General features: G+C 41.5%; 3 protein-coding genes and 1 non-coding gene across 8 annotated transcripts; 3 read left to right on the forward strand and 1 right to left on the reverse strand.

The window, feature by feature from the left end:
• Positions 1-556: 556 nt before the first annotated feature.
• On the reverse strand, positions 557-50,935 carry ccdc93 (coiled-coil domain containing 93). 5 transcript variants are annotated; one of them, XM_053439992.1, is made up of 23 exons: positions 50,778-50,935; positions 50,274-50,387; positions 41,685-41,779; positions 35,607-35,718; positions 28,334-28,432; positions 26,632-26,688; positions 22,981-23,081; positions 22,314-22,350; positions 20,498-20,596; positions 19,684-19,722; positions 18,952-19,038; positions 18,563-18,676; positions 15,383-15,445; positions 14,938-15,011; positions 6,159-6,240; positions 5,940-6,011; positions 4,969-5,040; positions 2,851-2,959; positions 2,618-2,700; positions 2,370-2,407; positions 2,166-2,250; positions 1,847-1,960; positions 557-1,415 (listed from the first exon to the last, which is right to left on the reverse strand). In XM_053439992.1, exons 1-23 carry the CDS (start codon positions 50,874-50,876, stop codon positions 1,359-1,361), a joined length of 1,902 nt encoding a protein of 633 aa, XP_053295967.1. In that variant the 5' UTR covers positions 50,877-50,935; the 3' UTR covers positions 557-1,358. The 5 variants fall into 5 exon arrangements, with proteins under 5 accessions (XP_053295967.1, XP_053295966.1, XP_053295965.1 ...); XM_053439991.1 differs by having other exon boundaries at positions 18,563-18,679; XM_053439990.1 differs by having other exon boundaries at positions 19,672-19,722.
• Positions 50,936-56,796: 5,861 nt separating this feature from the next.
• si:dkey-251i10.3 (uncharacterized protein LOC553498 homolog) lies at positions 56,797-59,364 on the forward strand. The gene has a single exon (XM_053439995.1). It carries the CDS (start codon positions 56,900-56,902, stop codon positions 59,168-59,170), a length of 2,271 nt encoding a protein of 756 aa, XP_053295970.1. The 5' UTR covers positions 56,797-56,899; the 3' UTR covers positions 59,171-59,364.
• A 5,949-nt stretch (positions 59,365-65,313) lies between these two features.
• On the forward strand, positions 65,314-81,677 carry insig2 (insulin induced gene 2). The gene is made up of 7 exons (XM_053439996.1): positions 65,314-65,480; positions 66,978-67,187; positions 69,356-69,528; positions 76,689-76,813; positions 77,296-77,462; positions 79,623-79,722; positions 79,881-81,677. The coding sequence occupies exons 2-7, from the start codon at positions 67,066-67,068 to the stop codon at positions 79,920-79,922; spliced, it is 729 nt and encodes a 242-aa protein (XP_053295971.1). The 5' UTR covers positions 65,314-65,480; positions 66,978-67,065; the 3' UTR covers positions 79,923-81,677.
• Positions 81,678-91,803: 10,126 nt separating this feature from the next.
• On the forward strand, positions 91,804-91,875 carry trnar-ucg (transfer RNA arginine (anticodon UCG)). Its single transcript has one exon. It is a non-coding gene; the product is annotated as a tRNA-Arg (tRNA).
• Positions 91,876-144,179: the final 52,304 nt, after the last annotated feature.

Consider the following 144,179-nt stretch of genomic DNA (forward strand, 5'->3'; position numbering starts at 1 on the left):
TGAGTGATGTCACTTGAGTCACGGTTGCTTGAAGCTGAATGGAGGTAGAAAGAACTGAGTTTTGGTTCAGGGCTATATGAACAGCAACTAGCAGAGCACAGTCAAATCTCTGATCCAATTGTCAGCAGTTAAGTTACCTTGCGGGCAATGTAGGCTACCCAATAAAAATGTCTCTGGTCTGCTGCATCAATTATGACCCTTTTTAAAAGTATCCATCAACAGTTTTTATGTTGTTGCTAAGTTAACCACCATCTGACTGAATGTATCTGTGAACTAAATCTTGAAATATATTCCATTATCTGTAGTTATTGTTTCTCTGTGAGTAATACACCTCCCAGGACTGGTGGGATTTGTGCTGACTAAATAAGGAACAGATGTCAATTTGCCAGCTTGTGCATGTGCACCAGATCTGAATTGATTTGGGGATTCACAGGATGTTTCCATCATAGATTCATCATGTTCCTTTTGACAACACTCTGATAAAAAACCCTGTCTTTAATAAGCACATAGTGTCTGAATGTACACATCTTATCTAAGATTAGTAACACAAGAGACATTTCAATTCTTAAGATCATTTTATTCATTAAATGCTGCTATATTAAGAACTTTATGGTGATTGGGTCGTGAAAGCAATATAAGACATAAAGTGAGCTCAAACATTAGAATGAAATCCGTGCACCCTGACTGTGAAAGGATATCAAACAAAGAGCAATGCTTAAAGTTTCACCTGGAAATAGTACCTGGAATACTATGATGGACTTTCAAGACTTAAGTTCATAAATGCCCTATATATATATATATATATATATATTATCAGTGAAAAAAAGTTAAGGCCCTTTAGTAGACATGGGATCAACAGAAACAAAATTGACACATTTCTCAAGCTAGAGCAATTGTATAGTAGAGCTTTGAAGGTGTGAAGTTAATGTTAGTTGAGTTATGAATGAATTTGACATTGGTCGGTCCCACAGTGAAAAGTTATAAGTCATCAGATATAAAGTTCTGATTAAGAGGATCGTTACAAGGCTTCCAACCATGGTTCATTTTGAAAGTCAACAGTTTCAACTTGGTTGGTATTTGTTGACCATCGTGGTTGTTGCAGATGCTGTATTCCGCCTCAGTTGTAGGTCACGCCAACATGTGTCAAACACTCCATAGTTTCTTTTGACTTGATACGTTAAAAGGTTTCTTTGTGTTTTTCAGGCAGCTGGATTTGGAACATGTGAATGCCGCAGTGTAAATATAATATATGAAACGTGTGTAATGTAAAAAAAAAACAAAACAGTTAACTATGATTAATTAAGCTCATGAGAAGAAATATTTTGTTTATATCATAACTTTTTACGCTGGACTCAGGGCTAAGAAGCTCCTTTGGCTCTCATCTTAGATAGCAGCATTTCATTTTTCCGACACTCCTGGAGAGAAAGAAAAACATTTAATCATTACTGTCACATAACTTCTCTGTAACTACTTCATGACTGCACTTCATTTCTAGTATGACGTATGATGAGACAATCTTATGATCAATATAAACTTAAGATTTTCTCTATTTTATTTATCTAAATCTTGATCCTATTTTTAACTTTGAGAAATGTTGGTAATTATGTTAAATATTTTAATGAGTCTGGTAGTCATTTTCAACATCTAATCAATAATATTATCCCCCCAAAATTAAGTTTTATTAAAACTGTTTACAGAGGTGTGGATTCACCGATACAGTAATTTTTAAGACTGTGGATATTATTTAATATAAACTGCTTGCTGATATAGCCAGGAACACCTCTCAGCAAAGTAGCTTAATCCACAACTAATAAAGAATATGATGATATTTGACTGCCTTCCTCACCTCCTTAAAGTCCTTGACAGTTTTGAAGTAAAGCCTCTGCTTATCGAGCAGCTCCAGGTATTCATCATTCAGCCGATCTCTCCTCATTTTGTTCCCCTGCTTTTTCTTCTCCATCTGGTAAACCATACAGGCAGAAAGCAGGCGTCACACAAAGTGTGATGTGCTTGTGTTGTAATGGTGTAAACAATGTTGAGACATCTGAATCACTTGTCTGATTTCTTGTACTGCTTCCTCAGCTGTAATTCAATTCAGCAATGATGTTTCCAAATCTATAAAGGCACGTAACTTGAATTATTCTTTAAGAGAGAGTGATTTCTACCTTGATCCGGCTTTGTTTGATTCCCTCCACTATTTGCTCCATCTGTCTGAGGAATTGCTCTTTGGCTGCTGAAGATGACATGGCCCTAGACACCAGCACAGCAGATTACAGCTTTGACACACCGACAGACCATGCAGGTAATCGGAAAAAAAACTTCTCTTCTCATATTACTAACATACGATAGTTGAGCAAATCTATACTTACTGTTGAAAGTTGTCATGAATAGAATTCAGCAGATTCACCTACAGATGAGAAAACACTATTTTATGAATAATATTTAGAATGTATAATTGTCTGCTGGTGTCTCACTTTAATTTGTTTTTCATTTATATGACTAGTTAAACTGAACAGAGCTTCTAAAATCACAGACAAATCTTAATACAAAGCCACAGTGTAGAAGAATTCATTATATTAGGATTTGTTCCCATGTTGCTAACCATTCTGTTACTGACCTCCTTTTCAAGATAAATCTTCTTGTCATCTAATGTGTTATACAGTGTGAAGAACTGTTTGGTCTCTTTGTGTGTTGCAGAAACTGAAAGGCACAAGAAGAATTAGTAGATAGTCTTTGCTCCTAATCTTCTGCTGACATTTAGTGCAATTCATAAGTGGAGATACATCAAATGTCTACTGAATACTTTCCTGGTCTAATTCGGGTTAGACTAGATACAGAAGTGTAACGCACCTTGGCTGTAGAGTTCAATGAATCTTTTCTGGTACTGGGTCAACTCGGCCCGGCTTGGCACCTCGTCAATCTGCCTCTGCAGGATGGCGATCTCACGGTTCCTCCGAGCCTGAACAGAGTGAAATAACCTCTAGAGTAATTCAGCTCAAAGAGGAGAGTTTCAAATAATAAAACTCAGGTCTCTGTCTTTGTTATATTTCCATTAAATGAAATATGAATTATTGTATGTGAACAGACCAAATGAATTTGTGTCAAGAAACTTTAATCATATACTTTTATAATCATATGATAATAAAGTAGGTTCTCGCGTAATTCTCAAAAGAGGCCTTGACAGATATTTTTTTCAGTATTATAATATCAAGGAGATAAACCCCATGATATGTTTTTGAATAAAGCACTTTTAATGTCCTGGACAAAACACAAGAAATTAAGAAAGCTATACCCATGTAAATCTAGACCAATTTTTACCTTACCTGTTTCTCCAAAATGCCGGGGAAAATATGCCGACTCACATACTCAACCATTACTTACAAAAAACTCCTCAATTCATTTTCATTGCTGCCCCTTCACCTCTATCAGTGCGATATGAAATTATGTGAAACTACAGGATTAACATGCAAAAAAAGATTGTTATCTTGCTAGCGGTTAATCCTTTTTTTTTTAAGGTTGTTGTGAAAAAATTTACCATAATACATTGGAATGATATTAAACTAAGATATTACAATCATAATTGTAGTTTTAAAATCCGTATTAATGGAGATATTGCTAAATTTATTTGCTAAATTAACAATTTGTGTGGGGTTGGTGTCTGGAACAGCATCCTCCCAAGGTACTGTCAACGACATACCGAGCCTTGGACCACAGTATCAGGTCAAACACACACATTCATACAGTGGATCTATGTACAGCACTTTTCTCTAAGAGAAGTTTTCAAATTGGGCGGCACAGAGGTACAGTGGTTAAGACGACTGCTTTTACCCATGCACCACAACAGCCGCATTTCGCCCACATGATGGGAATGTAAAGCCACTGGCCCATTTCCATCTACATTTCCTTGAACAGAACACCGACGTCTTTCATCACATCCTCCCATGTCAATCATCTCAGCATGATGGGCAGCTGCCTTTACAATTGTTTGAATTCTCTCAGTTTTTAGATATAACCTCCATTGTAGCATTTACCTCCCCTGCTATGAAAGTTAAAAAAAGGTTTCTTCAAGTCAATTTTCACTTTCCGCTGTGTCTTGTTCTGATTCTTTATGACTTGCTTCCGTGCTTTTCTTTCATTATTAACTACACTCCAACTGATCCTTTTCACAGCCTCTGCATACATCATCTTGCTCTGAACTCTCACCCTTTTCCTTTTCATTACGAAGTTCGTGGTTGATTTCTCATACTCGTACTTCCCCAGATCTAGCACATCTTTTTATCCACTTGTATGTATTTGCTGTATGACCAACTTTGACAATTTTAACATCTCATTGGTTTGTGAATGTATCTCTCTGACACTATAGCTTAAGAAGCAAAGAGTCAACTGCAACCAACACCTCTTACAGTTCCTCCTTTCAAGTTTGATTTAATTCCCTCTATGGTAACTCTGACTGGCAGCCCCCAAATCAATCAATTTGCTCCTTCTTTCAATGCTGCTTACACTCGCCACTTTAAATCGTCCAATTTTTCTCATCCAGCAAGCCTGTTCCCTCTTCTCTTCATTCCTAAAAATAATTTACAAATTCCCATTTCTCAAAACCTTAGCCATGTTTATATCGCCAACCTGGTTTTTCAACACAGTTCTCAGCTTCTCCAGACTCATTGAAGAAAATCCTCTCTCCTTGCAAAACCCTAATATAATGTTGAACTCCAACTCTTCATCAGCTCTTTCCTCTACTCCTCCCTCCTCAACTTTTCAACTTCTGGCTATCTTTAAGCTGGTGGTGAGTGGATAGGGAAAATCAGCTGGGCTACCTGAGTTAGGTGTCTGATGTCTAATGACTAATCTTTATTAACTACCTCAAATTTTTGACCAGAAAGGGATTAACAATTGATCTGAAAATCCAAGTAAATCTATAAGGCAACTACATCATGACCTCCCGTTCCATCAAATATTTTGTTTAGTTACCATGACCAGACGGATCTTCTGTAGTTTATCTCGGTCTGCATTGTACTGTTTGTCTATCAGTTGGTTCCTCTCCTGAGAAAAAGAAAAAAAGGATTAGTATGAAATATTGTGTATGGACAGCATTCAATGAACATGTTTATATTTTTTGTGAGCCTGAACGAATCTGTTTACAAATGATGAATGTGAAAGCTCCGGTTTTACAACATCGTTTATTTAAAAAATCATCATGGTATAGGCGAGCGTGCGTGTGGGTGTGAGTGCTCCCAGGCTCCTCATACTGGGATCACATACGCACACAGGCCCTGGGGCACTGCCCCCAAATCACTCCCACAGAGCGACACCATAGAGTACACTGTATGAGCAACACAGTGAGATTAGAGGACCACAGTCCATTATCGTAAATCAGCCGGTAAGTTTCTTTGTTGAAGAACAGTGGCAGCAAAAAGTGAAAATACAGAGTTTCACTAGGGTCCTCAGCTGCACAACGATCTGCGCAGCTGCTTCATGATCAGGGTAGAAGCACTCACTCTAACTAATAAACACCAACACTAATCACAAGTTATTAGGACCTGATCAGTACATGAAGTCTACTTAGTGTTTGTTTGATTTGCTCCGAAGTTTGTGAGGCTGAATTTAAACATTAGGAAAAATTAACAAAACATTTTGTGCCTGCTCAGAAGAACGCAGCCAGGACTCAGTGTTAAAGTGGCCGGAGGATCCGGATTCATGATCCCACAAAATTGATTAATAACTAAATACATCATCTTAAGTTTGTCATCTAAATCATAACTATCCCAATCAAAACGGAACAGATGAACAGTTCATTTTTGGAACTGTGAACTGAATTTTGACTGGTGGGTTTCACGTTCTAGTATTTTTTCTCTGGGACTGAAGACTCTAATCTACCTTCTCTACTTCTTTTGATGTATACCGTTTCAGAGAATTGCGCAATTCTAAGATGTGCTAGATACCTTTTCCTCTGTATCCTGTCCTGATGCCATTTTCAACTCTTCAATGTTCTGCTGCAGACGGCCCATCTCTTCCTGGTCCACACATCCATGTTAGAGAAAATTCATACAAATGATGTTTAACTGTCATATAGGACTTAAAAACTAAAGTTATACTATGATGTACACACAGAGTGGGAGAAACAGGATTCAGAATGTGTGTATGTGTGATGATTTACTCACTCTACAGTGTGTGCGGAAGTCCTGCTCTTGCTGCTTCAGGTTCTCATTCATTGTTACCAAAGCCCTCAGCTTCTGCAACAAGCTGTTTAACAAAATAGACACTATTAGATTGTGGTACCACTCAAAGATCACAAGTTTTACAAGTTTTAAGAGGTTGCAATATCAAATGTCAAACATTAAACATTTTTGGACAACCTCTAAAAACTTGTTGCAAAATGGCAGCAGTATTAATTAAATCCATTCCCATACTTCAAAACCTGAGTGCTATCAGGTTTTAGTATGGATTTAGTATCCATGCTTAAAACAGTCTTTGGGTCCATTCCATCACCACACTCCAATATCTGCCTAAGTGTCCATGTGCCTGTTGATACTCCAAATGTGTGGTTCAATTGAAAACACTTTATTAACAAGACAACCAGTCACTCTGGTAAATACATGGTTCAGTTAAGCGCACATGCATTGATGGTATTTAATAAAACACATAATGAACAAGCTAATAGAATCAATCATACAGCAGTAAAGTTACAAACAGATGACATTAAATAGTTCAAATTCCATAGTTGAAACCATTGAGGAAATAGAGAATATTAATGGAGGGTACAGAAATGAAATTTCGTCACACTACTCCTCCCGCAGTTTTCGTCGTACATGAACAAAAAATAATATCAAAACGTGCGGCTCGGTCGGTAATGGTGTGCTATTCCTTCTAAGACATTCTCAAAAACAGTTTGCTTGGAAATCACTAAAAACACAGAGAGAAAAAATGAATGGGAGTCAAAGTCTCTTGCCCATTTAGAGCGAGAGTGGAGCAGGACAGATTTTCAGCTTCTTTTTGTGTGCCTAAACTGCTCTAAAAGCCACAAATAGAGGTGAAATAGAATGGAATCTATCAGAGCTCAGCTTTTGGCTGTATCAATTTTTTTTTTAACTTTAGTTCTCCGTTGCTTCTCTCCATTGGCTCTGATGTTTACTTTGAGAGAAATTTTCTGGAAGGAGCAAATCAGTCAAACTTTTCTAACTCGCTCCCAGGGTCCCATTTCTTAGCTCTAACCAATAAAAAAGATCTCAGTGTTTTTCAGCTAAGTCTTGGGATTCTCACTGTGTTTTTATTTCAGATAGGACTTATAGTTTTTAAATGATCACATGTTGTCCGAGGTCTTTGCTAGAGTGTAGCTTTGTTTTTTCCAGTGTGTTTAGCCAGGAAAGATTCCTCTGATGTCTTAGATGTTGAGATTCTTCCCGGCTGCAGTTGTCCTTATCAACAAGGCCCAGGACCCCCACCTGACTCTGACTTTTATTCCGCCCCCACACCTCAAGGATGTGTTAAATTAACACATTATATCATATTATATTATACTGCATTACATTGCATATTGCAATCTGACACTGTTCACTGTTTTGCATTTCACTTTATACTTCACTTTTTATATCTTCTATCTTTTATATATTTTTATTCAGAAATGTTTATGTCAAAATAAATGTTACTTTGTATAAATATTGGAAAAAAGTGAGTAAATAAGAAGTAAACGATGAGTAAATATATACTGGTTTTCTATTTTTTATTGCTTTTCCTATGTATGTTGTATTTATTGCGTTTTTATGTTTCTATGTTCATTGTATGCACCAATAACCAGAGCAAATTCCTTGTAGGTGTAAACCTACTTGGGAATAAAATACTTCTGATTCTGATTCTGATCTGATTCAAGCAACAGTACGATTTTAGAAGGCGAATAGGTATTGACGATGACTACTGAGCAGGCCACATTGCAGTCTGTAGACAGCCATTCAAGCCCGTAGGCAGTCAAATATATCTTCAGCCTTTGCGTTCGTTACTAGTTTTGTTGTTATTTTGCTGGCTGTTTGGTTTGGCTCCCAAGGGTTTGGATCTGTCTCTCACATTGGCACAGTCTCTCTCACCAACCTGGATCATGTTATAAACATGCAGCTTTTATAAATGTCTGTCTCAAGCCTGCAGCAAGCACTAGGCACATATTAAAAAATTCTCGCCAGGAGTAATTTTCTAGTTACTTATTATCAGACTATACCAGTCAGTCTTTAAAGACTCCGAAGCATGTCCAAAATGCTAAAGCACGTGCACTGACAAAAAACATGAAAAGAGATTACATTTCTCCTGTATTAGCTTATTATTTAGAATAGAATAAAAAAATTCTCCTCCTCAACTACAAAGCCCTTAATGCACACATAATTACATATCACCCCACTAGAGCATTGTGCTCACAACTCGTCTGAAAGAGTAGAGCAGGGCCAGAGCCTTAAGCTATCAGGCTCCTCACCTGTGGAATAATCTCCCAGTTTCAGTTTGAAAGGCAAACTCCCTCTTTACATTTAGAGTAGCCTTTATACCTTTTTTTTGATAAAGCTTAAAGTTAGAGTTGGCTCAGGTCTGCCTTGGACCAGCTCTTATTTATGCTAATATAGACCTAGATTGTCAGGGGACACATAAGTGCTGACGTACTTCCAGTTTTCGTTGGTGTTTGTGTATTGACCTCTGCTCTTTTTCATCTCTCTCTTAATTCTACTGAGGCTAATTTCAAGTCACTTTCACACTCATATTTCTCCCTCTCTTAGCGACTTGCTCGCTAATTCACAGTGGTTTACATGCTATTCCTGTCAGGCCTGGAAACTATATCCTTCCAGACCTGGATCAGAACATCAGTGAGCTCCTGGACAGTCTGTGGTTACCAATTACCTTGTCATGGTATCAGATAATGGACATGCAGAATATAAAGGAATGGCACTAGGCTTGTTTAAGTCATAATTATCAGAAAAATTTAAATTTCTTAATCTTAAAAATGACTCCTCGATGCACACAAACATTAGCCATGGAGTTCCACAAGCTTCTGTCCCTAGACTGATACTTTCACTTTATAGATGCTTTATTTAGACAACATCATTAGAAAGCATAACGTACGCTTCCTTTGTTACTTAGATAACACCCAGCTGTACATATCTATGAAGCAGAAAACTTCTTACTTCTAAATTCAGACAAAACCAAGGTCATTGTAATTGGCCCTAAACACCTCAGAGAAAGATTGTCTGACCAGATAGTCACCTTGGATGGTATACACTTGGCCCCCAGCTCTACTGTAAGGAACCTTGGAGTTTTGTTTGGCCAGGACATGTCATTTGACCCACATATAAAACAAGTCTCTAGGACAGCTTCCACTTGCGCAATATTATGAAAATTAGGAATATCCTGTCCCAGAAGGCTGCTGAGAAAGTAGTCCATACATTTGTTATCTCTAGACTGGATTATTGTAATTCTTTATTATCAGGATGTCACAGTAAATCTATGAAAAGCCTCACGTTGGGCCAAAATGCTGTAGTACGAGTGCTGACAAGACCAAGAAGGAGAAATGATATTACTCCTGCCCAGTGGCGTCACTAGGCTGTTTTATTCGGGGCCAAAGCCCCAGATCTAATTTGATTAGCCCCGAATCTAATTTTTTGGTAAAAAAAAAAAAAAAAAAATCGAAAAAAAATCGACTTTCCGACGGTCCTTGAACGCCCCTCATTTACCGCACGAGAACAGAGCAACAAGTGCGTCAGTACACTTCAGCAGCCAGTCTCTCACTGTTTACAACAGGTGAGTAGTGAGCACAAGCCCTAGATTTCACAATGTCTTTATTATATGTCAGTAATTAAAATGTCTGTAAACGTTTTGAAAACCTTACTTATGGTAAATGTATATAATGTTATAATTGAATGCAAATGTATATCATGTACTTTGTCTGCAGCTAGAATGCTCTAGCTAGCTAACTTTAATGACTAGTAGTGTGATGGACCAGAGGCATTAAGCCTGCTACTATATCTATTATTTTCGTCTGTAGTCTAAATGACCGCTTTGTACATGAAAGTTGATGACAATAATATGAAGATATGATATGAAATTAAAGAATAACAGTTAGAAATATTTATGTTAATACATGATTCTCATGGCAACAGGGAATGAGACCGGCTGCATAAGTGTACTGACTCATTTATGTTTGTTAACAGAGAATTATAACGACATCTGCTGTAGAGTCCCAACCCCCTGGGACCTGCAAACAACAATGTCACAAAGAAGGATTTCAATGTTTTTTGCTCCAAAAGTGGTTGGCAGCCAAGGAGGTAATGGGAATAGAAGGTTTTTTTGTTGTTCTTGTTCTTGTTGAACTCTTTAAGCATATAATGGCACATCCTTCATTTTCAGGTATGATAGCAGATAAGGATGCAGTCAGGGTTCATGCAGGAGACCAAAGGGAGGAGAGTGCAAGTTCAGGTACCTGTAGGCTATGTTAAGAGTGTCTATGTAACAAAGTCGACCTGGTGAATTCCCTCTCAGTATAAAAAGAGGTAAAGACCTCCCACTTGCGCCAAAAAATAGGTCGTTTTGTCCTTGGCATAACTAATAGCACACACGTTTATTTGGTGGTCAATTGTGGTCGCACATCAGAGGACCTGGTTTCGAGACCAATGAAGGCAAACTAGCAGGAGGAAGCAATACTGACGAGCAACACAATGACACCACTTACATGTAGTATTTAACATATTTTAGTAACCTAATTATAATGTTTGAAATTAAAATTTCTAAATGCAATAATTTGATAGAATATTGATCTTAAGTTTACAGTAGGCTACAGATTAACTTTTTTTTATTTATTCTTTTATACATTTTCAGAGATAAGGGCAGAGTCAGCATACATAGATGCAGCTGCAAGTGATGCTGCTGACCAGAGTGAGGACAGTGCAAGTGCAAGTGCAGGTACCTGTAGGCTATGTGAGGAGTATCTATACCAATATCTCTAGTCCAGAATTGTATAATATTCAGCAGTGTATCCCAGTATACATCCTTGCCAGTGCCCATTAATTGCAAGTTGTGGATAGCAGAGTTTTATTTAATCATGTTTAAAAAAGGGGGGAGAAGGAGGCCATAGCTTTATTTCGCTTTTTTCCCCTTTTTGGAAATACAGGTGGCTCAGGGTCAGGGAGCACAGGGAACCTGTTAGGAAAGAATGATTTAGGGACACGAGAAACAGGCCCAAAGCAACCCAGATGGGACCAGTACCCCTCCACTAGTTTTGGAAAGCAGCAACGGTCTTTCCAGTACAAATGGTTTGAATCTTTTGACTGGCTGGAGTATTCTTTGAGCAGAAACTCTTCACACTGTTTCTCATGCAAGCTCTTTGGGAAACACAACCCTAGAGCCAGCAAAGATGCCCTCCTCAGCACTGAGGGCTTTAATAACTGGAAAAGGACCTTGGATAGCTACCGAGAGCATGAGGCAAGTGCTGTCCACAAGTCATCTATCCTGGCCTGGAAGAATTACAGAGCTACGCTAACAGAAGGCGATGTTGTCGACCAAATGAATGTTGGAAATTCCAGTCAGATTAGTGAAAGGAGAGAATACCTGCGGCGCATTGTGGCCGTCACTAGCCTTTTAGGGAAACAAGGCATTGCTTTCCGTGGTCATGATGAAACCAGCTCCTCCCTGAATCAGGGAAACTTTTTAGAAGTAATGAAGCTCCTTGAAACCTTTGACCCCTTCCTCCAGAACTACCAGGCCCCTTCTCATTCAACATATCTATCTCCTGCCTCGCAGAACAGCATGATCGAATGTTGTGCTGATGAAGTGACTGCAACCATCGTAGAAGAGATCAAGGCATCGGAAATGTATGCAGTGATGGCTGATGAGGCAATAGATGGCCACGTTGAACAGCTTGCTGTTTGTGTGCGCTATGTTACAGCTGACGGCGGAGTCAAAGAGCGTCTCCTTGAACTTGTCACCCTTAAGGGATTGAATGCACAGTGCATCACTGACGCAATTGAAAATGTAATGGAGTCGAATTGCCTTAATGATCTCCTGTGTGTCGCTCAGGCTTATGATGGAGCTTCCGTTATGGGTGGTTCAGTAAGTGGAGTTCAAGCTCGCTTTCGTGAGAAACACCCAGAAGCAGTGTACGTACACTGCTATGCTCATGAGCTGAACCTGGTTCTCTGCCATACGTGCAGGGCTGTTCCAGAAGCCAGTGACCTGTTTGAGACATTGGAGAGTGTCTACTGTTTCTTCAGTGTATCAATCGTAAACCATCAGAGATTCTCTGATGTCCAGATGCTCCTGGGCTTGAAGAAGAGTGAGCTTGTCCAGCTGTCAAAAACCTGATGGGCATGTCAGGTGAAGTCTGTGAGAGCAATGCTCAACAATCTGCCAGCTGTTTTAAAGTGCCTGGAAGAGAGTGCAACACCTCTGGCAGTCGGATTACTGTCAAAGCTGTCCAGGTTTTCAAATGTCTACCTGCTGGTCATGTTCCGGAGTATGCTGTCAACTACAGAGGGGCTGCACCTGTACCTTCAGAAGGATTCTGTGGACTTGGCCCAAGCAACACTCTTTAAAGATGCAGTCCTTGACACACTGAAATCCTTCCGAACCAATGAAATGGCAGACAAGCTTTACAATGAATGCAAAACACATCTATGATGCCAACAACATATGTGAGAGTCACAGTGGTCGCAGGCACAAGCAGAGGGTGATGGAGGACTTTACAATAGAGTCCACCTTGGGTACAAGGGCTCATCTGGGCACAGAAGACCAGCTGAAACAAACTCTGTTGTACCCATGTCTTGACCGTATGGTAACTGAGCTAAACAGCAGATTTTCTGATGTGGGGGCAGAGCTAATGCGAGGCATTCAAGCTTGCAACCCAGCGGCCGTTGATTTCTTCTGTGAGGATTCCCTAGAGCTGATTGCAACACATTATAAAATGTCATTGAAAAAAGAGGAGATCCTGGTGGCAAAGCAGTTCCTTTCTAGAAGAAAGAGAGAAGGTGCCGTTTCTGACATGGGCAGTGTTTACAAGCTACTTCACCCAGACATGTTCCCAACCTTGAGCTCAGTTGTCCAAGCAGCCTTGACAATACCTGTCAGCAGTTGCACGTGTGAGCGGTCGTTCAGTGTACTGCGCCGTGTCCACACCTGGCTGAGGAGAACCATGGGCCAGGAGAGGCTACATCATTTGGCTATTATGGCAGTGGAGAAGGATGCGCTTTGTGGCTTAGACCATGGTGAAGTCATTGACCGGTTCGCCCAAGTCAAACCGAGGAGATACCCACTTGTGCTCAAAGGACAAAGGTCCAAAGAAAGGAGCAAGAAACAGTGAAACGAGTGAAAATAAAAAGTACACTACAAACAAGAAATGAACAAAGAAAGACAATACATGTAGAGTAACAGTTAATAATACACAGACAAATGTACAAGTATACACAATATGGAAAGTGTAAAGTAAAGACAGATATACTGTAGAAGAAAAGAAATGAACAAAGACAAACGCATGACTACAGAAAGATAAGATGTTTAAAAGGCTCTTGCCTTTTAAACATCTTATCTTTCTGCATTTCTGCAGACATTGTTTACTATTGTGAAACTAATAAAAATATGTGAAGAATACATATATGACTATGTGACTCATTTATTATCTAAATGTTTAATGTTGGTGCTTATGAATGAGGCACTTTTTTGTTAAGACAAAGGGAAGTTTGTGAAAATCTATATTTTTACCATTGGTATTAATAAACTGCATACATTGTTTATTTTGTTATTTGTTATTATTTTCAAAAATTGCATGCGCAGTTACGTTTTGGCCCTGGGCTAAGCCCCGGATCTTTCAGAAACCTAGAAACGCCCCTGCTCCTGCCTTAGCTTCGCTGCATTGGCTCCCTATAAAAAAAAAACTATATTATTCATGATCCTGCTCCTCATATACAAAGCCCTTAAGAATCAAGAACCCTTCATATATCAAAGAGCTCATAACACAGACTCTGAGGTAGTGACATGTCATTATGAAGTGAAATTAGTCTGTGAAAAAACAGGTAGTTTATCTTATTTTGTTGCTTAAATTTTAGATTTTTCTTAATTATAAAGTTTGACTATAATCAGCAGCCGCCTTAAGAACATCGACCTGTCCATGCTTCCTGATAAACTTAAGCTCTGGTGCCTATAGGTTGGCTTGTTACCCCGAATGATTTGGCCACTTACAGTAGTTGACATTCCTATTACAAGAGTTGAGAACATGGAGAGAACGATCAAATCCTATGTGAGAAAGTGGTTAGGAGTCCCAAGATGTCTGAGCAACATCGGTCTTTATGGACACGGCATCCTCGAGCTGCCTATCTCAAGTCATGTAGAGGAGATAAAATGCAGTCCAAAGACTCATCTATATGGGCTGTTGGACCATCACGAACAAAAGGATGGAAATGGACACCAAAAGAAGCAACCAAACAGGCAAAAACAGCAGGTTTGGAACTAGGTCAGAGTAGACACATGTGGAACAAGGCAAATTAAGAGCAACGGAAATTGGGCTGCAAGCCAGGCTCAACAAAAACAACACGACACACGTGTGTATGCATGTAGCCTCATTGTGTTGTCTAAAGGATTTAAGATTAGAAAATTTCATAAATGCTATCAAAGTAAAGCTTTCACACAGAGCTGGGAGATTAGTTGTTAGCCAATTTCTCCTCAGTATATATTGACTTTAATAAATTCAAACACTTTTCCTCCTAATCCAACAGTTCTATCAGAAATCCCCTAGTAATTGTCTAAAAGATTCAGAGAATGCATGTTTGTATTGACATTTCTATCCTTCCTCCTGCATACTCCATCTTGGCATATTTCAGCAGGTGAGATTGCATCTTAAAGGGGCATGAGTAACAATTCGACACATGTTCAGAGTTTATATGTGAAAACTGCAAAAGAAATAAACAATAATTATTCTCAACTACTCACCCACTGTCAGCCTGCTCCTCCAGCTCTTCTAGAGACTTGACCTCTTTTTCCAGGCTCTCCAAGAGCTGTGTTGCCTAGGAAGATGCATGATTTCACAATACTGACATATTCCCATCTTAAAATGTTCTCCATCCTTAATTTTAAACAATAATAGGATTGACTTAATTATGCTTCTTAGGCGATACCAAGGTTTAAGGGCAAATTTTATCGGGAGTAATTATTTAAAAAAAATGCTTGCATCTGTGATTATTTTATTGTTTGTATCTCTGCACTATTGAAAAATTAGGGTTATGCCTAAATGTTTCTACCAAGACTTAAATAACTGATAATTGATAATAATCAATGGTCTTTTTTAATATTGCTGTTATTGTTCTCCTGTGCCATATGTCAGACATTTGCCAACACAAACGTTTGGTTTCATGACAACATTTTAGCTTCATCTTACCTCCATCAGTTTTCTCTTGACCTCGTCACAGCCTGTCTTCACCTCTGCATGGCTGGCTTTTAGCTGCCATAAATATATGAATATTTATTAATGACAATTGAACCTTCCCTGATCACTGATTGAAATCATTTTAAGCTTAATTTTATTTAAATAAAAAATTCATAATGGCCCACATTAATACCTGATGGGGTTTAACCCAATGTCAGAACAATAACTAACTAAACATACAAGAAGTTATATTGCAGGTTAAAGAAAGCTCATGTTATAGTGCTAAAAAGAATGTTTTACGTCTATAGAATGTCCATAAAGGTAATAACGTTTAAATTGATATCACATTGGTGAATGAATTAAATTCTCACACTCATGAAGCTGAAACAAAAGGCAATAATTTGCCTGTACAAGATAAATACAAATTGTTGCAATAAGTGCCATAAATAAAAGAACTAAGTCATCAATTCAATATTCAACAGTTTCATTGCTAAGTTATACACTGTTTAAAAAGTTAACACTTAATAAATCACAGTATAACAACAAATCAGTTAAACTTCAAGGATATCAATCCATCCATTTAGGAAGCACAAGTGATTGTGAATTAAATTCACCTGTTTTGATGCAAATGTGAGTGACAACAGGTGCAATAGAGGCAAAAGCAAGACAACCCCCAAAAAAGGAAATGAGCATGTGGTGGCCACAGACAAATTATTCTCTAGTTTTGTGTTCTGCTAGTGTCCTTGTCACTACTGGTAGCATGAGGCGGTACCTGCAGCAGGACCGGTATCTGCTCCTATGTGTGACGAGGAACAGAAGGAGCACTGCCAGAGCCCTACACAAGAACCTCCAGCAGGCTACTGGTGTGCATGTTTCTGAACAAACTCTCAGAAACAGAATCCATGAGTATGGCATTAGGACCTGACATCCTTTCGTGCAGCGGTTGGCAACCCGCGGCTCCGGAGCCGCATGCGGCTCTTCAGCCCCTCTGCAGTGGACTTAACGAATCAGTTTTCATATGATGAACGTGAGTGAACGTCACGTTCACTTTCATTTTTTAAATCATCATCGTATCAGGCCGTCATGAAATACCAGGAGCGGGTGAATGTGTGTGTGTGTGTGTGTGCGGGCGCTTTCAGATAGCTGACACACACAGGCCCCGGGGCCCCGCCTGCTCACTCGCTCGGAGACACAGTGAGATCAGAGCTCGTTCACTTGAAGCAGCAGCTCAGTGACTGACTGCTTCTTATCAGTGGAAACAGTGAAAACACAGTTTCTCTGGTCTCAGCTGCTCAGAGATCAGCGCTGCAGCTTCTTGATCAGAGCAGAAGCTGCAGTTGGTTTTTACCGAGCTTCAGTTTATGTTTCCGCCTCCGGTCTGACCTGCTCTCACGTTTTTGTTTTAATAACTAAATATGCGTCACATCCTATTACGTCCGGCGCTCTTCCCTGCAGGTCGCTAATCTATAGTGTCCAACCCCCAGCCTCTGTAAACTAACCAGGGATTAATCCCCAAAAAGAAAAGTCTGGGAAGAAAATAGAGTTTAATTCTGCGTGGAAAGATTAATTTGCTTTCACTGCCAACGATGCAGGTTGACCTGCATGCTTGATATGTGGCGAGGAATTAGCAAACAATAAGAAACGTAATGTTGAAAGATATTTCCAGAGCAAGCACACAGAATCTGCTGAAAAGTACCAAGCTGGAAATGAGCAAAAAAAGAATATTTTTGTATTTCATTTATTTCAAAGTAGGCCTAAACATGTATTTTGTTCTCCTCTTCATAAGAGTTTGGTGTTTTCCTTTTTTGTAACAGGTTAAAATAGCAGTAAAATGTCAGTTTTTTCTATTGCCGTTCTATAATTTAATAAATGCATAAAAACTATATTTTTTATATATATTGTATAACTATATAACTTTATAACCTGTGTTATCAAATATGTTTTGCGGCTCCGGACAGATTTAATTTGGGGGAAGAGGGGGCAAAATGGCTCTTTCAATAGTAAAGGTTGCCTACCCCTGCTTTAGTGGGACCTGTGATCACAGCCCAGCACCATGCAGCTCGATTGGCATTCGCCACAGAACATCAGAATTAGCAGGTCTGCCACTGTTGCCCTGTTCTCTTCAAGGATGAGCAGGTTAACACTGATCACACGTGACAGGCGTGAAAAAAAGTCTGGAGATGCTGTGGTGAATGTTATGCTGCCTGTAACATCATCAGGATGACCGGTTTGGTGGTGGGTCAGTGATGGTCTGGGCAGGCATATCCTTGAAGGGTTGCACAGAGGGGAGGCCGATATATTGAATATACTCGATGTATGAATGTAACATTTGTACAGTGATTAAGAGGGTATTTAAAATATCGAGACATATAGTGTGTATCGCGATATAGCTAAAAATATTCCAATATTTATTTTCGACCATATTGGCCAGCCCTAGTTGCACAGTCCTACATGTCATTTCCAACGGTACCCTGACTGCTGTTAGGATGAAATCCTCAAAGTGATTGTCAGACCTTAAGCTAGGCCCTGGGTTCCTCCAAGTGCAGGACAATGCCCGGCTTCATCTGGCCATTGTGTGTAGGCAGTTTCTGTATGACGAAGGCATTGATGCCATTGACTGGCCCTCATATTCCCCTGACCTAAATCCAATTAAGCAACTATGGGATGTTCTGTTATCAGTTGCAGGTTGATCCACAAATTGGATATCAATGGAAACATATTGACAGTTTTACTTTAAGTAAAAAGCCCTCAATGGGTTGTCTATTTTGGTTTCCATTGACCATTAATAAATGTTGTTATCAAAAAATATACAATGTACATCAGTAAAGATTTCCAAGTTGAATAATTCGTTCATTAATATCTAATGTGTGACTTAAGTGTTCCCTTAACTTTTTTGAGCAGTGTAAAAATAGGCCCTTTCAATATGTTAATGAATGTGCCAACCAAATGAATACAGACTACATGCAATATACAAGTTCTAAATGTATTGTCTGTTCTATTGGAATTATTGTGCCCTATGTTGACCTGGTGAGTGTAACATGTGTTTTGTTTACATGTTGGTTCTGCACCAACGCCTTCAACAAATAGTTTTGTGTACTTATGTCAACCAAGTGATTGCAGAAGTGTTTGACACAGTGGAAGGCATAACATTGTTTAAGTGGACTGAAAAGTAGACCACAGTGAACTGCTCACCTCCTCCAATTGTTTCGTTTTTTGCTGGATCTGTTTGGTGAGCGAGGCGACCGCCCTGTGGTGTTGCTGCAATGGACCGTAGAGCTCTGAACGCTCCTCTGAGATCAGCTCTGACTGCTTTGCACACAATTATATAAATAAGGTATTATTACAAAAAAATGAATGCTAACAGATAAAAGATAGCAACATAAAAGTTAATACACAGGGACTTTACTCAAATGATCCTGATGTAACATGCAACATTGAACATTATTGAACACAACTTTATCAGCAAACATCACAATTAAGTGTCACTGTGCTCTGACTGATTCCCTTTGACCTTGAGCAGTAGAAAATATAATTTATTCTGCTCCTTTAATTAAAACTGACATTGCTACTTTAAGACTCACCTTCTCAGCATACTCAGAGGCAATCTGTTTGATTTCTTCAGACTGCAGTCCAACTATTTGACCCACTGCACTCGCTGTCAGCTTCCCCTGCAGAATGACAAAGCTCAGTCACAACCACACATCACTTAACATTCATTTGTTCAGTTTACACTGAATGCTTTCACTAAAAACCTTAAATTACCAAGACCTGCATTTAACAGGCATCACAGAGCAAGTCTCTTAACTGACAAAAACGGCTCATTTTTTTCTTCTAGTTTCAGGAGTATTTTAAGATAAATTTTTTTCTTAGAAATTTAGGAGATCTCCAGGGGTGCCCTCACATGTGACCCAGAGTTACCATGAGATGGCTTTCAGGTAGAAATATTCCATGAAAGGATAGATGTTTGTGATCTCTTGATGACACTAAGTTTAGAAAAAAGTTATAAAGTTCTATTAACTGACTTTGGGCTGGATACAGCAAAAACTGAAGGGATCATATAAAATGTTCCAGTAAAACAAATGATTCTGTCACAACCAACAATTCTTCAACTCAAAAAACTTTGATTGTGTTTATGCATAATGTCGATGAGGAGAGTCCTTAGAGAGAGTGGTCACCTGCATAGTGAAGAATACTACAATTTAACAACATAGGTCCAGATTAATAGAGGAATATTGTGGTGATTCATTTCTTACGAGTCAGTAAGGTTTGAGAAAGAACACAGAAAAAAGATTTCCGTCAACCTCTTCATTCACCATAGCAGCCATGCTGGTCATCAGAGTTTTGATTCGCATCTAAGAGAAAAAACAAAATTGCATTTTAAAGGCAGAAAGTTCTATGTTAAGTTTCACTGTACTTTACAGAAAGATGCAAGGTGCAGATGGTACAAACGCAGTCTTGTTCTACTCTCCCTGTGGAAACACAAATTCTTGTAATGCATTTCCTTAACCAGAAGTCAGAAATAGGCAGCAACAGTGTGGATCTGGACCCAGAATCCATCCTATGTAGACTCGGACGTATTACAGATAAATCATTGAGAATTGTCAAAGTTTGACAGAGCCTTTCTAATTGAACAGATGTAGCTTTATTGCAGCCTACGAAACTTCAAATCTGTGAATTCCAATAAGCATTCTGTGCCCAACTGGTGTGAGGAGAGGAGGAGGAGTACACAGTGAATAAAAAGCGGATTGGATTTAAGAGGACAAGAAATAATAAAGCAGGTGGTAAAGCTGTTCAGTTGTTAAGATGTGATTAAAATTTGTTAGAGAAAAAGAAGAAAAGGTGAAATAAAATTCACACTTTTTAAAATATTTTCTCTGAAAATTAAGTATTTATTTAAGGATATACAAAAATTGTTTTACTCATTTTTAATTCCTCTATTATATATAAATATTTTCTGTTACCCAGTTTCTTTACTGTATCATGCATTATATTTCACATGGCTAGCCGTAATGCATAATTAACTACAACAAAGTTTGATCAACTTCCTACACATTTTTGCTACTTGAAGGAATTTGTAATAAGTCTACTTTTGCCCTTTATCTGTAATGCAGTACATAAAGTACTCACCTCCTCTGCTGCCTGCAGGTCGTCTTCTTCTGACACCTCTATCATTCCAGGAGGGGTCACTTGAGAGCCGCTGGCCAGCAAAGCCTTTCCCTCATCCACCTAGTGGAGGGAAGACGCATTTCATACCAACTAAGTTATCGTTTTCCCGCCCTACCATCCAGCTCCCACAATGACAGCCCCTGCAGCGGCAGAATAATAAAAAAAATAACCAGTGCTCTCAACAATCAGCAACTAATATGTGAAATAAATGTTATCAAGTTGGGTTGTGACCTTTAATTCTATTTGGCTTTTAGACTTGTGAGATTGAATGTATGTTAATACGAAGCCTTGTTCTGACCTGTTCCTGTTAGCTCGTATTCTGTCTCCCCCTTGTGCAGTGCTGCAAAAGCAGGCACACAAACATGTTGCCGTAAGGGCAGAAAAGCTGTGTTGTATTGGGTGTTAAAAGTGACAATTAGAATTCTTTGCTCACTGGTACACCTTTTCCACCTAGAAGTTCAAGGGCTGCTTCAGGGCCAGTGCCTAACTCTTTGTTTTCAAAAGCCTAAGAACTGACTTTTTGCAAGAAAAACTGGTTCAATTCTGGTACCAACACAGAGCCGCCTATGTCAGGGGCTTGGGGTAGGTTTATCATTAACAACAGGAGCAGTGTAAGAGACAAACTGTCTAAAAAAAAGTTGGTGTAGTCTGCCATTATTGATGTTGTGCTTGAAGTTGGTGCCAGAGTTACTCAGAAAATCAGAACGTTTAAAGTGACGCAATGACGTAGCTCTAGCGGTTTGCAAGAATGACTCCGAACCAGTTCCAGCATCAGCCCAGGTCCACCTTGGTTGAAAAGACTTATGGTTGGAGAGCTGACGTTTAAACGTGTCTGATGAAAAAATCCTTCAATTTTGATTGTGTTTATGGACAACACAGACACCTGTAGGTTTACGACGGAAATTAATCAATTACATAGTCACAATCTGTCCCTCTCTACAAACAGCACTATAGCCACAGAACACATCAACACTCTTGCATGCTGGAAAGCCCTTTTCAACTTCACTAATCTTTACTCAATCAATAATTATTCCAAGTACTTCTCTTGATTAACTAGATATGCTCATCTCATAACTTCGTCACTCAGCGTGGCATGAATGTGTAGTCGTGCTAAGTGTTAGTAATATGTATGCAGTTTCATTGAGAATTTCAAACAGTTTCGAACTGACAGCAGAAGCTACAGCATTAATCTTTGGACTTTTTGTGCAGTAAACAGTAAAAGACCAATTAAGATCTCTATATATAACCACATGTTAAACAGACATGCAGCAAATCATTTTTGTAGTGATAACTGGTCTACAGTTGACATGTTAAACTAAACAACAGTGTAGTGGTTTAATAGCGAGTTGTTACAGTGAACCCAAAACCAAAGCGTCTGTTGTCTGATTGATTGTTAGTGTACTATTAATCTGGAAAACTCTCCATCTCCCAAAATCATATATATGATAAGTAAATTTGATGTAATGGATCCCCCTGCGGTATATGTTATCAATATGTTTCCACATACATTTTATCCATAGCAAGCAGCTACGAATCAGCATCGGTGGCTACAATGTAGCTCAGATGGTTAAAACAGAACTCTAGAACTTGAAACAAATGTGTTGGTCTGAATAGGGAGGATAATACAGGATTGTATCATAATGTATAGGATTGCATAAATAATAAATTATCATAACAATAGTGAAATTATCATAGCACATGAAATGGTGTCTGAAAAGTCACTTTTTGAATAACAGAAAAATGTTGTTTGAAAAAGCTACATCATTGCAACACCAACCTTTTCTTGTTTGGACTGCTTTCTGAAACCATATCGCCTGAAGAAAAAATTGTGACAAAGATGTGGGAATTAAACCATTTCCTTTGCATTTGGAATAAAAAAATGTTTACCATGCCACATTACATCAGGACATCATAAATGTTTGCAACATTAGGATAAACAGCTCCCAAAAGGAGGAATGTCTGATTAAATAAATAAACGAATACAGAAATGCATCAAATCAAGATCACACTCAGCATCCAGCATGCCAATAACACAGTATGTGAGACTTTGCATTCTCTGAGCAACATGTTTAGCCACAAAACAAAGTGCTATGAGTAGAAGCTTGAAGAAAAAATGCTTCATACAATACTTACAGAAGGAAATCTGACATTCTTACACAGAGGCGTTGATGGAAGGATGGATGAAAAAACATGTCAGACAAACTAGACCTGAGATGATGTCCACTCAGGCAGGAGCAGAATGCATGCGCAGTTGTGAATGTGTAAAAGCCTCTTGTAAACCCTTTGATGACAATTTGATGTCACTCTATCCCTAGTGGACCCTTGCGTATCGGCTCGGGTTTAATAGGTCGGGACCTTCTATGTGTGAGATGCAAGAAAATGACAGTGATGTTCTTATACAGTTAAAGCATGAGAGCACACACATACCTGATGTCTAATCTTACCTGCCATATTCCAGCAGGGTGGAATGAACCCTGGACTCTTCATCCAGAAGCTGTCCTGCATCCTTCTGCCTCCTGTACTTTCTTTGCGGTTTGTACATTTCCTGAAAACGTTAGTGTTCATTCAAATCAAAAATGATATTGAATAGAAAAATACAGTAACATCTGTTGGAATCAGAAAACTGTTGGTTATTGTTGTTGCAGTTGTCCCAATATTTATATTGACTTTTTTTACTTTGTTGATTCTACAGTTACATAGTCTATGGTGGCTTCCAAAAGTATTCAGAACTTTCACCTTTTACACAAATAACAATTGTTGTTTTGTGTTGTAGATTAAACTTTAAAACAGATAAAACATTAATCTGTCTCCATCAATCTACACCAAATACTCAATAATAAAAACATCAGCCAATTTATTAACTAGACAGGAACTCAGAGAGCACATACCTTCGCCAAGTCTGTTTAGGCACTTTACCATACATAAATATTTATTGAGAAACACAAAGCCAAACTATCCCTTCTATTATATAGGGATAATTTTTATCACACAGTAACTGAGTAAAGATCACTACCCCTAATAAGACTGGATTAATACCAAATTTCATCTGCTCATACATATTAGCATTTTACACATACCTGATTTTTTTTTCATAAAGCTTTCTGCATTATTACTTAACATCCTCTCAGGTTTGTGGTAATCTATCCTGTAGCTTTTTTGTATTCCTGCTATGCAATAGATACACAATAAAATACAGATTAAAGCATAACCTCCTTGGCAGAGGTGAAAAGCATCCAGACCTCACTACTTAGCAGAGGGCCGAGTCTTGTTGAGTAGGTCTCTACAAGCCTTGCTCAGCTGAATTTGGGCATTTTATCTCAATCTTTCTAAAAGATATACTCAAACTCTCAGATTGAATGATTGAAGCATCTGAAGTTCAACTTCAGGTCCCTCCAGACTTCCTATGGGCATTAATGATGTCCTTTATGTCACTCAAAGCCAGTCAGAGACTTGTCCTGAAGACTAAAGATGCATCTCTATAAGATCAAAGATCCAAGGCCAAATCTAGGAGTCCTAGATTCAAATCACATCACAATTGTGTGACAGAATTTTTTTTTTGTTAAAACATGTTTTCACTTTATTTGTTATCAGGATTTCTTGATAACAAATACATTTGTTATCAAGTATCAAGTAAATTTGTTATCAAGTATGGATTTGTATGGTATTTAGTGTACACTGATGGGCAAAATGTAAATTTATATCCATCAATCCATTTTCTGCTGCTTATTCAGGGTCAGGTCATGATTGGACTAGGGCAGGGGTTGTCAACTGGTTTTGTCCTAGGGACCACCATTCTGACTAGAAAGTAATCCGCAGCCCACTGATGTGCCTACGTGCGCGCATGCTTACGCATGTGGATAGACGGAAGTTTTAACATTTGGTTTTCCATGTTGGTTTTATTTTAAAACCTCAAACAAATCTAGAAAAATCTGTGTAAAAAAAACAACAAAAACAGTTGATTTTCAGTGCTTAAGAATTGAAAACAAAATTTAAATGCAGTTTGTAGTTGTACTGCATCTCTGAACCATATGTACATCAATATATAATGTTCATGACTTAAATGTACATCTCACAAACAATTGAGGCCTACTTAAATTTAACCTCATGATCACCAGCAGCAAATCCCACCTACTGCTAGTGTTGGGGGGGCTGGTTGGGTGAGTAGTACTTCTGTGTGTGTGTGTCTTAGAGCTCTCCTAAGAAATTGTTTCTCAACCAGCGAACGTGGTAAAGTTGATTGTTATTGCAATTAATTGTTTTGGCTATTATGCCAATTTATTTTTTTAATACAAAGTATTTGTTTTTCGCTCTTTTGTTTTATTTAATAATTTCATTATTAATTCTGCCCTTTTTGGCCTTCTTTTTGGGAAAATAAAAATTCCCACAGCTGCACACATGCATAATTAGTCCAGGCAAAGTAGAGTTTTACGACAATCGACTAATTGTAAAATGATTTGTTTCAGCATAGATCATTTCCATGAGGTGTCCAGAACAACCTACTAAAAGTCGTAAGAAATCCTAGTTGAAGAAATATGTTTAATTCTCATCAATCCGAGATGTGTGCCAATAAGGCCAGGCAACAATACACTCCAATGGGGCTTTTTTTCTTTTCTTTAATCCTATCAAAATTAAACTTTACACAATAAAAGTACAAATGAAAAATAAAAATGTTTGTATTACATGTTTCTTTGAAAATGAATTTGAATATGCAGATGAGCTATACACTAATCGAATATGCCCAAAATATACCCAAATAGGCTAAATTTGTTCCTTTACTCCTACCATAATAAAACTTTACATAGTAAAATTATACATGAAAAGTAACTTTTTTTGTATTACAAGTTTCTTTTGGGCTTTCCATTTATTAAATATGTCCTAATTTGCATAAGTAGAAACATTATTCATATGTATGACAAATACATCGGCCCAATCTTCATCCAATCATCTACTACCAATGGGTGATGGCAATGCTGCTTTTAGACTGGCCTCTAACCTGTAAACTGCCTGCCAGGGGTATAACCCCCGCCAGGTATAGTCTTCAGGGTCACAGAGGCACACAAGCCTCCCCACCATGAAAGACTACAGCACAAAGGGATGAAGATTTGGCCGATAGTAAAGTTTTATTGTGGTAGGAGTAAAGGAAAAAATTATGCCTCATTGGGTGTATTTTGGGCATATTTGGTTAGTGTATAGCCACTTGCATATTAAAATTCATTTTCAAAGAAACTTGTAATACAAAAAAGTTATTTTAATGGGTACTTTCATTGTGTAAAGTTTCACGTGGCATCTATTGCACTTCTGTCCGTCCTGGGAGAGGGATCCCTCACATGTGACTCTCTCTGAGGTTTCTACGTATTTTTACCCTGTTAAAAGGGTTTTTAGTAGTTTTTCCTTACTCTTGCTGAGGGTTAAGGACAGAGGATGTCACACCCTGTTAAAGCCCTATGAGATGAATTGTAATTTGTGAATACGGGCTATACAAATAAAATTTGATTGATTGATTGAGATAGATAGATCGATACTTTATTAATCCCGCGGGAAATTCATCTCGGATTGATGAGAATTAAACATATTTCCTCAAAGAGGATTTCTTAGGACTTTTAGTATGTTGTTCTGGACACCTCATAGAAATGATCTATGCTGAAAAACATTATTTTACAATTATTTCTATTTTTGGCTCCAAAATGAGTTACTTTGCTAGGACTAAATTTGCAGCTCTACTCAATAAGATTACACTTGTTTGAAATAGTAAAAAAAATTATGATAATATGTAAACAAAATCTATGTCTGACAAAGAATTTGGCCACATGCGTCACAGATCATGTCCGAATGTGGTCTGAGTCAGATCTCAAACGCATCCCTAATGCTACTTGTGTGCCTTCACATGTGTACTTGGAGCTGTCCACTAGCAGGTCTGAATAGGTTAGGTCTGTACACTGGGGTCTCCTTCCAGTGGGATGTGCAGGGAAAAATCACCTCATCCTGTAGACATCTTGATTATATCAGTTTTTAATAAAACAATGAAGTGTGCCAAGACTGCATGGGTCTGAATACTTTCTGAAGCCACTGCAATGCCTAAAGTTGTAGCAACTCACCAGTACATCCAGAACTGTTTTCACAGCCTTATCTTTCTGCTGGAGAAACTCTTCATCCTACAATACAAAGGTTACTTTTGAAAATCAACACTTATTTAGAGGACAGTTAAATGCAGTTTTTGCTTAATTATCCTTTGAGCTCTTAAATAAACCATGGTGGTGGATTATTACCACATACCTTTAAAGTTCTGCTAAATGATAAATAATTTTGTATTCATATAGCGCTTTTCTAGTCTTGATGACCACTCAAAGCGCTTTACAGTTCAGTTTAACATTCACCCATTCACACACACAATCATAAAGTGCATCTAATAGCAGCATTTTTTTGTCCTATGAGGGGCAATTCGGGGCTCAGCATCTTGCCCAAGGACACTTCTGCATGCATATGGGGAAGACTGGGGATCGAACTGCCGACCTTCAGTTTGGAGGACGACTGCTCTACCCCTCAGCCACAGCCGCCCTCAGCCACAGCCGCCCTCGACAGATGAAAACATGCACATTCCAAAGTGTATGGCACAAGCCATAGTACAACAGAATTATACAGCATGTACACCAGGCATAGACAAGTATGCATACGAGACAGTAGCTGTGTCTCAATTGTGTCACATCCTTTGAAGGACCCTGTCTATGTAGCCGACGTTAGCTGCATCCTTCAATGGCTGTATAGCCCAATTCGGACAAACCAAATTTACGTTTTTTGCATTGCTTTTTTCCACCATTACGCCTTTGGAAAACAGTTGGACACTGAAGTGCGGTGTATCATGGGATAATTTTTGGCAGCAAAGGATGAACCCACTGCAGCCTCTGTTGCTCTGGTGTGGAAGGACACATTTGGAGGAGCGCTGATATTTGGACAGCTTAATCACACTGCAGTAAAGTAATTGGTCTACAAATGCAGCTTCCGGAGGATGCAGCCCCTAAATTGAGACACAGCTGTTGTGCTGTTGCCTTTGTTGCTTCTTTTGGAGATTGCATACCTCTGCCAAGGCTAACATCCAATATCGCAATGTAAAACAGAAGTCGAAAAAAGTTCCTGGTTCCACCCCTTTAAATCAAATCAAATCCAAAACTTTAGGTTCTTCTATGGCCCAAACGCAATCTTTTCACTTAAATTAAATCGATCCAGTAGTTTTTGCAATGAATCCCAATGAAAATCGATAGATGATCTATCCATCCATCTATCCATCTATCTATCTATCTATCTATCATCCCTTTCAAGGCCCAATTCTCTGCTATTGTCATTATAATGTTAAGCAGTAATTACTATTTGATGTAATTTCAGTATCTGTGCAATAATATAAAGTTTCTTTGGCCACCATCTCTTTTATTATTGTTATATTGTGTCTGCCAATACACTGTCTGGTCACATACTTGATTTTCTTTTCTTGTTAATTGAACAGCCTGTGTCACTGACACAATGGAATAGCAGTGTTGTAGATTGGTTCATCTCACACCTTGTTTTTTTAAGAGCTTACTGTTCCAAATAGCGAAGACAACACTTCAAAAACATATAGTGCCCAAGCTTACTTTTTTTTAATGTTCAGTTTGGAGAATTCATTGACAGTGACATGAAGTTAAACCTATTCCTGAAGTGCTACAATGCCTCACTTTTTTAAATATGTTGGGATTGCAGAAACACATGTTTATAAAGTAGAGTCACTGAGCCTATTCTTCTGGCTCTGTGGCATACTCGTACTCTCACCTCTGGGAGGCTGTGGATCTTCTGGAACTGAGAAATGGAGTAAGCTCTCACATAGTCACCCATCTCTTCCCTCGTTTCTATGGCTCGTTTCACCAGCCACTTGCAGGAGACAACATACAGCTGATCAGATAAAAGTCTAAACAAGGAGCCACTCGGTACAGTACAAATATATGCAAACACTCAACCATCCACCAACTGGTCCTGTTGCTTGGATTGGATTTTCTGGCTAAAGTTGTGTGCGAATTCTTTAGCTGACACTTAAGCTCCCCAGTGTCCCCCATTAATTGTACGAAAGTGTCCTTGGGCAAGATACGGAAATTAAAGATCCAACCAAAAAGCCACTTCTTATCAGCCAATGTAAAATTTCGGCATACAAATAAACAAATATATTTAAACTTCACTAATTGAATATTTACATTGTGAAGGAACGCAGTCCGCATATTTCTGAAAGGTTGGTTTCTGCACTGGTGCAGAAGATTCAGCTCTATAAATAAAGTATTTAATATTCAAAGAAAGTATAATGAAGTTATTTTGAAAGATAAACAAAAGGACCATTTGATGAACTTGTCTGTATAGAAAAAGCTAAATATGTGTATAGTAACAAACTAAGATGGAGCAAGGTAGAGTAGAAAGTGAAAAGATTGTCATGAGCTATCACATTCAAGAGGACAAAAACATGTTTTGTGAGTCCCCTGTGACCTTGACCTTTGATTTTCCAAATCCAATAAGCTAATCTTTGAATCTTAGTGAACATTGTGCCAAATTAAAAATAATTCTTTCAAGGCGTTCTTAAGGTGACATGTTCACAAGTCAAAATAGGGTTTTGCAAGGTCACTATGACCTTGACCTTTGACCCCAAAAATCGAATCAGTTCATCCTTTAGTCCAACAGATTGTTTGTATCAAAATAGAAGAAATTCCCTCAAGGCTTTTTCGAGATATTGTGCTCAAAAGAATGGAGTGGACAAACTGTATGTACAGTAAAGGAAATATGTATTTGATCCCTTGCCGATTTTGTACATTTGCCCACTGACAATATACTTTATTTACAATTTTTTAAATACACAACAAAGTATTGACAAGACATAATACAAATTCACAAAACAAAAACAAAATGAAAAAAATAAAAGCTGCCAGACAGATTACTCAATTACATATATGGTCTTTCAGGAATGATCTCACAATAGCGCCATCTCAGAGATAGGGCCAAGTAACATGAATAAGTGAATAGAGTAATAAATTACATCAACTAATGTAGCCAGGTAGGTCAGAGTTGCTGTGGAGTTAGAGATATTGCATGCAGTGCATATTGCACTGCGCTAAAGCAGGTCCCCATGTTCTCTCAAACCTTTTCTGTGTGTTGCCTTTGTGTTGACGCAGTTTTTCCATTTGAATAACAGAGAACATTTCGTTAAGCCAGTGTGTAAAGCAGGGTGGAGGAGTAGACTTCCAAGTCAGAAGAATAAGTTTCTTAGCAATCACCATCCCTGGGTGTAGAGCAGTTTGTGTATCACAAGGAAGCTTCAGAGTCTCCGCAGAGCATCCAAGGATGGCCAGATCGCCGCAGTTTGGCTGAATGTCTCCAGAATATTCACTGAAAAATTTTACTCCAAAAATTATGCAGTTTAGGGCAAAACCAAAAAAGGTGCGCCAGTGAACCCTCAGCAGCGCCACACTTATCACATTGAGAGGAGACCGATGGGAAAATGCGGTTTAGCTTTGTTTTTGAATAATGCAGTCTATATGGTAAATGGATTTGTATTTATATAGCGCTTTTCTAGTCTTGATGACCACTCAAAGCGCTTTACAGTACAGTTCTACATTCACACACACATTCATACAGTGCATCTATTCCCAGCACTTTGTTATTCTATGGGGGGCCATTCAGGGTTCAGCATCTTGCCCAAGGACACTTCGGCATGCAGATGGGTCAGACTGGGGATCGAACCACCGACCTTCAGGTTGGAGGACGACCAATCTGCGCCACAGCCGCCCTATATAACACCTTGTACTGGATTAGTCTATAACGTGAATTTATAGAAGAATTAATCCGAGTCATTGCCCCTTCCAGAGCTCAGCTGATATATCTGAGTTCAAGTCCCTTGCCCATGCAAAGGAAAACAGATTCTGAAAGGAAACAGTCCCTTATGCAAGTTAGATCCAATGTTGGACAGCGGCATCCTAAGGGTAGGAGGTCGCTTGAGCAACTCTGCAATGCCTGAGGAATCAAAGCATCCCATAATTATGCCGAAGGACATGCATCCCACAACCCTGCTTCTGCGGTACATCCATGAAAAGGTTGGTCATTTAGGGAGAAACTATACTATCTCTCGTCTACGCCAAAAGTTCTGGGTCCCAGCAGCTAACACAGCAGTGAGGAAACTTCTGTCCAGGTGTGTTACATGCAGAAAAATCCAAGCAAAAGTTCATGGACAAAAAATGGCAGACCTGCCTTCAGATAGATTACTACCAGACAAGCCACCTTTCACCCATGTAGGTGTGGACTACTACTTGTGGGCGGCTGTGGCTGAGGGGTAGAGTGGTCGTCCTCCAACCTGAAGGTCGGCGGTTCGATCCCCAGTCTGAACCATCTGCATGCCGAAGTGTCCTTGGGCAAGATGCTGAACCCGGAATGGCCCCCCATAGAATAACAAAAGTGCTGCAAGTACTGTATGAATGTGTGTGTGAATGGGTGAATGTGAAACTGTAATGTAAAGCGCTTTGAGTGGTCATCAAGACTAGAAAAGCGCTATATAAATACAAATCCATTTACCATTTACTTCGGCCCCATAGAGTGTGGGAGAGACAAGTGAAATCAGGGAAAAGGTTCTCAAGTCTGTGCTTCGAGAGCAAACAATAGATGACGAGTGTCTTCAGACTTTATTATGTGAAGTTGAGGCAATACTTAATGACAGACCACTAACGACATTGTCCCGAATGATCTTGAGGCTTTGACACCTAATCACCTGCTGTTGTTAAAGAAGAAGCCCTTTCTTCCAGCAGGCCTGTTTCACAAAGATGACTACTACTCACGCCGCAGATGGAAGCAAACTCAGTATCTCGCAGACCTGTTTTGGAGAAGGTGGGTGTGTGAATATCTACCCAGCCTACAAGAACGTCATAAGTGGAATACTGTCAAGAAAAATATGGAACCAGGACAAATTGTGATGATCCTGGATGACAATGCCCACCGGAGCTCCTGGCTTCTGGGTAGAGTCATACAAACCATATCAGACAATAAGGGACTTGTTCGACGAGTTAGCCTGGATGCCAGACGAACTTAGCCCCGCCCACAACAGATTTGGTCGGGCAGTTCGGTCTGGGGTCGCTCCATTGGGAAAAAATTATGGCCGGACCGGGCCAATCAGATTGTCAGGGCGGGCTTTATACGATGATTGACAGATGATCAACGGTGACGTAATCAACCACGTCACCAAAGTGCCCTCGGGTTGAATTCGTTTTCAACAAACATGCCTGCCGCTGGCGAGCTGAGATGTGTAGATGCTGCCATTGAGTCTGTTTTAGAAGACATCGACAGCGCATTCATTTTGAAAGAGGAACACAGAACGTGGAGGCGACGCCAGAGCACCGCGCTAATCCCTATCGCCCCGGCGCTTGGCTGTTCACAACGGACACTGAAGCGACGCTGAACCGCCGGGCAGCGCTAATAATATCACCCGTTGATCCAGTAGATCGCCTCGGAGGCTGGAGCACCGCGCTGCGCCAAGGCTGCCTCGCGGTGCTTCAGCCTCCGGTGTGACCGGCACAAAGTTTTAACATGGGAGTGGATGGGAGCCAGCTGTTATTTAAGGCTTGGCGCTGCGCTGAAGCGTCCGGTGTGAACCCAGTAAATAACTCACAATGCGTTGCTTAGCATACGTCACATACTACGTTGCTCTGATTGGTTGTAGGTCTATCCAATTGAGAGAAGAGGAACTTTACTTCCTGGTCAGTTGAAACACGCCCCATAATTTTTTCCCAATGGAGCGACTCCAGACCGAACTGCCCGACCAAAATGTTGTGGGCGGGGCTAAGTTCGTCTGGCATCCAGGCTATCGACGAGTACTAGTCAAAACCAAGTTCAGGACCTTGGAGAGGCCTGTGGATAAACTCTGCCTCATATGTGACGTGGATACTTAGAGTAACTGCAGTCGTATGCAGGGCCAGAGTATAAGCGTATTGCTACTCGGGAACTGAAAGGAGAAAGTGACTGTTGAACAGTTGAAGCTCCATTACGGGGTGAAGACGGATTACCTCCTCTCATGTGTGTACAAAGAGTTAAAAAAAAAATTTAAAAAAGGGAAAAAAAATGTGTCATTTGTATGTTGCTGATATTTTGGTGTAACTTGGCTCTTGTGACTATGTTGCACGTAAATAATTATAAAGTTATCCTGCCTTAAAATTAGGGGCCGGAATTGTAAGAGCCACTATGCAGCAAGTGTGTGTGTATAGTTAAATATTTATGTTGTTTTTATATTTTCTTATATTGTCCAGGTTTTGTAGTTTAAGTTTTGTACAGTTGAATTATATTTTGTATATTGTGTTTTCTATATTCAAGTATATTCTGTTTTGAGCGCTTTTTGCGTCTTTTTTGCAACAGTTTGAAGAGGCCGTAAGGCTGTTCTTCATATAGGTGCGTGGTGGAGCCAGCTCGGATGGTTAGTGACGCACATGAAGAGTGGTGAGTGAGGAGTCTGTAGGAGTAGACTCAAACAAGTTTTGACCGTGAAATATACGTGAAATATACGTGACATTTGTGTGGACTGTGCGGAAAAATGTGAATGACATTTACGTTAAGATGATGGGAAAGTTATTGTTGACGTCAGTGATAATAGATAAGGTGACATTGTGACCAGCATGGAATTAAGGCACGCCAATCTTCAATAATGGATCATTTGAACGGTGTTTCTGAACTGTGCTGGAAAGGAAAATAAAATCCATCACTTCAAGTGCTATCAGCCTCCTGGATTCGTTTAACGTTGGGTTACAACGGGACGGGGTCTGATGTTTGGACACGAGTCAGCTGTGAGAAATTACTCCTCAGACACAAGCAAGTGGCCATCGTATTTGAACTTAGTGGATCGGCCATTACAAACGCTATAAGCGAACACAAACTTAGCACTCGGCCTGGCAGGCAGCATCAACAAACACAAACTACAATTAACAGTTAACAAGAACATGACCCACCCAATGCTTCCCCAAACGAAGCAGAGTTACCCTCAACCACATCTGGGACCACCTGCTGAAAGCAGGGATAAATTCTCCAAAACACAGCCCCTCGTTGGCCCACACAGCACAGAACCGATTACATATTAAGAAAAGAAAAAGATCGCCGTGGTAACAGTTCTGTGATCATGGAACATACTCTACGTTTGCATTTCGCATAGTAGCCTTTCAAAGTTTTTGCTCAATGAAGTTCTTCACTTCAGCCGGGTCGTTAAATATCTTCACTTGCCCTTGATGATGAACGTGGAATTGGCAGGGAACCGCAGCGAGTGCCGGATCTCCTTCTCTCTCAGCACCTGTTGTACTGCGCGGAAGCCCCGCCGTTGCTCCATCATCTTCCCTGTTTAGTTGGTGAAAATCAAGATTTGGTTTCCTTCGTATTCCATTGACTGCTGCCTCCCGAGCCGTATAATGTTTACCTTCTCCTGTGCGGGGTGCATCCTTGCTATTATCGTGCGGGGTCGAGAGCCTTCTGCTGGTCTGGGCTGTGATGTGCTGTGCGCCCTGTCGATGACTACCGGCTTAGCTAAGTTGTCGTCGCCGAGCAACTTGGGAATCCGGCTGGATACAAACTCGGTTGGCCTCCCTTTCTCTTCACCTTCTGGGATGCCATCAATCTTTATTTTTTGGCACCTGGACCTCCCATCTAGATCACACAGCTTGGCCCTTAGTTTGTTGTTTTCCCGCTGTAGCTCTGTGACTGAAGTTTCCACGGCAGGGATGCGCTGCTCGTGGTCTGCGGCTTGATTCTCGGTGGCAGACAGCCTCTCCGTGAGCACTTGCTGGGCAGACAGAAGACTCTGGAAACTCTGTTCAAACTTGTCGAACCGCTCGTTAAAGGACTGGAGGAGCTTGTTGGACAGTTTTTGTCAGATAAGTGGGAGCTCATCCTCCTCCTCGAGCAGTGGCATGGCTTCGGGTTTCTTGCTAGCAAGGTCACGGCTAGCGGCAGCTTCGGCTAACTGGCGAGGTCCTTTTCCAGTTCGTGGAGTTTTAAATGACATTTCAACGTCCGTTTTTTCGGTGGAGGAAAAGATAAACTGACTGCGAAGATTCTTAGAGCAATAATGTAGAGTATAGCATTAAATAGGCGATTATATCAGTAGAACTGGGTGAGCCTCGAGAAAACACGTCTACACTAAACTCAACTCACTAGCCCCCGTAAATGTGCCTTCTTGATCAGGGGAACCTTGCAGACACAACAGGATTTTAACCATTTACGGTGTAGTGTGTTACCAATGGTTTTCTTGGTTACTGTGATCCCAGCTGTCTTGAGATCATTAACAAGTTCCTCCCGTGTAGTTCTGGGCTAATTCCCTCACCTTTCTCATGATCCTTGATACCCCACGAGGCGAGATCTTGCGTTGAGCCCTAGACCGAGGGCGATTTATGGTAATTTTGTTTCTTACATTTCCGAATAATCGCACCAACAGTTGTCTACTTCTCACCCAGCTGCTTGCCGATGGTCTTGTAGCCCATTCCAGCCTTGTGCAGGTCTACAATCTTGTTCCTGATGTCCTTAGGCAGCTCTTTGGTCTTGCCCATTGTGGAGAGGTTGGAATCTGATTAATTTATTTTGTGGACAGATAATGAGTTGAGATTCTGAGTACTTTCTTCAAGCAAAAGGACGAATCGAGCCAGCTTATAGGAGTCAGAATTCTGTCTGGATCAAATACTTATTTCCCTCAATCAAATGCAAATAAATTTATAACTTTTATATTTATTTTTATTAGATTTTTTTACTTGATTATCTGGATTTTTTATTTGAAATTCTGTCTCTCACTGTTAAAATAAACCCACCATTAAAATTATAGACCGATCATTTATTTTTCAGGGGGGCAAACTTAGAAAACCGGCAAGGGATCAAATACTTATCTCCTTCACTGTACATATATATTGAGAACCAGCAAACTTAATGCCTCCGACCACTTGCTGTTGCATGGAAGGAAAATAAATACAATATCATTATTAGCATTTTTTAATACACAATGCAAATGGACTCATTTTATGTTGAATGTTAACTGAAAGTTTGTCATGAACTCTCTTACTTGTATCACAGGAAAAATGTGGATAAAGTCCAATCCTTGAATTTGATGGGGTTCAAGGTGATGAGGACACTTCATCTTCGGCAAAACAGAAACTATTTTCTCTGTCAGGGCTCTGCAAGGAGACAGATAACGCTGACTGGATCAACAGTGGCTGCAAAACTGGTGATAAAACCTAGCATGATCTTCGCTTAAATTAGTATGGACAAACAATGTGCTCAATCTTATAACAGAGAAAATAATATTTTACAATATAATTCAATGATTTTCTTCACTGGTCAGGGTCATTGTCTTGCTATATCACCAGCTTCTACTGAACCTTAGCATTTGGACAGACACCCTAATGTTATCCTGATGAAGATGGGAATTAATTTTCCCTTCAATTAGGTTGAGCTGTCCAGATTGAAAGCACAATCCAATTCACAATGTTCGATCCATTGCACTTCACTTCAGGATAAGGGGGCAGCTGCGGCTCAGGAGGTAGAGCATGCCAAAATGTTGTTGGGCAAGATACTGAACCCCAAATTGCCCCAGACAGCTGTGCCTCCAGTGCAAGATTGATTGTGATAGACAAAGTGCTGCACAGAGATGACAAAATTATACAACTATGATAACAGAACCAAACAATTGAACAATGAATTGTTGCCTATTTAATACTAGGCCACTCAGAACTAGATCTCTACTAGTCATTGATGAAATTTGATTTGATTTAGTCGGTTTAACGTAAACCTGGCAGCAAAAAGATGAATGTGTGATTTTAAATGAAGGAACGCCCCCCACCCACATTAAAACTCATATTCCTCCTTATACCCCATCAGCCAAGAGTTAGTTTTTAGCACAGATAAAGTTTTCATATATCCATGTAGATGTTGCTAATGACAACCTTAGCTCTGCATTTAATTCACTAATAGACTTAGTATAAATTGGATTTATTCAGCATGTTAATTAACCCAGTCACTGTTTCAATCACACTGTGGATCTTGTTCTGACATACAATATAGTATATATTTCCCCAAAACCCCCTTCTGTCTGACCATTTTTGAATTACATTCGAATTCACAATTAATTTGTACAGCGCCAAACCCTAATTGGCATTATCTCAAGGTACTTTACCTAGTAAGGTATTATCAACTGAATTTGGATTAGGGATGGGCATAATTGATCGACGATCGATTATTGATCATTAAGAATTTCGTCGATGACATTATTTTTTTCATCAACGAAAAAACTGGATTTCGTTATGTGGCAGGAGGTCGGAATATCCGAGTTGCCCTGAACGCAGCACAGTGAGGATGTTAGCAGCTGGAGGAAGAAGCCCGGAATTAGCCTCCGCTGCTCGCTCGGCTTATTGTCCGCACATGGACCCTCAGTCCACGGGGAAGGGAACCCCGACAGACCCAAGTCTGGGTGAGGGGTTCCGGGAGTGAGGACATGACAACAACCGGACTGAGAGGTAGAGAACCATCAAATCCAGCTAGCTCTCAGCGGCTAGCTGCTGCTGTCATCGGGGATAAAGAGTCCAGCAGCGCATATTTTCAAGTTTAACTGCCAGAAGAGACGTTCATCTTGTAATAAAGATCTCAATGAGGAAACACGCTGTGTTTTCTATTTTCCCTGCATTTTAATAGAGCCTATAAATAGTGAATTTTAATATAAAAATATTAATGATTAATTGAAAATCGATCGTTAATTCTCCTGACGATTGATTAAGACAATTTAATCGAATGCCCATTCCTAATTTGGAGACTGACTATCCGATAGTGTCAATAGGATAACTTAAGTTTATAATGAATTCTAAAAGGTCCAGTGAGTAAGATTTAGGTGAAAGGGATCTATTGGCAAATTGAATATAAAATAATCCTAGTGATGTTTACACTAGTGTGTTTCATTTAAACATTGTATGAATTGTTATTTTCTTTACCCTAGAATGGGCCTTTCATATTTAAATACTTTATATTTACATCAGGAGTGGGTCCTCTCTACGGAGGCCACCACGTATTTTTATAGTAGCCCAGACTACCCCGGGACATGGGGCCGGCGCGCTCGCTACACACACGCCCGCTCCTGGTATTTCGTGATGGCCTGATACGATAATGATTTAAAAAATGTATGTGACGTTCACTCACGTTCATCGTTACGTTCATGTTAATAATATGAAAACTGATTTGTTAAGTTCAGCATTGCAAAATATGCACAACACTGTACTGTACGGCCACTGCAGAGAGGCTGAAGAGCCGCATTCGGCTCCAGAGCCGCGGGTTGCCGACCCCTGTGTATAATCGAATTTGTATGATGTATTGGATGTTTTGTGTCTGCTTTAGCAGCAGTGTCCATCACTTTAAGCTGTCCTCTGGAATCACTTTCGATGTCGTTTCTCTATTTGCTGTACGTTTGTCAATTTACTGCGATTCAATTTTAACAGGGGTATGTAGACTTTTTCTATCCATTATAGGTTCCTTTGACCCCCTTCAAACTTCAAACATTTCAGCTTTTGTGACTCCTGATGGTTTCTTTCGGTATACAGTTATGCCCTTTGGAATGTCTACCTCTTTATGTCTTGGGAGATTCTCAGTCATCCAGGTCATGGTATATCCAAGTGCTACAAACAGATCGACTGGGCTTGGTTGAGAGGATTGTAAATAAGATCTTGGAAAGAGCTTGTAGTCAGGGCTGGTATTCTTGAATTCATTGTATTATATTTGGTGCAACCTCATGGTCCATCCTCCACAATTTTTGTGTAAACCATTTGTTATAAGATGCAACTTTACAATCAAATTTCTTTCAACTTTTACTCTGACTTATTAATATTTTCGAGTGTGTTGCTGTCTGCAGCTGGCCCTAGACCTATTAAGGTGATGTAACAATGTCATAGCACCATATTTTCTAAATAGATCACTCTGCTCCCGTAGAGGCTCACTTATTGTTCTTAGAGTCTGTAAGAGTAGAGTGGGAGGTACAACCTGCAGCTAACGGGCTCCTCTCCTGTGGAACCAGCTCCCAACCTTGGTTCAGGAGGAAGACACCATCTCTACATTTAGGGTTAAACATAAAACATTCCTCTTTGATAAAGCTTTACCTCTATCCTTAATCCCATTATCCTCAAAAAAAATATACAGTGTTTCCCATTTCTTTAGCAGCGGTGGCAGGATGCACAACAATGTTTATGATAAACAGAGCATCGCTTCTACTGCAAAAATTAAGTTGGGGGGTTGTAGAGGGAGGACAGGTGGCAGGTTAATACGACACAGTACAAGGAAACCGGATCTGTAATGTGATGATTATGATTACAACAAGACTGCTTGATATATAATATTTCTTATCTTTATTTAACGGAGACATATTATACCCATTTTATCACAGTTGATATGGCTCCTTGGGGTCTTAATGAAATGTCTGTAACATATTTTGGTCAAAATACCACAAGGATAATTTAAAACAGGACCTTCTTACCCTGTCTAAAACAGATTGACCTGTTTTGAGTGCCAATAGTTACTCCCGCCGTTTACCCGCGCTTCATTGAATTTCTTCACTTTGACATTCAGAGCACTGGGCAGAAACCACATTGCGTCAACACCCACCGTGGGCCTTCGCGATGCTTTGTTTTAATTAAACAGTCGGATTCCCCTGGTCCGCACCAGTGTTAATTTCGTTGACGAAAACGATGACGAAAAATATTCGTTAACGATCTTTTTTCCATGACGAAGACGAAGACGTAACGAAAACGATTCTTTGAAAATAAAAACTATGACTAAATCTGTTTTAACTTTCGTTGACGAGACGAGACGAGACGAAAATGTTGGTGGTTGACTAAGTCACAATAATTTATTTAAACATCATCGTATCAGGCCGTCATGAAGTATCAGGAGCGGGCGAGTGAGTGTGTTGCGTCTGTGTGTGCGCCCCAGATAGCGCACCGGTCCCGAGGCTCCGCCCTCCGCTCACTCGCTCAGAGACACAAGATCTGAGCTCGTGCACGTGAACCGGCTGCTTCTTAAGAGTGGAAACAGTGAAAAAACAGAGTTTCTCTGGTCTCAGCTGCTCAGAGATCAGCGCAGCAGCTTCTTGATCAGAGCAGAAGCTGCAGTTGGTTTGTACCGAGCTTCAGTTTCTGTGTCCGCCTCCAGTCTGACCTGCTCTCGCTTTTTGTTTTCACATTTAAAACTAAATATATATTTTTAAGCTATTAGGCTGCAGCTATATGTTTTTATTTATTTCAAAATAGGGTACTTCTTATTCAAATAGCTCTACAAAGTTCTGTGTTTAATTTATTTCAAAGTAGGCTGAAACTTGCCTGTGTATTTTCTTCTCTTCATAAGTGTTCTGTGTTTTCCTTTGTTGTAACAGGTACAAACAGCAATAAAATGTCAAGAGTTTTCTTTATTGTCGTTCTATAATTTCGTAAATGCAACAAACTATAGTTTAGTATAGTATAACTTTATATTAAACTTTATTAGATTTGTTATCAAATATGTTTTGCGGCTCGAGACAAATTTTATTTGGGGGAAGAGGGGGCAAAATTACTCTTTTGAAAGTAAAGGTTGCCGACCCCTGCTATAGACCTATGTTGGTAGGGATATCTAATGGACAACCTAAGTACTGCAAGCTAGACTATTTAGCAGTTTTAGACACAACACAGGGTCCCTGTGCCTGAGAAGGGAAGAAAAGGGGTTTAATGTGGCTACTAAATGTGACTAAAACTAGACTAAAATGTAATTAGTTTTCGTCGACTAAAACTAGACTAAAATGTAATTCATTTTTGTCGACTAAAACTAGACTAAAACTAAGAAGGATAATAATGACTAAATGTGACTAAAACTAATATGCATTTTCGTGAAAAGACTAAGACTAAGACTAAATCAAAAATAGCTGCCAAAATTAACACTGGTCCGCACCAGTTCTAAGTAAGGGTTAGGGTTATTTTCCAGTCGAATTTTCTCAGTTATTCTGCAGTAAAAATACACAAAAATGTGTAGGAGCATAGTCAGAGACACCATGAACAGGAATCCACTCGAAGTCACTTATAACCTCTCAAGGAATATTTTTAATCACCATCTAAATATGGCTACATTAGGAATACATTAGTCCTTTTTTACAGACTTGCCCTTCAATTTGAGGTAAAAATACATAATTTACATGAACAGATACGTCATGAAGATAAAAATAAAAATAATCAAATGAGAGACTATAACTAAAATATAGTTGTGTTTTCGTTCTTTTTAGGCGCTCTGACTATTTGTACCGCTTTACCGTATGAGGTACCAGTAGACGCGCAACAAAAACCTGAGTGGCGGCTGGCTTTCCACATGACGGCTCACTTTACTGCAGTCCAGAGTCGCCGCCGCCGACCGCCGTACAAGGTCCCCTCCAACGGCCTGCCTTCCGCACCGGCGACGGACACCGCCCCGCGGTCCAAGAGAAAGAAAGCCCCCGCACCACTGACGCCGTGAGGCACCGCAGAAGAGGACCCCCCCCCCCAAAACAACGTCGAGGCGTGCCGCACGCCGGGTCTCCGGCTGCGTGGAGAGGAGGGCGACGGGGCGACTGCTCCCCCAGCCGCGGCACGTGCCCAGCGGTTTAACCACATATAGCAATGATATCGGTGAAAGTCAAGTTTATTACCGATGTGCAGATGTCGGTAAATGAGGTGAATATCGGCCGCTACCGATGTTCGGCCGATACTTCGGTGCAACACTAGATATTGGATAATTTCCCACGGCACACCTGACGATCTCTCACGGCACACTTGTGTGTCGCGGCACACTGGTTGAAAATCACTGGTCTAAATGACCTTGTTTGGAGTCGATTTTGATGTCGCGGCTTGGATGACACCACACGAGCAGTTTGGAGGAATTTTATGTTTTATTGCGTCTTAAGCATTGGTCACCAGTTACTTCAATTGTACTGGATTCTGCTCTATCACTGCTTATCCCTGAGACTCCTAGACTGTTTTTTGGACTCAGACACTTCAACCACCCCTCCATCAGCATAGTGGTGAGTAGATTTGATAATAATAATAATTAGTATCCCTTTCAGCATAAAAAGAGCTCTGGAGAACAGTAAGCAAAATGAAAAACCACTTACATTTTAAGGCCAATCGTCAAATTTTCTTGGAAAAGAAGATCCACATCAATGTCAAAGTTACATGTGGTGATGCACCAGGTCATACCCCCGACCACCTGAACAAGGGAGGCAGAGGAAACAGGTTTAGCGAGAATGGAGGTTAACTGCATTCATTAATAAGTAGGACTGTCTACTGAGTAGGCTGGGCGATAAGGAAAAAAATCGTATTACACTATTTTATTTCATATCAGTCGATAATGATATATCATTAACAAAGTTTTGTCTTGTGCACAAACAGATTTGACTTGACCGTATAATCATCCTGTGCCACTGCACTTTACTGTACAGCCCTATGAGAGATAGTGTACAGCCATGAGAGATAGTTAATACTTTGTCACACCACTATACTCTCTCACATCTACTATCATAAGCTCTCACACACACTAATATATTCTCTTACATGTACTATCATACTCTCTCACACACACACACACACACTACTAAACACTCTTACATGTACCATCATACAATATATAAGTGGCCGTGAATATATTGATGACAATAAACATCAATTTGTTACGAGGCCCTATGAGAGATAATTAATAGTTGGTCTCACACAGACCAGTATAGTCTCTCACACACACTACTATACTCTCTTACATGTAACATCATACTCTCAAACTCACACTAGTATACTTTCTTACATGTAGCATCATAGTCTCTCACACACTACTAATGTTGGCCTTGGGACAACCTGTGTGTCCCCGGGCCTTGCTATATTTGCATATTTATACGAGATATTACATATTAATTATATATATTACATTATATGGATATACATTAATACTATATTATTATATATATTATATTTTAAATGATCTATAAATATAACTTTTATGATGATTTAATTATACATCACGATTTTGTTTCTTTACCTGTGTACATCATTCAGTTGGGAGGGAAAGAGAGACGGACGGAGAGTGAGAGAGATAGCAAGAGACTAGTGGTGGGAATTGGTAAAAATGTGACGATTCGATAGTATTGCGTTATTTGGGCCACGATTCAATATTATTGCGATTTCTTAACATATTGCGATACAGCAAGTATTGCGATTCGATTCTGCGATATATAGCGATTCATGTCCCACATATTATTCAAAGGCATTACAAAACATTAGGAAAATAGGACTGCTCAACTCACTTCAAATGTCACATTTAATTCTGTGAACAACATTGTCTTTTACACATTAACTGAAGTGCAAAAACTAAGAAAGGGTAGTGCAAAAACTTTGTCCTTGAACATTCAGGACACAGGACCTTTGTACTTATTTTCTGAATAGGAGACCTCTCACATGAACGCTGAGCTCCCAGCACATAACTTAAAACTATTTAAATACAATACAGTATCATAAAGCAGACATAATAGAGTAATATAAACCTGAGTAACTTGCACAATGTTTGCACAAAAGCCAGAAATGGCGTACTCAAAAGAAAATCCAGACTTATAAAACCGTGTGCACGCACACCTGAACGCAATGTTCGCTTTATAAATCACAGTCCACCTTGAACCGTTCGTATGTGGATCTGCCTCCAAATCTGCCCTCCACACGCCCACTTTCAACCACAAATGGTCAATGCAAAGCACGGCATGAATATTAAATGCTGTCGACCAATGGGTTTCCACCGCGAGTCCTGACAGAGTCAAGGCATCAAGCGATGAGAAGAGGAAGCGAAACTTTTGAGATGAAGAGCGATTTTATGGAACAGCAGTGATGTCACTAGTAAAGAAAATACACTGATACTCTGCCGCTGCTGTGGATAATACAATTTGTGAGACTGAAGGCGAGAGAAAGAACGGAGCCTGAAGTAAAAAAAAGATCACAGATCAATAGAATCCATATCAGCTGATCAGACATCGCTGAACCCTCTATTCTTCCTCATCCTTCCATTCACGTGCACACATCACGCAGATCCCCGCCCCAGTCACGGCAGTATTTATTTATTTAGAGCATCGGACGATTCCCTCACATCAATGGATCCTTTCCTCCACTCTGGGATATTGTTTGTAAAGTTTCTTCATTTCTTGTAAGTGATCTCCAGGTCGCACTGTGCGCCTGATGTCACAGTTATGTTCACTGCAGTGATTTGACTATACACACAGTGTTAGAAGATATTATTAAAACCTATTAAAGACTCGGCTCCTTAACTCAGCTGTTAAATGGAATCTAAACGTAATTTGCTGTGAGTTGTTTTATATATTGTTAAATTAAAAGGTTGGTGTGGAACAGATACACTCCTGATCAAAATCTTAAGAACAGTTAAAAAATTTGGATTCCCTGTCATTTCCTGTCAAGTAATCACACTGTGAAGATCTCTTGATGGCAAAGGCAAAAAAGCTCACCGTCTTTGAACGTGGCAGGATTGTTGAACTGCATAAACAAGGCCTCTCACAACGTGCCATCGCTGCTGAGGTTGGACGCAGTAAGACAGTCATTTTACATTTCTTAAAAGATCCTCAGGGTTATGGAACAAAAAAATCAAGTGGTAGACCCAAAAAAATCTCACCGGCTGAGCCAGAGGATCCGAATGGCTGTCCGTCAAGACACGGGACGATCCTCTGTGAAGGAAGGGCTTCAAAAACAAGAAACGTCTTCAAAAAGGCCTCAAAATTGCCCGTTTAGACTTTGCAAGGGACCACCAAACATGGGACATTCAAAGGTGGAAGAAAGTTTTATTCTCTGACGAGAAAAAATTTAACCTTGATGGTCCTGATGGCTTCTAACGTTACTGGCATGACAAGGAGATGCCACCTGAGATGTTTTCTACGCGGCACAGCGGAGGGGGCGCCATCATGATCTGGGGTGCTTTTTCCTTCAATGGAACAATGGAGCTCCAGGTTGTGCAGGGGCGTCAAACAGCAGCTGGCTATGTGGAGATGTTGCAGCGGGCATCCCTCATGACTGAGGGCCCTCGTCTGTGTGGTAACGACTGGGTTTTTCAGCAGGACAACGCTCCAATTCACAATGCCCGTCTGACCAAGACTTTTTTCCAGGAGAATAACATCAGTCTTTTGGACCATCCTGCGTGTTCCCCTGATCTTAATCCAATTGAGAACATTTGGGGATGGATGGCAAGGGAAGTTTACAAAAATGGACTTCAGTTCCAGACAGTGGATGCCCTTCGTGAAGCCATCTTCACCACTTGGCGCAACATTCGCACTAGCCTTTTGGAAACACTTGCATCAAGTATGCCAAAACGAATTTTTGATGTGATCAACAATAATGGTGGAGCTACTCATTACGGAGTCAGTTTTTGATACTTTAATTTCTGTTTTAGGAGTTTTTTTGTTTTTTTTTGAGCTGTGGTCTTAAACTTTTGATCAGCTGATGAACAGCCTACTTCAGTTAAATTGTTGTTTTCAATAAATTGCCTGCCCACAACTTTTGGGCTCTTGTTCTCATTTCTTCTTTTTGCATTTTGAAACTCTACCTAGAACCTTCCTAAGATTCAACAGTGCAAAATGCAAATTCTAGCAATTTTTTAACTGGTCTTAAGATTTTGATCAGGAGTGTATGTCGCGTGAGCAAAACTAAGCTGGTGATTTTAATGTAAATGATGACTTGGATCAATAATATGCTTCACACTCACACTACTATTCTGATATCGGATTTATGAGAGGCATTTGCTGCATTTCAATTGATTTATTTAGAGAGTGAATAAACTCGTGAAACAGAACTACCGTCATGTAATCCACTGATTTCAACAATGTAACTGTATTCTGAATAACATCTATTTAAATTGTAACTCTAACGGAATCAGGGGAACACGCAGGATGGTCCAAAAGAGTGATGTTATTCTCCTGGAAAAAAGTCTTGGTCAGACGGGCATTGTGAATTGGAGCGTTGTCCTGCTGAAAAACCCAGTCGTTACCACACAGACGAGGGCCCTCAGTCATGAGGGATGCCCGCTGCAACATCTCCACATAGCCAGCTGCTGTTTGACGCCCCTGCACAACCTGGAGCTCCATTGTTCCATTGAAGGAAAAAGCACCCCAGATCATGATGGCGCCCCCTCCACTGTGCCGCGTAGAAAACATCTCAGGTGGCATCTCCTTGTCATGCCAGTAACGTTGGAAGCCATCAGGACCATCAAGGTTAAATTTTTTCTCGTCAGAGTATACATTTTTCTTCCACTTTTGAATGTCCCATGTTTGGTGGTCCCTTACAAAGTCTAAACGGGCAATTTTGTGGCCTTTGAAGACGTTTCTTGTTTTTGAAGCCCTTCCTTCGCAGATGCCGTCTGATGGTTATTGGGCTGCAGTCAGCACCAGTAATAGCCTTAATTTGGGACGAGGATCGTCCCGTGTCTTGACGGACAGCCATTCGGATCCTCCGGCTCAGCACCGGTGAGATTTTTTTGGGTCTACCACATGATTTTTTTGTTCCATAACCCTGACGATCTTTTAAGAAATGCAAAATGACTGTCTTACTGCGTCCAACCTCAGCAGCGATGGCACGTTGTGAGAGGCCTTGTTTATGCAGATTTTGGCTTTTAAAGGCTGTGGTCTTAAATTTTTGATCAGCTGATGAACAGCCTCTTTGAGTTAAATTGTTGTTTTCAATAAAGTGCCTGTTCACAACTTTTGGTCTCTTGTTCCAATTTCTTCTTTTTGCATTTTGAAGCTTTACTTAGAACCTTCCTAAGATCCAACAGTGCAAAATGCAAATTCATGCAATTTTTTAACTGGTCTCAAGATTTTGATCAGGAGTGTCTGTTTGTAAATCATAATCATTGTAAATTGACAGGTGCGTGTTCGCTCTCTTCAATAAGCATACTGCCATACCTTTATTTCTCCATATAAGGACATCCGCTGCCATGAAGAGAGCGGTGTGCAGAACAGTTGAAGTTAAAAAGAGAGAAAAGGTAAAAAACACAAGAATCTCAAGACCTTTGAAGGCGACAAAGGTGGAAGACACAAAGACATACTTTTCTGTAGCGTGACCTCTGTAAAGTGACGATGTTTACAAAAAATTACACCTGGCCTGAATTAACTGAGGTGGTGAATGCTGTGTCCTGCACTGAGCTTAGCTCTGCGGCAGTGGACATTCCTCTTAGATGCTTCACAACGTGGACACCGCTGAATATCAGCCCTGCTTCTGAACAGAAGCACATTAAAGGTCCAGTCGTCCTGTGTCTGACTCTGTTTCTTCCTCACTCCCAGTCTGACCTGCGTGCACTAGGGGTGTGCAGGATATATAGTCTACGATAAAACTGTAATAGTTTTAACAAAGTGCGAGCTCACGTTACTGAGTTTTATTGATAATGATGATCAATGCGACACGCATTCACGCTCTGCATGTCAATATACACTCACCGGCCACTTTATTAGGTACACCTTGCTAGTACCGGGTTGGACCCCCTTTTGCCTTCAGAACTGCCTTAATTCTTCGTAGCATAGACTCAACAAGGCGTGGCATTTAAACAATGCTCAATTGGTACTAAGGGGTGTGTGCCAAGAAGATATCCCCCACACCACTATACCATAACACCACCACCACCAGTCTAAACCGTTGATACAAGGCAGGAGGGATCCATGCTTTCATGTTGTTTAAGCCAAATTCTGACCCTACCATCTGAACGTCGCAGCTGAAAATCGAGACTCATCAGACCAGGCAACGTTTTTTCAATCTTCTGTTGTCCAATTTTGGTGAGCCTGTGCGAATTGCAGCCTCAGTTTCCTGTTCTTAGCTGAGAGGAGTGGCACCCGGTGTGTTCTTCTGCGGCTGTATCCCATCTGCTTCAAGGTTTGACGTGTTCTGCGTTCAGAGATGGTATTCTGCATACCTTGGTTGTAACGAGTGGTTATTTGAGTTACTGTAGCCTTTCTATCATCTCGAACCTCGAGCCCATTCTCTTCTGTGATCAACAAGGCATTTTTGTCCACACAACTGCTTATCACTGGATATTTTCTCTTTTGCGGTCCATTCTCTGTAAACGTAGATATGATTGCGTGTGAAAATCCCAGTAGATCAGCAGTTTTTGAAGTACTAAGACCAGCCCGTCTGGCACCAACCAGCATGCCACTTTCAAGTAACTTAAATCCCCTTTCTTCCCCATTCTGATGCTTGGTTTGAACTTCAGCTAGTCGCCTTCAACACGTCTGATCACAAGTAATTGGGACACGTACAGGACTGTACTTTGTGTTTATTTGAGTTGCTCTAGAGTTCATGAGAAACATGTTTAAACCTGCTACACAACACAAGATATTAGGTGACGCGCACATTTGTGAAATCAGGGTTAGAGTGAGCGGAATGATCCCGAGTCATGATCTGACATCATAATTACTCAATAAATGTGATTATCAGTTTGTGTGTGAACAGGGAGAGAGACGAACACACACTCACAAACACTCCTGCTGACAGAAAAGTTTCTCCCACAGATTACGACTTAACGTGGTGTTTTAACTTCAGTGTTGCACAAGAAGCGACGCCCCGTTTATCAGGAAACATAAATATGAATTCAGCAGGTATTAATAAAAATGATTAGGATGAAAGAGCTTAAATTTCCTAGTTTTTAAATACAATTGGTCAATGCATTATTAAATTAAATTATTGCTGTCTATCTACTATTTTTATTTAAATAAATTAGAGTATTTATATTAATTTAGTTTAAAGAGTGCGTGTTTACATTTTCTGGGGCAGACGGGCCTTCATCATTTGTACCTAGCACGGTCTAAGGAAGCTTTAAATTTATTCACAGAGTATGAATAAATTTAGGTATGAAGATATTAATGAATCATAGATTTGTGTGTCAAACGTTGGTTAAAAAAGGCTCTGATCTGTTAAATGGACGTGGAAATGGAAAGCGAGCCGGTCTGCGGCCGTTCCGTAGCGCACCTGCAGCAAGTGTGGCTCTGGCGTCAGGCGAGGCAGTTCCCCTGGCCCGCATAATACTGCTACATCTGACCAACCCAGGGTCTCATTTATAAAACAGTGCATGGGATTCATACTAAATGAAGATGTGCGCACAGAAGCAGGAAATGGCGTACGCAAAAGAAGATTATGATTAATAAAACCAAGCGATGAGAAGAGGAAGCGAAACTTTCTGAAACTGACATCGAAGTGTTTGTTAGTGAAGTGGAGGTGAAGAGCGATTTTATGGGACAGCAGTGATTTGATTAATAAAGAAAAAACACTGATACACTGCTGCTGCGGATCATATAGTGAGTGAGAGTGAAGACTATAGAGATAACAGGGAGCCTGAAATAAAAAAGATCCTATTCAAAGGTGGCGGCAAATAAAAAAAAAAAAACACTCTCAGAGTGTAGGGGAACTTGGAAAACTGCAGGATTATTAAATTCAGAGCAGATGTCCTGTCTCTAATCTATACAATTTAACAGAATTATTATTATATGCCTGTGTTTCTAATGGGATGGTTTGGTATTGTCGGTCGATCTGTATGATATTGGACTCAGTTAAGCACAAAGATCACAGATCTATAGAATCTTTATCAGCTGATCATTCATAATCAAGGGACAAAAAAGCTTTGTGATCGCTGAACCCTCATTTCCTCAACCTTCCATTCGCATTCATCCATCACGCAGCATTACGAAGTGTCACGGCAGTATTTCATTATTTAGAGCAATCGACCGATGACCTCACATCAGTGGATCCTAACCTCCCAACTGGGATATTATTTGGAAATTGAATAGTTTGTCTTCATTTCATGTAAGTGATCTCCAGTGTGCTCTGTGCGCTCTGATGGCACAGTCAAGTTCACTGCAGCGATTTTATGATACATGCACAGCGTTAGAAGATATTATTAAAAACTACTAATGACTCGGCTCTGTAACTTGTAATTAAAAGGTTCGTGTGGAGCATATACTGTTGTACAGATACAACTCGAGCTGTTGATTTTAATGTCAATGATGAAGTGGATCAATATTCAGGCTTAATATCACTACCTCACTTCTGGCCACTTTCCCCTCTCCAAAACGTTCATATTAATTGGGTCAGAGCTTTAGTGGAAATGCGCAAACTTTCCCATCAAGTTTTATAAATTTATATTAATAAATGAGACCCCAGGTGTGATTAACCGCAGCATTTCCCCTCTCGGCTACAGTCCACTGTGTGTGGCTGTATTACAATAGATCCTTATGGAGCCAGCATCTCGGAAAAAAGGAAACAATCCCAGACAAACATGGACTAATGGGCAGCTTTGGCCATATCTGCATATTATCATAAGCATTAAGACTTTACATATTTGGAATCGAGTCTATTCATAAGAAAAATAACACTACTTTGAATGATGTGACAACTTTTGTTCTGCAGTACCACAAGTTCAATTGAATTACCAGCTAAGATAACATCCACTGTCCCGTTTGTTGTAGTTCCTTCTGCACCAAATCTCAAATATGTGACTTAATTGTTTGAGTGTATTTTAAAGGATTTTTTTTTTTTTTTTTCTCTTGAAGTTATAGTGAATATCCGACTTTCATTCTTGTAAATTGACTACATTAATGTAGGAATTCTTGTTTAGATATTTGTTCAACTGCACAAGCATTAATTCATCCGTTTTCCCAACACCATATTTTAACAGATCCAGTGTGTACCTTATCAAAAGGTGACAGTCCTTTTATCCTGGCTCGGAAGTAACCAGCTGCCAGCAGGAGCTCCAGGATCTCCGAAAGTTTGAAACTCTGCTCCTCGTCCTCTCTGGTTTCCACCTGGAGCCAGACACGGCATCATCATAATCAGCGGCAGCAACAGCAACGTATACGTCAGTCAGACAGAAACTAGGCTGCTTCGGATGGAGACAATGACTCCCACAAAGCAGTGAAGTTTTCTAATTCAGCTTGCTTCTAGGCGTCATGTGATAAAAGAGGCGAGCAGGGGGGACTGTTCTCATCTGATGTCCCACTTTGCTTGACATTTCTCCACAGTTGCTCTTCACATTGTCCTTACGCTAACAGTAAACGCTTGAATAACATTTAAATAACGTTATCTCGAATGGGTTAGCTTTTTCCACCGTTAGATAACCAGCGTCCATGTAATGTGTTGACAAATTTCTGCTGTTTCACAGTTACATTTTTGCAGTGTTAATAAGTTGTATTTACCTGGATAAGGTTGCCTTCTTGGTCATATTGGGCACCTATCTTCGACCCAGTTCTCACTCTGAGGAAAACAGACGAAGCCGTCGCCATCATGGTCGCCATATTGAACCAAACGATGCGCGTGATAGGTCACATGATCGCAAAATGTGACGTACACGTCTTTGGGTGCACTCGAATCGATCGAATAGGCCATTTAGTTAGAAATGAGTGAAATAACCCGGAAGTATTTCAGCGGTTGCTATAATAAGAGCTCTTCGAATTCTTTAGTTTATCAATAGCAAGTTCGTGGCATACGTGGAAGATTGGACTCGCCAGAGCAAACACACGGGGACGGAAAGACGCAGTACGCCATTCAGCAATTGGTACCGCGGATTTGATAATATCACGTCTCTGCTCGTATTGAGAGCACTGCGGTTGTCTCACTGTAATATTTGTATAAAATAAAACGAAATATTATGTAAAACGACAGTACACCTTCTTCACTTACATGATAAATGTAGTTCCACATTGTATAAAATCTATATTTAAAACAATTTGATTTATTATTTGGCAGCTGCAGTACCTTGTACTGTTTAAATTAACTGAGTTATTTGAAGGTGTGTGCAATATGTACTTTATCCTTCATGTATACAGGTATACACCACGTAAATATAAAAAACAGAACATCTGCTCTCTTCTCATGACATGATCCAGAAGTGATGTGAATCCTCCATTTCCTTTTAATTTTATTTTCAATTAAATCTGATTCATTATTTTCTATGAGTAGGGTAATGATTAAATGTTCCCTCTGCAGAAACTGTCAGAAACTGAAAACTTATTTTCTCAAGATTTGCCATTTTATTTTGGAAAGGAAACTGTATTATAGCGCACAGCTACCGTACATTTTGTGCGTACATAAATAGCTAAGACCAAAAAAAAAACTAATGTTTTACATGTGTGTTCATCTTTGAATTAGGTGTAACGTTTACATATTACTACAAAAGACAGCTAGATCAGGCATCTTCTGCAGAAATAAAGTAGGCAGGCCTAAATTTTCATTATCAGCAACGTAATTAGCTACGTTTTAACACGTTTGTTCATTGAATTTATAAAAGACATATTCTCCCTCAGAATCAAAAACAAAACGGAAATAATATCTCCCGGTGAAAAATTGCCGATACGCACATGGAAGACACAAACGAAGATGTCAAGTGAGTTTGTGGTGATAAGAGCTGACACAGGTGTCTTTTGTCAAGAAAAACAGGTGATCTACAAAGCAGAGTTATACGTCACTTCCTGCCTCTGTCTGCTGCACCGGGCTGCTCCGGCTCTCGCCTGAATAACTGTAAGAGCCAGTTATGTTTATTGTTAGCATGTCATATAGTTTTCGTTAAATAACCCTCAGTAATATTTTGGATTCTTGGTGGCGGTCATTAGATGTACAATGCACATAATGGGACATAGGTGACAGGGAATGGAAGGCACAGGTGGAGGGACAGCACACAGTTCTCCCAGACCAGGAACAGTGCAGCACACAACTCACAGAATTGGAAAACCTGGTACGTTCATGTCATTAACAACATCTCAATAAACAACAAACTAAAGTGCAAGTATCGGATGGACAATCTGTTGATGTGTCCGCGTAAGATCACTGCTTATTCCACCTGTGTAGTAATGGCAACCGCAGAAAAAGGACAGGAAATGTTGAAAATTGCCATGAAAATTAGGAAGTAACTTTCTCTATGAGTGAAACTCGAGCTTGTGAACCATTAAATTTGAACAAGGATTGTTTTAACCCACAAACCTGACACCGCCATCCTGCGTCAAGAGGACATTGTCGCCACCTGTGCTAATCTGACTGACAAGATTGGAAACCACGAGTGCTGACGTACAGGAAGAGTAGGTATGTGCAGTATTATAAGCTTTATTGGAGAGCTATACATATATAGTAAGCTGTATTGGAAAACGTCTACTATAATGAAGTTGGTTGACTGAATCGTACTACAATCTCACAACGATATCAACTCTTTGAAACATTTTTGCCATTGGCATTCGTCTTTCTTCCTGGATCACAATAAGAGTCTTACAGGGACAGTGAACAAATATGTTTGTTGTCAAGTCTGATGCCCAGTTACAAGATGGCGATGTTGAGATGGAAATAAGGGTTATCAAACACACTGCCAAGGGCTTTGTTCATTGAAAATTGTCAGAACACAAAAAACTTGAGATGCAAACAAGCTAAAAGGTTGATGGAAGTGCTGAAAGAGCTCATGAAATTAAAGGAAAACAATACAAATGAAGTACGATTTAAGTTTGTCCAGTTTATCAACCTCTGTGCTGAAGCTAAAGAACACGTGGACTTCTTCTATATACCTCATGAGGTAGGCTTCTCTAAGCTCGACTTCCGTTTCGCCATCTACTGTTCTGGCGGTGAATTGTTTTCACAACAAAAAGGCTCGTAGAACTATAAATCAAAAAGGGTCCGTCCGATCCGTCCGTCCGTCCTTCCGAAACGGACTCGGAGAAGCATACTGAGGCCTTAAGGCCTTAAATGAGAGCTGCATGAAAAGCTCTCCGAGGAGCCTCGGAGAGGCACGGAGAGGGCGTTCCACGTTGGAGAGGGCGGTCCTATCTGTCCGTGTCCGTCAAAACGCAGAAGCATACATTGGCCTTTAGAGAAGTATAAACCAAAACGATTCCGTCGATGCAGCTGCGTGGCCTTCCGCGGTTGCAGTCGCAGGACTATAATTCAGGCTGGCTTGCTACCCCATAAGTGGAGTTATACTGCCCCCTTGTGGTGTCATGCATGCTCAAACGACCATGCTCTGTTCCTCATCATTTATATTAATGTTTGTTTTTTTATGCTCTTTATGAACAAATGAGGCTGCACCCTCCGCCCGTGGCCTGGATGTGCACCGCATGTGATGTTTATGAAAATCTCACAGAAAGGAAAGGGGTTTGGTGTGTGTTTGAGCACAGGTTTGAGTTTGTGCTTTGGGGAACACTTGGCTGCAGGTCCACAGAGCTCTCTGCAGCGCTGATCTTTCGCCTATTAGTGTTCTTGTGAACCCAACATTCCCCCTGCCTGCCTTTTGCAGGTCTGGAAAAAGCCCCTTGGAACAGAACATCTTTTGCCGTGAGGGAAGCAGGCGTCTGGGTGACACTGTCCTTCCTCATTAGTAGAAGTGCAACAGGTGATACTCTGGTGGCTTGCTCTGGCCCCGGCCGCCAGCCTGAGGATGAGTCCGAGGCTTCGGGATGCGGAAACATCGAGGAGTAGGGTCTTTTCTTTCTTGGAGAGGCTAGATAAGTTTAGCCACCAAGCTCTAACCTGGGGGATCATCAGGGCCATGGCTTTTCCAGAGACCTGATATGCACCCATGTGCAGACGCAGCTCATCCCATACTGCCGGGGTGAGTGAAGTCACCATATCATCCTCCAACTCAGCCTAGTAGGCGAGCAGCAGCAATGCTACGTTCAGAGCTTTCACAGATGTGGCCGCCGCCCTGTCATGGTTGACCTTTGAGTCGGATGGTGGTGAGATGCCAGTAAGGGTTTGACCCGGGGATGGTGGTGTCTCAGGCTCTAAACTCTCCCTCCATACATCCTACCTCAAAGAACGTACCTACCAGGTAACTCGTAGAGGATCTCTGCTGCACAACATCCGGAGAATACGTATTTTCTCACTCAGAAGTCGGCACAGGTTCTGGTCCAAGCTCTGGTCATCTCACGCCTAGACTATTGTAACTCCCTCCTGGCAAGTCTACCTGCTAGTGTCGTCCGACCTCTGCAGCTCATCCAGAATGAAGCAGCTCGAATGGTCTTTAACCTAACTAAGTTCACTCACACTACTCCACTCCTCTGCTCCCTTCACTTGTTACCAGTGGCTCCATGCATCCGTTTCCAAATATTTGTACTTGCGTACCATGGTGTGAACGGATCGGTCCAGTCTACATCCAGGACATGGTCAAACCTCACACCCCAGCCTGTCCACTCCGCTCTGCATCTGCCAATCGGCTTGTTTCTTCCTCACTGCGAGCTAAACACTCAACAAAATCCCAACTATTTGCTGTCCTATATGTTCTATACATCTTCCGCCGCAAACTAAAAACATAAAAACTCATCCGACTATATCTTGAATAAAAAAAAAAAAGTTAGGGTTAAAATTTAGTACCACTTAATTGACACTTTCTAGTTTGGCTTTCTGGAAGAAAATTGTACTTTCTTTATTATATTTGTTCTGGGTTTGTACCCTCATGGTTTAATGCACTTATTGTAAGTTACTTTGGATAAAAGGGTAAGCTAAATGGAATGTAATAATGTATTGTTGCCCTATGAGATGAATTGTAATTTGTGAATACGGCCTATACAAATAAAATTTGATTGATTGATTGATTGTTCCTTTCTGATAGGGTTTACTTTATTGCTTGTTTTTTTTTAATTGTTATCTTTGTTTATTAGATTAACTGGGTTACACCGTGATCGGTTATATTCTTAATTTCTACATTAGTTTTTTGTTTCAGTGCAGCTGAGTGCCAAACTACTGGGAGGCTAGGCATTCCGGTTGGGGTCCCCACATCAATGCATGTAAGTGAGAGCACTGGAATATGAGTGTTGTGTGCACCATTGTTGCTGTGCTTTGCTGTGATGCACCCAAAGTGAGTAGCTGGTGGCACCCCTGGGCACGCTTTAGTAAGACTGGCTCTCCACATGTGGCCTCAGCTCACATCCTCCATTTTTTTCATTGTTTAAGTCGGCTGGAATGTTTGTCTATTAACCTTTGTTTCTCCCTTGCAGTTCCAGACCCTGTTTTTATTTTTATTTTGAGTTATTTTTATTAAATATTTATTGTTGATAAAGAAACTCGTCAATGCCGCTTATCAATAACACTCTGTGCAATTAATTGGTGTCCAGAGAAGTACCTTGAAACTAGATCCTGGTGCCAATCTCTGGAGCTTTTTTCATATCTTTATTAAAGAGCTTGATCTTTCAGTTTGAGAGCATGACTTGTTGTATTTATGTTCAGATTTTGTATTTCTTTTCACTCAAATAGCCCCTTTTTGGACTTAAATTAGCTTTCCTTCTGCTCAAACTGTGTGCTTGCACTCAGATATTATCGGATCGTTCTCTTCAAGAATGTAAAGGTTATGAATAACATTTAGCTACAAGTCATTGAAATCAGAAAAGTGAAATTGAAAAGGCATCCCAGACATAGGAAGTCCGGGAATTTAACCAATGCATGTTTCTGTTAATTTCCCATTTTCATAAATTTTTTATTTTCTAACATGCAAGGAAATATTATTATTACCTTGAACTTTCAGCATTATTCAAAGCAATACAAAGTACACAGAAGTGGAACCTTAGAAACCGATGACACCCCTTCTGTAGACTTTGCCCTGGTAGCTAATGATGTGGCATGATCGTATTGGAACGAAAATGGCCATTAAAAGTTAGAATTAGGTGGTTAAGTCTATAGTCTATGGGGAATGAGGAGGCCTGTGGAGACATTTGCTGGTCACTCTCGATCATTTGGTCACTATTTGGGAAAGAGAACACAGACTATTCCAAAAACCTGATTAAATTAGGCTAATTCATACCGTGACATGTATTTTATTTCTTAATTAAAATAAAACAACAGTTAAGCCCTTTATTTAATATTGACAAGTGTATTGTGTACATACACAAATCTAACATTCTTATTCGATTTTATTTTTGAAATATTTTCTTTCACTTCCAGGTCATTTGTCTGCTTTTTAAAGCATTTGGGAAATGTAAAGAAGTAATCCAAATAGGGACGTTTGTTAAATTTGATTTATTGCATTCTTGATTAGGAAATAAAAATGCAACCATTAGTGGTTCAAAACGAAAATAAATCATTGCTTTTTCGCTGTATTTTAAAGCGGATCACGGATTATACGATAATAAAAATGACCGAGAGTGATACCGAACATCTGTTTCACTATAACACCTTGTCTCCAGCTGGGGGCGGTAACACGCCCTTGTGTCACCGCCATAAAATGTAAAGAAGAAGATAAATTACGACATAACTGCTCGCATTACGGCAAGTGTTCACCGACAACGTTCTGGTTGACGGTACGGACGGTACACGTGTTTACCATCCCGTACACTTGTGTGGTGACTGCAGCATGGCTAAAATGTCCAAGACTAAGACGATGAGCTCAAAGAGAGTTAAAAAGAGCAGCGAAGGGTCGGAGACGAAGAAACATGTGGTCTACGACGAAGAGGAAGAGCGTTTGAATGAGGCAGATGTAAACATCACCAGCGAGGAAGAGGAGGGGGACGACGGCTACAATGATGAACGAAAACGCCAGAAGCTGCTGGAAGCTATCAACGCTCTCGGGGTTCAGAGGAAGAAAAAGCTGGCGGAGCGATCCGAGGCATCCGTCTACATGTCGGACTTTACCGTCACAGCGGAGGGGGAGGGCGACAAAATGGACCTTTCGGAGCTCATCGTGACTGTGGACAAAAACCCCGCAGTCCCGGCCAAGACCAAGAAGCAGCTGAAGAACCTAGAGCAAAGTAAAAAGACCATCGAATGTTCTCTCAGTAAGCAGGAAAGTGAGAGGATCCAGAGAGATGTTGCTTTTCAGAAGGCATCTACAGAGGTATCTAAGTGGAAAGGTGTTATTAAACAGAACCAGAGGGCCGAGCAGTTGCTCTTCCCTCTTAATCAGGAGCCTACTGGCCCCAAAGCTATGGAGAGGGTTGTGACCAGATGGAAGGTACAAACCCCCCTCGAGCAGGACATTTTTGCCCTTCTATCTGCCAACAAGCAGCCCATCAATGACCCCATCCTGACCCCTGCTGAGGAGGCTTCTCTGAGCGCCATGAGCCTTGAGGAGGCCAAGATCCGCCGTGCAGAGCTACAGAAGGCCCGGGCACTGCAGTCCTACTACGAAGCCAAGGCCCGGAGAGAGAGAAAAATTAAGAGCAAGAAATACCACAAAGTGCATAATAAGGCCAAACGTAAAGACTTCTTGAAGCAGTTTGATGAGATGATTAAGACAAACCCAGCAGCTGCCATAGAAGAGCTGAATAAAGTGGAGCTTGCCAGAATGCAGGAGAGGATGTCACTGAAGCATCAGAACAGTGGCAAGTGGGCCAAATCAAATGTTATCATTTCTAAATATGACAAGGGGGCTCGCAAAGCAATGCAGCAGCAATTGGAGGTGAACAAAGAGCTGACCCAGAAGCTGATGACATCACTCAATAATGAGGAGGAGGAAGAGGTAGGCTCTCCAGAATTGATGCCGGGTTTTGTAAATGATACGGAGCGAGGGCTGGATTCTTCAAATCCCTGGATGAGAGGAAAGCTCTCTGAGCAACCTTCAGAGAGGATTGACAATCTTGACTTCACAGATGAGGGGGCCGTAGTGGTGGGAAATAAAACTGAAGAAGTGAATTTTGAGGAGGTGGAGGAAACTGCGGAGGAAGCGCTCCTCAGAGAATTTGGTCACAGGAGGAAACTGCGTCTGGTTCAAGAGGCTGAAAACATGCCTGTGATATTTGTGGATCATGACAATAAAGCTGCAGCAGAATATACCTCCAACAAAGAGGAGAAGCAGCTGTCTGAGTTCAAAAGTCTTTTCCAAGTTATAGCAAACTCTCGTCAGGATGCCGAAGCAGTACAGGCTGATTCAGCAGAGGATGCCAACCAAACAGACTCCGCTCAGCTGGAAGAAGGGGAGAGAATCAGGACTCCGGAGGATGTGGAGTTTCTCAGTCAGGAGTTATCAACTGATGAAGCACCTGTTCAGCCACAGCCCATCCAAGCCACAGAAAAACTGCCGTCAGCAGCTCTGAAGACAGGAAAAAAACGAAAAAGGAAAAGAGGGACTGAGCTGAAAGAAGTTCTCACCACAGAGGCAAAAGTGATCCAAGTCCCGATTGCCCCAGCAGTGGAGGACACAGAGGACTCGGATGAAAAGCTGGAACAGAGGGGGCTCATTAAAGAGGCCTTTGCTGGAGATGATGTCATTTCAGACTTCCTTAGGGACAAGAGGAATCAAGAAGATGCAGGAAGACCTAAGGTGGTGGACCTGACGCTGCCTGGCTGGGGAGAGTGGGGAGGAGGTGGGCTTAAGCCATCTCGCAACAAACGCAGGAGGTTCAGGATCAAGACTGTGCTGCCTCCACCCAGGAAAGATCAGCACCTGCCCAGTGTCATCATCTCGGAGAAGAGAAACTGCTCCATTAGCCTCCACCAGGTGAATTCTCTGCCCTTTCCCTTTGAGAACCACATGCAGTTTGAGAGCACCGTCCGTTCTCCCGTGGGCCGCACCTGGAACACAGAGCACACTGTTAAAAAGATCACCAAGCCGAAGGTCATCACCCAGCTGGGCTCCATCATTGAGCCCATGGCTCGGGAGGAGCTGGTGAAGAACAAGAAGCTGTAGTGTGGATAACAAATAATACTGAAATGATCAGAATTAGATGAGGTTGAAGCCTTTTTCCACTAAACATGACCGTGCCAACAATAAATTATCTGTATGGGATGAAGATCAGTCTAATATCTATACTGAAATCTATGCTTTTCTTGAGTATTTCAAATTGTATCAAATTATTTGAAATAAATGTCTTTGGAGTTAAAGATTTTTGCAAACTCATTATCACCTGCTGTTTGGGTTCACCCTGTAGTTGGTTGTCTTACAATGTGTAGCTGTGTAACCTGTGAGTTAAACAAAAGTTTACAAGGACTAAAGAGACAATTTCTCCAGATAATCAAAAGTAAAAGGGCTAATAATGCAGAATTGGTGCTTTTAAATGTTATCATATACCTGTTTTTGTTGATAAATTTAAAGGTTTTTAACAGAAATCTGGTAAGGGTGCTAATTCCAACACTTTTATGCATTTAAATACTTTGGTGAAAGATTTATTGTATTTACATGCTGGTATGGTCCAGAACCTCAAAACTACCTGTAGTGACAATACAGCATTTGAGTTTACTGCTGACACATGCTGTAGACTGATGTACATGGTAAAAAATAAATGCTATCAAACCCTATTTTGAAGATCCATTAGGGCAAATGTGAAGTGAATAAAAAGGGAGCATTAAGGTTACACAATCATAATAAACGTGGCATTGTAAACTTTTATAATTGGATCATAATATAATAATAGCAGTAAATGAATTGGAGGAGACGTTAAATTAATGATTTGTATGCAATATGTATGTTTGGTCTAATTTTACCTGTTACTATTAAATTAAATCTACTGGTTTACATTTCACTTGGGTTTTATTTACACAAAGTTCTTGTTCAGTTGCTAGTGTCAACATTTAAGAACTCGTGTACATTTTGTCAAATGAAAGAAACCATGTTAATAATTCCTCAAGTTATCAAAAACTATTGCAGCTTTCTTTTGCTCGTAACATTACAAACTACAAAGCCACATTGACAGTTTGATACAAAGCAGAATCAATTAGTCATTAAAAAATTACACATTACTTTGATAATTGATGATTTGAATGAAGTTATTTATCAAACAATCCTTAGTTTGATATCTCAGTTATATTTAAGGATTTTCAAATTTATACATTTTTTAAATGCAAATCTTTTTGGACCACTGAGGTTTATGAAACTGATCAGTATTTTATAGACCATTCATCAAATCATTTAGAGCATTATGTCATTGAAGCCGGTTGTCAGTCTGCTCAAACTTAGTTAAGCGCTGGTAAGTGTGGAAGTTTCTACTGCCCTGCCAGAAAGAGAGATGGGGCACTTTCATGAGTTATACACCGTCTAACAGCAGACTTTTACACATCTGTGCTTGACATCCTTTCTCCTCTTTCACCCTTGATTTTAAGCACATTTGTGAGAGCATGCAGCAGTTTCTAAAATAAAAGCCATTACAGTTGTGTTAAACCTTCCCACATGGGTGAAAGTGCATGCTTTGGCACCTGACGTCTCTGTATTTCACATGATAGACACTCTATTAAAGCAGGGGATGCTGTAATGGACTATGCATCAGTTCAGGTAATGGTTGTCAGCTTGAGTGCCCGAGAAGCAGTGGAGAATTCCATTAGAAACCTTATAGTTACTAAATCAGTCATTCTCCACCTTCCTCTCTATTGAACCACCTTTTTGGGTCAATTACTACAGCTTCATACACCCTTCAGCGGTGAAAAGAGACCTAGTCCTTGGACGTATCCCTGCCCACTGGACTGCAACAAGATTAGATGGTTATTCTGACTCAAATATATGAAAGGCTGCTGTGGCTGGAATTCAGAAAGCTGTGTATATGAATGTCCTACATCTCTGATAATGTTACATATTTTACTCCATTATAACCACTTGTGAGATAGCCTTAAGTATTTGTTTTAGGATTTAGGAGGATTAAGGAGATGCAATACTTGTTTATTTTCTGTTCACTTCTTGCAGTGTGAACAGTTTTATGTTGAGAGTCTGTTAATCATCATGGAAACTAATTCAATGAGTTCACTTTCATTAACAGTAAAGTAGAGTTAAATACTTTTAATGGTGTTTATCTTCTAAAAACAGTAGTAGATGTTCAAAGATTTTTTTTGTTATGCCACTGCTGCTTAACTTTAGTCTGGCTGCCTCAGTGGTCTGTGTATGAAACTGATAGGAGGATTTCCTCCTGTAATCCAAGGCCCAACACCATACCCTGCTGGCAGGTGTAAGATTAATTTAGATAGGTATAGAGCTGCTCATGCGCACCAAATTAAATTAATGGAACAAATTTACCTCCTAATTAAGATGAAAATACGTGTCAGTTGTAACCTTGCTGAGCACTAATTATGTACAAATGATTTATCATCTGTTTCGTCCTGAATAGCAATGGGCTCACCTCTCCGATAGCCTTGGCTGGCTGTTAAGAGATGGCCTCTGATTAATAGTGACAGGTTGTTCTGCGGAGAAGCTGCACATCGCTGACCAGCCTATCAGAGGCAGCATGAGCTCAGACTCTCCTCCCTTCCATTAACCTACATGGAGTGTGCAGCTGAGCATCACTGTGCCTCAGCTTGCTGTCTTGCTACCCTCCTCTGAATAAAAATAAAGTAAATTCAAAGAGGAGACATTACTGTGTCATCTTTACAGACTCCCCAGCTCAAAGAACAAATTGAATAGTGCACAATACAGTCAAGCTCATACATCAATAATGTATGCTCAGTGGTAGATAATTGCTTCAGTGTGTCCAAGAACAAAAAGAATCTTGATTAACCCTGGAACCTGTCTATGGCCAGCAGATGGTGCAATGAGTTAAGATCGCAAAAGCCACTGTATAATTTATTTTGAGCAGAAATAAGAAGGACTTCCTTATACAATTACAGCTAACTGTGATATTCCATCTTATTTCCTCCTGCATGGCAAGTACAGATATATATTTCAATGGACAGCTGCTTTGATTAGCATTAGAATCAACGTCTTGCTAAGGACACACTGGCCAAACTGTAATCATTGTTCCACAGGCTTGCTCACAGGGGATATAACCCACTTTGTCATTATCATTCAATATGCCACACACATGCTGGTATAGCTTCCATGGTGCTTCAAGCAACAGAGCATTTGCATATCCTCAGCAATAATTTGCACAGACAGAAATGCAGCACACACTGCAGCACACACTGCCCTAAAATGAGAGATGCCTTTGCTCCCTGATGCTGCTCAAGATACAGAAAAGCTTTCACTTTATTTGTCTCATCTATGTCTATGTGTAAAATTCTGTCTTTGCTAGTTAATTAGTTAATTGTTTGTGGGCACGTCCTCAAAATGCCATTATGTAGAAGTGTCAGCTACAGCCATTAGGGATCATTTGACTTTCTAATGAGTTTTGTCTTTATTTAGCCAACACATACTATTGTCATAATTTGCTCATCAGATGCGTCATTGTTGTTGTAAATGTCAATATGCCTGCACAAGCAAGGTACCTATGTTTTCCAGCTCATTTCTCTTTTGTTCATAGCCATGCTAAGCTTGTCTGTCCAAACTTAGCTTTCCCCCTGCTGCTGGAGCTGTGGTTAATTCAGATTCAGAGCAAATGTCAAGCAGTGCCAAATCATTTTCCTCATTATGTATGTAGAGTGTTCAGGTCATCCCAATTATATGACACGTTCACTGGAGCATTCATTTTCTTGTGTTTCTTTGACACCCTTTTTCTATTCTATTCCCTTGCCTGTAGTGAGAGAATTGGGGGCTACGGGTTGCGAGGCTTAGCAAACAGGATCTCCCACATATCACGACAGTCTAGGGATTGGTGGATGAGGAAGGGAGGGAGGGGGTTAGAGGTTAATTATAGACAACAGAGAGGTCACAGGGCTATTATTTTGAAGCCAGGACCTGCACTGGTCCAATGGGGATGACATTTACGATGACAACCTGGCCCCACCCCTCCATCCCATCCAAACCCCAGCCCAACACGCACACGCCATCACTCACATTTATAATGAAGGAAATGACAGTAGGACTCAGTGGTATGATAATGAAAAGGCCCACAGGCCGGATGATGAACCGTACCTCTGGCTGTTCTCTGGCTGCATCAGGGGCCCTTAAAGTAGCCCTTGACAGCTAATTGAAAACCCCCATACCCAACTCTAACCTACCCGGCTTCCTTTATCATTCTAATTATTGGGGTTAAGTGAATATCCCATGGGAATATGAGGGGTGCAGTGAGTAGATAAAACATAAATAACAAAAGATTTAGTGAATCAGCTGTCTTGAATTCAGAATACTGACATTATATATACATATACTAGCCATATTCAGAACAGTCTCCATTGCCCTGAAGATTCAGAATTTTTGGACCAAATGAAAATGTCCTTTTAAGATGTGGCAATTAAAAGGGTGTGAAAGTGTTCATTAAAGCGTAGGATTGTGACTCTCTAAATAGAATAGATTTATTGTTGCTAAAAACTTGCTTGTAAAATCCAGAATGAGTTGATCCTACTATATTGTCTATGTCTCCAATATCTTATTCCTCTTGCTGAACGCAATAATGCAATTATCCACAATCAGCTGCCACCATTATGATCGCGATCCATGATAATGATCCATGATACATGCTCCAGGGAATGTCTGAAAGCAGTGTGATCCTGGATTTGCAACGAAAGCACAACGACTCCAGGGAAGAGGTCATGTCAGTAACGTGTATTGATGAGACATTAATGTGATGAAGAGGGAGAAAAGGAAAGAGAAGCTCCATGTGTCATGTTTCCCCGACATTCTAGACCTATAGCAGCCTAAGTAAGAGCTGGTCCAAGACTTACCTGAACCAGCTCTAAATAAGCTTTATCAAAAAAGAAGGTTTAAGCCTACTCTTAAAATGAGAGATGATTCCAAATGAGAAGAGCTTGATACTGTAGCTGATAGAGACTTAAGGGACAACAAGTAAGCCTGAATTCTGAGAGTGCAGTATTCTAGTGGGTCGACCTCTTCAATGATGGTGTCATATCATTAAGGCCTTTGTAGGTGAGTAGGAGATTTTAAATTATTTCCTAAATATGTAGTGAAGCTAATACAGGACAAGTGTGATCTCTGTTCCTGGTTCTTATCAGGACACGGGTTGCAGAGTCTGTGAAGACTTCAAAATTCAAGATTAACTTCTTTGTCTCACAAAGTGGATAAGCTGTTTTGGGCTCTTCACCCATGCTGCAGCCATACAAATACATATATCATAACCCCAATCATTGGTGGAGCATTATAATAGGGAATTACAATAGTCAAGACGAGTTGTGTGTGTATTTGCAGAATGTTGACTGTTCTTCATATCATAACATTACCATGAATGTAGAACATATGCGGCCATATCTTATGCTATAGGATGCCTTCTCCTACCCATATACCTTTCCTGTACTTTTCAGTCTCAATTCCCCCAACTCAAAAAAGTTTTAATTTTGAAAGTAGTTGTTTTCGTTATTTTGATGCTCTACATGTCAATGCACTTCGCCTTGTGTGCTGCACCTAAAAGCAAAAACCGAAATGTTTGACTGAAAGAAGGTGGCCCTGCCTGCCCCGTTGATGGCATCATGGCGCAGCTGATAGTAATAATGGCCCACTAAATTAATATTCTTGATAAGCGGAGCATCGTTTCATCTGCAACATTGGAGTTAAAAGGAAAATTAAGTTGTATGATAATATTACGTATTTCCTTTCTGTAACCTGTGTGGGTGTCTCTGTAGTTCTTCTGACAAAAACTGACCATATTGATTTAGTTATAAATTGTGTCGGGTCATAAATCTGGATCGTTCTGATAACTTTCCCTTATAGTACTAATTATGTACAAAACGTTGGACTATATTTCGATGTCTTAAATGTGTGCCTCATAAATTCTAGAGCAAACAGACAAACATAACACAAGAGGGGGGAATATAGGCCATGGCACACACGTTTATTCAAACAGCAGCAGCAATTGGTTTTCATAAGGACTTTAAACGTGCTATTTTCCATATTCTCTCACCCAAATTCCAGAGAAACAAAGGTTTCTGCAGATATGTGATCGGTCTTTTTAGTGTTAATCGGTGAACAGTGCCTCCTCTTACGTGTAACGTCAACTTTGAGCAGCGCGATGACGTCAGAACCGGAGACGCTGATTGGCTGTTCATTCAGACCGGAGAACCGGAAGTAGTCTCAGAAGGGGAGAAGGCAAACTGATATTTTCGTTTAATGCAGCCTACTATTAGTGTGTGAGTTATACAAGTGTCTTATGAAATGTGTAATTGTATTCGCGGATGTTCTTCGTCGACATGAGGTAAGAGTCTTTCTTTGACCTCAGCTAGTGTGCTCCAAATGGTAGCTGCTAAAGACAACAATGAGGCTAACTGTGTGTTATTTATGCAACACGTTTACGTTAAACCGCTGGAGACCACAGGATTGAGCTAATAGTGAGTGAAGTCCAACATGAGCCAGTCTAAAGCGTTTATTTTTTCAACGCCACCTCTTCGTCTTTTCATTGACAGTAAAACTGTCTGTCAATAGAGGTGCAGTTAGTAGCCACCACAAAATCAATGCAATACAATGTAAGGGCAAATTCACCGAGATGAAGTGCGCAAGGGAAAACGGTAGTCCAGCATAGAGATGCCATTGTAATATATTATTAATATGCATCCAACATGAGTTACATAAGCACTCTTCAGCAGCCCCAAACTAGTTTGATAACTACTAAACATATAAATATACATTTGCAAGTGACTTGTGGACTTCGTGGTTCAATAGAGAGGGACAATATAGATATATAAAAACCGTTCTGAACCACACTATTGAATTGTACGTCAACAACTTAGTCATAAAATGCTTCATTTAAAAAAAAGAAGCTTTTATTCAGAAATATTTGCTGGAGCTGCAGGGCTGGTATTTATTTGAGTATATAGGACTAGTTTTTTCAAGGAAATACATTAATCTCACCAGAAACATCACAAAAGCTGTAGTTATATGGTATTACAAGTTATTATAAATAACTTAAGGTGATGGTCTCTCTCTCGCTCGCTCTCTTGCTCTCTCTCTCTCTCTCTCTCTCTCTCTCTCTCTCTCTCTCTCTCTCTCTCTCTCTCTCTCATACACACATATGTTTGCATGACACCCCCAGTTTTAATCTTAAAAAAACACACATTATGAAATATTTTCAATATAGTGTGATACTCATATGTCATTGATAGGTAGCCATAGACACATTTAATAGAAAAATTCATGTTGTTACAGTAGGAAAAAATATATATCTCTTGCCCAAAACTCCTCAAAAAAAGTTTTGAATTGAGAAATCTTAATTGGTGGTGGTGTGTACATGTGTGTGAGAGAGACAGGGAGTGAGGAATTGTAACATTAAACAATGTTATTTATCTGATTTGTTTACCGTTGGATACTGTCATAACTGCACAGACACACACACCTTTGAAGCTCAGCACGCTGTAAATCATGAATGGAAATATATAAATGAACGTAATTCTCCCAAAATACACACCTTTGGAAAATCTCAAGCCATATGCATTTAACAAAGCCAAGAGTATCAAAAAAGAAAACTGAAAAAGCCAAAGATTTCCATAAGGTGCTCAAAGGGTTAACTGCAGCTATGTACATCTAAATAAGATTGAAACAGTTTATGGTAAGAATGATTTGCTGATTCAAAGCTAGGAATACATCTTAGTAAGTATGTTTGTAGATACATACTGTTTAAAATAATTGCATAATGCAAGTTCTGTTTCAGAGTGTATTTTCAGTCTTTGCTAATACCCTGTCTGTCCTTGTTTTTCAGCTTGGTTTAGGATGTCAAGGGAGGACATTGAACTTGCCGGTGGATAAAGACGCCAAACATTTCCATATTCTCTGTCTTAGGCCGTCGAATGTCTTTGACACTGACAGCTATGAGTGACAGCGCCATAACCAGCAGGCACCAACAATGGTCAGGGGTTGGGCAAACACAGCCGCCTCTCCGTGGCCCCTATATCTCAGTCATCACCAACAGGTTAGCATGTGTCTGCTTCCAATAAGTTCATTTTAACAAGACCACAAGGCAAATAGGGTCAAGACTAGAAGTATTTACACGGTTGGTAATTTTTCAGTCTCCGAGCTACAGTACAATAATTTTGAGTTAAATTATAGATAACGTTTTAGATTAAAATTCACTTTTTCACTTTAATTTTTCTACTTCATTGTCTCCTGGTGCGACATTCTAGTTTTTAACTCGTAAAACAGTCACTTTTAGAAATGCAGTTGACTCTGTTTTAGTTGGGGGGTTGTTTTTAGTCTGGACGAGCAGTAACTCACATTTGCTTCCTGATGGTCTAATTAATCCCAACTGTCGTAGCCACAGTTTCACTGCAACCTCTTTCAGTTTCTGTTGTAGTGGCCTCTCTGTCTTTAGTCCTGTCTTCATCATATAGGAGGCTGCTCAGTCAAACTGAGATCAGGTGACTGACTCAGCCAGTCAAAGATATTTCTCTCTAACCTCCGTAGCTCTTTGTTTGCTCTATAGCAAGCATCAGAGCTTACCTCTGGTAGACTAGGTAGATATTCTTAATAGACACTGCTAAAAACTATTGAGGGAACAATTACGGTCACACTGCATTGGTGCAAATGAAAGTGACAACAAGTGCAATACAACAATATAAGCAAGACAACCCCCCAACAGGAAATGGTTTTGATTGTGGTGGCCACAGACAATTGCTCTCTCCTTATTCTTCCTGACTGATTCCTCTCTAGTTTTGTGTTCTGCTAGTGTCTTTGTCTAGCACAGTCTCAAGAGAATGGAGGAGATAGATTAGGCGTTACACGAGGAGAGCTGGACAGGGCCAGAGAAGGGTATTACCCCAGCAGCAGGACCCGTATCTGTTCCTTTGTGCAAGGTGGAGCACTGCCAGATTCCTACAAAATTACCTTCAGTAGGCCTTTGGTGTACATGTTTCTGACCAAACTGTCAGAAACGGTCTCCATGAGGGTGGCGTGAGGCCCCGACATCCTCTAGTGCAGGGGTTCCCAAACTTGTCCATGCCAAGGAATCCTGTATAGCAGGACCCCCAGCTGCAAACTTTTTTAAATTACGTGTGCAATATGATGGCAAATATCCAAAATCAAATTTACAGCTTCTTAATATATTTCTCTTTTTTTTTTTTAATAACGAATAAACTTTCTGATATCTTTTACAAACAGTCCCTGTCATTTCTGTACAGTTATATTAACCCTAAACACACATATATATATATATATATATATATATATATATGTGTATATGTGTGGGGTTTTTTTTATTAAAAGATTGGCATTAGAAGAAAAAAAAAGATTAGCATCCAAGGACACATAGATTTCGAATGCAGTGATTAACAACATCTAAAAAACATATTTAATTTAACTATTTTATATTAATTGTCACATTGTCACACAATTTCCAGTGCTCTAGTAGGACCTGTGATCACAGCCCAGCACTGTGTGCCTCGATTGGCATACGCCAGAGAACATCAGAATTATTGTCAGGTTCACCACTGGCGACCCGTTCTCTTCACAGATGAGAGCAGGTTCTCACTGAGCACATGTGCGAGGCGTGAAAGAGTCTGAAAATGCTGTGGTGAATGTTATAAATGGTAAATGGTCTGAATTTATATAGCGCTTTTCTAGACTTGATGAACACTCAGAGCGCTTTAAAGTACAGTACTTTAAAGTTTGCCATTCACCCGTAGATAGGGAGGACTAGGTCCGAACCACCTTTATGTTGCCTGTTACATGATTCCGGCATTTGGCGCAGGGACAGTGATGGCTGGGGAGGTATATCTTTGGATGGTCGCACAGACCTCAAAGTCATAGCCATCAGTACCCTAATATGTACCGGGATTACCCATTGTCAGATCTTATGCTGGGGCGGTGGGCCCTGGGTTCCTCCTGGTGCAGGACAATGCCCGACCTCAAGTGACCAGAATGTGTGGGCAGTTCCTGAATGACGATAGCATTGATCATCACATATTGATTGACACTTTTCTCAAATGAGAATCAGCCCGTCCCTCTCGCTCTCTTCCTACCGTACTGAAATCCACACACACAAAAACCATGTCATCGTATCATTTGAGCAGTGTATTTTGAGTTCCTGCTTTCTTCTCAATATGTTTTGTTATGTTGCAGTAAAATACTTTTTTTGCATTGTAGAACCACCAACCTTGTGATACGAGGAGCCATGCTGTTCTCTGTGGGTGTCTTCCTGGCCCTGGTGCTGAACTTACTTCAAGTACAAAGAAACGTTACTCTCTTTCCCCCTGATGTCATCAGCAGTATCTTCTCTTCCGCCTGGTGGGTGCCACCCTGCTGTGGCATGGCCTCAGGTAGGTAGAAACATGCCCTGTAATAGGTTAAAAAATTCCTGTCTGGATTATTTTGATTATTTTGCATGTAAAACTGTACTGTAAAGGGAAAGTGCCTATAAATACAGACCATTTACCATTGACATTTCTTGAAAGATAAGAGTAAAACCAGAGGAGGTTTTAAGGTCTCGTTTACAGTTTTTGTGGCAAATGTTTTCATACAGCAGAAGTTTTTAATAGCTCTGAGAACAGCACGCAGCTATGCTAGTCTCCGCTGTAGCCAGAAGACCATCTCAAAATTGCACATACACAGTAACTGCCAGATTTGCCTTCGTCCTCACATACATTGTTGGAAAGCATGTGGCTACAGATTGATCACAGTAGGAGGATAAATAAAGATTTTGTTACAACAAATGCAAACAGAAAATAGGAAGAATGTTTACCACGCACATATACATATACCACTTATTAAAGGTATGTCTAATCCTACAGAAGCGTATTGCATTCACTTGAGAAATAAGAACCTTCATAGATACATTTTTATTCCAAAAAATATTGGTGCTGTTCTTCTGAATTTGTTAGAAAATTATCTTGGAAACTCCAAGATTAGCTTTCATGAAAAATAAAATAAAAGAAATAGCTGTTTTCCTGAAGCTCCCACCTGTGTTGAGTACTGTGGTCAAGCCAGCCGCCTTTTGTGTTTGTTAGGTCAAACCAGCAGCATTTCGTGCTTCAAGTGTGCAATTGACTGAGCATTTACGGTAAACAAATGTGGAGGCGATCTGACGTTTAGAGGAGCTGTATTTTTCCTCAAAAGAGTTCTGTTTATTTAACATATAGAAAACCGTACATGCCCCTGGTGGTCTTTCCTCTTAAAGTATATAAGTAAGTAAGTATATACATAACAGTATATAAACATAATTCATGATGAATAAACCCCCTCCATGGAATGAACCTCTTCTGCTATCTTTGATAAGGTATAACAATCTTTTTTGCTTTAAGATCTTATGAGATCGTTATTTTTGGACTAAGTACTAGTCAGACTACTGTCACAAATATTGTAAAGTACTTATAGTGTGTACTTTCTGAGTAATTTTGTGTCAAAGTCCCCTCCACAGAACAAGGATGTGCCTATTCTGCTATCTTTGATAAGGGATAAAAAGCTTTTTTTGCCATAAGTCTTCATGAGAATGATATTGGTGGTGAGATGCTGTGTTTTAACGTCATTTTTTTAGAAGAAGCAATGCCACGTTTTGCCAGGAACATAAAAAAGGACCGAGGATGTCGCACCTTGTTAAGCCCTATGATAAATGTGGGCTATACAAATACAAATTGATTGATTAATTGATTGAATCCAGCATGTTTTTATAAAGATCAGCCCTTACTGTGAGTGATTAGAGAAGAGCAGAGGAACAGAGGAACTTTTTGACCAGTGGGGCCATTTGAGTACTGTTAAGGCTATAATCAGAGTTTTCTCCACACAAGCCTTATTGCATTCACGTGGAGAGCGTCAAATTGATCAAACTGTAATCAGTAGGATTAATGTTGTTATTTTATTTATTTATTTGGGGGGTGGGGGGTAACTTCAGCATAACACTGGAGCACTAGGTAGGTGCCCTCTGTTTGCCACTGGGTATTTCGCACAATGGGTTAAATAACTAAATTAAATTTTCTTTAAAATGTTGAGTCATGAGTACATTTTGTCTGTATTTTATTAAGACCCTCAGTCACTCAATAAGAAAACAAAATGATCACTTACTTACTGCCCGTTAGTTGAAACCAGTCGCTATCTGAAGTAGGGCTGGGCGATGTGACCAAAACTGTTTTCAAGATAAAGACTTTCATATTTTCACAATTTTATTTTTGAACATAAGTCAAGGCTAACGTTTTAAACTCTTCCTTATGGGCAGAATGATGACAAACACTTATTAAACAGAAATTATAAGAAAATTCTAATATTACATAAGACCAATTAAACAAAGGATTTTTAATACAGAAATGTCAGCCTACTGAAAAGTATGTTTATATATTTATGCACGCAATACTTGGTTGGGGCTCCTTTTGCATGAATTAATGCATCAATGTGGCGTGGCATGGAGGCGATCAGCCTGTGGCCCTGCTGAGGTCTTATGGAAGCCCAGGTTGCTTTGATAGCGGCCTTCAGCTCGTCTGCATTGTTGGGTTTGGTGTCTCTCATCTTCCTCTTGACAAGAGGCCAGTTCTTGACCTGAACTGGCCTGGTTCAGGTCAGGAGAGTTTGCTGGCCAATCAAGCACAGTGATACCATGGTCATTAAACCAGGTATTGGTACTTTTGGCAGCGTGGGCAGGTCCCAAGTCATGCTTGAAAATGAAATCGGCATCTCCATAAACCTTGTCAGCTGAAGGAAGCATGAAGTGCTCTAAAATTTCCTGGTAGACGGCTCCGTTGACTCTCGACTTGATAAAAGACAGGGGACCAACACCAGAAGATGACATGGCTCCCCAAATCATCACTGATTGTGGAAACGTCACAATGGACTTCAAGCAATTTGGCGTCTGTGCCTCTCCACTCTTCCTCCAGACTCAGGGACCTGAGATGGGAAAGTTTTCGTTTTTCATTTAGTTGCATAATAATTCTGCACAATAATAGTTGCCCAATAATTCTGCCATATATTCTCCTAAGAAAGCCAAAACCTCACTTTCCTAAATATTCAGGTTTGAGGTTTATTTACATTTTGGATTGCCTGAGAGCACTTTAGTAGTTAAATAATAAAATGAATCCTCAAAACTACAACTTGCCTAATAATTGTGCCCACAGTTTAAGTACTTGCAACCCAACCAAATATCAATCAATCAAATTTTATTTGTATAGCCCATATTCACAAATTACAATTCCTCTCATAGGGCTTTAACAGGGTGTGACATCCTCTGTCCTTAACCCTCAGCAAGAGTAAGGAAAAACTACTAAAAACCCTTTTTAACAGGGTAAAAATATGTAGAAACCTCAGAGAGAGCCACATGTGAGGGATCCCTCTCCCAGGACGGACAGAAGTGCAATAGATGCCACGTGCAGGAGAACATCATCAATAATCAAAGTCTCTAGCAGCATTTGATGAGGGTAGACATCCCGAAGGACAACCCCAACATGACATGCCAAGCAGTCCCACTGCAAGCACAGTCCATGCTCAGCAACCATCTAGACCACGATCCACCATCCAGACCAGACGCCACTCCAGTCCTCAGTCACCGTCCACCGCCGCCCACCAGGACCCATCACAAGCCTCCACCGCGGTCCTGGTCCACCGCCCGTGCTCAATGCCAACGCGACACAGGATCCGCCACCAGCACCATGATCAGCCCACATGACTCAGAATCCGCCACACTGGATCCAACACCGCGACCCCCGGTGCGCGATCCACAAACCGCAATCCATGGTGCGGCCACAGAGGCCCTGGATCTGCGGGTGATAAAGCAAAGGGATTCCGGGGAAGGGGGATAGGGATGGAGAAGAGGAAGGAGAAGCTGGAAAGAGAAGCTCCGTGTGTCATGTGTCATAAAATAGAACAAGTAACGTTCTGGTGCACTAATTAGCTCTAACTATGAGCTTTATCAAAAAGGAAGGTTTTGAGCCTACTTTTAAACGAAAAGATGGTGACTGCCTCCCGAACTGAAAGTGGTAGATTATTCCACAGCCGAGGGGCTTGATGGCTAAAAGCTCTGGCTCCTACTCTACTTTTAGAGAATTTAGGGACGACAAGTAGGCTTGAATTCTGGGAGCGGAGTGCTCTAGCGGGTTTATAAGGTACTAACAGCTCTTTAAGGTAAAAAGGCGCTATATTATTAAGGGCCTTGAAGGTGAGGAGGAGAATTTTAAATTCTATTCTAGATTTAACTGGAAGCCAGTGTAGCGATGCTAATATTGGAGAAATGTGCTCTCTTCTCTTTGTTCTCGTCAGGACACGTGCTGCGGCATTTTGGACAAGCTGTAGAGTCTTTAACGACTTACTGCTGGAGCCAGATAATAATGAATTACAATAGTCCAGTCTCGATGTAACAAAGGCGTGGACTACTTTTTCTGCATCTTTTTGGGAAAGGACATGTCTAATTTTTGAAATATTACGCAAGTGGAAAAAAGCGGTCCTAGAAATTTGTTTTAAGTGACTATTAAAGGATAAATCAGGATCGAAGATCACTCCCAAGTTCCTGACTGTTTCATTGGAAGCAAGGGCAATGTCGTCTAGCGCAGCTATATCATTAGATAATGCATCTCTAAGGTGTTTGGGGCCAAGTATTATAACCTCTGTTTTGTCTGAGTTTAATAAGAGAAAATTGCGGGTCATCCAGGTTTTTATGTCCTTGAGACATGTTCTAAGTTTAGTTAATTGATTACTTTGTTCAGGTTTTATTGACAAATATAACTGGGTGTCATCCGCATAGCAGTGAAAATTTACAGAGTGTGTCCTGATAATGTTTCCTAGTGGAAGCATATATAATGAGAATAAAATTGGGCCGAGCACAGAGCCCTATGGTACACCATGGTTAACTTTGGTGCGCACAGATGACTCATCATTAATTTGCACAAATTGGGAGCGATCAGAAAAATACGATTTAAACCAGTTAAGGGCGGTTCCATTAATGTTAATTAACTGTTTGAGTCTTTGTAATAAAATTTGATGGTCAATTGTGTCGAATGCTGCACTGAGATCTAACAGAACGAGGACAGACACAAGTCCCTGATCTGAGGCTATTAAAAGGTCATTAGTGACTTTTGCCAAGGCTGTCTCTGTACTGTGATTGGCTCTAAACCCCGATTGAAAGTCTTCATATATATTATTTTCCCGGAGAAACTCACACAGCTGATTGGCAACAACTTTTTCTAAGATTTTAGAAATGAAGGGGAGATTAGATATTGGCCTGTAATTGGCTAAAACCTCTGGGTCTAGGGTGGGTTTTTTGAGTAGGGGTTTGATGACAGCTATTTTAAAAGACTGTGGTACATAACCTGATGATAATGACAGATTGCTAATGTTAAGTAACGAACTCTCAATTAGGGGCAGAATTTCTTAAAGTAATTTGGTAGGAATGGGATCTAAGATAAAGGTTGTTGGTTTAGAACCTGAGATTAATTTGGTAAACTGATCACGGGTGATCAGAGAGAAGCTGTCTAAGTAATGGGTAGGATTCTCAGCCGTTTCTGAGATCTCTGTTGTTGGGAGGGTATTAGTGCCAATTGAGGGCAGGAGATGGTTGATTTTATTTCTAATAGTTTGAATTTTATCATTAAAAAGGGTCATAAAGATATTGCTATTCAGGGATCGAGGAATACTGGGTTCGGTGGAGGTGTGACTCTCTGTCAGCCTGGCTACAGTGCTGAAGAGAAACCTGGGGTTGTTTTTATTCTCTTCTATTAGTTTTGAATAGTAGGCGGCTCTTGCTTTGTGGAGAGCCTTTTTATATTCTTTAACACTATTCTTCCAGTCTATTAGATTTTCAACATTGTTGCTGGAGCACCACTTCCTTTCTAGTTTTCTTGATAATTGTTTTAACTCATTTGTCTGGGAATTATACCACGGAGCTAATTTACTATGTTTGACATTTTTCTTTTTTAGAGGCGCTATTGAGTCTAATGTTAATCGTAATGAGTCTGCAGAGCTATCGACGAGGTGGTCGATCTCAATGGAGCTCAGGGTTTTAAAGAATTTGTTGTTTATATCTACTGCTAATACGGGTTTAAATGTAATTGGGATTATTTCCTTAAATTTAGTTACAGCACTATCAGGTAGACATCTAGAAAATGAATTTTGTATTAGTGGCATATATTCAGTTATTGAAAAATCAAAGGTTATTAAATTATGGTCTGATAGAACTGGATTGCGCGGAAGTACTGTTAAATTTTCAATTCCGACACCGTACGATAATACCAAGTCAAGTGTGTGGTTACAACAATGAGTAGGTTTGTGCACACACTGACTGAAACCAATAGAGTCTAGTATTGAAATAAATGCTACTCTAAGGCAATCTTTATTATTATCAACATGAATATTAAAGTATATAATAATATAAATACTCACACTACTACCAAATACTCACAACAGAATCAAATGCTTGGTAGTATTTGGTAGTGTGCTAAGCCTGCTGCAAAAATGTAGCCTCATTGTGTTGTCCAAATGACAGTGGCAACTTACTTACACTATTGGCACTATTTTTAACAGAAAATCACTTTTTGCACAATGTTGTTAATGTACAGATTTTTTGCACTTTACTTATAACATTTAATAAAACCACCACAGTGAAAAGGGTGTATATAATGTATATACTCATCATTTTTTAATCAAATTTTATGTTCTATTGCCTTTTTATTTCTTTATTCTCTTATTCTGACTTGCCTGCTGCGGTAACAACTGAATTTCCCCAGTGTGTGGATCAATAAAGGTTGATCTTATCTCATCTTATCGTATCTTATCTTTCATGCTGTTTGCACTTTTCAGAGAGATGTTTAGGTCACGCACTCACGTCCTTGTCCACAGTACCTCCCTACCGGCACTTAAGTATATGTATTTAGACAGAAATTAACCAAACACAATTTGAAAAAATTTCTATTGAATGCTCACAAGGACACACGGTCTACCAGGTGCATTGCATGAATTAACTATTATTATCTAATTAAATTAAGTATAACATGTTTAGATAGGCTTTTCATTGGATGTTTGAGGGGCCAGAGCACCCTGTATTAACGAGCTGCTACTGCTTTGTTGTGTTGTGAATAATTAGTAGTGCTGTGAGTATTTGGTAGTATTGTGAGTATTTGGTGTTGTTTTCTACTTGCCTCTTATGTGTTTTCACATTGATGATGATTTTTAATCCATTTGCTGTGTCTATTTGTGAGTGTTAGCTTAAGTTGCAGTTCTATAAATTATCAGGGCCGCTATACTTAATAGTTGTTTGATCAACATTCCATGATGTTAAGTTACTTAAATAGAATATGTGGCCCAGGAAGCTCACCCTGGGACAGTCCCCTTTCGGGTCATCCAGGAACCCTTCCATGGCTGTCAGTGTGCCATTAGAATAGTGTAGATGTTACCTGGAAGCCTATTCTGAGCAACACAATACCAGTAATGTTGACACTACTAGCAGTCAAAGTTGTTTGTGTTGCCTCTTGTTTATCTGCATATGCTTATTTCGCCCTTTTCTACCCTCTAGCAATGATTGGACTGCTGTACCCCTGCATCGACAGACATCTGGGTGAGCCTCACAAGTTCAAGCGAGAATGGTCAAGTGTGATGCGCTGTGTGGCTGTGTTTGTGGGAATCAACCACGCCAGTGCTGTATCCTTCAAGATTTTTAAGCTTTATGAAGAACACATGAACAACACAGCAGGAGGTTCTCCCCTCAGACGTGTTCACAGCAGCAATAAATCTTTCAAAGGATTCAGGTGAGGGGTGGTGCAGCAGACGGAGGCAGGATGTAACGGTATTTCTGTTGCGGAGATCACTTGATTTTCTTTACGGCGTCGGCTCTTATCACCACAACATTTCTTGACGTCTTTGTCAGTGTCTTCTACTTGTGTGGCACCGCTTTTTCCTATTGAGATATTTGTTAACTTTATACTTTTTTTTAGTAATGCATCTGTTGTGTGTTAGAAACATCATCATTGCACCCCTTAAAAGATGTCTTGTGTCAGGTGAATAATATTGATTGATATTGATATTATGTGATTTGTTGATACTTATGACTGCTTTTGGCCCACCATGCTCAGCAACAGTAAAGCTTTGTAACTACAGAAGATTCCTTGACCTTACTCTGTCAGAAAGTGGACTTTGCCAACAACATCCAGCTGTCTCTGACTTTGGCAGCACTCTCCATTGGTCTATGGTGGACATTTGACCGCTCACGTAGCGGCTTCGGCTTGGGGATCAGCATAGCCCTGCTGGCAACACTGGCCACTCAACTCCTGGTTTACAATGGAGTCTTTCAGTAAGTTTGCATCTTGACACAATGAAGAACGTAAGGGTCTGACTGTTTTGGGCAGTTTAAATTGTGAGCCTACAGCATTGAGTTTGTCACTGTGTTTATATACTAAGGTGTTATTGGTGCAAAACAACTTAACACCTGTGACAATGGAATTTAACCTGTTCTAGAAAGTAGTCCCTCATTTGTATCAATAAATTTGAAGTTATAGAAAGAAATCTGTTACACAAATATGACATAAAAGTTACACCTTCTCAAATAAGATCTTTTTTTATAGAACCATAAGGTTGTCTGATCTCTGAATGAAGCCCGCCCCAGTTTTGACATATTAACAAAACATTTCACTGAGATATATGGTGCAAAAGTGACACTGTGTAGAAGGTTTTTAATTTAGGATTTCTAACACAGGATTTGTGCACCTGTAATGATGAATTTGAGTTGTAACTTTTGTGCAGATCCTAAAGCATTTCTCTATACAAATGTACAAATTCCCACTTTCAGAGGTGCTCAGTTGTACCTTCATAATTATCTTTCATGTATCATAAATAAGGCCAAGTGTAGTCGCAGTCGTTTTTCTCTCGTAAGCATGGCTGTCTTTTAGACCTTATGAATTTTCCTTCACATCTTTATCTGATCTTATGATACTTTACATTGAGGCAGAGAAAACAAAATAATATAACTTTTGTACTGAGGTATTTTGAAAATTATATGATCAGGATGTGCTTTAGAACCCCAGCGCAGAGGAAGAACAGTGAGCACGAGTCAAAATGGAGAGTTCAAGAGTGATTTAAAAAAATAAATTTAAACACTGGATCTGAGATGTAGTAGCTGAAGCAGAATATATCTCCGGGAGGTCGTTACTGGGAGCACAATCAGTTGCGGTTGGCCATCCTCTCGTTCCTGGCGGCCGTCCGGACCAACGCTGACCAAGCCTCCATCCAGATCCTCCGGCAGCATAAGGTGGGATTGAACAGAGGGGAAGACCACGTCCTCCTCCTGAGAAGGAAACAAAGGGGGTTAGATCCATACCTGATGGTGAAAGGTGTCATACCTGTGGCAGAGCTTGTGAGGGAATTATGGGCATATTCAACCCAAGCCAGGCGGGAACTCCAGGATGAGGGATGTCCGGCAGAGACACAGCATAGGGCTGCTTCCAAATCCTGGTTGGCCCGCTCGGTCTGCCTGTTGGTTTGAGGGTGATAGCTGGAGGAAAAGCTGACTGACCCCCCCAGCGACCGGTAGAAAGCCCTCCACGCCCGGGAGGTGAACTAAAGCCCTCAGTCAGAGACGATATCCAGGGGAAGACTGTGTAACCGGAACACATATGGCTCAGGAGGTCGGCGGTCTCTAGGGCTGAAGGGAGAGGAGCAAAGTGCAAGACCAGTGACATATTCCACAGCGATGTGGCACCATGTATGGCTGGGGATGGGTAATGGTCGAAACAGTCCAGAAGGAGGTTGGTGGGAGGCCTTTCCGCAGGCACAGACTTAGCACGCGGAAAATGAAGGACTGAGTCTCCTGGGCGATAGTAGGCCAACAGCAGTGTCATCTGGGGATTTCCAGGGTTCGTCGAACACCGGGATGGCAGGTTAGCTTGGAAGCATGCCCCCAAAGGAGCACTTGGGATCTGATGGGGGAAGGAACATAGAGTCGGTTAGGAGGACCAGAATCTGGACCAGAATCTGTCTGCTGGGCCTCCTTAACCAAGTAGGAAGGATGGACTCTGGCGGTTTGCTGGAGTTATCAGTGGCCGTCTGTCGAGCGTGTGCCTCAGGTCTCTGGTTGCAGGAACCGGGTCTGTAGGTTTGAAATATATTAAACCTCCCCAAGAAAAGAACCCACCTAGATTGTCATGGGTTTAATGTTTTAGCTGACTGAAGATAAGCCAGGTTCTTGTGATCAGTCCACACTATGATTCGTATATTTCTGACAAATCAACTTTGTTACACATTATGACACCATTGTAAAATACATTTTCTAACTAGTTTTTTGCTTTTTTTAATTTGCACGTTAAAGATTTCCTTTGTCTAGACATTTTGGGAATTATTTTGTACTAAACAGTTAGCCAAATCAAGATTGGCACAGCAAACAGTGTTGAAAGTTAAGTGTTGGTATTTATTATTTAGAGAATTACAAGTTACTTTTCTGTTTTTCTTTTCTGCACAGGTACACTTCTCCAGATTTCCTGTACATTCGCTCCTGGTTACCTTGTATCTTCTTTGCAGGGGTGATAACGATGGGGAACATAGGACGGCAGCTAGCCTTGGTAAGAAATTTATGATTTACTAAGATGAATAATATAATATATATTGAGTAGTCATGAAGACTAGAAAAGCCATTTACCATTTAAAAGAAACTGGCCATGAAAGCGGATTCAGCTGATTGTATCTAACACTTCTTCTTTTCTTGTGATTTTTATGTCAGTATGAATATAAGTTCATTCAAGAAAAGACCCATCAGGACTGAGGAATCACTTGGTTCCATTTGGCCTCTACTCACAATGGCATTGTCTCTGTATCAACCTGAAGCCAGTTACAGGTTATCAGAGAAAATCTGAGGCTTACACCAGACCAGGACCCAGGTGCCATGTCAAACGAGCCCCACTCCTGATGGGCTGCCCATTGCTTTTCGTTGGACCAGACAGTATTTTTGAATGGTTTTCATCAGGCCATTCAGAGCTTGGAGCGGTTAGTGGCTACAATGTAACGTGAGCTGAGGTGAACAGTGAGAGAATTTGTTGCATTTTTTCTTTGGTGCATTTTATCTTTACTCATCTGGAGAGAGATTAACAGCCCAGCTGATGTAGTTCTTCAGATCAGCTCAGATGTTAAAAATCTTTGGCTACATTATGCCAAACAAACTCTTATCACCTAAGTCGGTCAAATCCTTCCTGAATCAGTGGAGAACATGCAACTTATTGAATTTATATTGAGAAAGATATGCATTTACACCAGACCTTGTATTGTATGTAATTAGCTTATATCTATACTTAAACGTTCTTGATAATGGAAGGATGCTGTGTACTGTATGTGCAGTGGTCACCTTCAGCGGATTTTTCGACCTAACCACACTGATACGTACAGTATCATAGGATTCAAATGAAAGGTAAAATGAATAAAGACAGCTTTTTTATTGACTACAAATCTCTGAGGTTGGAAGTGAATTTGTTTCATCCAGACATGACAACACTTTTAATCACATTAAGAATTTTTCTCAGGAAATCACATTAAGGTTTTTAAATACGTGCCTAAATTCAGGGAACAACATTTTAGCCATCTCAGTTGCTTGTTAAAAAGGTTAAAAAGCCAAATTTCTGAGCTTATTGTCTTCTTTCACCACTTGATTGGAACTTGTTGGATTCCTTTTCAAACCATGAGACAGTATCAATTATAATTCTTAATGATGTTGCTAAATAGACATTAAATAAAATATCGCATGTTTGGTAAGATTGTATAGGCAAACGTTTACTGGACATGTACATTGGATTTCTTTGCTCTGAGTTTGTTTGAAAAATTCACTATAGAAGAACTGACTTTAATGGAGGAATACTTTGTTGATCTTGCCCACGAAGAAAACCTATTAAATCAGTCTTAAGCATTTCTTTATAATGTATGATTGGATGTTAAATGGACATTTTTATCACAATTTCTTGGGGATAAAATATGAATACAATTAGCATTACCGCATTTTAATCAGAACCAATAAAAGCAGTGTTATTGTCTTGCTCCACAATACATGTTTGATGATCTGGAAAAAAAAATTCGGGCAGCATATTTTAAATCAGCATTGTTTAACTTTTGTCGAATACGTGATATTTTGAAGTCCTTAAAGGGATAGTTCACCCAAATATCGATTGTTTCAAAACAAACATTAATGTCGGGGCTTGCGGACACTTGAATGACACCACACGAGCAGTATTGAGGCCTGTTGTGTTTTTTTACATCAAAAGTCTCAGTCACCAGTTACTTCAATTGTGTCGGATTCTGCTGCAACGCTGTCTACCCTTGAAACCCCAGAAGTATTTTTTGGACTCAATGATTCACTCACCCCTCCATCTGCATAGTGGTGAGAAGATAATGGGTGAATTTAAATATTTCGGTGAACTATCCCTTTAAAAACTAATTGTATAGTGGTTTTATTCATTTGAACAACTTCTGAAATTTGAACTAAATTTTGAAATCAATTTCTTGAATGTAATAAAAACTGAAATTTGGTAACTGCTTTGGTTTCTGACTCTGTTCATTCCCAATTCATTTTATTATCTAAATTTATTTTCATCATATAAATCTGATGTCAGTAAAACAAATTTACATTAAAAAAAATAGTGGCTCCTGTTGTTTAAATGTACATATAGTGGAAACTAAATAAGATACACCTGAGTAAGGTTGAGGAAGTTTTAGAAATAAACTTTCTGTTTTAACTGTTTATCAAGCCAAATCCTCCTACCTCAGTTAACCCACCTCTTAAAGACAATAGAAAACATTCAAAGCTATGCATATGAGGATGGTGCATTTGTTTTGCACTACTTTTCCACTGTCTTTGGAGCTGCTACAGAGGTGGATGAACATGACGGAACGGAGAGAATATTCAAATTTATAGACATATTTCTAGATTTGTAGTCATTTCAAATAAAATAATTAAGTAAAAAAACATAAATATGATCGTACTTAATCCCTTAACCGTGTCTGTAATATATATTGTATTTTCGTAAATACACACCGCAATAGTAATGTTTAAATCATGATCTGTATCTGCAAGGTAGTTGACATTAAATCATTAGAATAGTGTGTGGGCTTTAATAAATTGTGTTTTCTCCCCTTTTCAATCTTTAATTACTGAATGAATCTTTTTTTTTGCATGATTTCACTACTGTACCGGAAATTAACTAATACTTTCTACACATATTTTTTATTGGTATCTGACTCATAAAACAAAATGGCTTTGTAAACCATGGTCTGTAGTTCAAAGAGTTACTCCAGCAGCTGTCTGAAACCGCATACACAGAACAAATGATAAGAAAACGGAGGCTTGATGAACACAGCACTCTCTGTTGAAAAAGCTTTGCAGTGCTTATAAAACCATATCCCAAAAGTCCATGTTCAAGAGAACAGAAGCATTTTAGATTTTAGGCTCTTAAAATGTATAACAAAAGATTTGATACATAGCCTACCAATTTTCCTAATATAAGATTGTAGCACAGAAGATGCTGTTGCCATATTATATGTAAACAGTTAGATAAACCAAAAACCTATACAATAGCTCTCTTTCTAGACTTTACATTCCCTCATCTCTGTCAAGTAACTTAGCCAACCCAACAGTGCATGAATAATGGGGTATTGGAGTGATAAAAATGCCCTTGAATTAGTGCAAACAGTAGAAGTTTTGGTGGTATTTGCTTAAACCATTGACTTTCCTAAGGTTCCTGTTGATATACACACTAAAAAGACAAAAAACAATTCATACAAATATTTTTGTGTAGTACTAGATGTGTGTTATCCTGGAAATCTCACTTATTAAAAGTCAAAGCTTTTCCACCAAAATAAGTATATGGTCTAAGATTTTGGAACAGTCCATTAATCAGATTTCATTATTACAACATGCTGAGACTTAACCAACAGCTTTTGTGGCTTAGGGGATAGATGGGTTATCCATTAACCAGAAGGTCGGCAGTTTGATCCCAGTCTTTCCCGAAGAAGACAAGGGCAAGATGCTGAATACCGAATGACCCCTCATAGAAAAAATGCTCCCCACAGATGCACTATGTGAATGTGTGCTTGAATGGGTGAATGACAATGACCTCTACTGTAAAGAGCCTTAAGATGTCATCAAGAAAATAAATTCCATATAAATGCAGACCATTTATCAAACCGGAGGTACAGGGTTCCTCTATACACGGTGAGACTGAGGCACTCTTTAGTGACTTAATATAGAAAATGGGATTGAAGTCAGATGTACAGTGCATCCGGAAAGTATTCACAGAGCTTCACTTTTTCCACATGTTGTTATGTTACAGCCTTATTCCAAAATGGATTTTGATTATTTTTCACCCCAGAATTCTACACACTATGCCCCATAATGACAAAGTGTTTTTTTTTTGTTTAAAATGTATCAAAAATAAAGAATGAAAATATAACATGTACATAAGTATTCACAGCATTTGCTCAATACTTTGTTGTAGCACCTTTGGCTGCAATTACATCCTCAAGTCTTTTTGAGTATGATGCTGCACGCTTGGCACACCTATTTTTGGGCAGTTTGTCCCATTCTTCTTCGCAGGACCTCTCAAGCTCCATCAGGTTGGATGGGGAGTGTCGGTGCATAGCCATTTTCAGATCTCTCCAGAGATGTTTAATCGGGTTAAAGTCTGGGCTCTGGCTGGGCCACTCAAGGACATTCACAGAGTTGTCCCGAAGCCACTCCTTTGTTATCTTGGCTGTGTGCTTCGGGTCGTTTTCCTGTTGGAAAATGAACCTTCGCCCCAGTCTGAGGATCAGAGCGCTCTGGAGCAGGTTTTCATTAAGGATGTCTCTGTACATTGCTGCATTCATCTTTCCCTCGATCCTGACTAGTCTCCAAGTTCCTGCTGCTGAAAAACATCCCAACAGCATTATTCTGCCACCACCATGCTTCAGTGTAGTGATGGTGTTGGCCAGGTGATGAGCGGTGCCTGGTTTCCTCCAGACATGACGCTTGGCATTCAGGCCAAAGAGTTCAATCTTTGTTTCATCAGACCAGAGAATTTAGTTTCTCATGGCCACTCTACCATACAGGCCTGATTGGTGGAGTGCTGCAGAGATGGTTGTCCTTCTGGAAGGTTCTCCTCTCTTCAGAGTGACCATCGGGTTCTTGGCCACCTCCCTGACAAAGGCCCTTCTCCTCCGATCGCTCAGTTTGGCCCGGCGGCCTGGTGGCTCCAATCTTCTTCCATTTACGGATGATGGAGGCAACTGTGCTCATTGGGACCTTAAATGCTGCAGACATTTTTCTATACCCTTCCCCGGACGTCTACAAACAATTCCATGGACTTCATGGCTTGTGTGCTCTGACATGCACTGTCAACTGTGGGTCCTTATATAGACTGGTGTGTGCCTTTCCAAATCATGTCCAATCAACTGAATTTACCACATGTGGATTCCAATCGATTTATACGAGCATCTCAAGGATTCAGTGGATTCAGGATGCACCTAAGCAACATTTTTGAGGATAAAATGTATTTAATCCATTTTGGAATAAGGCTGTAACATAACAAAATGTGGAAAAAGTGAACCGCTGTGAATTCTCTCCGGATGCACTGTATGTTGGAGGGAATTAATGTGACTTTGCAAATAGAGCTGGTGTGATGTGAAGACATTTTTGACGATAGAAGATACAACCTCATAAAAGATATAAATAATGATACTAACACATCAAGACTCAAAACTGTCCCACAACATCAATACCCAGCAGAGTAAGCTTTAATATAATAGGTATATTGTGTCAGGCAGTCTTGTTGAATTTAGTCAACGATCAGCCGCCACCATGATCAGATGCTGCCATAATCTACAATCCATCGTCATGATCCATGATCGGCTACCAACACAGCACAGGATTATACATATGAACATGATCAGTTGAGGTGGGGGATCCAGATGAGGTGATGATGACTCTGCTGTAGACTGGAGGAGATTGGGGTGGAGGTGGGTTATGCACGTCAATGAATGATGGCTGACTGCGGAAAAAAGGAGAGGGGATTTTAAAGTTTGACAGGTGCTGAATGATTGGCTGAAAGAGACCGTGGCAGACCATTTAGGAATGCCCACAATCAGCTGATCAATAAGCAGGTTAAGTCTTCCCGACTGAATTTAAGCTGAGCATCATCACTAGAATACAGTTTTTTTTTTGTATTGGTCAGATCATGTCAGGGTTAATATTAATTTATGTATATGTTTTTACCTTAAGAGTTTCTAGATGTTAGTGCCAGGTTTAATGCCAAAAGACAGATAAGTATTAAAAAATAAAAAGGCAAATGTATACCACGTTCAAATTCACAAAACAAAGTAAGTTTGATTTCTGCTATAAGAAGATTTCAGATGTAAAAAACTGGGTTCACAAACCTGTAAACATTGTAAAACCCTGCATTTTATATATCTATATAATGTAGATACATTACCATACCATTGTGAGAAATTTTATGTTATAATCTGAGTATTCTGTGTTGCATTAAACATGGCAAACACATTTAAAGCTCCCGCTAATTAACTGGGGATTTTAAATACCTGACACAAGTGTTCTGCAACTGCAAAATAACACGTCAACTTGTACAGTGTTCATGGCTAATATGGATTAATGTGTCCTGTCTTATTTCAGCTCCCACAGGCTCTTATAGACAAAAGTAAGAGGAATTAAACAGGATTTAAAGAGCCTTTATTGGCATTGTTGCTAAAGTCCAGGATAAGGATACTGTTTCTCTGCAATTTACATGAGTGTATGAGGCAATTTGCTATGTGAATGTTATTGCTCAAGGCTAACTAGCTGGTAAAACAATATGCGTGATGTGTCATAGCAGTAAGTGCTGCTCCCAGAGCTAAACTCCCCACTACTAATGAATTCATTAATCTCTCTATTTATCCCTGACATGCAATTATCTTTTCTCAAAGAGTGAGGGTCCGGCGGCAAGGTTGAGAGCTTGCACATATTTGCAGAAGTCAAGACATAAAACAGGATCCAATCACTGCTGTCCTCATAGACCTGGTACTACTTATGCTATTTTTAGTTTTCTATCAACACTTTGATTTTTGGCTGGACAAAGCATCTGCTAAGCCCCCACATTGGATGTTATGATGCAAAGTGCATTGAGATAATTAATGCTGTGATTTGGCGTGATACAAATAACATTTATTATAATTGAATTCATAGGATTAACTAACTTTTTCTTTGTTAGATTCTCAATTGCTGCACAACACACAAACAGATGGTTACAAAAATGTTTATGGCTTGTATCAGCATTCATCTAACACAGTGTAAGATCAACTTTTATCAAGAGGGGACCTGAAAAGGCTGATGAGAGAAAGAAGGAAACAATGTATCCCTTTACCTCCACTTCCTAGAGCGCTGTGCTTAACCTACTGAATGACATTATAACTAAGACATAAGAAAATATGTGCTGCTGTGCTGCTGTAATATTAATATTACAGCATTAAAGTAATATTATAAATAAAAAAGTAATATTATAAATAAAAATATGGAAACTGGATCTGGCTCAACAATGGGAATACTGGGGCATAAACAAAGGTTTGTATACCGAGTTGCATGTGTAGAGATGGAAATTGTCTCTTCTAAACCTGTTTATGTGTTGGTGTGGGTGAGGTCAGTCCCTACAAGATGAAAATCCTAATGGTTCTAATCATTCAATTTTCAATTGTGTAGACCGAGTTTTAATCGAGTACAAAAAACAATTCAGTTGTGTTAATGTGAACAATACAGCAACCTGCTCAACAACACCATTAGTTTACAATGCTCATTAATTATGTACCTCCAAAAAAACCTTATCCTAAAAATGTCTTTTCAGGTGCTAAACTTAGCTTCATGTGAAACTAATCAAACCAGATTTATCATGTCACACAGATTTATATTTGAACATGGTTATATTTAGCTGGACCAGAACAGTAGCTCTGGTCCTATCCTTTTAAATGTCTGTTGCTGACTGACAGAGTGATGAAGTTATACAATGGATTGGCTGTCTGAGTGCTGGACTTTCCCATTTGGCTGTTGCTCTTATAAAATTGATGGGCACAAGTTTCTATTCCACAATTAGGCCAGTGTGTGCGACTTTGGCACCTTTGTTGTTAAATAGACCAAATTAGACGCCTTTCTTTCATATGGCCAATACTGCCTCTTTATTCTGTGTGTCTCATTCAGTTGACTGCACAGCTGCTGACAATGATTGTCAGAGGAATCATTTTCAAATAAATATAATTGAACCAATCACACCATCAGATGTCATCTTTAACTTGTGCCAATTCTGTCAGATAACGACAGGGTTCTATTGAAAAGACCTACGCACTTATTTAATATTTAATATCTTTTTACCCAGTTATTTGACCTTGCACCTTTGTGATTTGCACACAAAGCAGGCCACAATGACTGTAAAATGCTAACAGTAACAGCTTAGGACAGACCAAATATAATCAAATAGGTTTTCACGACGAACTACAGTACCGCATTTCCAGCTCATGTCTATGAAATGACCATGTAAACTAAAATAAAACCATATCCAATGGTGTCGCAACATGAATCACATTCCCTTCAGACATTCATCACTGCTTAAAAGGTGACCACAAATGATCTGAGAACCAAAAGATATTGATTACTCTTGTGCTGCGGGTGTCAGGTTTAATGTTGCAGTGGCTTGATAGTGTCGCCTCTGACAGCCATTGCCCTAACTCTCCTCTGATAGAATTTAATGGTGAAATATTGATTTCTTTCTGGCCAAGGTCTGCAAGCAAGGGCCAGAACATTTGTTGAGGTAAGGCAGGATCCTCTGTTCCTGGTCCCAATCAATCATTTTGACAGGGTGCACCAAAAAGAAGATGAAGAAGGAGAGAAAATCAAGCCTGGTGAAGCTACAACGGATACATCCACAATCAGGCTTTACAGGCCTGAAAAGCAGACAGAGCGAGAGAGAGGGGGAGAGAGCAGTTATCTCCAACAATGGCTCCAGTTAATATGAATACTAATGATGCTTTTATTGAGTGGGAATGCTCACCAAATCACAGCTGACTGAATAACAGTGCTTTGAGCAGAGAATCAGGATCTTGGTGAGAGGGTCTATATTTTATTTAAGCAGCTCTCAGCTTGGGCTGGAAAAAAAAAAAAATCTGGTAATGTGTTGTGTTACAACTCAGTGGTTGTTCCCGCCCAGCCGGAGCGATAACAGACTTGCTAATGGGAAGCCATCAATCACAATCAGCCTCCTATTCCACCAGCGTCTCCACTCTCTGAAGCTCTGTAGAGGGAGATGGAATAGAGGTAATAATGGAGTTCTGTGGCAAAGCAGCTGCAGCGGCAGCAGCAGGTGTCCGAGAATCATATTTCCATCCTGAGCAAAAGAGGCTTTGCCGTGTCAGCATGTCTTTTGAGGGGCCACAAAATGGCCATGAGAAGCAGTTAAATCCTGGATGAGGCTTTGGGCCGCTAGGGGAGAGGAAATGAATGCGAAGCTGGTCTCAGGTGGCCCAATTGTGTTGGGTGTTTTGTGCCAAAATCTGCTAATTGGTTTTTCATTACACTCTGCTAAGTCCATTGTTATACCGATAGAGCAGAGACTGCCTACATAGGACACATATGGTTAAATCATCGGGAAGGTGTGTAGTTGTCTACAAGGGCTAAATATGCAAAGACGTACTGAACATTTTTGGTAATTTAGTGTATCCTATCAGTGGACGGCTTTAGGTTGCATCACAGAATAACAGCACAAGAAGGACCAAGGAGATGCTATATTGGCTGTAGAATTTTAACTGTACATCAAGCAGGCAAGAAAAAGACAGGTTTGTCACTGTGTGACATCTGTCTTTTCCGTAGCCGACTATCTCTTGTCCAACATGTTTTTAAATTGAGCATACAACACTAACAGCTGATTGGCCAATTATCCAGCACATTATCCAGATCGACTTTTGAAAAAGTTAACTCCATATTATTCAGAGAAATGTAAGTGGAAGTTAGGGGAAGTGGGTAATTGAAAAACGAAAGACAAACCCAAAACATGTTTATATGTTTATTTCCTACCCTCTATCCCAAGCTTCTTCTCAAAGGAGGCACAGGGAAATGATAGACTATCTCCAAATTTATAATTTATGTATGTCAAAGCATTTTCTGTCACACTTCTGTAGTCTGTTTAATTTGAATTAAAGTTATATAATGAGAAATGCAATTATTAATTTACAATTTTGTCTAAAAGTGATATAGCTCCAATATGGCTACATTTACCATTTATATACAGGATGCCAGGGTTTATGATACACTCTACAATAGTAAAGTTGTTTTATTCTCATTGCCATAGCAGTTGTGATGACATTATACAGCCTGTCCTAAAATCACATGTATTCTCTCAATATTAAAAGTTAATTATAGGAACAGTGTGGTTTAACTGAATGTGTTATTATAATAATAATAATGTTTTAGATTTAGTTTGTGGGGAAATGCTCCATTCCATGGAATGCATGAATACACAAGTACAGAGTGTGAGTGTCCAGTAGGGGGCACAACACTACTCACTCCTCAGACTCACTGATGTGTCAACTCCCTCTAGCATTATCAACAACCTGACTGTTACGGTTGGCCCAGAGGGTAGAGTGGGCCATCCTCTAACCAGAGGGTCTTTGGTACAATCCCAGTCTTCCTCTTCCACATGCTGGGTGAAGTAAAGAGCTGAAGACACCAAACCCCAAATTGTATATTTACACAAATATATATATACAGGTGCATCTCAATAAATTAGAATATCATGGAAAAGTTGATTTATTTCGATATTTCAAATCCAAAAAGTGAAACTCATAAAATATATAGATTCATTACACACGGAGTGAAATGTTTCAAGCATTTATTTCTTTTAATTTTGATGATTACGGCTTACAGTTAATGAAAACCCAAAATTCAGTATCTCAGAAAATTAGAATAATACATAAGACCAATAAAACAAAGGATTTTTAATACAGAAATGTCAGCCTACTGAAAAGAATGTTCATATATATGCACTCAATACTTGGTCGGGGCTCCTTTTGCATGAATTTCTGCATCAATGCGGCGGGGCATGGAGGCGATTAGCCTGTGGCGCTGCTGAGGTGTTATGGAAGCCCAGGTTGCTTTAATAGCAGCCTTCAGCTCGTCTGTATTGTTGGGTCTGGTGTCTCTCATCTTCCTCTTGACAATACCCCATAGATTCTCTATGGAATTCAGGTCAGGCGAGTTTGCTGGCCAATCAAGCACAGTGATACCATGGTCATTAAACCAGGTATTGGTACTTTGGCAGTGTGGGCCGGTGCCAAGTCCTGCTGGAAAATGAAATCAGCATCTCCAGAAACCTTCTCAGCGGAAGGAAGCATGAAGTGCTCTAAAATTTCCTGGTAGACGGCTGCGTTGACTTTGGACTTGTTAAAACACAGTGGACCAACACCAGCCGATGACATGGCTCCCCAAATCATCACAGACTGTGGAAACTTCACACTGGAGTTCAAACAACTTGGATTCTGTGCCTCTCCACTCTTCCGCCAGACTCTGGGACTTTGATTTCCAAATGAAATGCAACATTTACTTTCATCTGAAAAGAGGACTTTGGACCACTGAGCAACAGTCCAGTCCTTTATCCTCCTTAGCCCAGGTAAGACGCTTCTGACGTTGTCTCTGGTTCAGGAGGGGCTTGACTCAAGGAATATGTCCTGAATATGTCTGTGCTTGGTGGCCCTTGATGCACTGACTCCAGCCTCAGTCCACTCCTTGTGAATCTCCCCCAAATTCTTGAATGGCCATTGCTTCACAATCCTCTCAAGGCTGCGGTTATCCCTGTTGCTTGTGCAACTTTTTCTATCACACTTTTTCCTTCCACTCCACTTTCTATGAATATGTTTGGATACAGCACTCTGTGAACACCCAGCTTCTTTAGCAATGACCTTTTGTGGCTGACCCTTCTTGTGGAGGGTGTGAATGACTGTCTTCTGGACAACTGTAAAGTCAGCAGTCTTCCCCATGATTGTGTAGCCTACTGAACCAGCCTTAGAGACCATTTAAAAGCTCAGGAAACCTTTGCAGGTGTTTTGAGATAATTCCCTGATTAGAGTGGGACACCGTGAGTCTACAATATTGAACTCTTTCACAATATTCTAATTTTGTGAGATACTGAATTTTGGGTTTTCATTAATTTTAAGCCATAATCATCCAAATTAAAAGAAATAAACGCTTGAAATATTTCACTCTGTGTGTAATGAATCTATATAATATATGAGTTTCACTTTTTGAATTTATTATCAAAATAAACAAACTTTTCCATGATATTCTAATTTATTGAGATGCACCTGTATATATATTAGCTGTCGAGCCAACATTTTGTGTATTTTGCTATACAAAAATAGTTGAATATTACTTTATTATTATGATTATTGACCTATTGATGGGGTATAGAAACAAAACACTTTTCTTTTTACACACCATGTCGTTTGTAATCTTTCATTGGTCATGTTCGATTTCCAGAGAGGGCAAATCGAACAGGGGAGCACTGCTGCACAGATAGGTCAAGACCAATGTCAACAGAGTGCTATAAAGCTCACACAGAATGTAATGTCTTGGCAGTAAAGTTTAGGGGATTAAAGATTACCGTGGCTCGTTGGTCTAGGGGTATGATTCTCGCTTTCGGTGCGAGAGGTCCCGGGTTCAAATGCCGGACGAGCCCTTCTTTATGGAGAGGCGGTGGACTAGTGGCAGAAACTTGGACTATGGGCAGAAAAGGTCTCTGGTTCGTCTCCCTACCCTGTCTAGTGCCCCTGAGCAAGGCACCTTACTCCCCCAACATCTGCTCTCCGGGCGCCGTACACGGTCGCTCACTGCTCTGTGTGTCCTGCACCAGATGGGTCAAAAGCAGAGGTTAAATTTCCCTACCTGCATGTCTGTTTTTTTGCCAATTTATGTGTTTGGGACAAATAAATGCATCTTAAGTGTTGTGTTTTTGATATTAATAAAACTGCAACATCTACCTAAGACAACAACTACAACCTAAATCTCAACACGTAAGGGAAGTGAAGGTCTTTCATTAGGACGGTCATCCTAGAAGCAATGAAAACCCTCCTTGTTGTTGGCCTCAAGAGCACAAAAGCGGAAACTCCTGCTCAGGCAGAGAGTGACTTTTGTCTATATAATCACATATGGCATCGTCGTCATGCAGTGATTTCCTGCCCTGACACAAACTCCATAGCCACTTGGTCATGGAGGTCAAGCTAAATTTTCTCAGAGAGGGTACAAAGATTCAAAACCACTGTTGTTAAAAACAACAACCCACCCCTGATTGGAAAGTTTGAGCTAAATTTCAAATTAATATTAAGGTCGTCACTGTTAGGGTATGTGTACGACCGCAGTTTGAGAAGTGGTTTGCAGGTCAAAGGGTCAGCGTTTTTTGGAGATTGTGTGGTTGTCTTTAGATCTCTGCCTGAGATGCTTACTTCTCAACTTTCTTCACTGTCTTTTCTTTTTGAGGTTCTCTTGGTAGCATTTCCAGAGGTACAGTGCCTTGCATAAGTATTCACCCCCCTTGGACTTTTTCCCATTATGTACTGTTACTAACTGGAATTCAAATAGACTTAAATAAACTTTTTCCCGTTTGATCAACAAAACATGCATAGTACTTTGGAGGTGCAAAATACATTTTATTGTGACACCAACAATAATGAGAACAAAAAAGTTGACATCTGTTGGGTGCATAAGTATTCACCCCCCTGTGTCAATACTTGGTATTGACACAGGGGGACTTGCAGCTGCAATTACAGCTGCAATTACAGCTGCAAGTCTTTTGGGGTATGTCTCTACCAGCTTTGCACATCTAGAGATGGAAAGGTTTGTCCATTCTTCTTGGCAAAAAAGATGAAGCTCAGTCAGATTGGATGGAGACCGTCTGTGAACCGCAATCTTCAAGTCTTGCCATAGATTCTCTATTGGATTGAGGTCTGGGCTTTGACTGGGCCATTTTAAGACATTAACATTCTTTAATCCAAACCATTCCTTTGTAGCTCTGGCTGTATGTTTAGGGTCATTGTCCTGCTGGAAGATGAACCTCCGCCCCAGTCTCAAGTCTTTTGCAGACTGCATCAGATTTTCTTCAAGGATTTCCCTGTATTTGGCTCCATCCATCTTTCCCTCTATTCTGACCAGTTTCCCTGTACCTGCTGAAGAGAAGCATCCCCACAGCATGATGCTAGCACCACCATGTTTCACTGTTGGGATGGTGTGCTCAGGGTGATGGGCAGTGTTGGGTTTTCGCCACACATAGCGTTTTGCATTGAGGCCAAAAAGTTCAATTTTGGTCTCATCTGACCAGAGCACCTTCTTCCACATGTTTGCTGTGGCTCCCACATGGCTTCTGGCAAACTCCAAACGGGATTTTTTATGGATCCCTTTCAACAATGGCTTTCTTCTTGCCACTCTTCCATCAAGGCCAGATTTGTGGAGTAGACGACTAATAGTTGTCCTGTGGACAGATTCTCCCACCTCAGCTGTGGATCTCTGCAACTCCTCCAGAGTAACCATGGGCCTCCTGGTTGCTTCTCTGATTAATTTTCTCCTTGTCCGACTCTTCAGTTTGGGTGGACGGCCTCCTCTTGGTAGGTTTGCGGTTGTGCCATATTCTTTCCATTTTCTTATGATGGATTTTATGGTGCTCAGAGAGATGTTCAAAGCTCTGGATATTTTTTTATAACCTAACCCTGCTTCATATTTCTCCACAACTTTATCCCTGACCTGTTTGGTGAGCTCCTTGGTCTTCATGATGCTGTTTGTTCAGTAATGATCTCCAACAAACTCTGAGTCCGTCACAGAACAGGTGTATTTATACTGAGATTAAATTGCAGACAGGTGGACCCTATTTACTAATTATGTGACTTGCAAATGTGACTTGTGAATGCAATTGGTCGCACCAGATCTTTGTTAGGGGTTTCACAGTAAAGGGGGTGAATACATATGCACTCAACACTTTTCAGATTTTTATTTGTAAATAATTGTGAAATCCATGTAATATTTCCCCCCACTTCCAAATGATGCACTATTTTGTGTTGGTCCATTACATAAACTCACGATGAAATAAATTTTAATCTGTGGTTATACCATGACAAAATGTAGAAAAGTCCAAAGGGGGTGAATACTTATGCAAGGCACTGTATATTATAAGCCCCCATGTCACGAATTCACCCTCCTATTAACATTTTTAGTTTGTCTTATTATAGTTTGTATATACTAATCCATTTGTCATTTCAGAACTCAGACCCTCCCCTCTGCTCTGCACTTCCTCGTGCCACAGATCCCATTACCGGCCCCACCCACAGACGCACACCTGCCTTACATAAAATCATTAGTCCCCAAGTATATCTACCTGCCTGTTTCTTTTGTTCCCTGCCAGATCGTTTAGTTTGTTTGTACCTAACCTTCCAGCGGTTTCCCTCCTGACTTGTCTTCTGCCTGATCTCAGTTGTGACCTGCCTGCTATTTCCCTGGACACCCGTTTTGCCTTCTCCCTACCGGATTTGTTTGCTTTCTCTGACTAACTGCCTGGCTTCTGACCCCTGCTACCCCTGCAAGCGGGATTAATGTGGAATATCCTTGTCATTGGGCTGCTTTTAAGTCAGAACCTGAATGATAACAATGGTGAACGCCATGTCCGACAACAGTAAAGGGCCCAATACTAGTGTGTGTTTGCATCTTGTGTCAATGTGAACTAGAGATCCAGAGCCTATTTTAGGGACACAACTCAGTCTTGCTACTAACCATGTTGCTTTCCTCCTATACAGTCTGCCAAGGACCTCCATCCCATCCTGTTAGCTTTTATGCTGACAAACACATGTGACTAGTAAATTGTTGACGCCATTAGACATGCTCACTTACCAATTGGATGACATGCTAGTGTCCTAATCCTTGGTTGGAATTGCTGTGTGCTCCATCACTAAAGGCTTTTGGTCAAACACAAATCATTGTGTGTGTGTGTGTGTGTGTGTGTGTGTGTGTGTGTGTGTGTGTGTGTGTGTGTGTGTGTGTGTGTGTGTGTGTGTGTGTGTGTGTGTGTGTGTGTGTGTGTGTGTGTGTGTGTGTGTGTGTGTGTGTGTGTGTGTGTGTGTGTGTGTGTGTGTGTGTCTTTTAAGGTGTACGTGGCCTGCAGGGGAATCAAGCTAGCAGGGAACATACACTAGAATGCCCCTAACCCACCGTTGGGTTAGGGTTAAAATGTGCAAAAAAGACTAAATATTTGGTAGCCTTAGGAAGGGCTTGATATATATTATATAACATATATAAAACCGTTTCACGATGTACCAAGTATACAAAAATACTTCTGTAGCACAAATACATACTTAAAAATAAAATAGAAATTAAGTTATAATTATATTTACAAGATAAAACTGTGGAAGGCAAACAAACAACATTAAACCAAAAAATATCCAATTTAGCAACAACATCCAAATGACATTCTCTCTATAGTTTTTTCCCCCCACTAAAACACAAGATAAAACAAACATTGCACCCATATAATATGATATTTTGTTTTTATACTCCCGATATCAGTGCTATGTGATCAACTTTCCTGAATATCAAGGTATTCAGGGTCACTTCAACTGTTTAAGAATCTATGTAAGCCCTGGTCCCCAGATTTTTTTTTTTAGCTGCCATAAAATGGTTTTCGCGCCTCATCCTTTTTCCAAAGATGGAGATTAGGCTTATTAGGAGGGTTTATTGTCTGTGGTGTCATGGATACCCAGTGATAACACACTCTGTGGCTTCTCCTCCTTCGTTCCACCTCAAACCTCGCAGGGATTTGCTAATGCCAAAGTCAAATCAATTATCCCCCTTCCACACTCTACCTCCTTTTATTCACCTCTGATATCATTTCAGACAGGCTGCGCATATATCATTGTCAACAAGCTTTGATGGTAAAGGCCGGGAATGTTTATTAAGAGGACTTGATTGTGATTTGCGAAGTGTAAATTTCATTTCTTCATTCAGGATAAAAAAAATCCTCCTTTGGTTTATCTCTACCAAAGTACTTTACATTTGCAACTGTGAAGAGGAAGAAATGTGAAATGTTCAAAAATGTATTGTTCATTTAATATGCAAGTGTTTAAATATAAACTTTTATCAAATACACAAAGATTAACCCTTCTTTTTCAAAATGTTGTATTATTGTTGCTGTTATTTCTTTTCACATTTTGCATGACTGCATATGAATAAAGAAGATACTTCCTGAATTGGAAGTGATTTCACCTCTGACCTTTTAGTAAACCCCAATGGTTATGAGTCAGTGATTTATGTTATTCAGGAACCCCCTGCTGCTGATGTGTGCCCACTGTCTGGATGTTAAACCATGGGAGAAGATGTGTTCCTATTTGGATCTCCAGCAGCTCTGGCCTAAAGAGGGGTGAGAGGGTTGGTGGGTTTAAATGCTCCCCGGCTACCACAGCACTTGACCCAAGCTGCACCGTTGAAAGTCTTATTCTTGGTTGATGTCATCCACACTTTCAGTGGCAAGAGGATTTAAAGTTTTTTTTTGAGAAGCACCGATATGCTGAGCCTGGGTTTACCCTACCTGTACACATTATATACTCATACATCATAAATAGTAAGAAAATGATTCACAGGGCCAAAATAGCCACCTATCCACTCTCCCTGTGGAATGTTTTTGAACGTACCTGTTTGCTGGGTCTCAACAACTGTGGCTTTGGATTTAAGAGGTGTTCAGAGGTCTAACACTAATTGTATTCAGGTCAGACCTTTAATCCCTTACAGAGGCATGTCTAGATCCCCAATGCACCAAGAAGTCACCAGTAGATTTGTTGTAAAACTGTTGAAATGTCTCATGATAGCTTGTTGACCAAGAAGGTGAACACCTTGGATAAGCAATAGGGCAGGGGTCGGAAACCCGCGAATCTTAAGCCCCCCTGTAGTGGCTCCCTATATAGTGTGGTTGATGTTCATTGAACACGTTCATATTTTTAAATCATCGTATCAGGCCATCATGTGAAATACCAGGAGTGAGAGAAAATGTGTGTGTGTGCTCCAGGACAACGCACACACACACACACACACACACACACACACACACACACACATACACACACACAGGCTCCGGGGATAAGACTATACTGTCCAAGAGAGTGACACACACAGTAAGATCAGAGCTCGTTCACGTGAAGGGGCCACTACCTGACTTTGTTGAAAAATATTACAAAAAGTATAAACACAGAGTTTCTTTGGTCACAGGGGCTCAGTGATCAGCACCAATGCATCACAATCAGAGCAGATCTTGAGTTTCTGTCTCCTCCTCCACTCTGACTTGTCCTCACTTTAACTAATAAACACTGATCGCTAGTTATCAGGACCTGATCAGTTTTGTGCTCAGTACAACACGAGACGTGACGCACAGTCAGGACTGTTAAAATGTCTGGAGCGACACGCATTAGGATTATTGCCTAACACATAATCATAAATGTTTCACCTTAATCATCCCAATAAAAAAATGGAACGAATGAGCAATATCTTTATGACCTTTTTTAATGATAAAATTCTAACTATTAGAAATAAAATCAACCATCTCCTGCCCTCAATTGGCACTAATACCTTCACAACAACAGAGATCTCAAAAACGGCTGTAAATCCGACTGATTATTTAGACAGCTTCTCTCTGATCACCTGTGATCAGTTTACCAAAATAATCTCAGGTTCTAAGCCAACAACCTGTATTTTAGATCCGATTCCAAATTCTGCCCCTAATTGATAGTTCGCTGCTTAATACAATCAATCTGTCATTATCATCAGGTTATGTACCACAGTCTTTTAAAATAGCTGTAATCAAACCCCTTCTAAAAAAAAAAAACCTAGACCCAGAGGTTTTAGCCAATTACAGACCAATATCTCCCCTTCATGTCTAAAATCTTAGAAAAAGTTGTAGCCAATCAGTTGTGTGAGTTTCTCCAGGAAAATAATATATATGAAGACTTTCAGTCTGGGTTCAGAGCCAATCACAGTAAAGAAACAGCCTTGGCAAAAGTCACAAATGACCTTCTGCCTCAGATCAGGGATTTGTGTCTGTCCTCGTTCTGTTAGATCTCAGTGCAGCATTCGACTGAACAAGGTAATCAATTACCTAAACTTTCGAGCATGTCTCAAGGACATAAAACCTGGATGACCCGCAATTTTCTCTTATTAAACTCAGATAAAACAGAGGTTATAATACTTGGCCCCAAACACCTTAGAGATACATTATCTAATGATATAGCTGCGCAAGACGACATTGCCCTTGCTTCCAACAAAACAGTCAGGAACTTGGGAGTGATCTTGGAATTTGATTTGTCCTTTAATTGTCACTTAAAACAAATTTCTAGGACGGCCTTTTTCCACTTGCGTAATATCTCAAAAATCAGATATGTCCTTTCGCAAAAAGATTCAGAAAAATGAGTCTGGACTATTGTAATTCCTTATTATCAGGCTCCAGCAGTAAGTTGTTAAAGACTCTGCCACTTGTCCAAAATGCAGTAGCACGTGTCCTGACGAGAACCAAGAAAAGAGAGCACATTTCTCCAGTTTTAACCTCGCTACACTGGCTTCCGGTTAAATCTAGAATAGAATTTAAAATTCTCCTCCTCACCTTCAAGGCCCTTAATAATATGGCACCATTTTACCTTAAAGAGCTGTTAGTACCCTATCAACCCACTAGAGCACTCCGCTCCCGGAATTCAGGCTTACTTGTCATCCCTAAAGTCTCTAAAAGTAGAGAAGGAGCCAGAGCTTTCAGCCATCAAGCTCCTCTCCTGTGGAATAATCTACCACTTTCAGTTCGGAAAGCACCAGACACCATTTGTACGTTTAAGAGTAGGATTAAAACCTTCCTTTTTGATAAAGCTTATAGTTAGAGCTGGTCCAGGCTTGTTTTAGACCTGCTCTTAGTTATGCGGCTATAGGTCTAGAAGGTTGATAACATCAACTGGCAGTATGCATTAATAAGTGCGGCAGAGCGTAACTTAACCTATGTTCTAAAATAGGAAGCGTTTAGTTCAAAAAGGCATAGAGTTATTGATGTCTAATCTACTGAGAGGGCCACATGGCTTTCATAGTACTGCCATTCAAACCAGTAGCCAGTCAGATTTACCTTGAGTCTCAGTGTACCCTCAAGTTCGGCCTGTATCCTTGTAGTGGGAATCGCGGATCCTTTGTCGCGTTGGAGTGAGATAATGGTGGTGGACCATGACAGAGGTGGCAGCTGATGATGGATTCTAATAAGCGGCAATGGACAATGACTGTGGACTATAGTGGCATCCGATCTTGATGGTGGATCATGATCTTGCTTGCTGCTGACCATAGACTATGATTGCAGCAGGACTGCTTGACATATAGTATTGAAGTTATCCTTCAAAATGTTTACCCTCATCAGTGTGTATGTATGTTTGCATATGTCCAGAGAGCAGAAACTTCTGGATCTCAGAAGACCTAGGCCAGTGGTTTTCAATAGGTGAGGCGCGCCTCCCCTGGGGGGCGCCAAAGAGCCAAAGGGGAGGCGCGACACGAGACACTCGCAAAAACAAAATACACATCTGTATGCAGCTCTAGTGATATCGATAATTGTGCGTGCGTGTATTAGTTTTAAAATGCATCGTTTCCCTGTCCCAAGTCAACAGGAGTCAGCATTAAGGGAGGAGACAGGACCCAGCAAAAAACGTAGGAAAAATGATCTTGAATGCGTTTCTGGTTGTCTGTGGAGAGCGAGTTCCCCCAGATCTCCAATAGGGCTATGGAAGTCTTAATCCCCTTTACCTCCACGTACTTGTGTGTGTGTGGGTTTTCCACACTGACCGTGATTAAAAACAAATACAGATCAAGGCTGCAGGTGGAGGACGACTTGTGTATATTTCTCTCTGCACTGCAGCCCCGCATCGAACACCTCTGTGCATCAAAAGCGAGGCCTCATTGTTCCCACTGATATGGACGATTCAATTGAAAGTCAATGTTGTGTTGTCTTGAATCCATGAATTGGGTGGGCCATAGGGTTGATGCCGCTCGTAGCGCAAATGATGTGAATTTGACGCATTTTGTTTGTTGTTTAAATTTGAGGTTGTACGTGGCTGAAATCGTTAACAAATTTCATGAAAATATGTGAATCTGTTCGATCTGATAATATGCCGTTGTCGTTCATTGATCAGAGAGTTGTCCATTGTGCAGATTCTTTTCGAGACGATGTGCATCTCCTTCAAATGTGCGCTTAAAGCCCGGTCACACAGCACCGATCAGCCGTCGGATGTCGTTGGTTGTAGCTTTGGCGATTTGCTGTTGCAAAGAATCGTTTATGAATGCACTTTTAAAAAAGTTGTGGAAATAAAATGTCTTCAACATTACATTTGATTAGTTATTGAAAATCATCATTGCCTGGAACACACAAAAGATGGCATTTACTGAAGAGGCGTGTGTGGGTTAGGTCAGGCGGACGGGATTCATTTTTTTGGAGGGGAGGCTCGGCTGTCCTTACCTACTCTAAGGGGAGGCTCACATTCACCCAATTTGAAAACCCCTGACCTAGGCCACTGTTTAGGCCTCTTTGACAGGTTACCAGTGACATAGTTAAAAATATTAACTTTATGAGGAGGGCACAGAGATAAGGTGTATAATGAGAGCGAGGAGGGAGACCATCCAATGAGAGTAGAAAGGGGGGGTTAGTAGGAGGTATCAATGAAAATAAACCCCAAACTGTCAATCATCGTGTGGATATGGATGCCTGAGCTGATCTAGAGGAGCATGATCTGAAGCTTAATGCAGTCAGGGCTCTCAGTAGTCATGGTTTTTAAAGTAAATGGTTTTGTATTTATATAGCGCTTTTCTAGTCTTGATGACCACTCAAAGCTCTTTACAGTACAGTTTTACACTCACCCATTCATACATACATTCATACAGTGTATCTATTTGTAACACTTTGGTATTCTATGGGGGGCCATTCGGGGTTCAGCATCTTCCTCAAGGACACTTCTGCATGCAGATGGTCAGACTGGGGATTGAACTGGCGATCTACAGGTTGGAGGACAACCACTCTACCCCTCAGCCACAGGCCCAAGTGAGCCGTATCACATGAGCCCTATGAGACAAATTCAGATTTGTGAATATGGGCTATACAAATAAATCATATTGATTGACAACATACTGTCAGTAACGATTGGTTATCTATACATTGTATTAGAGCCTAGTTAATTATTAGGATATGATGCATCTTTACTACATGTCACCCGGATCTGACAGAACTGGCGCGTTGTATCCAACAATTAATTCATCCAATGATCAACATTTCACATTACACATCTGATCGTATGTTATCACATATATATTGATTAGAGCTACTTTAAAGATAAGGAAACATTGTGGTTATGAGTAATAATGAACAGAAACTTCGGTCTCTTGTAAAAACCTTTTTATTCAATTTGGTCAGCACACATTGCAACTGACACTGCATTTCACAGTGTCAGTGAAACCATCCAATATTGACCCAATCCCAGAGATCTGGACTGTTTAATAAAGAAGTGTTTAACAGCAAGATCTCTTCATCCCTTAACTATTGACTTGCTCCATTATTAAAACTTTGCATAAATATTACTGTCGTAACTGAGCTTGAGAGGCGGTGGACTAGTGGCAGAAACTTGGACTATGGGCAGTAAAAGGTCTCTGGTTCGTCTCTGGTTTGATTCCACGGAGAAACAACAAAAAGACGAACCTCGATTGATCTGTCCGAAAATCCAAGAGGATTCTCCCTACCCTGTCCAGTGCCCCTGAGCAAGGCACCTTACTCCCCCAACATCTGCTCCCCGGGCGCCGTACATGGTCGCTCACTGCTCTGTGTGTCCTGCACCAGATGGGTCAAAAGCAGAGGCTAAATTTCCCTACCTGCATGAGTGTGCCTTTGCATGTCTGTGCATGTGTTTGGGACTAATAAATGCATCTTAATCTTAATCTTAAAAGTATTTGATGGCATTGCTCACTTCTGGTTTTTCTTGCAACACAACTGTACCCACTTTTGAAGTGTTATTATCATTATCAAGCACAGCTGCAGTGCTCCAATGCTCTTTGCAGAAGCCCATATTTGTGTGTTATGGCCCAGAAAGATTCAATGCCTTCATAGTGTTAAGCTCTGCTGCTCCACAATAACAGCAGCACAGCCATTACATATCTAACAGATATATATTCATATAGTGAATATTTCCCACCTTTCAAAATACATAACAATTTGTTCCAGCTGCAGATGTATGATTCTCCCACTCGGGTGTGTAAATGATCTAGGAGCACATTGTTATTTCCTGCATCAGCCTACATTGGGAGCTCGGCACAGACGGGTGCCTCTTGATTGACAGTTAACTTGTCTCTGTGACACAAGGCTTCTCGTATGTAGAGTTTAGAGCCGTGAATGCAGGCTTCCTCTGTGAAATGCTCCTGCTTTTCCCCATCTCTCTCTCTCCCTCTTTCGTCTTTGACACCCCCGATTAGAAGGGAAACCTGTATGGAGCGAATGCATCTCTAACAGGAGGAGCTGGTGGTGCTGTGAGATTGAAAGTGAGCTCTTGTTATGGGGGCCTGCAGTAGAGGCTGTTAACATGAGAACTGTCACAGTTCTCCGAGTCCGTTGCGGAAGGACGGACGGACGGAGCGGACGGACACTTTTTAATTTATAGTTCTACGAGCCTTTTTGTTCCGAAAACAATTCACCGCCAGAACAGTAGTTGGCGCAACGGAAGTCGAGCTTAGAGAAGCCTACCTCATGAGGCATATATAAGAAGTCCACGCTGGTTTATTTACGTCCCCCCGGCTCCTCACACACAGTGAACGATGACAACAGAAAAGGGCTGTTGATGACGCGACAGTTTTGCTGAAATAAAGTGACACCCAGCGGGTCATAATGCTTATGTTGTATTTTAGCGCAGCGGTACCCCGGTCTTGTTTCCAAACTGCGTTGCTAATTCAACAGCTGCAACAGCTTGAAGCTACACGGAGGCAGCTGTCTTCCCCCCCAGCTTCCACACACAGTCAGCACGGACACCCGATACTAACTACTACCAAGTGTTTTCTTCTAACCTGACGGTGTTTGAGAAACAGTGTCATGAGAGCCGTGGGATTAAAGTCAGCGGGTTTTTGCGCTGTTCCCACCGCAGTTAGCATGGTGGCTAGCCCGCTATCCCCGTTATCAAAGTTCGTTATAACCGTATGTGACCGTACACACATGCTGTAAGTGCTCTAACCAGCCACCGTCAGCCGGACAACGCCGCTGGCTTAACACTCTTGTCACATTAATCATAGAGTCGTAGTTGTGATTTAGGTTTATTGTGATTTAGGGAATGAAACAGGAAGTTAGAGGTCCGGAAATGACGCCGGGCGGAAATGATGTTTTTAGTGGACCAATCACGGCCAAGTGCTATCCGTGGGCTATCTGCCATTTCGACGTGTAGTTAGAAAAATGAGAGCTGCACGAAAAGCTCTCCGAGGAGCCGCGGAGAGGCCCGGAGAGGGCGTTCCACGTTGGAGAAGGCGGTCCTATCTGTCCGTGTCCGTCAAAACGGAGAAGCATACATTGGCCTTTACACAGCTCCACGAGTGTCTCAACCTTTCCTCCGCATCTTCCTCGCGGGAATCGACCACCATGACGCCTTCCGACCCTACTGTGGATGCCACCCGGGATCCCCACATTCCCACACCTGAACGCTACTCCGGTGAGTTGGGGTCTTGTCGGCGCATTTTGCTCCAATGCTCTCTTGTTTTTGCCCCGCAGTTATGATAGTGACCGTGTTAAAATAGCTTTTGTTGTGAGTCTCCTCTCGGGTCGGGCAGCGCAGTGGGGCCAAGGCGCTGTGGGAACGAGACTCACGATTCAATTTTTCTTTTGACCAGTTTCAAGCTGAGATGAAAAAGGTTTTTGACCACCCAGTTCGGGCAAGGAGGCAGCCAATCGCTTGCTTTGGCTCTGACGGGACACGCTCATTGGCGGATTACGCCGTTGAGTTCCGCATTCTCGCTGCGGAGAGTGGCTGGCATTCGATTGCGCTGCAGAGCATTTTCTCTCAGGGTCTAGGGCAGGGGTGGGCAATTCATTTTCTCCAAGGGCCACATGAGAAACATGGACAGTTATGGAGGGCCGGACCAATTAGCTGAACTCAATTCTACTCATAATAATTTGATAAGCTTCTACAGCTAAGAGTAAATGTTATGGTTAGGCAATGAAAAAGTGAGGCAGGCAAAGTAGTAACGCCAACATTATATCACACTTTAATCAACATTTACAAGAACAGTTGTGAACAAAATATGCAATTTTTGCACTTTGCCCAGACTGAGTCATCTGACAGCTGCGTGGTAGCCTATGTCCCCATGTTCAGTCTCAAGCTCCTCCAAAAGTGCAACAAACTGTCTGTGATTCAATGCTCTTGCCCTGATAAAGTTAACTATTTTAGTTACAACATCAGAAACATGATTCATTTTGAGCACTGACTTACACAACACCTCCTGATGTATAATACACAGGGTTCATACGCATTTTGACCAATGGATTTCCATGACTTTCAATAACTTTAAACCAACTTTCCATGACCAAACATTTTGTGAGATCTCAGTGTATACATGCAAAAGAGACTAAATTTAGTATTTAAGCTAACAATGAGAATTTCAAAGCATACAGTATACCTTGAATTACACAAATGAAAGAGACAATAGTGTGATAGACGTCTGTTGTAACCCATGGCATGTACTTTTCCATTTGTAGCCAAGCATGGTTAAAAGTACAATTCCCTGGCGTAGTGCATTATCTCGCCTGCTTCCCCACCGAACATTTCATTAAGTAGGAGATAGTATGCCTGTTTATATTTTTATCGTATTTCTTTTAAAAGCATATGAATTAATTAAAACTCAAGGTAAATTAACGACATGAAAATATGAATATAACAAATTTCCATGACTACTCCAAAACTTTTGGGATAAAAAATTTTTTCAAGCACTTTTCCAGGACTGGAAATAAACATTAAACAATTTCATGACTTTTCCAGGTTTTTCATGGTTAATTTCCCTCACTTTATCTTGCATCCGCTTCAAAAGTCCGACATTTTCCCCTGTCAGATTTGGACAGCCATCGGTTATAATACCTGCCAGTTTGTTCCATTTGAGTCCCAGCTTGTCCAAGCATGCAGTTACCTCCGTGAACAAATCACTCCCAGTCGTCGTCCCTTTTATTGACCGCATTGCTGCCAGCTCCTCAGTAAAGTCAAAGTCTTTCATCATCCAACGTACAAAGATGAGTAACTGGGCTGTGTCGCGGACACCACAGCTCTCATCCAGAGCCAAGGAGAAAAAGACATAATCGACTACTTTCTTTAGCAGCTAAAGCTCGAGATTTCCCGCGATGTCCTCGATCCTTCTCGTTACGTTTCGTCCGTAAAAGTCTCTCCGTGCTTTGTCTCGTAGTGGCGGTTCATATTGTAATCCTTAAAAACGTCGATCTTTTCTCCACAAACTAAGCACACGGCTTTCCCTTTGACTTCAGTAAATAAATACTTAGCAGTCCATGTCTCGTTAAAAACTCTATCTATCTTGTCTTAACGTGGGCTGACATTTTTGCGGACTAATAGCTAACTCGCATCTCTTCTTAACTCCGTTCGCCAACACATCAGCCGCTCGCGGGCATTCAGGATGTACGTCAGGCAAATGTTTAAAAAAGGCACCTTCAAAATAAAAGAAATTTTGTTGTATTCTTTGCATGATGTTGACTTATTTACGTGTGATTCCTAATATTCCGTTGACCTCACGCGGGCCGGTCACAGACAGCCAAAGGGCCGGATGCAGCCCGGGGGCCGTACAATGCCCAGGTCTGGTCTAGGGGATAATGTTAAAAATGAGCTAGCAGCAAGAAATGACTCTGAATCCCTAGATGATTTGATTTCTCTAGCCATCAGATTAGATAATCGCCTTAGGGAGAGAAAGCGAGAGCAAGCAGGACGCCAGCAGACCCCAGCGTCACTTTGCCACAACTCATTCAGTTCCCCTCCATCATATCCTGCACCCAACTCCGCCTCCAGGGAGTCCACTGAAGAGCCCATGCAGGTTGGGAGAGCCCGGCTCCCAACCACTGAAAGGGAGCGGCGTTTCCGGGAACGGCTTTGCTTGTACTGTGGTCAGCCCGCTCACACTCTTTCCTCCTGTCCCCACCGGCCAAAAGATGGGGCTCATTAGGCAAGGGAGGAGTCCTGGTGAGCCACACTAAGTCCTCCACGTCCCTTTCCCCCTCCAGAACATTGCTAGAGGCAAGGCTGATCACCAACACACTATCTCTTCCCCTCAAAGCTCTGGTGGATTCCGGGTCGGATGAGAATTTCATCGACGCTGATCTGGTCACTCAGAGCAACATTCCTCTCCCAAAACCTAGAAAGGTGAGTGCCCTGGATGGTCGACACCTGGCCAGAATCACCCACCAGACCAAACCCCTCACCCTAGTTGCGTCAGGTAATCACCGGGAGACCATCGAGTTCCTGGTCATCTCCTCACCTCACTCTCCCCTGGTCCTGGGTCAGCCCTGGCTGCAGCTCCACAATCCCCACGTCGACTGCAGGAGAGGCGTGGTGATTGGATGGAGTACTCATTGCCACGCCAACTGCCTCCGTTCTGCCACCCCATTCATCTTCTCTCCCTCCATCACCTCCTCCTCACCCCCCAGACCTATCTCAGGTTCCCCCATAGTATCACGACCTCCAGGAGGTGTTCAGTAAGGACAAGACCCTTATCCTACCCCCTCATCGACCCTATGATTGTGCTATCAATCTCCTTCCGGGACACACGTTTCCCTCCAGTCGTCTTTACAATATCTCCAAGCCCGAAAGAGAGGTTATGGAGAAGTACATCCAGGAAGCACTTGCAGGGGCCTCATCAGGACCTCTTCCTCCCCGGTGGGAGCCGGCTTCTTCTTTGTGAAGAAGAAAGATGGCTCCCTACGGCCCTGCATAGACTTCCGCGGGCTTAACAACATTACGGTAAAGAACAAGTACCCACTCCCCCTGATTGATGCTGCTTTCGGCCCATTACACAAGGCCTTCAACACCCCATTAGGATACTTTGAATATCGGTTGATGCCGTTTGCACTCACCAATGCCCCCGCAGTCTTCCAAAGTCTCGTTAACAATGTGTTGCGAGATATGCTCAACCGCATGGTATTTGTTTATTTGGACGACATTCAGATTTTCTCATGGAACCTGCAGGAACACCAACAACATGTCAGGTTAGTGCTACAGAGACTGTTAGAGAACAAACTGTTTGTCGGAGAAATGTATGTTCCATTCCATTCCCAGTCAGTTCCTTTCCTGGGATATATCGTTGAGAAGGTTCAGCTTCGGACGGACCCTGCTAAGGTTCAGGCAGTGAGCGAGTGGCCAATCCCCGGGACCAGAAAACAGCTGCAGTGTTTCCTGGGCTTCGCAAACTTCTACCGCTGATTCATTCGGAATAACAGTAAGGTCGCAACACCACTCACCAGACTTACCTCTCCTAAGATCCCTTTCACCTGGTCCCCTAGTGCGGAGAGAGCGTTTGTAGGGCTCAAGACACTGTTTTCCACCGCTCCGGTACTGGTTTACTCCGATCCGGCCCTGCAGTTCGTCGTGGAGGTGGATGCCTCAGATACCGGAGCCGGGGCTGTCCTCTCCCAACGTTCCCCAGGGGACGGTAAGTTGGACCCTTGTAACTTCTCTCACCGTTTCTCTCCCGCCGTGCAGAACTACGATGTCGGTAACCGGGAGTTGCTTGCCGTCGTCCTGGTGCTGGGAGAGTGGCGCCACTGGCTGGAGGGATCAGAGCACCCGTTCATCGTGTTGACGGATCACAAGAACCTCTCGTATCTCCAGTCAGCCAAGAGACTCAACCCACGACAGGCCCGGTGGGCTCTGTTCCTGGGACGATTTAACTTTTCCTTAACTTACAGACCTGGTTCCCGCAACATCAAGCCAGACGCTCTATCCCGGCAGATGGCCCTTGTGATCCCCTGTCAGTCTCCAGAGACCATCCTTCCTCCATCGTGGTGGCGGCTTTTTGGGAGTTGGAGTCCCGGGTCAAGGAATCCCAGCTCACGGATCCCGGCCCAGGTAACGGTCCTCCTAACCGCCTTTATGTCCCGGCTCCCCTCAGATCCCAAGTGCTAGTTTGGGGGTATGCGTCCAAGCTAGCCTGCCATCCTGGGAACCAGCGAACGCTAGAGTTCATCCGCCGGCGTTTTTGGTGGACCGGCATGACTCAAGATATCCAGTCCTTCGACGCCGCTTGCCGGGTCTGCGCCCGTGGGAAGGCCTCTCAACAACCTTCCTTTGGTTTACTAACTAGAGGTGACTGCGAAATACAACGCCGCAAGACCAAATTTGGTCAAATGGTGGTGTCCATCAGAGGAACACAGTCCTGGAATATATTACCAACACATGTTAGAGACTGTGCCACTTACACCACCTTTAGAAAAAACCTTAAACAGTGGTTAGTAGCAAGCCAGACCTGCTCTCATATGTAACCTTTGGTCATTCTAATTTTTTAACATGGACTCTTGATATGGGGACCTATTTTGTGTGTAAAAGTGTTTTTTTTTAATCTATTTTGTATACTGGTATGTTGTTTTTATGTTCTTGACTTGCCTTAGGACAACGGATGAAAATTAGCAATTAAGCTAACTCCGGCATATTTATATTGATGCTCTGGCTGACATATTGATTAATGTGCACTGTCCTAATCAAATAAATAAATAATAATAATAATAACTCCGACCACTTCCCATCCCAAGCCGCCCATGGTCCCACATCGCAGTGGATTTGTCACGGGGCTCCCCCTATCTGCAGGTAACACCACCATACTCACTATTATGGATCGCTTCTCTAAGGGCGTGCATTTTGTCCCTCTCCCCAAACCCCCCTCTGCACTAGAGACAGCTGACCTCCTCACCCAACATGTGTTCCGGCTGCACGGTCTCCCTCTGGACATTGTCTCCGACCGTGGACCCCAGTTCACCTCACAGGCTTGGAAGGCTTTTTTGCCGGGCTCTGGGGGCATCGGTCAGCCTGTCCTCGGGTTATCACCCCCAGACGAACGGACAGACCGAGCGAGCTAACCAGGACCTGGAGACAGCCCTCCGCTGCGTTTCTGCTCGACATCCCTCGTCCTGGAGTTCACACCTGGCCTGGGTCGAGTACGCCCACAACTCCCTGACTAGCTCTGCCACAGGTATGACTCCATTTACTATAATGAACGGTTTTCAACGCCCCTTGTTCCCTTCGCAGGAGGAGGACGTTGCCGTCCCCTCCGTTCAGCTCCATCTAAGCCGCTGCCGGAGAATCTGGAGTGAGGCTCGGGCAGCGTTGGTTCGCACTGCAGCCAGAAATGAGAGGATAGCCAACCGCCGTCGTACTGCTGCCCCTACTTACACGCCTGGGCAGAAGGTATGGCTGTCCTCCCGAGACCTTCCTCTCCAGGTGGAGTCGAAGAAGTTGACTTCCCGATACGTCGGTCCATACGAGGTTGTGAAGGTCATCAATCCAGTGACAGTACGCCTTAAGCTCCCCGCCGCTCTCAAGGTACATCCTACCTTTCACACCTCCCTCATCAAACCTGTCTCCACCTGTTCTCTGAGGCCTCTGGCCGAGCCCCCGCCGCCCAACCGGCTCATCGACGATCATCCGGGTTACACTGTCTCCAGAATCCTGGATGTCCGACGACAGGGCACGGGGTACCAGTACTTGTTAGACTGGGAGGGATACAGTCCAGAGGAAAGGTATTGGATCTCCCGGCGACTCATCCTGGGCCCTACCCTCTTTCGAGACTTCTATCGTGCCAATCCTGACCGTCCTGGTAGGACGCCCGGAGGCGTCCGTTGAGGGGGGGTGGTACTGTCACAGTTCTCTGTGCCTTCAGTGCCCCTCCTCCTCTCTTCTCTCCTTTTCCCTCAGGTGCAGCTCATCTCATTAGATGACTCGGCGGAGGCTCACCAAGGAGCGCACCTGCACTCATCAGCCTTCTGCTATATCTACCCTGGCAGTGCACCGAGTCATCGCCAGTTCGTCCTTTTCACTACCGTGGTAGATACTCGTTCTCGGCCCCTCAGTCTGCTTCTCCTGTAGAGATTATCTAGTAACCCCCGTGTTGTTTCTCCTGTCCTCCAGGACCCCGTCCTCCTGCTCAACTGCTCTTCCTCCCCGCTGACGATCTCCCGGAGCTATCAGCATCCCCATCATCCTGCCCTCCGGCTTCTCCTCCCCGCTGACGAACTCCCGGAGTGATCAGCACCCTAGCATTCAGCCTTTTCCTACGATAAATAAACATCGTTGAACGCACCACCTCCATGCTCAGTGTTTAGCCTCCGCTCTGGGGTCCACCCGACTCGTATCGTAACATGAACCTTAGGAGAAATAGTGTGTAGCCTGATAACCAGTGTTGCTTCATCTCCAAGATCCCCTATGAAAAAATGCCACAGAAGTCAGCCATTGTGCTTCCTTGTAGCCCTTTGACCTGCCTTCAAGCACCAGAGGGGGAGCAGGAGGAAGAGGAATAATTTCCCTTTACATGTTTGACAAGGGAACCCAGCTTCTAAATTAGAGTTTGCATGTGAGAGAAATTTGAATTCTAATTATTCCATTGATAATATAACTGACTGTAAAAAACAATGGCTGCGTTTTAGGGTGAATAGCTTTGGGAGAAGGTACTTATCTTACCACATCTTCTCTGTCTAGAGTTTCACCCTGCAGACTTCAGCAGGTCTTATCAAATTTGGTACCTATATCAGTCAATGAACTCATGTAAATAACCCAATGTGAGGTTTATTTGCCTGACTAGGTGGGAAGAGTATAATTTGATCAAACAAATATTAAATCATTCAGTTGTGACTGCTTTTCACTCACAATCCAACACACACACCTCCCACTATCTTAACAATCCATGACCCACCAGCTAATTGTTTTATATAATGTTAACCGTTTTATATGATGGACAGGTAGACCCAACCCAAATTAAATGTTGATATAACACAGAGCAAGATAAGCATTTAGAGTCATATATACAGGGTATACAGGTGCATCTCAATGAATTAGAATATCATGGAAAAGTTTGTTTATTTCGATAATTAAATTCAAAAAGTGAAACTCATATTATATAGATTCATAACACACAGTTAAATATTTCAAAGGTTTATTTGTTTTAATTCTGATGATTATGGATTACAGTTAATGAAAACTCAAAATTCAGTATCTCAGAAAATTTGAATATTGTGAAAAAGTTCAATATTGTAGACTCACAATGTCCCACTCTATTCAGCTAATTATCTAAAAACACCTGCGAAGGTTTCCTGAGCCTTTAAATGGTATCTAAGGCTGGTTCAGTAGGACACACAATCATGGGGAAGACTGCAGACTTGACAGTTGTCCAGTAGACAGTCATTAATGTTTATACGGCCATAAACATTTTTGTCAGCCATAAACATTTTTGCCTGCTGCCGTCTGGCTGACAGTACCGCAGCGTCCGGGCCAGCAGCACCAGGCTCGGAGACAGTTTCATCCCCAAGGCCCTTTTAAACTTTTAAACTCCTCCAATCCATCATGATTCCACTGACTCTGCATCTTAGCATATTTGAACCATTGCATTTTGAACTATTGCACACACTTGCACTATTGTTTTCTTTTTCTTTTTTTCTGGTGTATATATATATTTTAGATATGTATATTTTATTTCTATTTACATTTTTTTTTTATACTATTGTATGTTATTTTTTATTTTTTCTGTCTGCTTTAGTATTCTGAGCGTTGCCATAAGAGAGCCTGTGACCGAAGCATTTCATTGCCACCGACTGCTTAATGTCGGTGGCAATGTACAATTCACAGAGTTTATGTGAATTGTATATTCACATAAACTCTTGAATCTTGAATTTTGACACCCTCCACAAGGAGGGTAAGCCGCAAAACATCATTGCTGAAGAAGCTGGCTGTTCACAGAGTGCTGTATCCAAGCATATTCTTAGAAAGTTGAGTGGAAGGAAAAAATGTAGTAGACAAAAGGTGCACAAGCAACAGGGATAACCACAGCCTTTCAAGAATTTGGGGGAGATTCACAAGGAGTGGAAGTCAGAGGTCCCGAAAGTTAATGTGGAATCCGTGTGTCCGACATCGAAAAACGATGTCACACAGTAGTTTTCACTGGCCGTCTTCCTAACACAACAGGTGATGACTTGTTTAGCCGCATGTTGTCTTTTAACAGCTGGCTGTCGAGGTGGTGTCCTGTGATTGGTGTGGGCTTTGTAGATAATTAGCAAAGTTTTTGGAGGAAACCTGGTCTTGTTAGGAGAGACGGCGTTCATCCGACTTGGGATGGGGCAGCTCTCTTATCTAGGAATATTACCAAGTCTATTACATGACAACCCAGAGTTGGGACCAGGAAGCAGAGCTGCAATGTTAAACACTTCTCTGCGCTGCCTCTGGATCAGAGAAAGGAAAACTAGAAAGGAAGTGGTGCTCCAGCAACCATGGCGAAAATCTCACACTAGAAGAGTAGCGTTCAAGCATATAAAAAAGGCCCTCCACAAAGCACGAGCTGCCTACTATTCAAAACTAATAGAAGAGAATAAAAACAACCCCAGGTTTCTCTTCAGCACTGTAGCCAGGCTGACAGAGTCACACCTCCACCGAACCCAGTATTCCTTGATCCCTAAATAGCAATATCTTTATGACCTTTTTTAATTGTAAAATTCGAACTATTAGAAATAAAATCAACCATAATACCCTACCAGAACAGAAATCTCAAACGGCTGAGAATCTTACCCATTATTTAGACAGCTTCTCTCTGATCACCCGTGATCAGTTTAACAAAACTTGTACAACTTGTATTTTAAATACCATTCCTACAAAACTACTAAAAAATTCTGCCCCTAATTGATGGTTCGTTACTTAACACAATCAATCTGTCAATATCATCAGGATATGTACCACAGTCCTTAAAAATAGCGGTAATCAAACCCCACCCTAGACTCAGAGGTTTTAGCCAATTACAGACCAATATCTAATCTCCCCTTTCTGTCTAAAATCATAGAAAAAGTTGTAGCCAATCAGCTGTGTGTGTTTCTCCAGGAAAATAATATATATGAAAACGTTCAGTCTGGGTTCAGAGCTAATCACAGCACAGAGACAGCCTTGGCAAAAGTCAGTAATGACCTTCTAATACTGTTGCATCAGAAATATTCAATCCCCCAAAGATTTTAAGGATTTATCAATTAAAGATGACAGAATCTTGCTCTTTGAGCAAGATTCTGTCAACTTTAATCTCTTTGAGCAACTTTAATCTCTTTGAGCAAGATTCTGTCTCGGATGACTTCTTTATGAGTTGAGTGATACAGAAAATCAACACAGAAAATGATTGATGTAGTATTTGTGTGTAGCAGTATATTTTGCTAAGATAGCCATGTCCTAAAGTGGAGTTGAAACATTATTAAGCCTTTGGGAACTCTATACTGATCCTTCATCTGCTTAAGCTGTGATGCATATATAAACCCCACCCATGAAGGTATTCAAGGTGAGTTGCAAACATGGGAAAGACAAAGGAGCTTACACAAAAGCTGAGAGAGGAGATTATTTCATCACAATTGAAAGGCCTTGGGTAGAAGAAGATTTCCTCCAAAAATTATATTCCAAGAGACACCATTGGGAACATTATAAGGAAGTTTAAAACTGATGGCGCAGCTTCAAACCTGCCTGGCCGTGGAAGAAAGCCCAACACTTCATCAAGGACCCTCAGCAACTTAGTCAGAACAACTAAGAGAAACCCCTGTGTGACTGCAAGACACCTACAGGATGACCTGGTGAAGGCTGGTACAAGTGCTTCAGTGGCAACTATAAGACATGCACTGAATAAAAAAGGACTTCATGGCCGGCTCCAAGACGCACTCAGCTCTTGACCCCAAGGAACATCAAAAGTCGATTAGAATATACCAGGAGGAATTTGGATAAGCCGACTGAGTTTTGGGTGACAGTTCTATGGACTGATGAAACCAAACTGGAACTGTTTGGACGGACTAGCAGTATGTCTGGCGTGTTAAAGGCCAGGCTTATCACCAGAACAATACCATCCCGACACTCCAGCCTGGATGTTTGGTCAAAGATGATGTTGGGCTGTTTTTCTGCGCCAGGAACTAGCAATCTTGATCGTGTACATGGCTTCATCGATCTACAGAAATACCAGGCCATTTTAAATAGGAATGTGATGCATTCTGTTGACAAATTAAACCTTGGTGATCTTTGGACTTTCCAGCAAGACTAAAGCTTGGTTAAGAAAAAGGTCCTGAAACGTCCTGGAGGGGCATTCACAGCCACCAGATTCAAATTTGATTGAAAATATTTGGTGTGATTTTAAGAAGGCCGTTTCAGCACGGAAGCCATCAAACATCACTGAGGTAGAGGCTTTTGCACTTGAAAAATGGGCAAAGATTCCAACCGAGAGGTGTAAGAAGCTTGTCCGCACTTACCGAAAAAGTTTTTTAGAAGTTATAAAAGCCAGAGGATGCTCCACAAAGTACTGAAGCTGGGGGGTTGAATAATACTGCACATGTACATGTGTTGAAAGAGTTACATTTTTCATTTGAACTTCAGAGTTAAGTTAACAAATAACTAAAATACGCATTAATAAATATCTTTTTTTGTTTGCTGAGGTTTTTGTTATTTATTGTCATTATCTGTCATCCACATCACTATAATGTCTATTGAGGTGAGGGGGTTGAATATTTCTGATTGCAACAATAGCTTTAGATCAGGGACTTGTGTCTGTCCTCGTTCTGTTAGATCTCAGTGCAACATTCGACACAATTGACCATCAAATTTTATTACAGAGACTAGAACAGTTAATTAACATTAAAGGAACCGCCCTAACCTGGTTTAAATCTTATTTTTCTGATCGCTCCCAATTCGTGCAAATGAATGATGAGTTATCTGTGCGCACCAAAGTTAACCATGGTGTTCCACAGGGCTCTGTGCTCGGCCCAATTTTATTCTCATTATATATGCTTCCACTTGGAAACATTATCCGGACACACTCTGTAAATTTCCACTGCTATGCGGATGACATCCAGTTATACTTGTCAATAAAACCTGAACAAAGTAATCAATTAACTAAACTTCGAACATGTCTCAAGGACATAAAAACCTGGATGACCCGCAATTTTCTATTATTAAAGATAAAACAGAGGTTATAATACTTGGCCCCAAACACCTTAGAGATACATTATCTAATGATATAGCTGCGCTAGACGACATTGCCCTTGCTTCCAATGAAACAGTCAGGAACTTGGGAGTGATCTTCGATCCTGATTTATCCTTAATAGTCACTTAAAACAAATTTCTAGGACCGCCTTCTTTCACTTGCGTAATATCTCAAAAGCAGTAAGTCGTTAAAGACTCTACAGCTTGTCCAAAATGCCGCAGCACGGGTCCTGACGAGAACCAAGAAAAGAGAGCACATTTCTCCTGTATTAACATCACTCCACTGGCTTCCAGTTAAATCTAGAATAGAATTTACAAATTCTCCTCCTCACCTTCAAGGCCCTTAATAATATGGCGCCTTTTTACCCTAAAGAGCTGTTAGTTCCTTATCAACCCACTAGAGCACTCCGCTCCCACTTGTTGTCCCTAAAGTCTCTAAAAGTAGAGTAGGAGCCAGAGCTTTCAGCCATCAAGCCCACCTCCTGTGGAATAATCTCTCACCGTCAGTTCGTTTAAGAGTAGACTCAAAACCTTCCTTTTTGATAAAACTTATAGTTAGAGCTAATTAGTGCGGCAGAACGTAACTTATTCTATTTTCTAAAATAGGAAGCATTTAGTCTAAAAAGGCATAGAGGTATTGATGTCTGATCTACTGAGTGGGCCACATGGTTTTCATCCTTCTACCATACAAACCAGTAGCCAGTCAGATTTACCTTGAGCCTCAGTGTAGCCTCAAGTTCGGCCTGTATCATTGTATCATTGATTACAAGGCAAAACCCCCTGATGATGCTAAGACGCAAAGGGAATTTATGACACATGACACAAGGAGGTTCTCTTTCCAGCTTCTCCTTCCTCTTCTCCATCCCTATCCCCCTTCCCCGGAATCCCTTTTCTTTATCGCCCGCAGATCCAGGGCCTCTGTGGCCGCACCATGGATTTACGATTTGTGGATCGCGCATCAGAGGTCACAATAGTGGATCCAGGATAGCGGATTCTATATCTGATCGTAGTGGTAATGGCGGATCCTGGGTCGCGTTGGCATCAGGTACGGTCGGTGGACCAGGACCGCGGCGGCGGCTCATGATGGATACTAATAAACGGCAGTGGACAAAAGTGGCATCTGATCTGGATGGCGAATCATGATCTTGCTGGCTGCTGAACAGGACCGCGGCGGCGGCTCATGATGGATACTAATAAGCGGCAGTGGACAAAAGTGGCATCTGATCTGGATGGCGGATCATGATCTTGCTGGCTGCTGAACATAAGACTATGATTACAGCTGGACTGCTTGACAGATTGTATTGAAGTTATCCTTCAGAATGTTTACCCTCATCAATGCAGCTAAAAACTTTAATCTTGATGATGTTTTCCTACACTTGACATCTATTGCACTTCTGTCCGTCCTGGGAGAGGGATCCCTCACCTTGTGCTCTCTCTGAGGTTTCTACGTATTTTTACCCTGTTAAAGGGTTTTTTAGTAGTTTTTCCTTACTCTTGCTGAGGGTTAAGGACAGAGGATGTCACACCATGTTAAAGCCCTATGAGACGGATTGTGATTTGTGAATATGGGCTATACAAATGAAATTTGATTGGTTAATGCGATAACGACAACGTCTGGGCATTCTCCTGATGAACGGCGTCCTGCGGGATCTCCTCCAAGACCTGGATCAGGGCCTCAGTGAGCTTCTAGAGAGTCTTTGGTTGCACTTGGAAAGCGATAGATACACCGATATATAATGTGGGGATTGTGAGGCTCAGTCAATGGCATCAATTCCTTCACCATCCAGGAACTGCCTACACACTATGGCCACATAAGGCAGGACATTGTCCTCCAGCAGGAGGAACCCATGGCTCACTACTAGAGATGAGCTTTGTCAGTTTGTACTTACTTATTAACCAGTAGAGTTCTGTTAAACGTTGGTTCGTTCAGACGTGGTGCTGGTAGAAAGCAACTCGCGTTGCGTCTCTGCCTGTCGGAGATTTTTTTTTTAAACAGTTTTTTTTTTTTTTGGCAAAACGCCAGTGTCAACGTCTACAATGAAGAGGCGACTCTGGGATGCTGGCTTTCTAGGCAGAGTGGCAAAGAAAAAGCCATATCTGAGAAAAGATTAATATGAGCAAAAGAACACAGATATTGGACAGAGGAAGATTGGAAAAAAGTGTTATGGACAGACGAATCAATGTTTGAGGTGTTTGGATTACACAGAAGAACATTTTTTAGACGCAGAACAGGTGAAAAGATGCTGGAAGAGTGCCTGACGCCATCTGTCAATCATGGTGGAGGTAATATGATGGTCTGGGGCTGCTTTGGAGCTGGTAAAGTGGGATATTTGTACAAGGTAAAAGGGATTTTAAATAAGTAAGGCTATCACTCCATTTTGCAACGCCCATCAAGCCAATCCAACTTGCGGGAGGTGCTTCAGGAGGTGTGGGGTGAAATTTCTACAGAATACCTCAACAAATTAACAGCTAGAATGCCAAAGGTCTGCAATGCTGTAATTGCTGCAAATTGAGCATTCTTTGACGAATGCAAAGTTCCAAGAACAAAATTAATATTTTAAATAATAATCATTATTTCTAACCTATATTTTCTATTCATTTAGCAACTCATTTGATAAATAAAAGTGTGAGTTTTTAATGGGAAACACGAAATTGTCTGGGTGGCCCCAAACTTTTGAACGGTAGTGTATATATATAATTTTGAATATACACTCCTGATCAAAATCTGAAGACCAGTTAAAAAATTTCATGAATTTGCATTTTGCACTGTTGGATCTTAGTAAGGTTCTAAGTAAAGCTTCAAAATGCAAAAAGAAGAAATGGGAACAAGAGACCAAAAGTTGTGAGCAAGCAATTTATTGAAAACAACAATTTAACTCAAATAGGCTGTTCATCAGCTGATCAAAAGTTTAAGACCACAGCCTTTAAAAGCCAAAATCTGTGCAAAAATTTGGATTCCATGTCATTTCCTGTCAAGTAATCACACTGTGAAGATCTCTTGATGGCAAAGGCAAAAAAGCTCACCGTCTTTGAACGTGGTAGGATTGTTGAACTGCATAAACAAGGCCTCTCACAACGTGCCATCGCTGCTGAGGTTGGACGCAGTAAGACAGTCATTTTGCATTTCTTAAAAGATCCTCAGGGTTATGGAACAAAAAAATCAAGTGGTAGACCCAAAAAAATCCCACCGGCGCTGAGCCGGAGGATCCGAATGGCTGTCCGTCAAGACACGGGACGATCCTCGTCCCAAATTAAGGCCAATACTGGTGCTGACTGCAACCCAATAACCATCAGACGGCATCTGCGAAGGAAGGGCTTCAAAAACAAGAAACGTCTTCAAAGGCCACGTCTCCTTCAACGCCACAAAATTGCCCGTTTAGACTTTGCAAGGGAGCACCAAACATGGGACATTCAAAGGTGGAAGAAAAATGTATTCTTTGACGAGAAATTTTTTAACCTTGATGGTCCTGATGGCTTCCAACGTTACTGGCATGACAAGGAGATGCCACCTGAGATGTTTTCTACGCGGCACAGTGGAGGGGGCGCCATCATGATCTGGGGTGCTTTTTCCTTCAATGGAACAATGGAGCTCCAGGTTGTGCAGGGGCGTCAAACAGCAGCTGGCTATGTGGAGATGTTGCAGCGGGCATCCCTCATGACTGAGGGCCCTCGTCTGTGTGGTAACAACCGGGTTTTTCAGCAGGACAACGCTCCAATTCACAATGCCCGTCTGACCAAGACTTTTTTCCAGGAGAATAACATCACTCTTTTGGAACATCCTGCGTGTTCCCCTGATCTTAATCCAATTGAGAACATTTGGGGATGGATGGCAAGGGAAGTTTAGAAAAATGGACTTCAGTTCCAGACAGTGGATGCCCTTCGTGAAGCCATCTTCACCACTTGGCGCAACATTCGCACTAGCCTTTTGGAAACACTTGCATCAAGCATGCCAAAAAGATTTTTTGAAGTGATCAACAATAATGGTGGAGCTACTCATTACTGAGTCAGTTTTTGACACTTTAATTTCTGTTTTAGGAGTTTTTTTTTTTTTTTTGAGCTGTGGTCTTAAACTTTTGATCAGCTGATGAACAGCCTACTTCAGTTAAATTGTTGTTTTCAATAAATTGCCTGCTCACAACTTTTGGGCTCTTGTTCCCATTTCTTCTTTTTGCATTTTGAAACTCTACTTAGAACCTTCCTAAGATTCAACAGTGCAAAATGCAAATTCATGCAATTTTTTAACTGGTCTTAAGATTTTGATCAGGAGTGTATGTATAGCTTGAAGGAAAACGAGGGAAATGACGGATTGCAACTATGCCACCTGGGGACTATCACTTCCAGGAAATAACTAAACTATTTTGTGTGGTGATATAAACAAACACGTTTGTTTATATCACCGGGCAAGACTTGTAAACAAGAGCATTTATTGAATTTAACTCAATAAATGTATTCAACAAAAAGCTAAATGAAACAAACAAACAGAACACAAAGTAACATATGAAATTAAAAACTTTTAACCAGAGCAAAAACGGACAGGGCTGGGATTTACCAAGGCAACGAGAACCAAAGGAAAAAGGGAAGGATAAATAAACGAACCACCCGTGACACTGCAAACCAACAAAACGGATCGTGAAGAAAATGTCGCCGCCTCAGGCCCAAAGCACATCTCCAACAATAAAAAGATAATTAAAACCTGTCACAGTGTTAAATCAATGCTGATGAAAACAAAAAAAAATAAAAAAAATAAACCAAATCCAAACCATTATAAACAACGATTTAAATGGGATTAGAGTGTTAATAAAAATCAGGCATCCCTCTGAGGTCGTCACTCCATGCTACAACTCAAATTAACATGGAGAGCCACAGTAAAAGAGAGAGAGCACTTCCTTAAAAACGGAGCACTCCCTTAAAAGCCTGGACTGTTCTTTACAGCCAGAACAGTTTCTTTACAGACAACGGTGCCTTCAAAGCCAGAACAGCCGGGCCGTCCGAAGTGTGGTTGCCAATGACGACCGATGAAGGACTAGGGCCGATAATAAGGCGATTAAACAAATTTAGTAAATAAAATGACAAATACAGTATTTCAAGAGTAATGAGACCATACGTACCACCCTTACAAGCTAAAGTACAGCCACACTGCACCCCGGAGGGTGAGAGTCTCCACGGCCGTGGCTGAGGCAAGCTGTAGCACAACATGCACAATAATTCGCTGGGATAAAATAGGCGCAAGATAGGCAGACAACATTACCTACCAAGCAGACCCGCAACTGCACCATGAAGGTCTGCAGACCTGACTGTCTGTTGTAGTCTGTTCCTGACTGAGTATTGGAGGGCTCCTCCTGAAGTCCACTGTCATCTACACAGTTTCGAGCTTGTTCAGCTACAGGTTGTTCTGACCACGCCAGAGGGCCAGCTGTTCAATGTCAAGTCTGTAAGCAGACTCGTCACCGTCCCTGATGAGGCCGATGACTGTTGTGTCATCTGCGAAGTTCAGGAGTTTAACAGATGGATCTGCTGAGGTGCAGTCATTGGTTTATCGGGAGAAGAGCAGAGGGGAGGGCACACATCCCTGGGGGGCGCCGGTGCGGATGTCCGGGTGCTGTTTATGATGTTCCCCAGCCTCACATGTTGCCTCCTGTCTGTCAGGAAGTTAGTGATCCACTGCCAGATGGAGGCTGGCACAGAGAGCTGGGACTGTTTAGGATGAAGTATTTTCCGGGATTATGATGTTGAACCCCGAGCTGAAGTCCACAAACAGAACCCTTGCGTGTGTCCCTGGGGAATCAAGGTGTTGCAACATTTAGTGCAGCCCCATGTGGACTGCATCATCCACAGACCTGTTTGCCTGGTTGGAAAACTGCAGGGGGTCCAGTAAGGGGCCTGTGATGTCCTTCAGGTGGGTCAGCACCAGTCTCTCAAAGGATTTCATGGCCACAGATGTCAGGATTTCTTGGGGACTGGGATGATGGTGGAGCATTTTAAGCAGCAGGGGACTTCACACAGCTCAAGTGATCGGTTGAAGATCTGCGTGAAGATGGGGGCCAGCTGGTCAGCACAGACTTTCAGGCAGGAGGGTGACCACCCATCTGGGCGTGGTGCCTTCTTGATCTTCTATCTGTCTGTTTTGAAGACTGTGAATTTGTGACTTTCAATATATTGTACTTTAACCTGATCTCATTTATAACTTTTACATATTAAGGCGTAATTCCCTTACGCCGGGTTCACACCGGATGCGGAAGCGATGCCAAAGCGACGCGGAAGCGCAGCGCCAAGCCTTAAATAACAGCTGGCTCCCATCCACTCCCATGTTAAACCGTCGCGCTGGACACACCAGTCGCTGAAGCGCTGCGCCAAGGCTGCCTAGCGCCGTAAAGCGATCGTTTCGGCGTAGAGTCTATTTTTTCCGCTTGACGCGAGCTTATTGCGACAGGAAACACACTGAAAAATGATTTAAACGATATTGATGAAGTATTTTACATGATATAAATGATCAAATATGCATCCCATACTTTGTATTCACCTTCTGTTGTCTTGGAGTTTTAATTTGACCACTTTTATCAACCACATTATTAAATGTCCCCCTCTGCCCATCCACTACAGCCACACAAGCAGTCATAAATATAAAGAGAGAGAGAGAGGGGGGCTACGTATTCTCCACATAGGCTTGGGTGGAGAATATGTAATTTACCCCGACACCCGACATTTAACGGAGCAAACAGCGGAGAATATATACAACATCTATACATGTTGTATAGAGACAACACTAAAAAAGACAAATGTTTGGATGCTGTTGCTTAATGTTGGAGCAACAAGTAAGTATATGCTTTTATACTAATGGATCAACGGGTCATATTATTAGCGCTGCCCATCGCTTCAGCGTCCGGTGTGTTCAGCCAAGCGCCGGCGCGCTAGGGATTTGTGCTTACGCCAAGCTTTGGCGTCGCTTATGCGTCCGGTGTGAACCCGGCGTTAGATTCATTCAACATCACGTAGAGTTTCCAGCAAACGCCCAGGTTTGGAATGACTTTGTTATGGTCAGTCGGTACAGCCGAGGGAGCAGGAACATAATATTTTCTACTCAAGGCTAGTTTATGAAAAACGACATCGAAATGTCAGGAGAGGGAGAGTTGCCTAGCAACAAAGTAGCCATTATTGACTACCAATTGCTAACTGATTTAGCCTAGGCTGTAATAATTGTCCATAGCTATGATTGTTCAACTTTTCATTGTTTCTAAATAAATACTTTAATTAGACCAGACTCTTCTCATCTTTGGGATAAACGGACAAGCCGACAAGTGCTACTTGAGAGAAGTATTTCCAGCATCTAAGGGTCCTGACAGTCTCCAATCAGCAGGCCTCACCTATAACCTTGTAAAGTGTGTTTTCCCAGACGTTTGACTAAGTATCTGTTCCAAGTTCCACGCCCTTGAGTCCTGTCCCCTGCCTCAGACCAGGAAGCAGCTGAGACCCTTGCTTGGAATTGCTGGCATTATCACTGGTTCATTCACAATTTTTTAGCCAGAGCTAAACCCACGGATATGACTTGATCAAGGTGCCCCAGCCAGGTCCAGTGGACTGAGGAGGTAGTAGCAGCATTCTGGGGCATGCTGTAGTCTCTGGTTAAGAACCCTTTGCTTACAACGTTGAAAAGCCGGAGAGAGGCATTGGATCTGTCCTTTTGCAGGGACCACCAGAGCACCAACATTCGTTGGCTTTCAGCCGCAAGCTGTTCCCAAGGGAGGTCCGTTGCCCTACTCAGTTTTATTGGTATAGTTTGATAACAGTTTCGCTGTTTGGAGTGCACACATTTAGTCAGCAAAAACACCTTAGTCAATCCCTCTCTGTGATGGGAATGGCCTGAGCTGATACCCCTGTTATCCAGCTTTCCCTTTCTAGTAGTCTGATATTCTGGCACCACTATATGTTTGTTGTGTCTCAGTTTGTGCTGTTAAGTTCTGTCAGGTTGACCTCTTTTATTGGCCCAGAATAATTGCCAAGATTTGTATTGCCTTTTTTGAAAATTTTAAAAACTATCTCCAGTCCCTGACACTGAAATTCACCTTAATACAATTACTATAACTATAACAAAACATGTTTTGTCTCCACTGTCCCCATTTACAATTTGCTCTGTTTAAAATAAGAAGTTATACATTCACATTTCACAATACATCTAAGCTGTTATACAATATAAGTATACACAAATCATTTTGTGAGTTTTACTTGAGTTATAGCAGCAGCTATGAATGTAGCGCATAGCTTAGTCTAGTCAAGCAGCTAACTCACCAGGATAATCCTCGAAGAATATACAACGGAGGTTCACCTGACGATAATTAAGCTGACTCTTTTACAGCAAGTAGTTTCCTCGATCTGGCAACACTGCCAGTGCCAAGTCCAATATCTGATACCTTATAAAGTTAATTAGTAACCTTTAAAAGTGCTGTTTCTGTGCTGTGATGGATTTGATCACAGCACAAGCATAGCACCTCAAGCTGTTTGTAACTGCTGTATGTCGATATCGCAAAATGCTATGAAAACCTACCAGAGGACATTAAAATGTAATCAGTTTCTATACATGTCTAAATAAGGTCGGAATATTCCACACATCTTAGTTTGAATATTTTTTACTCTTGGCAAATTAGCAAATACTGTTTAAAAGGCAGTGTCTCATTCAGATTATTGGCCCGTGGTAGATACTCCTTCTCGGCCCCTCAGTCTGCTTCTCCTGTAGCGATATTCTTGTAACCCCCGTTAGTAGAGGAAATAAGGGGAACAATCGTTCATTTTGTGATACAAGCATGAAATTTGGCATAACCATTCTTCTGGGTCATCTCTTTAACTTTAGAATGGGGGGCATCCAAAAATCCAATATGGCGGTCATTTTTCAAGATGGCCGCCAAATCATCAAGTCTTAACTATATTTCTTGCATATTTGGGGAAATATTTCGACAATTGTGTCAAGTTATAATAATACAACAGGTGATGACATGTTTAGCCGCATGTTGTCTTTTAACCGCTGGCTGTCGAGGTGGTGTCCTGTAAACGGTGTGGGCTTTATAGATAATTGGCTAACTTTTTTGAGAAAACCTGGTCTTGTTAGGAGAGACGGCGTTCATCCCACTTGGGATGGAGCAGCTCTCTTATCTAGGAATATTACTCAGTCTATAACATGACAACCCATAGTTGGGACCAGGAAGCAGAGCTGCAGTGCTAAACACTTCTCTGCGCTCCCTCTGGATCAGTCACAAAACCCCATAGAGATTGTGTCTGTTCACCGTCCGATTAAATTATTGAAATTAAACAATAACAGAGCGAGAACTCCACACAAAAATTTAATACAAATTAAAACAACCTCTGAAACAATACAGGAAACCCAGACTTTTAAATGTGGTCTTTTAAACATTAGATCACTGGAAAAAAAGGCTCTTTTAGTTAATGAAATAGTCTCCGATTACAACATAGATTTATTGTCCCCTTACTGAGACTTGGCTGCATCCTGATGAATATGTCAGTCTAAATGAATCTACTCCCCCCAGTCATATCAATTCACAGGTTCCTAGAGAAATTGGGCGAGGAGGTGGAGTTGCTGCTATTTTTAACTCCAGTCTATCAATTAATCATAAACCTAAACTCAGCTACAAATCATTTGAATGTCTGGTTCTTAGTCTTCCACGCCAATCCAGGAACCACCAACAGCCAATCATATTTGCCGTAGTTTACCGTGCTCCCAGTGCTTAAGGCCAATGTATGCTTCTCCGTTTTGACGAACACGGACAGATAGGACCGCCCTCTCCAACGTGGAACGCCCTCTCCGTGCCTCTCCGCGGCTCCTCGCAGAGCTTTTCGTGCAGCTCTCATTTTTCTAACTACACGTCGAAATGACGGACAGCCCACGGATAGCCCTTGGCTGTGATTGGTCCGCTAACGCCAGCATTTCGGAATGGAAACTTCCTGTTCCATTCCCTACATCACAATAAACCAAAATCACAACTACGACTCTATGATTAATGTGACAAGTGTGTTAAGCCAGCGGCGTTGTCCGGCAGACGGTGGCTGGTTAGAGCACTTACGGCATGTGTGTACGGTCACATGAGGCTATAACGAACTTTCATAACGGGGCTAGCGGGCTAACCACCATGCTAACTGCGGTGGGAACAGCGCAAAAACCCGCTGACTTTAATCCCACGGCTGTCATGACACTGTTTCTCAAACACCGTCCGGTTAGAAGCAAACACTTGGTAGTAGTTAGTATCGGGTGTCCGTGCTGACTGTGTGTGGAAGCTGGGGGGAAGCTAGCTGCCTCCGTGTAGCTTCAAGCTGTTGCAGCTGTTGAATTAGCAACGCAGTTTGGAAACAAGACCGGGGAACCGCTGCGCTAAGACACGATAACAAAAGCATTTTGACCCGCTGGGTGTCACTTTATTCAGCAAAAACTGTCGCGTCATCAACATCCTTTTTCTGTTAGTTGCCATCGTTCACTGTGTGTGAGGAGCCGGGGGGACGTAAATAAACCAGCGTGGACTTCTTCTATACCTTATGAGGTAGGCTTATCTAAGCTCGACTTCAGTTGCGCCATCTACTGTTCTGGCGGTGAATTGTTTTCACAACAAAAAGGCTCATAGAACTATAAATCAAAAAGGGTCCGTCCGATCCGTCCGTCCGTCAGTCCGCAACGGACTCGGAGAAGCATACTGAGGCCTTTATACTGAATTTTTACAGGAATTCCCTGAGTTTTTATCAAACTTTGTCCTAAAGACCGATAAAATTATTATTGTTGGTGACTTTAATATTCATGTTGATAATAATAAAGATTGCCTTAGCGTAGCATTTATTTCAATACTAGACTCTATTGGTTTCAGTCAGTGTGTGCACAAACCTACTCATTGTGGTAACCACACACTTGACCTTGTATTATCGTACGGTGTCGGAATTGAAAATTTAACAGTACTTCCGCGCAATCCAGTTCTATCAGACCATAATTTAATAACCTTTGATTTTTCAATAACTGAATATATGCCACTAATAAAAGATTCATTTTCTAGATGTCTACCTGATAGTGCTGTAGCTAAATTTAAGGAAATAATCCCAATTACATTTAAACCCGTATTAGCAGTAGATATAAACAACAAATTCTTTAAAACCCTGAGCTCCATTGAGATCGACCACCTCGTCGATAGCTCTGCAGACTCATTACGAATAACATTAGACTCAATAGCGCCTCTAAAAAAGAAAAATGTCAAACATAGTAAATTAGCTCCGTGGTATAATTCCCAGACAAATGAGTTAAAACAATTATCAAGAAAACTAGAAAGGAAGTGGCGCTCCAGCAACAATGTTGAAAATCTAATAGACTGGAAGAATAGTGTTAAAGAATATAAAAAGGCTCTCCACAAAGCAAGAGCCGCCTACTATTCAAAACTAATAGAAGAGAATAAAAACAACCCCAGGTTTCTCTTCTGCACTGTAGCCAGGCTGACAGAGAGTCACACCTCCACCGAACCCAGTATTCCTCTATCCCTAAATAGCAATATCTTTATGACCTTTTTTAATGATAAAATTCAAACTATTAGAAATAAAATCAACCATCTCCTGCCCTCAATTGGCACTAATACCCTCCCAACAACAGAGATCTCAGAAACGGCTGAGAATCCTATCCATTACTTAGACAGCTTCTCTCCGTTCTCCGATATTATTGACATCTACAAAGTATAGGCAAAGATTATGCTGAAATGCAAAATCAGTCTAACCATGGTGGCCATCTTGAAATAAATGGCGGCCATTTTTGATTTTCGAGTGGCCCCGATTCCTAAATCGAAGAGTGACCTTCAAAGATGATTTGTACCAAATTTCACGCTTGTATCACCATTTGAACGATTTCCCCAAAATATTGCTGTTATTTCCTCCACTACGTGTTTGTTTCTCCCGTCCTCCAGGACCCCGTCCTCCTGCTCACCTGCTCTTCCTCCCCGCTGACGATCTCCCGGAGCTATCAGCACCCTAGCATTCTGCAGTTTCCTACTAACAATAAACACCCTTGAACGCACCACCTCCGTGCTCTGTGTTTTGCCTCCACTCTGGGGTCCACCCGACTTGTATCGTAACAATCTCCTCCGTCTTCAATACACTGCCTAAGTTTGCAAATTCAGTTGTTTTTACCAAGTCTGAGTTTAAATGTGTGTCACGAGAGAGAGAGAGAGGAAGAAAAGGTGCATGCAACTATGAAAGATTTTTCTGCAGAAAAAACCCTGCATCTGTCTTGCTCAAATCCCTTGACAAACCCTTTTGTTTGTACAAAATATGAACCCACAAGTCAAAAAAACTACAGATTCCAATTGAATCAACTGAAAAACAAAAAATTATGACTAGAACAATAATAACGTTGACTCTGGCTTAGGGGATAGAACGGGTCACCCTCCAACCAAAAGGTCAGCGGAGCAATTCTCCATTCTGTAGGCTGAAGTTCCCTTGGTTGGTCCGTCATATTTCGTTACATTTTAGCGTAAGCCTAAATTAAGTTCAGTTGACCTCTTTTATGGGCTCAGAACTTTTTATTTTATAAATGTTTGGGTAAATAAACACAGACGACTCCTCTTTTCTGCCTGCTCGGTCCCTCACACACACCTAAATCACTAGTGTCTTCTTCACACTGCTCACCCATTGTGTGACTAATTCAAGTATCTATTGTTGCTTTGTAGCCATAGATCAGCATGTGTGACAGTGGAGGACAAAAGCCAGGATCAGTAGGAGCCTCACCATCTGTGTGGATTTGGATGTTGTCGAATCGGTCTTTTTCTTTAAATAATCCTTTCAAACTTTAATTTGACTCTATCCTCTGTGTTTGCAATGTGGGTCCAGTCAGAACTACAAAGATAAATCTTGCATCTTATTATAGACATGATTGGACAACACTAGATTTTAGATGATTACTGGTTCTTAGTCAGAGGTATTCATTAAAAGGCATTTCACTCTGTATGCTCCCTCAATGAATCAGAATCAGAATCAGAATTATTTTTATTGCCATGTATATTTGCACATACAGGAAATTGCCTTGGTGTGGTTGGTGCACTGTACAAACCACAATATAAAAACAACAATATCGAATAACAATATATACAGTAAGAGAGTTACGTGCGGTTCTAAGGTGCAGAGATTGGTGATAGTGCCAATAATATAGAGTTATAAATTATGTGCGAGGGTGGGGGGGGGGGTCAGCAGAGTCAGTGTGATGCAGGGGGCTTGTTTGTGAGCCCCACTGCCATAGGGAAAAAACTGTTCAGGTGACGCAAGGTTTTATTCCTGATGGCCCGGAACCTTTTTCCGGATGGAAGTCTCTGGAAAAGGAGGTGAGCAGGATGAGAAGGATCAGCAATGATCTTGCCTGCTCTCTTACTGGTCCTGGAGGGGAACAGGTCTATGAAACGACCTTCTCAGCTGACCGAATGATCCGCTGCAGTCTGCCCTCGTCCTTGGCATTGGAGGCAGCGAACCAGACGGTGATGGATGAGGTGAGGATAGACTCAATGATGGCTGTGTAGAACTCAACCATCACTTTCCGCGGCATACTGAATTTCCTCAGTTGCCGCAGGAAGAACATCCTCTGCTGGGCCTTCTTGATGATGGAGGTGATGTTCTCCGCCCATCTCAGGTCCTGTGCGATGACAGTCCCCAGGAATCTAAAAGACTCCACTGTTTTAACTGGGGAGTCGCACATGGTGAGGGGGGCTGTTTGGGCTGGGCTCCTCCGGAAGACTGCTACCATCTCTACAGTTTTTAAAGCGTTCAGGTCCAGGTGGTTCTGGCTGCACCAGGAAGCCAGGCTGTCAACTTCCTCTCTGTAGGCGGCCTCGTCCTCATTGGAAATTAATCCAATAAGGGCTGCGTCGTCAGCAAACTTCAGTAGTTTGACAGAGGGATGGCTGGAGGTGCAGTTGTTGGTGTAGAGGGAGAAGAGGAGAGGAGAGAGCACACAACCTTGAGGGGCTCCAGTGGTGATGGTCTGGGTCTCAGAGACAAGCTTCCCCAGCCTCACTCGCTGCTTCCTGTCGGTCATGAAGTTAGTGATCCACCTGCAGGTGGGCTCAGGCACGCTCAGCTGTGTCAGCTTGTCCCGGAGAAGAGCTGGGGAGATGGTGTTGAATGCGGAGCTGAAGTCCACAAACAGGATCCTGGCGTAGGTGCCGGGGGAGTCGAGGTGCTGGAGGATGAAGTGGAGTTCCATGTTGACTGCTTCGTCTACGGACCTGTTGGCTCTGTAGGCAAACTGCAGCGGGTCGAGGAGGTGGTTGGTTTTGGCCTTGAGGTGGGTCAGCACGAGGCGCTCAAAGGTCTTCATTACTACAGAGGTCAGGGCGACTGGTTTGTAGTCATTAATACCTGTGATCCTCTGCTTCTTGGGAACGGGGATGATGGTGGATGTTTTGAGGCAGGCGGGTACAACACATTCAGCCAGTGAGGTGTTGAAGATGTCCGTGAACACTGGAGAAAGCTGATCCGCACAGTGCCTCAGTGTGGAGGGGAAGACAGCGTCTGGTCCAGCTGCCTTGCGGGGGTTCAGTTTCTTCAGGAGCTTATTTACATCTCTCCTGAATTGAGAGAGGTGTGATGGGGGGGATAGATGGGATGGGGCAGTCTGGGGCCATTTTGTGGGAGGGGGCTAGTGTCTTTGTCCAGGCTGGGGAGAAGAGATGTGATAGCTGCGGGGGGTTTGAGAGTGTATTTTGAATCTACAGTGAAGTCATTCAGTTCGTTTGCAAGTCTCAGGTCTTCCACAGAGTGGGGGGATTTGGTTTTGTAACCGGTGATCACACGAAGGCCTTTCCAGACTGACGAGGAGTAGTTGGCTGCAAACTGTTGCTCCAGTTTCTTTGAATACTGACGTTTGGCCTCCTTAATCTCCTTGCCAAACGAGTATTTAATCAGTCTGAACCTATCCATGTATCCATTCTTGAAGGCCACCTCTTTCTCCAAACGAAGCTGTTTGAGCTTTGCTGTGAACCAGGGCTTGTCGTTGTTGTAACTCACCCTGGTTGCGTGTCGGAATACATCTGTCTTCACAGAAGCTGATGTAGGACGTCACAGCATCTGTGTATTCGTCCAGGCTGTTAGAAGCTGTTCTAAAAATGTCCCAGTCAGTGTTTTCAAGGCAGCCACGCAGCTCCTCCACAGCTTCTCTGCTGCTCCAGTTCTTTGATCTCAGCAAAGCAGGTTTTGAAAGTTTTAGTTTCTGTCTGTAAGCCGGGATCAGGTGAATGAGAGCGCGGGAAACTGCATGATAAGCCTTGCTGAAGGTGCTGTAACAGTGGTCCAGGGTGTTCTCCCCCCTGGTCGGGCATTTAATTAACTGTTTGTATTTTGGGAGCTCCTGAGATAAGTTCCCCTTATTAAAGTCCCCAAGAACAATAACGGGGGAATACGTGTTCTCTCCTTCTCTCCACTCCCAGTATCTACTCAGCGAGTTGTCGTTGAGCCTCGCACACGTCAGCTTGCGGGGGGATGTAGACTCCAGCCAGAATGAAAGAGGTGAATTCACGCTGATGTAGCAATGAGCAATGCTACATCAGCTTATTGCCAGGTTGTTTTGCAGGAATGGATTTCTTCAGTACCCACCTTGAGATTAACCAAAACTCAACATTCATGTTGCATGGACATCAATAAAACACTGATCACACAATAACCTTTGACCCTGGATTTCTTCTCCACTACCTAGCTCTTTAAGGCTGCGATTGAGTCCAATGGTCTAATTGAGTGGATAGTCTAACAGCGGAGAGTTTGTGTATGTGTTTTAGAGAGAGATGTGTGTGTGTGCATGCTATGCTGCTTCAGTACGTTCCTCTGCATCGTTGCTATGGCCCTGCCAGGGCCCTCAGTGCCTAGATAACAAGCTCTATGCCTGACAGGTGTGTCGAGATTAGGGGTGGGCTCTTCCCTAACATCCCGTCACCTACACACACACATACACCCATCATCCACCACCCCACCATCTTCTCTTATAGTAAACATCCCCATCTGCCTGCCTGCCCACTCTGGGGAGCAAAAGGAGAGAGCATGTTTGACATAATTAATTGGCTCTTTCCATAAAGTGAGTCAAAAAATATCAAAAGGGTTACCAGGCTGAAATAATTAATTTGGAATTAAATTAGCTGACAGTTGGGTTCCCTCAACATTTCACCTTTATTTTCTCATCAGTGCCTCTTGAATGACGCCTGATACTGCCTGAGACCATTTTAATGAAATATGGCTAAATTGGATTTAATTAATTAGAACCTGCAATGAAGGCCTTGGTCTTATCCTTTATTGTAGATTATTGCCTTTCATTATGTGGTTAATGTAACCAGCATTTTATTCAAATTAATTTTAAATGAAAGAGGAATGTATGTGGATTAATACTTGCAGGGGTGGTTACACACATCTCTTCAATTACGATAGTTTCCTGTCACAGTTCCTCTGTGCCTCCAGTGCCCCTCCCCTCTCGTTTCTCCTTTTCCACAGGTGCTGTACATCCCGGTGATGACCCGGCTCTCCAGGCGCACCTGCACCAATCAACTCCGGGCTTTATCTGCCCTGGCGGTGCTGCGAGTCATCGCCAGTTCGTCCTCGTTACTACAGTGGTAGTTATTCGTTCTCGGCTCAGTTAACTATCTCTGGATTAGAACCCTGTATTCTAACCCCCGTGTCTTTCCCTCTGTGCGTCAGGAATTAACCCTTGGACCCTCGTGTCTTCCTTAACCCTGAAGATCTCACAGAGCTCTCAGCCGTCCTGACTACCACCACCCTGAAGATCTCACGGAGCTCTCAGCGGTCTTGTCTACCACCACCCTGAAGATCTCACGGAGCTCTTAGCGGTCTTGTCTACCACCACCCTGAAGATCTCACGGAGCTCTCAGCGGCCTTGTCTACCACCACGCTGAAGACCTCACGGAGCCATCAGCGGACCAGCAATTCTGTTCTCTCCTACGATCAATAAACATCCTTGAACGCACCACCACCGTGCTCTGTGTTTTGACTCTGTTCCAGGGTCCCTCTCGAGACCTCAGGTGTCACAGTTTCCTACCCATATCTTATCATCGCAGTAGTTAATGTATTTCAGAATAACTATTATGCCAGTCAATGAAAAGAGTTTGCTATAGCTGCTTAGACAGAAAGACATTGCAAAGATTGGTGCTGAATGAAAGGCCATGATTTATATCTGGTAGGTGGTTGAATCTAAGGAAATAAGTTAATTTAGGAAACCTCTTGCACTGAGAGGACAACCCCTGCAAATTGAATTGATGAAAGCTAACTCAAATATTCACTTGCCAATTGTTGAAATAAGCCATCCTTCTGGCTGCTGTTTGTTGACCTGCGTAACAGCTGTTTAATATTTTCAGATCATTTAATGTATGTTTTTGAGTGTTAGTGGCTAGGTATGTGCCTTGCAATGTGTCTGATGTGTGTGTCTGTGTGAGTTTGAGAACCTTTTCCCCCTTTATATGTAAAGAATTGCAGTGTAGTCCTCAACTCTACTTAGTTTGACTGTTAAAATGGATTGGTTTTGATAATGGGGATTTAACCTTAATCATAACTGGCTAAACTCATCCTCATCAGATTTTAGCGATGGGAGATCTGATTTATCTGCTAGGCTCTTTTGAGGCTGTGAAAACTATTTGATAACCTGCCACAAAAAAAAAAAAAACTGCTGAATAACATTTTCTACAAAGATGCACTGTATATGAATGTGTGTGTGAAAAGCGCTATATAAATAAAGACCAGTAACTGTGCGAACCATTTATCTATTCAACTTCATACTGGACATACATATTGTAAATTGCCCAGGGGGCTGCAGTTGCGACTTTGGTGTGATTTGGACATGCAATACGTTCAATATTCATACAATTATGAATAAACAGACAACCAGCGCTCTTTAGCAGTCAGTTGAGTTGGAGCATGACCAGTGATATTACAGCCACTTCCTGTTTGTTGGCGTTACAATGAAATGCACGCTGTTGCGGTTCGATTTGGACATTCAAATGAGTTGTAGCTGAGTTTAGGTTTAGGATTAATTGATAGACTGGAGTTAAAAATAGCAGCAAGTCCACCTCCTCGCCCGAATTCTCTGAATATGTGTGAATTTATATTACTGGGGGGAGTATATTCATTTAGACTGACATATTCATCAGGATGCAGCCACATCTCAGTGAGGGACAATAAATCTATGTTGTAATCTGAGACTAGTTCATTAACTAAAATAGCCTTAGATGACAGTGATCTAATGTTTAAAAGACCACATTTAAAAGTCTTAGTTTCCTGCGTAGTTTCAGAGGTTGTGTTAATTTTTATTCGATTATTGTGTGGAATTCTCGCTCTGTTATTGTTTAATTTAAATAATTGAATCGGACGGTGGACAGACACAATCTCTATGGGTTTGTGTTACTGATCCAGAGGGAGCGCAGAGAAGTCTTTTGCACTGCAGCTCTGCTTCCTGGTCCCAACTATGGGTTGTCATGTAATAGACTGGGTAATATTCCTAGATATGAGAGCTGCTCCATCCCAAGTGGGATGAACGCCGTCTCTCCAACAAGACCAGGTTTCCTCCAAAAAGTTTGCCAATTATCTACAAAGCCCACACCATTTACGTTAAGTCTATTTAGATTTAGGCACTAGGTGACGCCCAACTCACCCATGACCTGCCAGCTGTCCCTCAGAACGCCACCATGCCCCCTGCCCTGAGCGATGCGATTTGGGCGCACTGTCAACAGTCCGCTCCAGGGCAGGGGGGCGTGGCGGCGTGAATGGCCCCGACCTTGGTATGTTTTTCTGTATGTGGCCCTCGGGATAAAAAGTTTGGACACCCCTGGTATAGCAGCATAACTAAGGAATGCTTCAAAACAATGCTTAATCTGCTTTATTGTTTTGTCTTACTAATTGGAAAAAGTGTAATGTTGGGACCTAGTATTTGTGAACCATAGTTGGGCCTCATGTGTAGCCAAACCTGCAACCACGTTTCCTTTGTTCTGATGACGAAGGAGAGCTTCCAAAACTCCCATGGTGCTTCAACTTCATACCTAGGTGTTAAATCTGCCCCTGGACACAACTTTCAACCATTATTGGTCACTGTGGGCCCCATGACCCATGAGGTCACAAGGCCAATATAAGACCGTACCCTGTCTCTTTTTTCTCTTTTTACCCACTTCTTCTGGAGGAGAGGTGTAGCTCTCCTGCTCACCCAGCCAGGGAGAAACACTCCCTAACCAAACTCTTCCAACCTCAAAGCAGGCCTGACTGGAGCAGACTGCTAAAACCTTCCAAAAGGCACTGACCCCAGAGCCTTCATAAGAACTTCAGTATGAGAGATGTATAGACAAAACGTCTTGCCAGCAACACCACAACAACAGGAGCCACAAAACATCAAGACTACTTTTCATTGACTGGTAACATAATCCAGTTACACTAGGCTAACCAAAGACTGTTCAATTATATTCATGTGATGTTTCTAAGTTTGATATCTTTCTTTGCATGCAACTAACTACTTTCTCTAACTTGGCGCCAAAACCTTAGACACATCTCCCCCAACTTAATCTCACTGTGATCTCAGCCACATGGTGTAAACACTCCAGGGGGCCTTTTGCCTTCATAGTGGCCAACCGCCATTTTGAAAGAAATTTTTCACACACACACACCATATATAGATGTACAGTATATAAAACAGTGTCAAATTGCAATATACAATGTAATGCAATATAATATTATGTGTTAATTTAACACATCCTTGAGGTGTGGGGGCGGCATAAAAGTCCAAGACAGGTGGGGGCCTTGTTGATAAAGCCAACTGCAGCCGGGAAGAAGCTGGTCTTGTGGAGTGAGGTTTTGGTCCTGATGGACCACAGCCTCCTGTCGGAGGGAAGAACCTCAAAGAGTTTGTGATCCGGGTGGGAAGGATCGGCCACAATCTTGCCTGCACGCCTCAGGGTCCTAGAGGCAAACAGGTCCTGTAGAGATGGCAGATTGCAGCCAATCACCTTCTCAGGAGAAAGGATGATACGCTGCAGCCTGCCTTTGTCGTTGGCAGTGGAAGCAGTGAACCAGATGGAGATGGAGGAGGTGAGGATTGACTCGATGATGCAGGTGTAGAAGTGCACCATCATTGTCTTTGGCGGGTTGAACTTCTTCAGCTGCCGCAGGAAGTATATCCTCTGTTGAGCTTTTTTGGTGCTTCCCCAGCCTCTCGTGTTGCCTCCTGTCAGACAGGAAGTCTATGATCCACCTGCAGGTGGAGTCAGGCACACTCAGCAGGGAGAGCTTGTCCTGTAGCAGGTCCGGAATGATGGTGTTGAAGGCAGAGCTGAGGTCTACAAACAGGATCCTGGCGTAGGTTCCTGAGGAGTCCAGGTGCTGGAGGATGAAGTGAAGGGCCATGTTGACTGCATCGTCTACAGACCGGTTGACTCTGTAGGCAAACTGCAGGATGTCCAGGAGAGGGTCAGTGATGGCTTTGAGGTGACAAAGCACAAGGCGCTCAAATGCCTTCATCACCACAGAGGTCAGGGCGAGGTCTGTAATCATTTAGTCCCGTGATCTTTGTTTTTTTGGGGACAGGGATGATGGTAGAGGTCTTGAAGCAGGCTGGTATGTGGCCGCTCTCCAGTGAGGTGTTAAAAATGTCTGTGAACACCGGAGACAGCTCATCAGCACAGTGCTTCATTGATGGAGAGACAGAGTCTGGCCCGGCTGCTTTGCGGGGGTTCTGTCTCCTGAAGAGTCTGTTGACATCCCTCTCCAGGATGGAGAGAGTCGTCACTGTGGTGGTGGGGGGGGGGGCTCTGAGGTGGGAAGTTGTGGAGAGGTGCAGGTCCTTGCTGTGGTGGCGGGGGTGCAGTTGATGGACTGGAGGGTGGTGTCACAGGGGATGGTGTCAGGACTGTCCCATTGTCTAGCAAAGCGACAGTAAAACTCATTCAAGTTGTTGGCCATGCGTGAGTCGTTAGTGGAGTGGGGGGCTCTAGGCTTGCAATTTGTAATCTGCCTAAAGGCTGGTGCATGCGTCTGCAACTGTGTCAGTGGGTTTTCACGCAGCTGTGTCGAAGGACTCATTGTCATTCATGCTTCTCAAAGGGCTGCGTGTTTTACAAAGCAATTCACGGCCAGAACACTAGGCGGAGTAACGTTTTTTGTTGAAAAAGGCCTTAGAGACGCCTTCTTTGTGTGTGGCAGTGGTCGTCGACTGTTTATTTACATCGCCACTGCGGCTCCTCATAGCCTTTTTCTGGCAAACAAATCCTCCAGTCAGTGACGGGTTATACAAGTGGTCATAACTTCGGATCTCTTCTGCCAAACGCTCTTCTATTTGATCCATATTCCTTCTTCTAAATCTTCCGTTGTTTCTGCCGGTATTATGGGGCATGAAACCAGAAATGCGACTCCGGAAAGGATGTAGTTAGCAGACCAATCACAGCCTTGCGAGCTGCGTGAGGCTTGCGGAGCTTTGTCTATAGATAGAAAAATTGGGTGACGCACGTAAGCGTGTAAGAAGGGACAGGTAAGCACGTAAGGGGCCCGGAAGGGCTCTTGCGCTTACGGGCCCGTGAAAACGAAGAAGCATGCACCGGCTTTAAGCCCTTTCAAGACAGAGGCAGAGTCATTGGCCGAGAACTGGTGTTGGAGTTTCTCAGAGTACAGACGTTTAGCTTCTCTCACCTCCTTGCTGAACCTGTATTTCGCCTCTATAAACCTGAGTCTGACTCCACTCCTGAACGCCTCTTCCTTCTCCAACCTTAACTTTTTGAGTTTGGCTGTGAACCAGGGTTTGTCATTACTCTAACCCACCCTGGTGCATGAGGGATCACAGCTGTCCTCACAGAAGCTGATATAGGAAGTGTACTGATCCAGATAATTAGTAGCAGTCCTGAACTCCCAATCTGTACAGTCCAAGCATGCCTGAAGATCCTCCACAGCTTCACTGGTCCACTGCTTTGAAGTCGTCACAACAGGTTTGCAGAGTTTTAATTTTTGCCTGTATGCAGGAATCAAATGGACCATGACATGGTCCGAGAGTCCCAGTGCAGCCCTGGGGACGGCGTGATAAGCACTGCTTACTGCGGTGTAACAGTGATCCAGAATGTTCTCCTCTCTGGTCGGGCATTTAATAAATTGTTTATATTTGGGGAGTTTGCGGGTGAGATTTCCTTTGTTAAAGTCGCAGAGGACAATAACTAAGGAGTCCGGGTTAGTCCGTTCCACACACAGTATCTGATCGGCGAGCATGTGTTGAGCCTCTTGCACGTGAGATTTAAACACCGACCAAAATGAATAAAGCGAACTCACTGGGGGAGTAAAAGAGTTTGCAGTTGATGAAAATATATTCCAGATCAGGAGAATAGTGTTGTTGAATCACTGTCACATCGTTGCACCAACCACAGTTAGTGTAGAAGCAGATTCCTCCACCTTTCGTCTTGCCGGAGAGCTCTGTGTGGCGGTTCGCTCTGAAGAGTTGGAAGCCAGCCAGCTGCAGCACAGTCCGGTATCGAATCCACACAGCCACGTCTCCGTGAAGCACAGAATGGAAGATGAGGATACGTCTCTGTTTTTACCAACTAGTAGCTGGAGTTCGTCCTGATTGTTGCACAGTGAGTGCACGTTGGAGAGGAATATACCTGGAAGCGGTGTGCGAAGTCCCCGCCGACGGAGACGCACAAGCGAGCCGGCTCGTTTTCTCCTCCACCGCTTCACCGTATGTACGAAGGGGAGGGCACCTTTCACCAGAATGTCCAAAATGTCGATAGAAGAGCGGTGAATGTCAGAAATAAATTATCCGGAGTTTTGTCCCTAATGTTCATGGTCATCTCTCTGGTGAAAGAGCTCCAAAAAACTGAATTTACTAACAAAACAAGACCAAACATCGCGCACCAAAACACCGAGGCAGCCGTCCGCGGCGCCATTGCTGTTAGCTTAGTAATCACAACAGTAAGCACACCTGGGTTTTAAAGGGAATGGGAGACAGCATACCGATTAGCTATTGCATGTTACACTCCAAACAGAACTATGAATAATTATGAAACCAAATACTTACCTTTAAAACAATGCACTTAGTGGAGGTACACTTTTCTTTGCTGTTAAACAAAATCAGACCCAATACAATTTTGTTTGTATAGTCCATATTCACAATCATCCCAATTTGCCTTGTTGGGCTTTACAAGATATGACATATTTTGCCCTTAATTACCAACAAGAGTGAGGTAAAAACAACGCCCAAAAAACTTTTGGCCGAGATTTTAAAATCATAGAAACCTCAGCAAGAGCCATAAGTGTGGGATTCCTCTCCCTGGCAGGACGGATGTGCAATAAGTGTTGCATTTAACAGAGCTTAGTAACAAAATAAGAATATTTACAACATTCATGACAGTGTCTAACAAAAATGGAAATCTGTATCAAGGTGTAAAGTGTTCATACATAAGAGAATGTCTGACAGAGATGACGGGAGCCATGAAGTCAATTATAATGATGATGGAATTGCCAGTAATATATGTGAGTAGGCATATTGTATATCTAAGCAATCTAGTTGTAATCATAATCCGTGATCAGATGCTACCACAATCCATGATGTGACCACAGCCCAAATCCTGGTTCTGCAATGATAAATCAGAAGGGTTCAAGGAAGTCTAGTCAGTCAACATGTATATGTGGCAATCGGGGTCTCCCTACAACAACTAGCGATGAACCATTCAGGTTTTAATCTTTATAAAGATGCTAAATCAACAAACATAATTTTGAATATAGCAAGTAATATCACCGGCAGCTACATGGCTGTATACATGAGTGAGCGTGAAAGAGAGAGTAAATGTTAAATTAAGAGACAGAGAGAGATTTCAGGCAGGTGAGGCTGAGGTGGTATATAACAGTTAGGGGAAAGAGAAGATTGGGCAGCATGCTGTGATTCTGCAGATTTGACTAGTGTTGTTATTTAAATTTTGTTGGATTTCAACCTTTTTTAACCAGGTTTATGTTACCTATTTTGGAGTAGATTTTTGTAAATAAAGAGCACTGTTTTACAACTACTCCTTCCGAAGCACATGCTACTACAGTATTCCCTTTTCAGGGCCAAACAGCATCCTCCATCCCTATATGGGGTTGGAATGCAACAAGTTTTCAAGATTTTACTACTCCTAGTTTTTTTAATACTCAGCTTCTTCTCAAACATAATTCAACTACTGGAATGAATGGACAGAATGTTCAAAACTAACCTTCCTTTGAACATCTTCTGAATACTTTTAGCTACCATTAGACACAATTGAAACTTCAATTTGTCACAATACTTTGCTAAACTATAAAAATGTCTTTTGTCCTATTCTGATTTCATAATTGTGGTCTAAGGATGCAGATTTGAGCGTGGCCTGTTATGTCAGCCTTTACTTCAGCTCTTGTAGTTGCCACATCATTCACAAAAAAGATATCACCCAAAACTTAGCAAAATAGCAAAAATAGGAATTTTATTTAACATAAATTTAGTTTCAAATAAATGAGGGCGGATTTCCTGAAGGAATGCCTATTCAGTCCTTTGTACCGAAGATGTGTGAAAGGCAGGTAAGTGCTGGGCTCTCAGCATGGTGCTGAGTGACTGACAGTGACTGACACCAAAATGAGAACAAGACAAGTTGGCTGCATCCCCAGGTCTTTAGAAGGGCGTGTCCAACCTGAGCTCACGGCTGCAGTTGTGACATCTGGAGTTTGACGGGGCCTGAAGAATTCACATCCCTAAGTAATCTGTTAAGAGGAGAGAGGAAGCCTGCAGCGTCACTGAACAGCAGAATCTAAAACCCCTGGTTTAAACGAGTGTCTTGCAAAAAAAAAGTTGTGAATTCAAACACTCTGTTATCGTTGAGACCTTTCTTGCATAGTTGGTATTGCTGCACTTTGTCAAGTCTCTAAGAAAAGAGAACAGATTCACCACTGTGGTGACACAGTGGTTGTTTCCTATCCTATCCTATTGGATCCTATTGGTTTTGCGTTGGTTTGTTAGGGTTCAAGCCCAAAGCGCCAGAACCCTATTGTTTTTGCTACGGTTTATTATTATTATTAGGTGTCTGCTGCCTAGCCTCAAACTCCTGTAAGCTGGAATGAGCTAGAAACACGAAACCTGACACAGTAACAGGAATTGATGTGCATCACTGTCTGACTGGAACTGACGGGACAGGGCATCAGGCTTGACATTCATCGAATCCTGGGCTGTTAGAGAGGGAAAAGTCTAAACGTTTAAAGAATAATGCCCACCGGGCTTGACGAGAATTCAACCATTTTGCTGACCGGATGTACTCCAAGTTCTTGTGGTTGGTCAAAACTACAAACGGCTGCTCTGCCCCCTCTAACCAGTGCCTCCACTCCTCCAGAGCCATCTTGACAGCCAACAACTCTCGATTCCCAATATCATAATGTTGGTCTGCCGGTGACAATTTGCAGGAGAAAAAAGCACATGGGTGTATCTTCTGGTCCCCTGCTGACCGCTGGGAGAGGACAGGGTTGGGAGTATTTGGCCCAACAGTGAAAACTCTAGCTCAGGCTTTTTAAGTCCCATGCAGGCCTCTCCTTTGTCCTTTGCCTGGCTTAGAATCCAAACAGTGTGAGTAGGTTAGGTTGGAGCCTAGACACCAAATACTAAACCTGTTCTACTGCAGCAATAAATCTTTGAACGCGAGTTGTCTGACTGAACTGTGGACTGGACTGGCAGAACATTTCTGTTCATGAATGACATTATCTGGCCATGGAGACAGTCTAACATATTTGTCAGAAATGAATTGGACAACAGACAAAGGCAGGTGTGTGGTGAAAATTATTGTTGAGAAATACAATGAGAATTCTCTGATCAAACTGTCTTTTGTGAAATTATTCAAGCAGGAAATACAACAGAGAATATAAAGAAAATACCAAACAATATATCTAGGAATATAACCGAGAATATGAGTGTTTCGGTCAAAAGACTTCCCCGGGTGCATGAATACCCTTTTAATATTCTCCAGGTTATTAACTGCTTCGAGCTTGCCCTAGACTTCAGCAAGTTTAGCAATGTGGCCCACCATGGCATCCTCAGAGTCTGAGTCTCATCTCTGCTTCTTTAATGTGCATATCCAATTAAGTGGTTTTGGATGAGCAAGCCTCTAGTTTCTCAAGACGCCTTTAAGCACCTCTGCAGTTATTCTCATAACCAAACAGTCGGCCCCGCCAGCGGATGTTAGGGACATAAACTCAGTTGTTGTTATCCTAAACGTCATCACATATTTTGGCCTTCAAGATTCAAGATTCAAGAATTTTTCTGTCATATGCACAACGATAACATTAAGCAGTCGCTTGCAACGAAATGCTTGGGTCACAGGCTCTCTTATAGCAATGCTCAGAATATTACAAGTACACAAAAAAATATTGAGTAAAATAAGATAAAATATAATATACAAATTTAAAATAGAACTAAAATATACATATCTAAAATATATTTATACAACTAAAGAAAAAAAGAAAAACAATAGTACAAGTGTGTGAAATAGTGCAAAATGCAATAGTGCAACTATGCTTAAGTGCAGAGATGGTGGAATAATGACAGATTGGAGGAGTTACGCAGTAGATCAGACATCATTACCTCTATGCCTTTTTAAACTAAATGCTGTCCCATTTTAGAAAATAGGACATAAGGCCTTGATAGAAGTTATCTTTGTTTCAATTGTTGCTGAAAGGCATTTGAGTACCTGATTGTTTCTCCACTTATACTACAACAACCTTTTAACAGAAAAAAATAACGTAGAAACCTCAGAGAGTGCCACAGGACAGACAGAAGTGCAATAGATGCAGCGTGTATTGGAGAACATCAGCAAGATAAGGGTATTTACAATATTGGCTAGAATGAACAGTTAGCATAATGGAAGGTTAATTAATTGATGAATTATTGTTTAAATGTTTAATTTCATCCCATAAACAGGCCAGGGGATAATTACATGTTTCAGCATCATTTATTTTTTTAAGGTTTTGGATGCATTTATGTATCATGAAAATGTAGTAAATTAGAAAAAGTAATCTATTAAATCTTTAGTTATAAATGTCAGTAGGGACTTTATAAAACAATTTGGCCTAGATGTCCTGCAACCCTTTTCCAGAAGATAAGTGGTCATTGAAGGGTCTCCCTGATGAATAAAGTTTACAAAATGTCATTACCTCTTCTATTAGAATCAACTAAATCCTTGATCTTTTCCACATCTCCTTCTCCACAGATCTATACCTCTGTGGTTCATTTCTGTTTGATTGTAGCTCATACCAATAAAAGCTTACAGCAATGACTTATTATTTGAAACATCTGATGTTACATCTAACCATCCCACAAGAGCAAATTATTTATGGCCAAGATTAAGGCTAGTTAATTCCCAAGGTTTTTGTTACATTATCTGAAAAACGTTGGAACTGTCCACAAGCTGATGAGCCAGTAAAGATTTTAAAATAAAACAAGACTGGAGAAGGACTTCCGTTATGGCGCTGGTGTGAGTGACACCGTTTCTAGGGACAGGAAAAAACCTGGCAAATTTCAGAGAAGATATCAATGTTAAGCTAAATGAAATTGCCATTGATTTAAATAGACACAGTGGTCAGGTTGGCAGAAATGGAACAAAGAGTGGCGGACATGGAAGAATGGAGCATAAAAGCTACTTCCATAACGGAGATGAGTCGGAGATAAGAGCACAGAGAAGGTGAGTGTGCTGTCACCAACTTCAGGCCAGGGAGCCTCCACCTGCCTCAGTGCTGTGAGAGGGCGCGGAATCGGTGCGATGCGGGCCTCCGGCTTTTCCGGAGCAATGCGGTGACGTGGACTCGGGGCCAGTCTCTGAATCACTTTCAGTGCTGCATGCGGACTCAGGGCCGCACTCACCGCCTCCCTCAGCGCAGGCGGCAGGCCTGAGCAGGAGCGGGTCCCGACCGGGCCAGCTGACGATCCGTCAGCGTTGTCTTCCTCTACTCCATATGTTAAAGCCAAATGGGAGAGAGCAGCAAATATTACCCTTATTGATGAGAGGATAAACACATTTTAGCGATCAGTGAGCTGATCACTCAGATTGGACAGCATATTGCAAAGGCTCATTGTTGTATAGTACACTCTATACCGATACAACTTAAGTAGAGATGAGACAGGAGACCGTGATGGAAAAGAGGTGCGTACTTTACTGTGAGTTTCACAGGACAGAAAATAACCAGCATGCAATGCAGGTAAACAGTGGGGCATTACGGATGCCCCGAGGGAACAAACTTAACTGGATATCAATACACAACACTCATGACCTGTAAAGTGTTTTAGTGAAATAAAGCGTTTCTTGCTGCTATTTAGTTCATGGTCTGACTTAGTTCATGTGGTTTTTATGTATGTGTATTCAACGTGGTCTCATGAAACGGTTCGAAAGATATCGTACTAAAAGTTTTGTCAAAATTTTCGTAGAGAATCCTACGAATGGCACAGCGCTACAAACGTGTTATGTACACATTTTTGTAGAAAATCCTACGAAATTCTCCAAACGACAAGTGCGCCTGTGCATGCCTCTGATCAAACTAGATGGTGGAGATTGCTGTATTAGTGGTGGAAAACGCTATATTTTAGCAATGTTTCTTAATAAAAATATGTTATGTGAGATATGTGTGTTTCAGTTTCAAGATTTTTATTCATGGTTAAAAAACAAACCGCTAATATGTTTTCGAAACCCTTATTTCACAACCCTAATCTCAACCCGGAAGAACCATACAGAGCAGTGAATTTCAACCTTTTTTG

The sequence above is a fragment of the Pleuronectes platessa genome, chromosome 14 (genome assembly GCF_947347685.1).
Source record: "Pleuronectes platessa chromosome 14, fPlePla1.1, whole genome shotgun sequence".
Classification (NCBI taxonomy): Eukaryota; Metazoa; Chordata; class Actinopteri; order Pleuronectiformes; family Pleuronectidae; genus Pleuronectes; species Pleuronectes platessa.

Excerpts from the sequence above, each read along its gene's own strand:
- ccdc93 (XM_053439989.1), bottom strand. The coding sequence starts at position 50,876 with ATGGCGACCATGATGGCGACGGCTTCGTCTGTTTTCCTCAGAGTGAGA. Across the intron at positions 18,680-18,951 it reads CCTCTGAGTATGCTGAGAAG|CAGTCAGAGCTGATCTCAGA; the intron begins GTGAGTCTTAAA and ends TTGTGTGCAAAG. Across the intron at positions 1,416-1,846 it reads CTGTCAAGGACTTTAAGGAG|GAGTGTCGGAAAAATGAAAT; the intron begins GTGAGGAAGGCA and ends CTTTCTCTCCAG.
- si:dkey-251i10.3 (XM_053439995.1), top strand. The coding sequence starts at position 56,900 with ATGGCTAAAATGTCCAAGACTAAGACGATGAGCTCAAAGAGAGTTAAA.
- insig2 (XM_053439996.1), top strand. The coding sequence starts at position 67,066 with ATGTCTTTGACACTGACAGCTATGAGTGACAGCGCCATAACCAGCAGG. Across the intron at positions 69,529-76,688 it reads CTGCTGTGGCATGGCCTCAG|CAATGATTGGACTGCTGTAC; the intron begins GTAGGTAGAAAC and ends TCTACCCTCTAG. Across the intron at positions 79,723-79,880 it reads TAGGACGGCAGCTAGCCTTG|TATGAATATAAGTTCATTCA; the intron begins GTAAGAAATTTA and ends TTTTTATGTCAG.